A 144,179-nucleotide genomic window follows, 5' to 3' on the forward strand; every position below is an offset into this window, starting at 1 on the left:
TCGTCTTAAAAATTTTTGACTCTCAAATGTAAGCATGTTTTAGAAAATACATAATTATGTAGTATGTATGTGCAAAATAAAAATTCAAGGTTACATAAATTTACAACAAGCTGAAAGTTAGTGGATATGTTCAAAACATGATTGAAAATAACATACCAAAACTCCTCATCTTTCCGACATGTAGAATAAAAAAAATGGTCGGAACAAAAGTCAACCCTTTTCAAAGAAGAAAGAAGTAAGTAACAAATAATTATTTTAGACGAAAATTCAAGATCATAAAACTGTTTAAAAAAAAATTGTGGGAATAAATTTTTCTTAAGAGCCACCGTTTCGTACAATTGTTGCACTTAATTCTAGTAAAATGTGTTTAAGTTTCTTCGAAAAAATTTCCTTCATCAACAAAAAAACATTAAAAATCTTCAAATTTGTAAATATCGCAAAGAATTACAAAATTTAAATTTTTTAAAAATCAATTTTACTAACAGACTTTTAAAGATTTTTCAATTTCGAAGTTACTGATTTTCATTATGAATATTTATTTTAATTAATAACGCATACTAAGTACGCCAAAAAGAGCACTCAGCCATCAAAATAGGGAATAATTAAAAAAGATGAAGCGAAAGCACATGGAATAATGTGAAAGTAATGCATTTATTCACCCATTCATCCATTATTTCGCACATTTACTTTAACCTAAGCTTCCGCTTTAAAGCCGCTTTACCGTTGTAAGCACGCAATACTCTTTCGAATAGCTGCATGTATTTAAATTAATATATAAACATGACTATGTACTACATACACACATATATACGCACACATTTTTACGCACACACGCGACTTTGATGTCATTGAGTCCGAATAAAAGCCAAAGCACTGCAAGCTAAAAAGCTAAAAGCAGACAAAAGCGAATGGTAGGTTAAGAGCGCCAAAGGCTTAAGTTGAAACATTGAATTTCAAACAAAATTGATGAATCATCATAACGCATAGCATGGCATAGCCCACATTAAAGCACACATTCGCATATGTGTATATATGTATGTATGTATATGGTATATAGTAATATGTATCTGCATCAAATTCGGGCTGGCTGGCGAGCCTCTCCGACTGCAGCAGCGAAAAAGGATAGACAGGAATGATATAGTGTTGCGGTTACAGCCGCGGGCCAACATCCAGCAAAGCAGGCAGAACAACACCAACTACAATAAGCAAGCAATAAAAGGAAGTAAAAATGTGGCAGCAGAGCTTACATGTGTGCGTGTGTTTACGCCGCCAGCAGTACAAGTGGCGTAGAAACAAACACGCGCAGCCGAAAATATTACAACAAGAAAGCACATATAATTTCCGAAAATGAATCGAAGCCGTTAGCAGCCAACCACTAGTGGGCTGCAGTGCTACGCCGCGTGGCTTCGGACGTGGGGGGTGGGGCACACTATTGCACTTAAATCCATTTACTAGATTTGTCCTATTTGCTGTTGTTGTTGTTGTGGTCTGCTTAGTAAGGGTTTTGTGGCCAGAAATCAATGAGCCGCAGAGATGAGCTCAATTCTTGACACAGCACCGCACTCAATGACCCGCTGAATGGCTAGCACAATCCGTCAAAAAGTCAACGAACTCACTGCCAAATGGACCAAAGTGTCAAAGTGCGCTTAAAGCTGCGAAAAGTGTTACGAAATCTGTTTAAGATTGCTTTGGCATTGAAACCAATTTTGTTAATAAGATTTTTGAGGATTCATGAGCCTCAAGCCAACATTCCTCACTTTCCTCAAAGAGAGTTTGAAAATACTGCTGATTTCGCAGTCATTAACAAAATATAAATCTGGATCAGTTCCGGTTACGTGAAGAAGAAAGAAGGGAAAAGGGTATATGTAGAAATGATCAGCTTTAATTGGATTTGGAGGCTGATTTTGTCAAGCAACGAGACTAAAAAGAACTTGCAAAACGTTTTCCGTTGGTTGCGAACCATCGTCCGGTTACGTTTTCGGATTTAGTTATACATATAGTTGCTAATAGAAGAATCCGCCTCTGTATACATGCGAACTAGTCCCTCAGTTTTTGAGATATGGATCTGAAACTATCCGCCCATATAAATTGAATGAACGGAATGACATTTGAAGAGATATCTTCGCGAGATTTATCAGAAGTTTTTGCCTCAAGCAATGGGGCAATCTCCGAAGAAAGTGTTCAGATCGAGTAACTATAGCATTTAACAGCCGTAAAAACTCACAATTCTTTTAAAAGTCTTTTGGATTCTTATAAAATGTAACCTTAAGTTGAACTAGAAGTTGAACAAGAACTGAAGCCGCTCGACCTTCCCAAGCGACATCGCTTCGCTCTATGAGCTCTTAAAAGTTCCCAGAAAATCCGACGTTTTGGAGTCAAATTTTGGTCTGGGGTGAGGCTCATTTCTGGCTGAGCTGCAAATTCATCCAAAAAACAAAAATGGTTTGGTGTGATTTGTGGGCCGTTGGAATCATCGGCCCATATTTCTTAAAAAGTTATGCCAGTAAGAACGTAACCCTCAATGGCGACCGTTATTGCACCATGATAAATTAATAGAACACGTTGAGCAGATAATATCACGTTTTGGGCGGGCGATTGGGCACCAAAAGTGTGTGATATCACACCGTTAAACTTTTTTCTATGGAAATGTTAGGTCTAAAGTCTATTCGGACAATCCCGCATCGATCATCACACGAAATGCTCAAAGGAGCCATCGAAAATTGGACTCAACGGATGGACCATCTGAGACGTGGCCACGGACAACATTTGAAAGAGATGATCTTCAAAACATAAATGCCAAAGAATGTTCTTTCGAATGATAACAAACATTCCCCATTAAATTTTAAGTTTCTGTGTTTTTTCTTTAAAAAAAATAGGGAACCTTTCTTTTCATGACAATAACCCGTTTGTTTACATTTAGCCCAGTCCAGAACCATATTTTACATTTAGCCAAGTTAGCAATCTTTATTTACATTTGGGGTCACTAACCCGTTTGTTTACATTTTAAGGGGTCAATGAACTCTTTGTTAACATTATGATGACAATGACTTTGTTGTTTGCATTTTTCCGAGGTCAATAACTTGTTTTATGAGGCGAATAGTTCCTTTGTAAATTTTTTAGATCGGACATTAGAGCATCTTTTTTTGATACAAAATTACCGAGTGACAAGTCACTGTATAGAAAACTTATTTTATTTCACAAGATATCTTCACAATTTGGCGGGGACCAGGGCAACGCACCAGTCTTTGAACGAATCGTGCAGAATACTGTTGAATTATAATAATTATTTTTCTATTAGCTAGAGACGTCAAAATTTATGTTTGAGATGGTTTGAGAGGCCTTAATGAGAGCCTGCGTAAAAATTGGACGGTTACACACGAACTTGACCCTTCCTTACTTGTGGTTTTGTTTTATTTTAAACTAATTGTTCATGTGTATGTGCATGAATTACATTTTTTCAAGGATTTCCCACACAATATCACCATTTTTCTGATCCCCCGGATTCTATGCTTTGCGAATTCGTTTGTTCAAGCACGCATGAGCACACAAATTGTGGTGCCGGCCAATTGTTGTTGGTCAGTCGTCTAGAAGCCTACACACACAAACACGCACCCTTTCGCAATGCCACATTTTTCGGTGATTGTTGTTGTGAATTTTAATTGTCCATAAAAGTCGTTAACAGTTGCGTGAAATACTCGTGCTTTGGTGAGCGATTGCGAAATATCTCGCCACACTCGGCTGCCCCGCAGCAATGCACTCGATTGTGATGCTGTTGTGTACACCGCACACACTTTTGTTTCTGAATCCCGTTGTGGCTGAGTGTGGGGCTGTTTGAGCCGCTTTGTGGCAACAAAAAATGCAATTCCTCAAAACCAGGCGGAAATGCGAGAATTAGCAACGCTCACTCGGTCACTTGGAAAATATACAATTTTGAATGTATTTGTGTACAGGGTTTGTCCGGAAAGTAATAGGACTGATTTTCTTCCGCTGCGACTGTAATTCGGAGCGTGCGCGCACCGACTTGTTTCGGTAGAGGGCGTTTCTAGCTAACGAACGCGCGGCTGGTCAGTTGTCTCCGAGCACCTGGAGAGTCAAGACAAACACGTTTTCGTTTAATTGCCCAGATATTAAATTTAACAAAATTTGCACTTGAACATGCGCAAAGTGTGCGCGAATAAGGTCCCAAAATTGTTCACTGACAACTAGAAATTGCGGCGAGTGGAAGTGTACAAAGAAAATTTGAACATATGTGAAAGTGATCCCAATTTTTGTATAACGTAATCACAGGTGACGAATCATGGATCTTTGAGTATGGTCCCAAGACAAAAAGGCAATCTTCCGAGCTGAACACGCCGGCGTCTCTTCTCCAGTCAGCAAGAACCACGGCTCTCAAGGCTTTTCCGGAGGAGACCTTCCGTGACGCGGATGCAGAAGGAGTCTATTTTGAAAGTTTATAAAGAATTTTAACCATTGGTTCAATAAATTTATTTATATCGACTCAGTCCTATTACTTTCCGGACAAACGCTGTATAAGTGTGTGTGGGACCTTAGTGGTCTTCCGCCAATATACATGCCTCCTTCTGCGATTTATTTCGAGCTTTTACCCGACACCGCCACAAATAATTCTAAAATGTTTTGTGATTAGCGGGACAAATTGGCTGTTGTACTAAAAAAAAAGAGACCAGAATTCCAACAGGACAATGCGACACCTCATGCACGTTTAATAGCTCGCCAAAAGGTTTTACAGCTTTAATGGAAAATGTGCCACACTTGGCATCTTCGAACTATTACTTGTTCCGATCTTTGAAAAATTTTTTGGATGAGAGAACCTTCACTTGAAATCAGGACGTCAAAAACCTGGACCAGTTTCCTGCAGGTATCAAACATTTTATGAGCGTGGAATCGATCACGAAAGGATCTCACCTTGGTAGAACCTACCAAAAGTTTCGTCTAGATCCTGAATTATCCTAGAACAAAGTTTGCACTCATTTACATGGACACTATACTATACATCGCACGCCGAAATTTTCTTGAACACCTCTCGGCATAACGTAAATTCCGTTCTAATTGCTAATCACTGCGTCGACAGAACCGAGATTACCGTTAATTGGTCTAATTGAATTGTAAATGTTAACATTGCAGCAAAACACTTCGTCAGCCTCCGTCATCATTCGTGCGCCGTGCTGTTGTTTTCTTTATTTCCCTTTTCAACTTCTTTCCGCCATTTCAATGGCTTGTTTTTTTTCTTAATGTCTCGTTTTGTGCTATTTCCCTCATTTACCGCACTTAAGCCACTCCACCAACCGTGCCTCGTCCCTTTGTGCTAATCGGTCGGCCAGTTTTGGCTCGTAACAGCCGTACTGCCGCCCGTTGGCGGTGGAATGAGCTCTAAAACCCTCAAAAATGCCAATAAAACCGTCAATTAAGACGAAACCGAGCACTTCGTGTACTTAAGGGGGCCATTGTTCACACAATTTAACGGTCATTGGCTGGCGGTACTTAACCGTTGAACAGAAGCGTTTAAATGGATTAAATTTCCAACATAAACTTTTCACTTAAACAACTGGCCAGCAGCAGCGCGGCTACTCGTGCGACGACAGCGCCCCTTCCCTGCTCCTTGGCTCGCCGCCTGGGCAGGTGACTGCTTCTGTGTGCCAAAGTTTTAACATTCAACAAATTGTCTCCACTTCCGCTGGCAACGGACAAGGACACAAGGAATGCAAGTGTTTGGCCAACAACAACAAAAACACCAACAGCAACAAAAAGTATTAACAAAAACAACAACGAAAAGAGTTTTGCCAACAACAATAACAGTAACGCTGGCAATCAACTTGTTAATGCAATGAATGTGAAAAACACCAGCAGCAACAGCAACAGCAACAACAACTGTAACAAAGTCAATAAGGACAAGTGCGAGGACGTCGGCGACGAGTGCATAAATCAAAAATTCCTCCGCACATTCTTGTGCTCATAAACTGCGACTGAACTGCTGGCGCCGAGCAAGTGGGCATGTATTAGAGGCAGCACACACACACTTACGCCTTTTTCTAAGTATTTGGCAGTGTTCTCGTGTTGGTGTGACTGGACGTAGTCTAGCAGCCAGCAACTCCTGCGAACTTCAGGCAAATAAGTCAACTTCCATCCACACACACACATACACATGTTTATAGTGCATGTGTGGGTGTGTCTAGATGTGTGCGTCATGGAGAAAAATTTAACAAATTTGTTAGCTTGAAAAAAGCGTATAAACTACAAGAATGTCTAAGAATTGTTACATGACATAGTTTGCCGTTGTTGTTGTTGCCATTGTTGCTGCTGTTGTACGCAAGCATCCGGCGCACATCATGTTCCCAGTTACATATATTTATTTGCGGCTCCAGTAGATCGAAAGGCAAAAAACCTGTGTAAAATACGCTCGTTAAGTATTTAGACACAATACAAAACGTGTCCTGGCCTCTCATTTATTTTGTGGCACGACATGTGAGTGGCCGCACGAGCAGCAGCTTTCACTAAATTATGCACACGCACACACTGCTACAAACATACATATTTGCATAGAAGTTAACGAGAAGTTCCATACAAGTCATGTGACTTCCTGTTGGCGAGTGCAGCCTGAAGACTCGGCTTGAATCTCTTTAAGGTTGAACTCTTTTCATTTTGCCACAAAAGTGCAGTATAACTGTACTATGATGCATACACTTAAACTGCATTTATTAAGAAAACTGCTCTTTGTTTTGACTTCAGTTATCAGTGGAATTAAAAAAAAAAATCAATGAAAAGCTCGTAAGCTCGCTGATCTTACTCCATAAAAACCGCAACGCTTCCAGTTGAGTGACGAGTGTGGGAAGTTAAGCTTTTGCACCGCGTCTACTCCTTATTCGCCGCAAAGCGCTGCTAATTAACATGTTGAGCATCTACTTTCGCCCAATAACGGTAAGTGCTCTTTGTTTTGACTTCAGTTATCAGTGGAATTAAAAAAAATCAATGAAAAGCTCGTAAGCTCGCTGATCTTACTCCATAAAAACCGCAACGCTTCCAGTTGAGTGACGAGTGTGGGGAAGTTAAGCTTTTGCACCGCGTCCACGCCTTATTCGCCGCAAAGCGCTGCTAATTAACATGTTGAGCATCTACTTTCGCCCAATAACGGTAAGTGCCAGCAGTCTCCCCAAAAATCGCAAGCCGAGTAATTACAGCAACATTTAAATCAGTTCGGAGCAGCGCACTCGCGTCTAGGCCACGCTGAAGGGCCACTGGTGGGCGAAAAGAACTCATTAGAATGCTTAGTGGCCACTTGGCGGAGCGATGAAGGACGCGAGGAGTGACGGTGGCCAACTTTTATTTCACTTTATCAAGCTTTGAAGGATCTTCGAAGGATGTTGCGAAAACTCATTAAGACATTCTTTTAATGTTACTATTTGAATGGCGTCTAAGTCCGGCGCTTATTTTCTGGTATAAGTGGAGTATTAAAGAAGCTTCAATATAAAATATTTTTGTATTATGTTAAAGTGAAGCCAAATTATGGCATGTTATGGTAAGTTAAGTCAATGACATGAATGAGAGATAAACTTTAAAATTAAAGCTTTGGAATACAGCTGAGTAGGGTAAATACAAACCTCAATTTTTGAAAGTTGTCTTTGAGAAGCTTTATCAAAGTATCAATTAACTTCAAATCTAGGAATGCTTGAAACAATTGAAAGCTCCGAAAAAAAGCTTGTACAGGATTTGTCCGGAAAGTAATAGAACTGATTTTCTTCCACCGCGACTGTATTTCGGAGCGTGCGTGAACCGACTGGACTCGGTAGAGGGCGTTCCTAGCTAACTAACGAACGGCTGGTCAGTTGTCTCCGAGCTAGTCAGTTGGTTTGGGTGACACCAGACCTTTTTGGAGGGCCGGGAAGAGGTCGCTGATGAAGACCATGCTGGGAGACTTGCGACTTCGACAAACACCGACAATGTGAGTCGTGTGCGCAAAATTTTGAACTCAGACCATCGATTAAGTATTCGTTTAATTGCCCAGATGTTAAATTTATCAAAATCTGTGGTTCATGACATGCTGACGGAGCACTTGAACATGCTCAAGATCCGACAAGACATCGCAGGCTATTGGAAGTTGCACCACGAAAACGACCTGGCTCATACCGCCTTTCTTGTGAACAGCTATCTAACCAAACCGGCATTCCAACGCTTCCGCAGCCGCCCTACAGCCCAGATCTGGCCCTCCCGGACTTTTTTTGTTTCCTTCCCTGAAAAGGCCGATGAAAGGCAAGCACTTTGAGACAATAAAGAGGATCCAATCAACATGCACCTCGGCTCTCAAGGCTATTCCGGAGAATGCCTGATCCGAAGATTAGTGGATCTTATAAAACGCTCCGAAAATAGTACCATTGTGTATACAAAAAGGATAGTTAGGTAACCAGATGAGATTAAAGTACCTGGAAAGTAACTCATTTCATTATCTGGAAATTCGGACATATAAGTTCACAGATACATATATATATTATAGATGTATATGTATGTTTGTGTGACCGAAGGCAGATAATTTAACAATTGAAATAACTCCGCCCAAAATTCAAGAGTTACCATGTGTACATATATTTATTAACTATTGTATACGCTTGGTGCTTTTCGACCGGAAACGGAAGTGTGTTGCCTAAGTCAAAAGTAAAAGCATAATTCAGTCGTTCAACTAATATTTAGAATGTGTAGGTACAACAACAATAAACAATAGATAAAGGCATTGAAATGAATATTTGAATGTGACAAGTTTGTACATGTGTGTTCCCAAAACGCCGTTTAAAGAAGCTTAAACTCATTGCCAATTGTTTAATTCTTTGAAAGCCATGTGGTCCCTGTTCCTTGTGCTGTCTCTGGATGGAAATTATTTCCCACTCAATTACATCAATGCACTGAACAAGATAATGGAAAATACATGTACCTTTGTCCTACTGTGCCACGCCTTAAATATAAGGGTTTACACTTCAAAATGAATTAAATTCAAACAAGGAAAAATCAAAATCCTTAGCTAAATATACATACATATGTTGACAATTAATGACTTCATCCATCTTATGTTGAATATTCTATTTCAGTAACCTAGAGAGGCCTTAATTTTCTCGAGAGGTGAATTTAATGAATTTAATCGAATTAGAAAGACGAATTTCCTTTAATTAGCTATTAGACTTCCGTCTATGACACTTGGATTCCAGGATTTCAATAAATTTCAAAGATAAAAAAGATATCATCGAAGGAAAATTAGAAGACATTCAAAAAAATTTGTTTAAAGACAAAGAAAACTTCCTTTATTTGTCCAACTAAACTTGAAAGTTGAAGAGAGAAGCGAGACGCGTGATTACGAGGAGTTTGACAAGCTGACCGACAGAGATGATGCTCGAAAATTCTACGAAAAGATGCATCTACTAACAGAAGGTTTCAAGACCGGAGCATACTCTAGTAGAACACCCAGAAGTAATTTAGTGACGCCCACAATCTGCGCCAACTACCGTGGGATTAGCCTCCTCAACATCACATATAAAGTTTTATCGAGCATATTGTGTGAAAGATTAAAGCCCACCGTCAACAAACTGATTGGACTTTATAAGTGTGGCTGTAGGCCTGAAAAATCAACAACTGACCAGATATTCGGTCATCTGGAAAAGGAGTGAAAAGAGAATCGACACGCACCACCTCTTTGTCGATTTTAAAGCTGCCTTAGACAGCGCGAAAAGGAGCTAACACGGCTGTGTAAACTGCCGTTGAACAATACCAAAAGCTCCGCCAGGATCTGGAAAGACCTCTCCGAGACGTTCGATACCAAACGATGTTTTAGACAAGGCGTCTCCCTTACGACTTCAATCTACTCTTGAAGAAAATAATTAGAACTGCAGAACTTAATCGAGCAGATACAATCTTTTATAAGAGTGCACAGCTGCTGGCGTACGCTGATGATATTGATAGCATTAGCCTCAACAACCGCGCTGTTAGTTCTTTCGCCAAAATGGATAAGGAAGCGAAGCAAATGGGAGATGTGTAACAACTCTGGAAAGTTTTTGTGAATAAACCTATCAGCATTTCTAATCTTCTGATAATTAACTAAAATATAATATTGTCTTCAATGAAATCATTCGTTCATTTATTGTCGTTGCACTTGTTAGACTCTAAAGTAAATGATTGTCGTCATCTCAACCTCAAATATATGTATATATGTACAAATACATAGTTATATGCAAATACAATGCAAGTGCCGGCACATTAAAGCGACGACAAATTACATAGCAACAATGATGCAATTAAAATAGCATTTATTCGGGTAATCGCCCAAAAATATACCGAGGAATGTCGGAGCTTAAGTGCATTAAGCATTATCTTATCTTACATAGTATGTACATATGTATGTAAGTTTGCATGTATATCAAACGGCGCAAGTTTAAGATTAAATAAGATTAGATTGAAAATGAGGACGCGCTCGTCAGTCAGTTCATTCCCGGCTATACCCTTGTGACCAGGCAGGCAAATAATGTGCACTTGCTTACGTTCATATAGTCTGTTGAGCGGAGTTCGTAACGATCGTAACGTTGAAGGTTTCTCTCTACACAACGACTTTTAGCATAGACTTTCGCTTGGAAAACTTACTACGAAAATGGAGAGCATGGTGACTCCTGCACCAATACCCTCTGGCGTTTTCGAGCCTTCGGTATATCACTTGATGCTGCTTCCTCTTAGTAGTAGTTCCAGTGTGGAAACAACAGTTTACTGTTTTGGTAATGGTGTCCTTTGGCAGAAGAGCCAGTGGTATTTCATTGCTTAAGGTTTCTGATGTCGGTGGAAGCATTGTGTGTTTAACTGCTTGATAGATTACTATGTGTAGCGGTGTGAGATCCAGCATCGTTTCCCGTGCTGATGTCGGGCACGTACGATTGCGCAGATCCAAGCAAGTCGTTGCGGCTTCGCTAGTTGAGTACCCCCCAGTTGCAGAAGTGGTGGAAAGATACCATCGATCCCCGGGGACTTATATTTCTTAAATGAGGCCATTGCCCACCTAATCGGGTCCGAAGTAAACAGCTTTCTTGCAACACTCCAATCGGAGAGAGATGTCTTGTGTTCGACAACCGGTTCACACAGGTCTACCGGGTAGCACATGCAAATCTCTTTCTTCTGCACTGGTCATACATATATGTATGTCCCGTCACATCTTTTAATAGCTCATGCTGTGTCATATGGCAGAGCTCGGTAGCACCATAAATATTAAAGAATCAGGCAAGAAAATTCAGTGGTTCCGTACCGGCTATGATTTTCAAAAATTTTAATGTAGGAAATAATTGAAATTTTTTTTACGTTTGTAAAAGACCGATATGAAAATCTAGTGTTATACCGTTATCAAATTGAAACTGTCTGCACTCTTTACTCAACAGGGTGGTATTTCACTAGACTGCGTATGTTCCTCATTCAAAAACCGTTATACCATTTAGTTCAACTTAACATTTTCAACTTTATTTCTGAATGCGTGAAAATAACTGAGCTGGCGCATGCCGTTGGTGTACTATTATACTATAATTGTTGTTTTTATAATAATTTTCAGTTTTTGTTTGTTTGTGTGTTTATTTGCTTTACTTTTTACAACTTTAAATATTAGTGGTCATTGTGTTATTTTTTGTGAATTTTCGAATTTTTCTTCCTCATTTATTCCTTTACCAGCTCCCATCGTGGCCAGCCAGAGGCATTTCACTCCTGGCAAGATTAACAACTAAAGGCAAACTACAATAAAAATAAACACATGTCGGGCATTTGCAACTGCAAATGCGGTAAGTTAAGTTAATAATTAAAAGCATACAAATGCATAGATCAGTATTTTGCGCAGTTCGCAATAGCAGTATTATTTATTAAATGAACTTTTTTTGTTTTTGTATTTGTTAAGGAGTTTGGCAATCAAACAAATGCAAATCATTTGTACTAATTTTTGGTTTGACACTCGCAAACAACAAAAACGAATGTGTTTACACAACATGACAAAGTAGCAATAAAGCATAAGCTCGGTTTACTTTTCAAACATGTCTAATTACATACATAACTGCCGTCTGCTGCCGTTTAAGTAGTGAACTGGTTGCTGCCTTCTCGCCGCATCGTCCGTGGGCAACTCGTTAGAGCAGTCAGACCATGCAGATAATGACATACATATCTATGTATGTATAATTCTATATTTCATTTATTTATTCTTAACAATAAATTTGAATGGATTAAATTTAAATTTTGTTGTTAAAAGTAAAATTTCTTCAAACAATTAAAAGGCAAATTTCGGTTTTGTTGATAACAAATTGTTTAACTACAAAAAGGAGTTTGTAAATCAAATATAATTAACTGTAACAACAATGACGTGTATTGCTAAAATTGGACAGAGCATTAGCGTTGTTTGCGTCAATTCTCGTACCGCTGCTCTTCTTAAATTGTTAATTATTTTCCATATTTTGCTGTCGCTCTTTGTTGTTAAAAGTGAAATCTACTTTAAAGTGTTGTTGTAGAGTTGCACATTAGTGAATTTTTGACAAATAGAACGGCTATTTAAATTTAATAATCACTGATGCAATTTAAATGTCGTTCAAAGTTGACAAACATGCCACTAATATTTCACCGTTATCGAAATTCTTCTCTACGGAAGAAGTAAAACTACGAATTGTAAATGTAAGTGTTTTGAATAGTCATTGTTCTCGTAAATAAAAGTTGTAGTCTTTGATAAACGTATATTTGTTTTGATATTTTCTGCCAGCCCTTCTACTGTTGTTGTTGTGTTGTTTGATACTACTGTAATTGTTGCTATACTAAACTCGCCGTCTTTATCTCTGCAACTGTTGCTGCAGTTACAGACTCTGCTCCCTTTACACCTATTAACTGAGAAGCTAATTATCCAATTATCAATCCGCAACCGAGTCTAAACTGATTTTTGGTATGATTCAAGCGTCCGCTCAAAGCGAATGAAAACGGAAGCGGTTGTAACCGCTTCTCCAACACACCGCACACATTCCAGTTGGAATCGAAGGAACCTACGATTGCAAAACAAATTATAAATTATATAATTAAAAATGTATTGTGATTTGTACTAAATGCGTTTCTACCTCTGAAAACGAGATCAGCCTTCGGCAAATCAACCTGGTAGCCAATCGTTGCAACAGCCTCCTGCATTCTTAGACTAGTTTCTACTTCAACACCAATTTGCAGTTGTTCACTAGCCTTTTGATAATAGCAGATATGAATGCCACCAGGTCCCAAAGTTCCCGACCACACAGAATCGGCTTGTGTGTAACGACCAACTGCTGATACCACAGCTATTTGGCCGCCCGGTACATTAGGACCATATTGATAGGCAAGCTCTGCACCAAGGGCAATGTGATCAGTTACTGACTGTAAGTAGTGACCAACAAAGACGCCAGAATTATTAAAAATGTTTGGATTGCCAACGGTAAGGGAGGCTGTGTAGTCATCACCACGGTAATCAGTTGTTAACTGGGCAGCTGTGAGTTTAGAATCTTGAATCTGCGAAACAAAGTATCAAAATTAATAAATTGTATCAAAAAAAACAAAACTTTAACTGATTGCCAAGCAATTTATCAGAACCAAATCAGTATTCACTTACTTGCGAGGCGAATTTACAACGAATGCGCGGAGTGAATTGGTGTATAACGTTGGCGTTCAGATTTCCGGAAGGATCAATGTCACCCAGCAACACTGGAAAAGCTTCTGACGGCCCGAACTGTTTGGTACCTACATAAGTAGCACCAAAGCGATACCCACTTGGCTGTGTACTGCAGAGGTTTAAAGTGTGCGAAACTTGAAAATGATTACTTAAGCCTTTATTCAGCATAATTTTCGCACCTTCAAAGGTCATAGCTTGAATATCTACAAAGTAACAAAAGATAAACATATCATATCACAATTAATAAACTTGTAATTTTGTACATAAAAAGCAAATGAAGTGTGAGGGGTTTGTTTGATGTATGTAAAGCAGCGTGCAGCACTTGTGCGCTGTCATTTCCACCACCACAACGAATAACATGAAAACACCATTCTTTCACATGCGTTTGGGTTATGTCATCACTTGTAGTGGAACTAAACCGGTGACTTGAAAGAACACACACGCTCACCTTTACATTTCTTATGCAGTTCTTCAACAGTTCCAGGGTTCTCAAGCTTTTGTTCCTTTAAATCTCCTCCGTCGACGGCAGAAGGCGCCGCAGACGTCGCTGAAGTAGCGGAAGGGCTCTGCGATGGACTTGACAATTCTGGTAATCCCAATTTGGCAGCGTCCAGCGATGAGCTAGAGCTAGACGATGCGGCCAAAACATTCCCCATATTTATTTACACACTCAAGTTTCTCAATTTAAACACTTATTTCTGCAATTTATCACGCTTTTTATACAGGTCTTATTAAAATCTTTCCCGAATTTCGAAACAAAAAGTGGGAAAGTTCACAAATTTTCCGATGAAAAGAACGAAAAAGTGCACTGACGTTAGTTTTGACAGTTGGGTGAATTTCCACCACGTGTGTGTTGAGTTTGCAGAGATAACATTTTTCTATTTCTTATCTCCAGCTTTTAATCAGAAGAGTTACCTCAACAAAATTACTCAAATACAAAAAAAGCGTATATACCAGCGTCGTTGAATAGTGCTGTGTCAGACGACGTTCAGTTTAACAATATCTATAGAACTATTATATTTTATGGCTCATATTTTCGGAAAAATCATTTTGTTTAAGGAAACGAAGCGGGTATCTACACCAGAATATTTGGTGAAGAATTGGCAACCCTAAGTATTGTTATTTCTTTTATTTTGACATACGTCAACATTGTCTTTGATGTCGAGCTTATTTATTCGGTTTTATTGTTTTGTATCAACAGAGGCAAAAGAAAAGTTAAACAATTTTTTTCTAAAATTGATTCAAGCAGATATATAGATAGATATTGTTTTAAAATGCCAAGTATTCAAACAAGATTTATATAATTATGTAATCTGTAAGTGCCTCCAACCAAATGAAAAATTAAGAGCTTCAGTAAATATTCAATCGTTGGCAGCATCCTGTAAATTTATATAAAGGGACAATCACTTCCTAGCAAAGATTTTTTGGTTATCACTTTAACCTTGGCACGTAAAGGGGAATAGGTGGTTATGAATTTGCAGTCATTTTTTAGGGATTTTAATCCCAGGTAAGCAAATGTTTCGTGAAAAAACAATAATATACATGCCTGTTGAGGATTGTAATGAATATATTTGAGCTAATCCGCCTGGTGCAGAGCACCAAGTAATACCCAAAATTGTAACGATATCAATGATGATGAACTAAAACCAATGCGTTGTTTTGAAGGAAATTGCTTTGAGATATTTCTGAGATCATACACACTTCTGTATTTATAAATATAGATGGTATATCTTAAATCACTAATGTTGTGTTTGCTATTCTTTATTTTTTTTCCTTCAGCAAATTCGTAGTGCACTGCAGCTTGCTTGGTTTTATAATATTGTTTGCTCTCCGCTTAGATGGTGGTATTGGTAAGATTTTCATATTTCTTTCATTGAATTACACTGTTTTCAACAATTTCTCCTAGATTGGCCATATTGGGCCATTTTTATGCCATTATGGATATGGAAAGGAATCGCCATTTTGGGTGCCGCAGTCGGTGCTGTAGTTTGGTGCCGTTACCCACATTACCGGTAGTGCATTGCTTTTGGCTAAACAAATCAAATTTTAATATCACGTTCTCTTCTTTTATTGTAGACTTGAAGGTGATTCGTACACGCAATTCAAGGCAATGCTGATATCACTCTCTCTGCATCTTATTTTACTCATGTTCGAATTGCTCGCTTGCGACAAATTAAGTTCTGGCCGCCATCTCTGGGTGCTAGTTTTCATACCATTAATATTTGGTTCGGTGGCGAGTGTCGGGGCTTGTGTGTGGGCGGTTAAGCACGATCGTTCTTTTGAGCTGGAGCTATTTTTGGCGGTTAACGCATTGCAATTTGTGTCGTTGCCTCTTAAATTAGACCAATTCGTCAACTGGAATTGGGAAGTGGTATTTGTCCCAATGTGGATAGTTATTTGTTTGAGCTTAGTCAGTAAGTAAACCAAATTTAAATTTTGGTCCTAACTAAAAAATCTCTATAGGTGTTCTATATAATGTAATATTTTGCGGCATTATGATGCGTGCACCGGAAATATCTTTGCAGCAAAAGCGAGCAGCTTTAAATGCAGCTGTGGGAAATATTTGCACAGTACTTCCTTTGCTTTGTTTTCAGGTATGAATTATAACACATTTAACATATATGATAAATACCATAATATAATCATATTTTTAGGTTGTAATCTGTGATAAATTGGAAGGAGAACTAAAGTTTCCCTATATGATTGTTTTCAGTCCTTTAATGATTTCACTATCTGCATTAATTGGACTAAGTTTCAGTGCAAAAGGTGGAAACAAATGGTGGTTCGGAATACGTAAATCCTTCCACCAGTTTCTATTATCGGCCATGCCTTTCCTACAGGAATATGGTAATATATCTTATCACGTGGATCGGTCAGCAGCTGCGCAATCAGTTCCTTTGGATGCTTCTACTAGTAATGCACATACAGAAGACTTCGACAAGCACGATAAAAAGAGCAAAAAGGGCGCCAAAAATGATAACATGAAACCAGTGATGCCCATAATCAGTATTGACATGCCCGACTAAGATTTTTGCAATATTTTAAACTCATAAACAAATATGAGTTCAAATACTTTCATATAGCTTAAGATAACTGAAACTATTAGAATTTAGAATGTATACGTACAAGTGCACACAATGATATGGCGATTACATTTAATTTGAGCTTGTCGATTCAGTTGTTTAAGCGTTTTCGCTTCGAAAATTGCAAGCTAGTGAGTAGCTTAGAAGCACACATATGAATTCTGGATGTCCTGTTCATTAGGTAGAAGCAGGGCTAGAAAAACTCTGACCAAAATAATTAAAATTCTTCCGTATTTAAGAAATCCAAATAAACAATTTTTAATTTACTGTTTTAATTTAAAATTCGTAATATTTTGGTCACCTACTATTATTTTTATCTATCACTTTTAATAATAACTATAATTTCTAGGTTAGAAACAAAAGTAAATAAAAACTGTAAAGGCGAGAGTTTTTGACCCTTTTCAGCTAAATATTTATTACTGTTTGTTAGCAATAATATGTTTTATGTACAATTGCATTGTAAATAAACACATTAAATCACATAAAAGAGTATAATATGATTTCAGTGTTAAATAAGCATTTTTGGTTTAAATTTCTTAATAGATTAATTTAATTTGTATTTTGACATTTTCACAGTCTGCATATTGCAAAACGAAATAGCATCGTTAATATATTACGTACACAACAATAGACAATTAGTGAATGCCCTTAAATTGTCCAATAGCAGATATGTCAAATTAGTTATTAATTCACCACTTGGTTCTAGGAAAAGAATTGTAATAGAAGAAAATATGGGAAATCGATATGCAACACTGAGTTTTGAGGACATTGCATACAAAAAAGCCGAAAATATACATATTAATTTTTTCAGGCGTCTTTTCAGTGTAATAGGAAGAAAATTTTTATAAAAATACAATTTTCTACTTGTGTTGAGCAAGATTAAACGATAAATATACTTTCGTTTTATTGTATCTTAATTAGAGAAGATATTCAACAATATTTGCATGATTCTTTGTGCTACTACTTATAACCCAATATCTTGAGAATTTCAACTTTTCTTAATTTTGTTAACGAGTTTTGCTATAGTTTAAAACGCGTAAAAGTTTAAAACTAGTGAATTAGAAATTGTGTTATTTTGTGAAAACATGAATATAATTGCGGGAGAACCAGTACCGCCTGGTTTTGAGGATGAAATAAATCGCGACCCCCAAATCCAAAAGGCAATTGATCAATACAAAGGTAATGCTCTCGTTGGTCTTGAGTATACACTTGAATTGCACGAGGATGACCGTCGTGAACCTGGTTACTTTTGTGTGCTTTGTGATAAGCGTGGTGATCCACGCACCATAATGCAACATTGGACATCTTACAACCATCGCCTAAAGTATCTGGAAAAACATTTCCCAACGGCGGTACGTGAATTCAATCCTGTCAAATACAAACCGAATTCGCATCAGATCCTTTTAAGTGTTGTGCAAAAATTATCTAAAGCTGTAGAAGATCACCATGGCCGTTTGAAGTTAATGGTTGCCAATAGCGATGACTTTCGTCGTATGAAAGCCAAATTTGTTGGCGAAATTAATAATAAATTTCATTTTGACGAACGAAATGGTCCTAACTTTCTTGACATGATCGATCGGTCTCTTTGGGAACCCAATTCGAGCTCAACTACGAACAAGATGGACCAAACATTACAAATAACTATTAAAGCTCCGAAACGTATAAATGAAGATTTTCCAGTAAAATCAAATCGCGACGACTTGGACGAAATTTCAAGTGACTCCGATGGACCATCAAATTCGAAAAAATTAAAAAAACGGGAACAATCTCCTGCTTATCGAGTGTTGCCGCGCGTCCGACGCTCGCCGCCTTTTGAAGAAGAACGAAGCGAAGATCGTAAGGAAGCTGAAAAGAAGCTCCCAACACCAAAAGAACTATCGTTGCAGGCTTCGCATATTGCACAAGAAAAATATAAGTGGGAAAAATATAAGTGTATGCTTGAAATACAACTTAAACAAATGGAAAAAATTCAACAAGATTATGACAAGAACCCGGAAAAACATCCTTTATATCCTGATGAATGGAAGAAATTTTGGAACCGACGTTATAAGGAGTTACAGATGGAAAAGAAAACAGACCCGAATAAATACGATTACAAACCTGAGTGGATTGCTTTTTGGACTGAACGCATGAAGGATTTGTTCAACTCAGAAGTAGAAAAAAAGAAGAAAGAAATTAAAGTTAAACTTGGTCTGCCAGAGGATGCAGAGGAGATGGTCGACCAGCTGAAGGAAAAATACAAAGTACATATTGGTCGAAATGTTGTAGGTATAACATCTGGAGGTCATGTTTTAGGACCCAAGCTTTCTGATCGTGGCCTTGACATTGCCTCAAAACGTTCCAAAAATTCAGGCGATATTATTAATATAAGTGACGATGAGTCACCGGTTCGCGGTAGAAATCTTCGAACACGAACACATTCTCGATCGCATTCTCATTCGCGTCGTTCCCGATCCAAGTCGCCACGTATCTCACGTGGTCGTGATTATAAGCGGTCACGTGATCGTTCCTCATCATTATCAAAAAGTCCACTTTCGGATGAGTATAATGCATATCCTATGCATTCCCACCGTCATCGCCATCCAACACGAAATTTTCCACCATCCGTTGTTGAAAGTGAGTATTTCAGTTCATCATATCCACCACGCGGAAGATTTTCAGCTGTATCTTCAGCACATTTTGCTGGATCATCACATTATCGCGTTCTCGAACCTCACCAATATCCAAAATATGAACGTTCACCATCACCCAATTCTAAATCTGCAACGACCAGAGAAGAACCAGAGCCTGAAGACAGTGGACCACTCACGGTTGTCGCTGTACTGCGTTTGCTTACAGCACTTGAGGACCATCTGGGCAGTCTTGGGCCAAAAGTAGTTGATTTGTTGGGCAAGGCTTTGGCATTGGAGAAGGTGAAGGCAAATTCTGCAGACGATTTGTTGTTTAATGAGGACCACGTTGTATTTTTTGAAACTATCAAAGAAAAATTAAAAGGTATAATAATCGCGGACGTCCTAGACGATCAACAAAAAATCAGAGCTGTAAAAAAAGCTATACAAAATATTGCTACAGTAATTCATCAGGTTTCAACCAAAGGTAAGTATCAATCATTTTGAAACAGTAAGTACAAAACCTTTAGTATATAAGTATATGTACATATATATGTATATGTATATATAACGTTAAAATATAACATATTCTATATTGAATATAATTATAATTAATCCATTAAAATATAGTAAAGCAAATAAAATATATTAGGAAAGTGGCACACATGTGTGAACGTAGATATATAAGACATAATTGTATTTATATGAACTATGTTATATAATATAGATTTTCTTTATAAAGCTATTTGACGAAGAACTACGATGTGACACGTGAAAAAGTGTGAATTGAACTTTCCGAGTTTATATATCGTTGTGTTGTGATAAAATGTTTTTTTTTTTATTTTTAAGCTACAACATTTATACAATTTTAAATCGTTCTATCGTACCACCAATTCAAAATTTTTAGAGTGGTAAACCTCTATATAGAATATACGAATATACTTAAGTATACTCGTATATCTAAAGTCTATTTTTGCTAAAATGCAAGTGTTTTTTTTTAACTATTGAATCAGCTTAGTTTTGTACTCATACTTAAACGAAGTGAATTGTGAAATATTTCGACCGTCCCGTCGCTTGTCTAAGCATTTCAAGATTTGCGAGAGCGCTTTATTTACGTTTTTTTTTTTTCTTACTTAAAACCGATTCCTTTTTTTGCCAACTTCGTGCATTCGTACTAAAGTTTTAAGTGTAAGTGAAAATATTATAATGTGACGAAGAGAAGCCAAATATCCAACATCGGTATATGGGCCTATTGCAAAGAAAAACAAAAGAGTAAAAGCTAAAATATTTCATAATATAGTATGTCTTCCATTTTGGCATTCAAATATTAAATGATGTTTTTCTATTTTTAACACCCACTTAGGTAACTCATCAAATAATATTAACACTGAGGTTGCAAAAACTAACGATAACGGCGAATCAGCCATTAAAGACAAGAAATCAGACAGTTTTAGTATTAAAGATTTACCATTCGATCGCCAAGTTATTTCCACCAAATTGGCTGCCGCTTTAGTCTTTCAAGGACGCGAGGATGTATCCACCGATGATATGGATAAGTTGATTTACATATTCCTTTTATTCGTAAAATTATCGAAAGAAAAACGAGAATTGGATGGTAAAGCTTTACAACTTACAGCTTTGCTAGCTCAATTAGGTATATATGTACCATCGTCGTCATCTACCACCTCTGCTGCATTGGCTGCTTTCCCGACTATTGTTGAAGAGTTGATGGAAAATGAAATAGGTACTGGGAATGTTCGTGGCCACATCAATGAGAATGACGCTTCAAATGAGACAGCTGATAAAGATGCAAAGAATGATGGTGCTAACAACATGTTGGAATCATTAACGGACTCTGACCTACAAACACTATTGCAAAACTTTAAGCACTTGTCGAGTGAGGAGCAACATCATTTGATAGCACATCTGAAGAAATTGGAAACAGCTGACCCATTACGTGTTGAGAAACTTAGAAAATTTGTTAACCTGGCTGACCTAACTGAAGCTGCTTATTCATCACCCTCAGCTAGTACAAGTAAGTCCAATCCCCGAGAAAGATCGCGCACTCGTGATAGTCGTTTTGATGAGTCTCCAGTTACAAGTACTAGCAAAGGACGTGGTCGCATTTCCGATGATGACGATGATGATCGACGTCGTGGTGCTAGTGTTTCGAATCCAAATAGATTTAGTCTGGATGATGAAGACGAAGATGATGATTATAATGTAGATGATGTGTTTAAGGCGGCATTCCGAAAAGTAAGTGATAATTCACGTCAATCTAAAGGAGACTCTATGTTAAGCCTCGAGCCCAGCGCATCTCGTTCCCAAAAGAAGCCGGCTCCTGTACAAGCTCCAGCTCCTATTATTCCGGTATCGTCATCACCGAATGCATTGACTTTTAATCGTGCTGGTCTTAATATATCACTAAGCGATACACAAAATTTAATTGCCAATTTGATGGGCTCATTGCAACAGAGTAATTCAAATCAGAAAACTAATACTAAATCGACACACACAAATGATGGGAAAGGACAACAGATACCGACTAGGTCCAATGTACCAAATGTGCCCAAAGTTCCGAAAAATCAAACAATGCAACAACAGACACACCCATCAATACAGCCAACTACAATGCCCTACTATCAACAAGGTCAACCGTCACAGCCGCAAGCATATCCTGGCGGTAGTGGCTATCAACAGATGGGTGGAATGAATAATAATCAATCATATTATAACTCGATGGGCTACAATAACAACGGCGGGTCTGGTTACCCGGGCTATCAGCAATGGGGTATGGGAGATGGTCAGCAGTTCGGAATGCAAAATTTCATGGGGCAACCACCACAAGGATCCCAGCAAAATATGGGTTACAATAATATGTATGGTCAAGGTCCACATTAATTTTCACAAGCATTTAAATATCGCATAAGAATAAAAAAAATTTACGTCTCGTCTCTCTCGGTATGTATTTATGAGAATGTCGAAAGTTTTCCAAAATAAATGAACGATCTTTGTTATTTCAGGATAGCTAAAAAACTTGGAAAATGAAAACTTTATGTCCAATACTAATCGTAACATTTTGCAAATAAAACAATATTGTACACGTACGAGTTCTATCAAATGTATGTACCATCTCTACTTTATGTGCATTGCAATGTGAGTTTCCTATGAAGATAGGGATTATGTTTTCAAATACTTTTCATCTAACGTATTGGGATTTAATTAAATTATTAGATAAGAAAATCTTAATTGTAAATTTTGAACTTTTGATCAAAGGGGTTTATGCTCATGCTCGTAATATTTAATATTCGCGCTTTTATTTTTTTGATTTCGTAAAAATATGGGCCGCATTGCAGCCAAAATCTGGTTTATTTTATTCTTTAGGGAAAATTCAAATGTCTAAATATTATATGAGAAACTCTGCTTTTACATCTAATTGCTGGTAAATACAGCTTCGGGGTGAAATATACAATATTAATAAATGCAGACTTACTTTAATGTTAACAAATATGGAGACTCATGGTAAGTACAAAATAAGTTATAAAAATACAAACGAAGTTTAAATTGTGTCTTGGAAACACATAAGAACCGGAATAATTTTGAACATAATTGGAATCTGTAATTTTGAAGTCATCATTGCACTTCTTTTTAGCATATTGGGTATATAAATAATTAAACTTGCAAATCGATTTCAATATCGCCTAAAATTGTACGTGAAGTATCCTAATAAATCTTGTTTTTACTTATCGCTTTAAGCTTCTATTACAATTTTGAGTGTTTAGCCTGACATTACTTTAAGCATATATGTATGTATGTACATATTTGTTTTAAGTGTATGGATCACAATTATAATAAATACTGATATAAATTAGAATATTTATCATTTATACTTTTAATCAGAGATAAAGTGTTATACGAATATTGAAAATGCAATGCCGTAACAACAAAAGAACTACACAGAAACGTAAAATACCCCATGCACCTTCACCCACCGTTGAAGAAGAAGTTGAGAATGTGGAGTATTTGGATGAATGTGTCACAGACGAAATCGAAGAAGCTACTGGAAGTGCACATAACAGTCTCCCACAGGGACTCATTAAAAGGGAAACTGCGTTTGAGGATACATTTTATCCAAATGCTGTACACTGCCTTATAGCTCTTTACCGCGATAAATATGAAAGGAATATGAAAGATCCTAAAGAAATTCAGAGTATATACGAAAGCGTCTGGGAAGACATTTCTAAAGATATGCGTGAGAGCTATTTTGAGTTTGACTCTCAACAAGTGCGCCACAAGTTCACACAGCTTCGTCAACAATACTTTAATGTTTCATCCAAAAAAGAAGCAGAAGAATTTGTTTTCTTTCAACCACTACACGAAATTTATAATGATAAATTAATTACAATTATGGTAAATAATGAAAAGTTTTCTTCGCGTAAAAGTAATCACATACGGATATATCGAGATGATGTACTCTTCAACTCACGTATTGAAACTGAGACGCGTGCCACTGAAGAAAGGCCACAACAAACAGAAGAAATTCTAGTAAAAGGCCCGAACAGACGAGTAGATTGTGATGTCGATTCAGTAGATATAAAAGATAAGAATGGACAAAGCAAATTAAAAGAAAGTCCGGTCATAAATTTGGAATACTCAAAGAGAAAGATTCCTCATTCAGAATCGGACGAGATATCCAGCACAAAACGGAAAACAGACGATTTCAATGGTGAAAGGCTTAATATCACACTTGCAGATTACAACGAAGCTCAACAGCGAAGACATGAGGAAAAAATGACCTTGTTGAGGCAAACACTTTTATTACAAGAACGAGCTTTAGATGTACAAAATAAACTTTTGGAGGAAATTGTTAAGAGAGTCAAATGAACTCAAAGTATCCCACAACCACATTACGTAGAATTCTTTCAAATAAATAGATCTCATTAGTACATCGCTGTTTTAGTTTTTATTTCCCGTAAGGAAGCTGGGAAAAGTCAAAGTCTTGTTCTTTCAGTATTTTCCTTAATTCTCTTTGCAAAAGGTCATGTAAACATTCGCCGCTATGTTTGTAGATCCATCGACCCAACTGCCCTTCAGTTGATACGAAATCATAACGTTTGGGTCCACTTGTGGGAGAACTAAGCCAAATCTGTTTGTTAGGTGTCTGACGATTTATAACATAGGTGCCATACTCATTACCAAATTTAACAGTAAGTACGCCATCCTGTGAAATAGAAAAAAAAAATAAATATTTGATTTATATATGAAATTCTTCAATAATACTCCATAGGTAACGTCGCAGGTTGATAAATTTTGAGCATTCTCTGTAAGTTCTTCAAAGTAATCACATAGCGCGTCTAGAGTCTCGGAGCAAACTCGCTCATATGTGTTGTTATCCACCAAAGTTGCGTTTGTGTCATTCTTGCTTTCGGTTGTAGACGCAAATGATCTGTGTGTTGACAGTACTTGAGGAAATGAGGATGTTGAATTTATCGACCTATGGAAATGTGACAATTGTCTTCCGAAATTTAGTTTATATAAATTTCGTCCATGGTTTTGATTTATACAAATTCTTAACGCACGTAAAACCAATAAACTCGACATTCTCTACAATGATCAAATCAGCTGTTGAAGAATTTATAAACGTCAATTGAAATGAAATTTTATTTATTATTTTTACTGCTGGCAACGCTGGATTTTCGATAACTGACAGACCATTTTGTAGAATTTTGTGATTTTCTGTGGGCAATACTGACGCCAAAAAATTTTGTGAGATTAAAAAATAAAAACTTGTATACGCTAATATTTTTTAAGACGTAATGTCTTTACCAAGTAATTACAAACAAATTGCTGTTGGTGCGCCTACAGGACCGCCAACCCCAGCACCTAGTAGCGGCTCTGGAAGTAGTCGCTCGCGTTCTTCGGCTGCTGGTGGAGGTTCAGATCGAAATAAAGATACTACACCAATATTTACTCATAGCAACTATGGTAATCCGGCTTTTACCCCTCAAAAGGCAGGCAAATCTTCCAGTTCGAAAAATCAATCGGAGGCTCGTACGCCTAAACCACCAAAGCCTCCAGAGAAGCCTGTGCTGCCATATATGAGATACTCGAAACGTATTTGGGATAGTGTTAAGGCGCAATATCCAGACTTAAAATTATGGGAACTAGGAAAAAAGATTGGTGCAATGTGGAAACAACTAACTGAATCTGAAAAGCAAGAATTCATTGATGAGTATGAGGCTGATAAAGTTGAGTACGAAAAAGCATTGAAAACGTACCACAATTCACCGGCTTACCTTACATTTCTTGCTGCTAAGAGCAAAGTTAAAACAGATTCCGATGTACACGAGACACCATCTAGATCCAGCGGTAAAAGTCAACAAGAACGACGTATTGATATACAACCTGCAGAAGACGAAGACGATCAGGATGAGGGATATTCATTTAAACACGTAGCATATGCCCGCTATTTGCGCAACCATCGGCTTATCAATGAGATATTTTCAGACGCTGTAGTACCGGATGTACGTTCTGTAGTAACTACTCAACGTATGCAAGTATTGAAACGTCAAGTAAGTTCACTTACTATGCATCAAACGAAACTTGAAGCTGAGTTACAACAAATGGAAGAAAAATTTGAGGCCAAAAAACAACGTATGGTAGAATCCAGTGAGGCTTTCCAAGAAGAATTAAAGCGTCATTGCAAACCTGCAGTAGACGAGGATACATTCCAAAAAATGGTAGTAAAAATATATGACGAAATCAAGCGAGAACGACAGCGTGCAGATGAACATCCTTCTGGTGGTATTTCTGCTGCGGGTATACCGCAAGCGGTGGGTACTCCTAATGAAGATAAGATCGTTTCTCCAACTGTACAATCTGGCACTGGTGTTTTACCATCTTCAGGTAAGATTCAAGACGCATATTCAAACAAACTATTCAATTATTTATCCATGTTAAAATTGCTTATATATATATATATATGTTAAACTTTAGGAAAAAAAGATTCAGATATGGCCCTTCCAAGTACACAAACACTTCAAACTCCAAGAGATGGGAATGAGTGTAGCAGTAAAACAGAGCCAGAGCCGATGGACATCGAACCCAGCCCCAAACCATCAGCACCGCTGCCTCCCCGACCAGAGGTACAGAAATCTGTTGTTAAAATGGGTGGGGAGTTAATAAAGGAGGCAAATAACAAATCACCAACTTCGTCGAATATAAAACTTGGACAACCCAGTAAAGTACCAACACCTACACCCACTCCACCCCCACAAACTGGTCCAATAGAAGGCGCTGCTGCAAACCATGCTCTTTCATCTTCAACTGTATCAAATCCATCATCTCAAATAAGTGTACCTCCAACACAAACACCACCACCACAAGCTGTTAATCAACCAAATCAACAACCTCCCCAACCGCAATCTGCTCAGCAACCACCTCCAACCCAACCAGTTCCACCAACAATGCCAATGCACCCACATCATCCCCCTCCAACACATACACATTTACCCCCTCATTTACCTCCACATCAATCCATGTCAGCTATGCCCCCCCATAGTGGGTATGGCAGTTACGGTGCCCCAGCTGGTCCCACTCGGTCCCCATACTATCAACCACAGTATGGGGCACATCCTGCTCAGCCCTACGGACAATATGCTCCATATCCACACTACCAACAACCTTACGGTCCACCTCCAGGCTCACATTATATGAATGCACGTCCACCACCACAGCACAACGGTTCGCCTGTTCATTATCCTGAGCATGGTGGACCTGTTTCAGCACAACCACAACAACCCCACGATGTTTATGGTCAACAACCACCCCATAATCCAGTTTTACCACAACAGCAACCTGTAACTGGTACAGTCCCACCATTAGCTGTTGCAGGATCGGGTAACGCAAGTGCACCAACAACAGCTTCTGGCGTTGGTACTACGGCATCTGATGTTACCAAAACTGAGATTGAAAAGAAAGATACTGGCGCTGAGTAAATGAGGATAATCTTCACATGATTAATTTTATAAAATTTTCTCAAACCATTTGCCCATTTTATACTTATGCATAAATATTAGATGGTCTCTAAATGTCTAATCTATAGAGCAATAAAGCTGCTGAAGGTAATTATAATATTTGTTAATCGTTACTTGGGGAAGATTGTTTGATGGTGGGCCCTTTGGATGGGAAATATTTAATATTGCAAAAAGATGATCATATCGCAGTGGTTATAAAACAAATCCGAATAATCATATTAATTATGGTAAAGCATGAAGTCTGGCAAGGCTGGATTTCGCCGGCCCTTTTGTTTTAAGTTTCTATCAACGTCATTTTGCTTTTTGCCAAAAGTGCGAGCGCAACACGAGCGACATACCTTTATTCATTCTTCCTATTTTTGTTGAATTTTCATTTCGAAAGTTTTATAATTTCATTAATATTCGCAATTATTAAAAACATTTTAGAATTAAATAATAAAGTGATGCAAATATTAACTTCTACCAATAGATAAAAAGTGAAAAAATTGCAAAGACAAAACTCAAAAAAGTGAAAAGTAACCGCCTTTGCCGATTCCACGCCATTCGTTCGTTATTGCAAACGAACGACTCGTCATTTGTGGCTTTTTGCGTTTTTATTCTGTTTACGGCTTATTCGCCGCTCGTCCATTTACGCATTGTCAAAGACTATCGGAATTTTTTTATTTGTCGGCTTGTTTCTGAACAAATTGCTTTATTATCAACGGGGTTTTCTGCAGGATTAATTAATCAGGTAAGTAACACATGCTTCTTAGTGGTAAATACTCATGGACTTGTAACAAGACAATGAAAGTATTGAGATGCTAAATTGCCGGCATGTTGAATTGTCATTGTGTTCTTGAAACTGCATTTTCTTTTGTAAGTGCGTCCAAATGAGTCATTGGGTTGGACGCGGAAAGCAAAAAGGCAAAGTGTACGAATTTCTATTTCAACAAAGCGAGATTTATTTGAAATGAAAAGAAACAATAATGTATTACAAATGAGCGGATCTGCGTGTTCTTACAATTAATAAACAACGAGAAAGCCGAATCATACAAACTGGAAAACATCAGAATAATTATTTAAGTATTTCGTGTAATTTTATGATCTGAATCCCGCGGATCCAAGTGGGTTCAGTAACCTAACCTCACTTAGTACTTATTTCATCGTTTATCTAGTCTTCGGTATAGGTATATTATTTCTATTCATAATACGTTAATAGTTTATTATGTGCTTAATATGTGTCAAGCGTTTGTTTGTATTCAAAGATCTTTGTTTTTCCCGCTCCAATCTCCATTGATGTTCTTGTCCATTTTTTATCCTGACTTCATTTTGTGGTGATATACATCTGTCTTAAAGTTTTAAGTTTCTGTCGATCATAAAGAAGAAATTAAACTATATAATTTTTTTCTGGTCTAGTATTGTAAGGCACTTTTGTTTAAAATATGTTACAAATTCATTTAATTAGATCGGTGTAAGTTTTGGACGATATTAATATTATTTTATGAGGTGACTTTAATTTCTTAGCAATTATGAATATACATATGTACATATTTAGCATCCAAATCTGACTACTGACAGATAAGTATCGTTGCATTCATCTGATAAATACATATGCCAAACAAAAAAGTTGTTTTTAGGTCTTTTTCCATACATTCGTAGGCATTGGCGTTAAATTTGTGGAAAAAAAAAAACAATTTTCAAACGAAACAGTGGAATGCTAAAATAAACACAAAGCAAAAGATTATTCATTCACTTCAAATATTTAACAAACTTATGTACATACATACTTATATGTATATAAATAATTGTGGATGCTGCCCCTACTTTGCTTTGACCACCTGTAGAACCGAGATGTTTCGTTGGTTGCAGTTGGCATACATTTTAGTTTGATAAATTGCTGTTCATTGTTATTTTATATTTTCATCTCTTTCGCATTATTATTAAAACCTCAATGTAACAAAACGTTTTTTTCTATTTATTTACGTTGCGGAGTAGAGCCCATAAAGTTCGAGTTACTTTGTTTGCAGTGAGATAAAATCTGTTGAGATGAGACCTACTAAACCTCAGTTATGCATTTATAAATTGTCTCCACTGCTTCCAATGGGAATGGGGCCGAGGGAAGAGCAATAAAACTACTACTTAGAATTCTTTTAATTTTATTTGGTTATTTTAAACATTTGATTTTTGCATGTGGAGTAGTATGTTTTTGCTGTTCCTATTTATTTTTAACAGATTTTTAGCCGGCTTTGGTTTCTGTAGTGCGCTTCACTTTCTCGCATCAAAATATATTAAAACCAGTTTTGCACGATCTTTGTCTGGTTGTTGCGTGTATTTTAGGTTCTGAAGCTGTCAAGTACATGTATGCATGTACATATGTATATGTATACAAAAAAGTAGGAATGTATATGCTTTCGAGCTTTTTGGGTGTCTCCACACACGATACATAGTATGTATCTATTTACAAATGGGCGATATTTGGAACCTATATTCCTGTGAGTGTGAATGCAGGTAAAAAACTAAATTTACAAACATAATCCAACCTAACTTCTCAGAATTTTTTTCAAATCTTTTGAACTTATGACATCATGGTACGCACATAAGTATGTATGTAGTGCATGTACATATGTACATACATATATTATTATTTTGCAATTATTGACGGCATCTTCGAAAACATGTTGGTATAGCCATGTATCTATGTACACAAATATATAAACGGTATATGTATATTAAATTGAAGTTCATTATGAATCGGTGACATACTCAAGCCCACCTGTCGAACTTCAGTTTTTTTTTTTTATAAATATACAATACAATAGAACTACTCTTTGTTCTCGTGAATATACAATTTACATGTACATTCGCTTGCTGTTGATCGCTGGAGGCGATTAGAGAAGAGAAACTTTTGATATTAGAAATAAAATTACATTAGTCAATAATGGTTTTGTGGCATGCAGGTTTACATAAGATGCTGATTGTAATACGATATATGATATATATACTCTCTAAACGGTTAATGCTTTAATGTACATACATATGTATATATTTACGGCACTATCGGAGAATTGTCTGAAAAATACTTTGAAAAAATTAGATTATGCACTCATTTGAAATTATTTCTGCATTTAAGCAAAAAGAGAGGAATTTAAAGAGTTGTCTGAGGTATGTAAGTAGATATGATGAAAATGGATTTAAACTGTGTTTATAATTCATTGGTATTCGTTTGATACATTTACAAACACCGACAAGATCACCTGAGAACGCGTATTCTGTTATTCTCAACTACTTTTGTAACATCACCTTCTCCACGACTACTGAAACTTTCCACTACAGTCACACACATTTACAGATGGGCGCGTATAAGTGCCAATATCTACATACCTGTATATCTGTAGACAAATATGAAGCTTGCTTTTCGTTGCCTTAGCATGTCGGTTAAGGACAGATGAACGAACCAACGTACAAAACAAAAACCACACAAACACACACTGCAAAGAAAAGCTACCGCATAGCATACCTATAGTCAGAATACGAGCTCATTTAATAGCTTGAAGCTCGGTTGGGGCTGGGTCGTTATTGTTCACACATGCACAGACACATACACTTGCGCGTATTAGTATGCTCACAAGTGTATGTAGTTTGCGCGAGATTTTAAGCTCTGAGGATGACTTAAAAGCGGTTGGAGCGCGCTAAAACCTCATATGTTGTTGAAGAAGTGAATAACACCGCATCCACTGTAGATAGCTCATTGTGTGCTCAATTCACTGAGTTGCCAACAGCTCCTCGCTCGTTGTGGTTCAAATTGTCATGGCTATCTGTTTTTGTAAGCGAATGTGTACATGAGAGTATTGTAGCTTTGGCGTTCTACATACTGCTCTCTTTGACGCACTCGCTTGTTTCCATTATTTTTCCAAATCGTCATCATTTTGCATTTGACTTTCGTTTCGAGCAGTTTGTTGTGCATCGAGTTTGTGTTCACGTTCACGTTTTTCCGTTCGCCGCCGTTTTCCACACAAGTGCAATTATATCTTTCATTGCATTTGCGTGCTTGTGTGCGTATATTATTGTTGTGTGAGTGCTCCAAGTTTTATTTAACTCTTGACAATTGTTGAAATATTATTGCCGTGGTCAAAGTTATTCGCATGGAATGTGGTGGTAGTGGCTTCCTTCCTCCCCATGCGCCTATTATTTTGCAAGTGGCAATAATTTGAATATTTTTTGTGTCGTTAATTTGAATTTTTTTTAGTATTTCGCTTTGTGCAGTTCATTCTTCGAAAGTTGTAGTGGCGCGTCGTTGCAATCACTTGTTGAGAAAGTGAAAGATAAAAAAAGAGCAGAAGCCAGCCACTAAGGCCGGCGCGGTTGGCTGGTAGTTGCGGAAAAATATTTTGTGATTTCGAGTACCGGGCATTGACAGCCGTTGGTGAGGCAGTGCGGCATTGACTTTTGGGGCTAGTCTGTGTACTGATAGTGCATATTTGGATTGTCTTCGGCCCAGGAAGAGTGCCTTTTTAAGTCATGCTGTTGCTACCGTGTTTATTTATTTTATAGCATATGCAAATGTTTGTTATTCCTTATTTTTTTTTAATTCTTTGCGGTTTTTTAACAATCGTGTTGTTTCTCAATCACATATTGTCAGCAATTGTTTCTTTCGACCACTTTTAATCGTGAAACCACTAGTCAAGCTTATTGCTAACCGGAACCCGCTACATTGTTTCAAGTGACTAAATTACAGTCAAAATGTGCTAATTAATCACTAATATAAACGCTCATGGACTTCAAAATAACAATTTATAAAATAAACAAAATCGCATTTACATTTCGGGACGTTGTAATATTTATTGGTTAAAAAGTTTATTTGTATATACTTGGTGTCAGGAGAACTGATTTTTTTTCAATAAAGCAAGGAAAAAATCAAGTGTGCCATAGTTTACTATAAGCCAATTGAAAATCAAAAGTATAATCATATATTTTTAGTTTGCAGCTATCGAAATATGTTTGCCACTCTAAGTGCAACATATCCTTGATTAAAAATTGTGACAAACACCATTGTAAGCATCTGTGATATTAAAGAAAAAAAAAATAACAGCCTCACATCAAAATTATACCAGCTACCGCTTTAACTTGTAAGTATTACTTCCATACATTTACGATCTATAGATTTCACAAGATGTTGTTGTTGTTGTTAACGGTTAGCTAATCCCCGTTAGGATGGTAAGGGTTGTTTGTGTTGTCGTCGAGGTCATCTAACGGTAGGCCCAAGAAACGTGCTGTTTCGACGGGGTCGGACCAAAGGGAGGAAGGTGTTAGATGGGTAGGGTTTGTTGGGCATGCAAAGTGGTGGCCAGTGTCATGCGCATTTCACAAGATCCTCATACGTTGTTGTTGCCCAATCTATTTGTTAAAGATGTCCTTTGGGGTTAAGTCGTTACAACCTTTCTAGCAAATTATAACCATGTTTAATCGTTAGCCTGCGCAGGATGCTCAGGAGCATTTCTCCACCTGCGAATGAACTGTCATTGTCTTTGCCTACTGAAGTCTCATAAAATACTTATAAACGAAACTGTCGGATTTTTTTCGCCCGAACACAAAAAAATACGTCCAAGCTGAAAATTCAAATGCTAATCTTAATTCAATATATTTTTTCATTATTATTATATTGTTATTTCATCCATAGATTTCTCAATTTGGCTACAGAGTGATTTCTCGTCACACCCCTTTCACGCCCGGAACAGCTAGAGCGACATCTGCCAAATTGTAAAATATACACGTTCTTAAGGAGAGAGTTATGTAGTTGTGCAGCTACCTCAATAACTGTGTCCTTAAGAACGTGAATATTTTAATATTTGACAGATGTAGCTTGCAGTCTGTCGCGCTCTAGGTGTTCAGCACATCAATTTTATTTTTTTCGAGGCAAGATTTTTTTTATAATTCGTTTCTTAAAATAATTAAATAAAAGCTGTCACTTGTTTATATACACCTGTCGGACAAATTTTGTTTCCGTTTTTTAAACAATACACTGCTAGCACTTCATTAATATAAAATAAGAAAAGAAGGCAAAAGCAAATGTCTGCAACTTAGAATTATTGGCACAAAATTAGCTCAATCCAATTTAAGCCAAATTCTATATACATATGTGTACTTATAGTATGCATAAAGGACAGGGATGTGTATTTTCGTATTTTCCAAAATTCAGAACAAGTGCATATTGAGCAACAACACGTACTTTTGTACTTGTAAGTATGTATACAAGTATTTAAGCGATGTTGTCAAGGTTCACCGGGTTTTATGCGCTGCGTCGTGCTAAATATCTTATCTGCGTTTTGGTATTTATTGTGCTTATGAGGTAGACAATGAAGGGGGTGGGACTGCCAGTTGTAGCTGCTTTAGCGATGTCGCCAATTTCGAAAAATAGATCTTGGCGCATTGTTAGCTTTAATAATTCCTTCAGTGACTTTTGAACGGTGGCTTATTACTTATGTACATATAGAGTTTGTTTTATTTCGAATTTTGTTAAAACCTGTTCAGTAGATTTTCTCCATAGAGCTCCTTACTTCCGAACTAGTGCTCCATTGTAACAATTCGTAAATGTTTGGTGTGTGATATTGTGGCCACTTTGTGTTAACGTGTTTTATTACAACCTCACGTCATGTTTTTTTGTTTCTCTTGTGTCGCCAGTTTCTTATTCATCGTGGTGTTTGCCTGGTCGGGGCCCATCAACACACTTGAAGTTTTGTAGATAATTAAAAAGAATTTGAATTTATTTTCCTGAAAGTACGCTGATTACGACACACCGGTGTGTAACTTCGCTTTATGATATGATAATGGCTGTGTTATGTTTGATTGGACGCACAAACATTTAACGATGAAGTCACGTAATTGCTTTTCAGTTTAATTGAAAATTTACATGTTTTGGAAAACGACCTTGGTGGACAAGTCGGCATTTTTAGTATGAATATAAGTAGTCATTTATTCAATTTATTATAGTTACACAAACGATATTTATTATATTATTTAATAAAATTCGGAAAAAAGTTTATAATTTAATTATTTTGGAAGAGCGTACTGCGTTTCAAAAACATTTTTTTCTTAAATATATTTTTCTTATTTTTTAGTTTTTAATTTAATATGTATTACTCAAAAAAATGGCTAATGTTTTGTCACCATTTGAATTTGTCAGAAGGAAACCAGTTGGGAACTAGTAATTGTGACATTAGTTCGGCCTTACGAATATACATATGTACATATAAACATATGTAGCATTTGTGTGCATTGAATTTTTGAATGCGTTTGCCTTCCTCTCCACGGCGTCGTCTTATATTTCTAGCTTCGGAATCGACTACAGCCTCACTTTTGTGAATGTGTTGGGCGTGCACCCACCGCAAGCGCGCGGACAGTGCCATTGATACGCTCGCATATCGTGTATCTGCGGCAGTGGCAGCGCCGCTATTTCCTGCTATCTTAAATTCATTGTTATCGTCGCAAAGGCTTTGCCTTTTTGCTTTTGCTGCATTATAACTGCCTTTATTTATAACGTCAACTGTGCTACCATTAACACAACAGCTACCACCACCACCAACACGAACACCGCAGCAAAAGTAATACACTGATATGCTTACCGACCGACGCGTACATACATACATACATATTAACCAAACAAGCAGACCTGGAATCGGCATAAGCGAGTCGTCTCGGAATTTATGAAAAAAAATTACTATTCAGTCAGCGGAAAACTTGCTTACGTGTATGATAGACGCTTGCTCGATCGCTTAAGTCGCTCAATCGCTCGGTGTTTGTTCGAAGCAGTTACTTTTTCGGTATCGCGGTGCTGGTGAATTTCTAATATTTTCTCAGCTTAGAACTTCTACTGCCAACTGTAAACACTCGGAACGAAGAAGGGACCCTCTTGTGGTTGGTAGATTTATAGAGAAAACATGTGAAGTATATTCAAAGTTAGCAAAATGCAGTTTTTATGATCGAAGTACATTATTGAGATATCGTCGCCGGAAGCGCATATAGCAAAAGCGTAAAATATATTAGATTCATAGAATTTGATATAGCATTATCGAAAAAAATCAGTTGAAATTAAATTATTTCCTTCATTACGTAATTACAACGTTATACAAAAACGAAGTGTTCGCTTTGAGCGCCACAGTATTCCACAATGGGTCAGTCATACATTTGCGCTTGGCATTGACCGTGTAACACTTACTGAGATGAGGAACATAAATATTTGTATATTTGCAAATTGTAACTTTTGGATGTAGGCTCATGAGCTGCTTTGGCTTTTCAATGCTAAACAAATATGTTTACTTTATTACACATACACACAGCGGTTTTTAAAAACTATTTTTGCTTTAATGGCATCATATCCAGAAAGTCTGGAACATCAAGAAATACCACATTGGCGAGCAACAACGTCAAATTTAACTTTAAAGCTTCGAAAATAAAAAAAAAAATTAAAAAAAAAAACTTTACTGTAAAGTTTAACTTTTGAATATGTGAAATTTCGCTACAACGGTCGCTAATAAGGTTCCTCGCCGTGTGCAAGTGCTCACAAACATGCGCATGTGCAAGTCCGGGTCGGTGTGCCAAGAACTATGCGCTTCAGAGGATGGAACAACCAACAAGCACCTTCATAAAATCTATCGCTTTTCGCTGTGCTTCTCTTGACGCTGGTTGACGGCGTATTCTAATTCACTTTGAGCATAAGTTGGCAGTATCTCTATAATATTTAGCCGTCTAATTCTTTGTTTGACGTTTTTCTAACGTCTGCATGCAGGCATTCATATATGCATACTATATGTATGTAATCTGACAAATAATAGCACCACAAGTTTTAGACGGTCTTCAGACAGCTGCATCACGTACTTGACGTGAGTAGCTTTCATGTCAAAACGCAAACTTTGTTTCGGAAGTCAAGTATGCACCCAGCCAGAATTATGGAAAATATTAACGATTATTGATAATCATTAAAAGGTTTGTTTCTTTATCATCCGGTAACAATAATGCATTTGAAAACAAAAATATGGCAAAAGCCAGTCTGTAGCAAAAGAACTTGCAAGTATCATCTTCGGTTGACAACTGGTTTTTGCTAGCCGTTCAATCCACCTTTCACTTGAACGTATGCTGGCCATTTATGACCTACTAATTTTGGAATACACGTTTTACTGCGTTTTCTTCTACTAACATACATGCATAAATAGCATTCTTACAATAACGCATGTGCATCCATATCGTGTGTCTATGTGATATTCTTGTTGAGATTGCAATTTTTATCCTGATTCTACATCGCCATGGTTATGGCCATGTAATTTAGGAAATGGCATTGATTTTGCTCTTGGCAATAAATATGGCACACAGAGCACCAAATGTTTATTTTTGGTTTCATATGCATCAGCGTTAGCCGAGTATATAGGCGCTGCGATGAGCGAGAGTCCACACAATTCTCGATGGGTTTGTGAAAATGAAATGCAATTGGCAAAGTGCTGAAATGCGCGATCGCGGCAAGCTTTTCATGCTCGAAAGTGGGTCTGTGAATCGTTGAACTTTGACACAAATAACATTATGGTTTTCTCAAAACTTGCATGGTAATAAATACATGTATGTTCGGTGAGACGTATTGTTCATATGATGTTCTTTTGATTATTATATGTATGTACATATATCTAATTGTGTTTTGTGTGTTCTAATTATGCTGACAGTGACATTTGCGCTACGAGTTTCTTTATTTTTACTATAATGTTATTTTTAGAGCGTTTAGTTAACCTTTGCCACGTGATCTCAGACGTGCTGACTCTCAAGAGTGTCTCTTGCCCTCATAATATTAAAGTATGTATGTCCGGAAAGCATACATATCGGTTCTTCCATATAACTTTGACCAGCCGTTTTCCTTTTCCTGTTGTTCAACTTCCACGAAGTAGCCGTTTTCGGCTTAAAATGAGCTTGTAGAGCCAAAAAAAAAGCATGATTTCAGGCGCGAAAGTCATAAATTTAAACGACTTATGTACATTGGTAGGTACATACCTGTATGTATGTATGTAGGAACATTTTTTATTGTAATTATTTTGAAAACCACAGCAACGCTTTTGTTGGTTTCAAGCACTTAATCTAAAGTTTTTGCTAAAAAATTAGCTAACTTAATTACTTTCCATTCATTGGAACCTATTTTTAGTAAAAACGCACTAAATAACATTATATTTTTTACAACAGGCAACTATTTGTTGTTCTATTCCGAAAATATGGCGATCAACATGTTTTTACTGTTGTGCACTAATTACTTTTTTATAATTACTAAATTTCCTCAAAACATCTGCTGCGTTAATTAGTACAGCACATGAGTTTAGAGAAACAGGAGTTTAATTAGCAACAGCAGAGTGCAAAAAGTCGAGAGACATTATTATAATTGAAAATAAAAAAGCGTCTGCATTTGTTATTCAAAATATTAAAACTATTAAAACTCGTAAGCTTGCCGTAGTGTTGGAAAGCGGTAATATTTTGACTTTAAAATAATTAAGCGTTGCAATGAAAATGCTTCATCGACGATTTCCTCGCATAACGATAATGGCAGCAATGATAATAATCGTGTTTTGGATTATTAAAAAAGTATGCCGCATTTTAATTGAAAAGCCGCTGCTTTGCGCTACGCTACGCGCTGAAATAGCCGCAATTGTTCGAAAACCAGCTTTGTCAATGAAGCTTGTGCGAGCAATTCAACTGTCATAAGCTTGAGTGTATCTGTGTATATAAGTATATGTATAGGAACTCTGACATTTTATTAAACACACTTTGCCGATCGTTAGACGTTTCGTATTCACTTTTTGAAATAATTAAATGGTATATGTATGCCACCAACAGCAGCAGCATCACCTTGCTTGAATACGACATGGCATTTCTAATTGCTATTGTCAAGTTGATTTGATGCCTCGATCGGTTGTGTTCGCACAACAGACGCACTCACACATTCGTACACATACAGAATTTACATAAAATGATAAAAAAACAACAACATAGAATATGAATTTATTCATTTATAGTACGTATATGTTTGCACACACTCTGCGTCACTTGAATAGCACAACCGAGCCATTTTTAGTTTTCAGTTTTAAAATCTTATCGTATGCGTTATCTTATAAATGACTTGTAGTCGCGTGTTTTTTCGAAACGCAATACTGAAAGTAAAACTTGAAAGCCTCAATAGTTTTGAATATAAACCAACTAAATAATATAAAAGATCTACCACTATTGAAAAAAATACCTTGAAAATATCGACATCCTTAAAAATTGTTCGTTCTTAAATTTTAGTAAGTGTATCCGATTCGCAATAAGACGAAATAAAGTGTTCAAAATTTTATTGTAATGTACATTCCGAAGTTCTCTATTAAAATTCGAACTCAGGTGAGCCATAAGGAATGATCACATCACCGTTTATTCTGCATGCGACAATTCTTGCGTTTCTTTTATTCTCTCCGATGAACTTTTTGCCTGTGGTACACAAATTTGGAACGATTCTAGATCAAGCCCTTAAAAATATCCACTATTATATAATTAACAAAATAATATAATTAACGCAATCTTAAAAATTAATATAAGACATTTTAATGTTCTATTCAAGTGACGCGGAGTATTTCAGGTCATAAAAAGCAATAAACGTGTGTATACCTGTGCATGTACATAAGTATATATGTAAATACTTTGATGAGGCCAATTTTTTTAACACCGTCTAAAGTTCAAGGCATGAAATAAAGTGCGACTGTTGCACTTGTACAACATATACTATTGTGCTCTCATGGAGCAATTTGTGGAAGGTGGTTTATTGTGAAGCACCCAATTCCAACCCATTTTCGCCCAAAATGTATGTGTTTATTATATTATTTATAGAAATTGAGATTCGAACACTAATTCATTTCGCTTGAAGATATGACCCTTGAGTACGCGCAGAGCAAATAAATAAATATTTCAATTACTCTTTGTTCACATATTTTATCTACATTGTTGTATTATACATTGAATCGATAACGAATTGCATTTGTCGGCGAATCAAACTGTCGACACTAAACCTTGAGCAACAGAGCGCTGCTGTCACCTTCTAATAACGTCAAAGTCGCCAGCTCAGCTTTTGGTGTTTAAACGAAATTCTTGCGGTTTTAGTCATCGCCACTTCAGGTTTTCATGTTTTGTAACCAAGTGCCAGAGCTATTTACACATAAAAGCAAGCGCTCCAAATGTGAAGTCATCGCTACTTTTTAATATAATGGCGACACGACGCAGCACAATTTCTGATTATTAAAAGGAATGTTAATATTTTTCGAATTCCTTCCAAATTTTCTACGAAATTATGTCATAGCATGAAGTTGATAACGCCAAACGACTGCAGCAATCAGCTGAAATTTATCCCCCCGTCTTTGCTGAGAAGTTTGCACATCATTTTGTACGTATGTACGTATGTGCATGTGTGTGTGGGATATGTGCATAAGTGTTTGTTGACTGTTGACTTATACCCACTTCTCTTCACCGCTGTACCTTCGAAGCCTACTCGTGTTAACAAAAACTTGTTACGTGCAAAATCATTGATTCGCGGTATCACATGCTTTTGTCACTGTTGTTGCTTCTGTCTCGGCTTGCTGCCGCTAATGAAATGAGCGAACAGGCGGCCAGGCGGAGAGATATGCCGTTTATTGTATAATTTGCGAATAGTTTTGCCATTATTCAGGTCGCTAAAAAAACAAACAAAATTTTAATTATTTGAGAAAGCCTAAAAAAATATTGTTTTGAAGATATAACGCACTTTATGAATGAAATTAATAAATTCCAGATATCTTTATGACGTCATTCAGGTACATTATCGCATATTTCACAGAAAAAAATAGACTACAATTACAATTGTTAAAGTTTTTTAAATTAATTTTTGCCCAAACGTTTATATCATTGAATGCTTACACACACATACATATGCAAATATACTAATGTTTGCTTAAAAACAATATTTTTCATATCCGATTGAATATTATCGACGCTGTTAATTTGTCGTAATTTCTTTTGGTTCATTTTCATCCCAATATTTTGTCACGAAGTCGAATTTTGTGATTTGCAATTATAGCCAACACGCGATATTATAACGAATTTGGCAGCTTAACACACAGTTCATTAACTTTGCAATCGCCTTATAGGAAATTTTGATTGGACTAATACTCAAACATGGGTGTGTGTGACTCACCTATTAATGTACGTACATATGTACATTCCTAATACGCGTCTTCGCGACAATGTTTTAGTTTAAATTAACATCCAAGACCTCCCTAATATTTTTATTTATACTCGTAACTCTTCATGCGTGGCTTAAATGTTATCATAACCTAGAAAGTTTTTCTCAAAACCCAAAAAAAAAAAACAAAAAATCTCGAAAGATTGGTTTAAAAATTGTGGAACTCCGGGACCAAATGTTTGATCTTATGTGAAAACCATTTCAGTTTATGACGTTTTTTGACGTACTTATGTACATGTGTTGCGAACCAGTTTAGCCGATTTCAATTAGGTGAGCATGAAAATGACGATGACAACAAATGCTCACAAAAGAGACCAAAGAAGAAGTTGGAGTTTAACATGGTCATATGATTGAAATCAATCATTGCTTCTAACTGGAAATGTAAGTGTGTTCGCTCCGCACAAACAGGTTGTATTTCATTTATCGATGAGTTGCTTTCAGAAATTTTCATATGTATAAATACACACATGTACATACGTATATGATAGATACAAGCGGTCATACATATAAATAAATGTTAGAATATTTTTTTTCAAATATTGTACAATATTTTTTTGATTTATTTGCCAGTTATGAACTTAGATGTTCATCTACCATTTTATGAACTCAGTTTTTGTAAATACGTAAACATGCAGTATTCGTTAGTAGTTCCTTAGAATTTTAACTACTAAATAACTGTTTATCTAACATTTTTAAATGGTTGACATTTGCGATATTGTCTATTTTCCTTCCCACTTTTACTTACTCCATATGTCTCGTAAAATGTGAACTAATGGTAGAAAACCAAAAAGTTTTAGTAGGGTATTTATTGAGTAGACGAAAAAGTCTTTTCGTATTTCTAATCAAACTTTAACTACAAAAATTTCAAAGTATAGCGAATTTTTTCATTATTTTCACTCATTTTTGAACAGCTGTAACTTTTTTTCCAACATTATATGGTATGACCTAATGCGATTGACAGCACTGGAGAAATACGACTGCAACGACGTCTATTGACAAAATACGAAAGGATTTTTTCGACTACCCTAACATTGGAAAAGGTAATTTAGGTTTAATTTAGGAAAATCCTCGACACAATTGAGCTTGATTATTTTAAGAATGTAATCTTCGATCAAATCGTTTTTTACATTCTCGAGAACGGCATCATTAATCATATCTTTCAAATTCTAAAAGTAATGTTACGGTAGATCTTGTTTTTGACTTAGCTTCCTTTCCAGTTTACATGAGTGTATTCCAAACCACAATTACAATATTATCAGGCTTTTCCGCTTATTAAAAAAACTTCAAATTGTTACATAACCACATTTAATTTGGTGATGGATTGCGTCAAGGATAAGTATAAGATCACAAACCGAGGTGTTCCATGCTAAAAAATACCGCTGTTTATTGACATTATTATAAGGTTTTTAGACCTTACCGCAAAATGAGAGCGCACATATAAATAAATATGTCTGTAACACAGTCCAATGTCAGTCATTCATGCGGAAAGACATGAAAAAGCAATTGTTTTTGCCTGCCAATTTTTTCTGCTGACATTTTGCTAAATTATGTGGTACATACTCGCATGTTCAGGTATGTATCTGTGTTCAGTTTTATGCAAACAAGTTGTTTTCTCTTGCGCTTTAAAATCCAAACACATTTTTTGTTTGTATGCTTTTTATTTACCGCTGATATTCATTTGTTTGTTTTTTAGCAATTTAATTTTTACCTCATTTGCCCACGTACTGAATACGGCAACGCCGTAATTGCTGTTGATTTCAAGCGATTTATATAGTGATTTCATAATTTCAATATTTGTTTTAATACATACATACATACATTATATACATGATATATGTATGTATGCTCATATGTATATAATGGCACAATTTGGGACTCTAAAGTTACTAAATCACTGATTTTTGGAAAAAATTTTGAGAAACTCCAAAACATCACCTACTGATTCCTGACTAGAACGCCTACCATTGACCATGATTTTTCAACAGATTATTGATATTATAAAAGGTTGGTCTAGTTCATCCACATTCCTAAATTTATTAAAAGAGTTCATTTCGTATAACTGTGTAAAAATACTGTTAACCCAGCATAGATCATTCAACTTATTTCAATGTCTAAATTTCTCCTTCGCTACCTCTTTTGGTTCTGATATTCGCTTTGGGCCGCCGATAGGCTTGGCTGGTTTTCACTTTTATTTTCATTTTAAACAATAAATTTCTTTTGTATTTTCCCCCCGTAAATGAATTGCGTGCAGCCCACTAGTAACGCTAGAATTACAATCAAATATACATATGTATCTGCCACATTCACTTTTTACCAGGCCGTTGCCAACATTTTGTTATGCTCAAGAGAACGCATGCATATCTGTCCGCCCGTCCGTCTGTGCGTGGTCATGATTTTATCAGCAGCTACAATATCGCTTTATTGGCACGATTGAAGTAGTCTCGTTTGTCGCGGGTGTCCGTGAATGATCCTGGGGGTGAGGGAGTGACGTGTTGGTGGTGGTTGTTGCAGCTGCAGAACCCGCGGGGGCGGTTGTCGCACTGGGGTGTTGGTTGGCGACGCCACTGTTGTGAGTTGCGGGGGCAGACTCCTGCAGCATGGGGCAACGTAGGTGACACTCCACTCACGTGTGGTGCGCAGGCCGGAACACGTCGGGAAGTGGCACCAGCCAGTGCAGGAATTGCACTTAACTGATGCGACGTTCCGACGTATGACGGTCTGACACACGGAACAGACTGTGCGAGGAACCAAGAGTTGCTGATTGGTTCTCGCACGAGGATTGGAGCGGGATGAAGGTTGGGGGGGGGACAAGTCAGAGTGGGAGCTGTGTTGCCTGTTTGAGCTCCTGACCGTAGAGGTCCTTTGTTGGCCACTCTGATTGAGTGCCGGCGCGGCGCGCGAACTATGTGCAGGTTGCACAGCCGTAGAGGCTTGTATCGCAGTATTGCGCAGACAACACGGGGCCACGTAACGCGTGGTCCACTCCCTGTGAGTCTTAAGGCCTGAGCAGGTCTTAAGATGGCTCCATCCATTGCATGTATTGCACCTGACCGAGGTGGAGTTTGGATGGAGCCTTTTAGCGCAGACGCAGCAGAAAAATTCCTCCGGGCCCGGGTTGGACTCAATGCCAGCACGAGTCAGGAGGATACGGAGCAACCCTGCTGCAAGGCGTTGATCTAAGGACGACAAACACAGATTAATACTCACCGATCCAAACGGGGTTAGATCGCCGGGGCACGATCGTCAGTGACGCTGGCACGCACAAAAGTGTGCGTAAAACGACAGATAGAAATTAATATTTTCCAAAGTAGAAGAGTGCGATAGCGAATTAATGAACGCTGATGAGGCGCTTTACTTTGTTGAGACAATTCAGAAAATTGCCTTTTGACGATATCACAATTGTTTATCTTAGCATTGAGTAATTATAAATGTATGCATGTATGTAGTGAGTGTGTGTCTTGTTTTGACGCACTTTTCTTCTTTGCTTTCTGTGGCTATTTACTTTTATGGTTGACTTTTGTTTCTTCAACGCGCGTCTCATTTCTCTTGCGTCGACTCTAAGGTAGTGGCTTTTCATATCTCTTCGTTTGATTTCGTCCACACTTATTCGTCGTCTCCACCCAAATTTGTTTTTTACTACCTTGAAAATTATGCAATGATTTCGCACCGTAAGTGTGCCGAAAGGTGAATCACGCGAGTCTCATCGCTTTTGAGAACGAGGATATTTTTAAACAATAACTTCGTGTGTTTTTCTTTTACTTATTTTAAGGTATAAATAAATGTATTCATTCAATTAACCTTTCTTACTTGCGCTTTCCGAAAAACTCGCTTTGTGTCTGTCCCGCCAATTGTCACTCGGCGGCGCACCCATTTCATGTCGGTTTAAATTAGGTGAATGCTCCTCAAATTGACAGCAAAAAGAATTCAATGTCAACGCTTTTCCTTCGCACCCAGTCTCCCCAATTTAATTCAATTCGAGGCAACAGGTGTATCGCCACGCCTGCTTTTTCAGATATTGCATATGTATAGGTATGTATGTATGTCTGTCAGCCTTTTGAATAGAAAATTTAGCTATTGCTCAGAGTAGCAAACGTTTTTATATGTAAATAAATAATATTCAATTGTTTTAACAAATCCATTAAAGTTTATCGCACGCATGAAACGCGTTTGCTATTTACGTATAGGCCAATTTATTTGTATATTTATTTAGGTTGACAAAGACTAATTTTTAACTATTCTTGTCATAGATTAGATATCGTTATCACTTCCCTAAATTTTCTATCTTTTCGCATTTTTTAAATGTTATTATTATATTTTTTGAGACCAGGTTGGTTCACCTATTCACCTAAATATAGGTGATCCATCTCCTGAGTGACATATTCGATAAGTACTTCACAGAGTTAGCTCTGCAACGCCCATCAGGGACTAACATGAACTTTTCATAACTTCGCCTTCACATTTCATATAGAGACAGTATAAAAAAGATGTTTCAACATAAAGTTATCAAAAACTGGGAACATTTAAAAAAATTAGGGATGCATATTCCACGGCGAAACTTTTAAACCTTTTTTCTTAGCAATGGCTAGTGGTTATCAAAATAATATATTTTTAACGTCTTTCCTATACTGATTTTTTGTTGTGTTCGTCTACATATCAGCACAATTTTGCATAAGCTTTTATGATAAGATTATTATTGTATTTTTAGTTGAGTTGATAGAATTGCCATACAAATACATGATAAACAGAAATGTTTTCTACAAATACCGTCGCCCATTATGATATATATATTTTTTTTGGTATTAGAACTGTTCTTAGTGTAAAATCATAGGATTACAGGTAGTTGTTTGGCAATTGATTTGATCATTAGTAAACGGTATTTAGAGTAAATTATGCCAAAGTGTTTTGAAATGGTGATATATTGGTTCGCGTTAAGCACTGGAGATTTAATGGTCTAGATTCACTTTGTTTTTTATCAGCAATGACAATGTGGAAACCTGTTGCTCTTGTTATTGTGAGTTCAATTGATAAAATTTCCTAATTGGCTGTTATGATCATTGCGTAACACATTTACTTTTCGAACTTTGAATATACTTCGAAGAAACGACCAAAATACGGAAAATCACCGAATGTAAAACCTAGGAAAAATCTTCCATCGTTCATAGGACATTTAATGTCCATTTCGAAATTTGTGAGATATACCATAATCGCAACAATTACCAAAAATTAAACTTACGCGCTAATTTAATTCAGGTCTTTATCTCGATTTCTTATCTGGAATTGTTTGCTTCATAATGATCGTATGTGTTTAGAAATTAACTGTCCATTGGCAACTGGCGAAACGATAATGTTTTCTTGTGTATTTACTTATGTACATATATATATGTATATACGATGTTCTTAACTTTCGTAATATACGATTTATTATCCAGCATATTTAGTAATGAAATGATATGTAGCAAACGTTTTAAAAGGGTCGTCATAAGCTTTTTGTTGCTTTGTTAATCTTTGATCAATGTTATTTTTTATCAAAAAATATTGTTATTGTTTAATTTAATAATAATAATCTGCCTTCGGACATTATTTTCAAAGCAACCGCATTTTCTGTTCCAATACACTTTTACTCGACTTAATGTCATCCTACGATGACAGTTATAGCTAGCGATAGCTTTCTTAATCTGCTTTGGCATTAAATTTGGTTTCTATTTATTGCAAGAAATTTGGAAGTCTTAAAAATATTGAAAATTTATTTATTTGTTCTACACATACAAGCAATTTATTGGAAAACAACAAAGTCCTTTCTCATTGTGTTCACTTCTCGTAGTCATACACGAAAATCTCTACTGTCGATAGCAATTACTTTATTTTACCAGTTTATCACGTTCTAAGCCCGATTTGTTAAAACAATTAGTGGGATAATGTCAAAAACATGTCGAATCGGAGAAGTGTGAAAAACGTTGATGTTTACAGTAGACAGTAGAGAATTAAGTCACGGCTTGTGCACACATTGCCCATCGGCTACTGGCAGTATTTTTATGGAATTTATCTATAACACGACGGCAATCGACCATACTCACAGACGTCTATTGGAAATTTTATGTTTGATAAAAGCCATACTATATAGATGTATGTGGGCTGGTATATTATTAGTGACCTCGCTTTGGCGTCCCATCAACCGTTTTATGGTTGCCAATTATTCAAAATTACTACCTAATTAGTTGTGCTTAAGATTTTTGATAACTATTCCCTTCTCACTATTTGTTCGTTCCAATTGAACAACTGCTTTTCAACACTTTCCTTGCCGTTGTAATTAGCCAATATTGAAAAACAATTTGTATACCTCTTAAGAATGTTCAAAGTTTTACATGCAATTAATTTTTTCTTTGGTCTGAATTTTTTTTGTGAAATGTTGTTATAAAAACAAACCGTTACTCGTTATAGTTGCAAACAATTATTTCTATTCTGTTTTGTGATTGTCTGCTGTTGTTATTTTTACTTCGCTGCCGAAATTAGTAGCCACATTATTCAAAAAAAAAAAACGGTGAAGCAAATGAGTGCCACAATTCACTGATGACCGTGGCGGCATTCATTCATACTTTTTTTAAATAGTTCGAGCAAGTATCCGAAACACCAACTCACACAGCTCTCGCAGTTCCAACGCCTCTCTGACGCTCTAATGATACATTTGGCTTCTCGTGACATTCAAATCCATCCATTGAGCGCATTGTTCGTTACAATTTCAATTTTTTTCATTTTTAAATCGTCCGTCCCAACCATTATATCTTACTTAATTTTTTATGGAGCAATATTTTTCCAATTTTTCGCTATGTTAATTGGGAGGGTTCGCTCGGCAACATAGATCTGCTGTGTACTTGCGTGTTCTGTGTGTGTGTTTGTTTGAAGGAAATGGGGATCATGCTGTCTGCACTACCATCGTGCTGAGCAACGTATTAGGCAATAATAATTAATATTATGCTTGACTCATTTGCTTTCTATTTCTACTTTTGTATTTTTTATCCAACAGCTTGACTGTTTTCCTTTGTCTGCTTGAATTATTATTTAATCTTGAATAGTTGCTTTTAATGACTTGTTTTCCTTTCACTTTCATAGAACTCTTCTCCGTTTTCGGTGTGAATGACCTTTGATTATAAAAAGAATATTTGCAACTTTCTCAGTGATGAATGAGTCCAATTTCAAATATTAAGACTAATACAAATAACGGAACTATTTTAAATAATTAATTTGTAGGGCGATCGCCTAGTGAACTTACATACATACAGTGTGCGACAAAACTAAAGCACGGAATCAACCTCCTCGGTATTTAAATTAATAAAATCATAAAGTATGTAATAAATGGTTTTATTTTAATTTTTATAACTAGTTCATTCATTCTTCTTTTTGAATTAGTAAAAATTAAACAAATTAACTTATTAAAAAAATATATAAAATTCCATATATGAAAAACTCTAAAAATCTGGTGCGACAAAACTAAAGCACGAAAGAGTTTTATGATTGAAAAATTTATATCTTTCAATATTTGGTTGCGTATTCCTTATTTTTCAACACAGGTGCACATCGGCAAGGCATGGACTCAATTAATTTATTTGATGTGTCGCAGGAAGTGCTTTTCCATGCTACCTTTACTTGTATGTATAAAACGGCCTTATTTTTACAATTCTCACGTCTGATTTTTCGATCTACAATTTCCCATTAGTTCTCTATGGGATTGAGATCTGGTGATTGTGTGAGTCGCTTCAAAACCTCAATCCTGTTATCAATAAACCACTGTTTTACACAAATAGCAGTGCGTTTCTGGTCGTTGCCATGTTGATAACTCCATTTTAAAGGCATTTCTTTTGCAGCATGCGGCAATATAATATTCCAAAAAATATTTTTATGCTTAAATTTGTCCATTGTACTGTTTATATGATGAATTGGCCCTATTCTATTCTCTGGAAAACAACCCCACACTAGTACATTGTCTCCACCATGTTTCACTGCGCTTGTTTCATAACGCTCATTTAGGCGTTGTCCCTTCGGTCTGCCTACCAGCTTCAGCCCATCTCAATCTTTGATATTAAACTTCAGTTCGGCAGAAAAAAGTACAGTTTACCATTTGGTAATCGTTCAATTTATGTGCATCCTCACAAATTCCAATCGCGCCAGTCTGTTCTTCAAATAAATAATACGCCTTTTTTGCAGTAACTTGCTACAGGTAGCATGAAAACCACCCATGGACAGCTCGACGTTGTATGGATCTCTGTAATATATTTAACCGTAATTGTCTTACAATAGATATTGCCGATATAAAAGGGTAATTTTTTATTGCCCGAAGGACTCCCTTATTCTCTCGTTCGGTTGCTTTCCGTGGCCGTCTACCTCTACGCGCTGTAACCAAAGAGCTTTATTAATGAAATCGGCTAAATGTTCGGGAAAGAATAGAATGATTTATTCCAAACTTTTTTGCGATAGTCATAACCGATTCTCTTTTCTTAAAATCCTTAACAAATTTTTTTCTAAAATGAACAGAATACTTATTTCGAGCCATTGATATATTTTTCACTTCAATGTACAACCAATCGTATTGAATAACGAACTGAAACTGAATATGCACTAATATTTTTGTATTTAGCTAATAACTACACATATTCAACATTTTTTGATCATTAAAAACCGTTAAACAAACAATTAATGTGCAATTAATATGAATTATTGGCTATGTGCTTTTGTTTTGTCGCACCAGATTTTTGAAGTTCTTCAGATATTTAATTTTATATAATATTTCAATAAGTTAATTTGTTTAATTTTTATTAATTTTAAAAGAAGAATACATGAATTAATAAAGCAAATCAATAACACATCTTGTAATGGCTACTTTATGATTTTATTCAGTTAAATACCGACAAGGTAGATTCCGTGCTTTAGTTTTGTCGCACACTGTATATACTATTTACCAGTAGAACACTATTTTTGGTAGATTAATTATTAGAAACACTCAAGTGAAATGCAACGAATTTGTGATTGTCGATGTTTCATTATTTGCGTTTATTTTCCAGCTTTCTCGCAAATTCAAATTTAACGCCCAACTTTTATTGAAAACAATCGTTGTGTGTGTGTATGTTCTCCCACAGACACATGCCAACATTTGAGCGTGAATATTCCGCGGTTCATTTTGCTTTTTGCTTTCATTTTCAATTTCTTCTTTTATTTCCGCAGTCGTCGCTCCAAGCGATCGTTTTATCGCTAGCTGGTTAACATTTTTGATGATTTTTATCACTCTCTTGGCGCTCGGTAGTTATGATGTCATCGCGCGGTCAGCATTGAAAATATATGATTTTTTGTATGATTATGCACTTAACACAATCAATTCAGTTAGTTGAATGGTTTTTTGTGTTTCTGTAAAGTGTACTTTTCGTGTTTATTCCACATTCACACTTTAAATTTTGAGGTATTCACTTGGACTCGCCTTTGCTCGTTTCGATGTTTTGGTTTATTTGCACTTGCGTCGTGGCGACAGTGAACCGCACATAACTAGACGAGGGGACAGGACTGCTTCACCTCGCCGCAGTTTTTCACCATATTTTGACATTTATCGTTATTACAGTGTCCAGTCATAATGAGATCATCAGAATAGCGATTAGTTTCGGTAACGAAGTTTTCGCATTTAGCAAATAGGTTTTCATTCAATTTAATAAAGTTCTTATTGCTTTTATTATATATGAAAGTTGAGGCAGAGCTCTCTCGTAGCTTTTTGAACTTGACACACATACGTGCGGTAGATTTTTTTTGTTTAATTGTTTTCGTTTTTAACTCTTCCATCCACTAGCTAACATCTTCCCCAAGCTTCTTAACATTCATTGTGCTTCGCAGACGGATTGTTATGTAAAACTTAATTTTATCGCGCAATTGATTGCCTTGAAAGCGAGTTTTATGCTGTCTGTTTTAAGTGCACACAAATACATATATTGTCCGTATGTCCATAGTTAAGTTGGTATGTATATTTGTACATTAAAACTTTTTAAACAATGCATTATGCAATGACATTTGAAGTATTCCGTTTACTTTAAGTACCTTTATGAGTAATCTTAAAGACAGCTTCTACGCCAATCGACAGGGTAGCTTTTACTTTTTGTTTGTCTGAAACTGCCGTCATCTCCAAAGTATGTAAATATGTATGTAGCGCAATATCTTATGCTCATTTAATTATTCGGTGTTTATTTTACGAAATTTTTTTCACTTTGGCACTTTATTAGCGATGGAGGCGAATGCGTCATATCCGTTTCTATTTCAGATAAGTCAAAGCGCATATTCAGATATGTATGTATGTATATTTACATTATACTAGGCAGCACATTAATACGCTTTTTATAATTTTCGACTTTATTTCTTATTTGCTCCCACAAGTTCAACGAAAATATTTGTGTCAATGTGTTTTTACTTCATTTGTTTCTTTTCTATAATCAAAACGGAAGCGCGTCTTTTGATATTTCGGATAAATTTGTTGTTGGAGTTCCGCACCACATATTTTGCGCAAGCAAACAAGCATTTTTTAAAGTGTAGTATATTACTCATGCCATTTTTCATTAAAGAAAATAGCTTCCTTTTCTATAAAGCAAGCAATTCGAACTTTGTTGCGTTAAACTGTCTTCATACCCATTTTCTCGCCAAATACGCCACGGGCGGTACTTTTTTATTTGTATACAAATGCATTGAATTATACCGTCATTTAACATCCTACCAATAATTAATTTTCTACGACAAGCTTTAATTATGCCTTACAAAAATATATAATAGGCAATAATGTCAAAATCGCGCACAACAAACCGTCTTATTATAAGGCTCATTATTGTCGCAGCTCGAAAATAAAACTTGCGAAAACGTGCAATAATGGCAAGTTTATCTGAAATGCCCTCAAAAAATGTGTACAAATGAAATCAAGTTCAAGGTGAAATTTGTTGCTTTGAAAATGTCTGTTTCGACTCGTGCGAAGCGCTTAATGCAAATTATGAACGCTTGCAAGTGTGTGAGTGCGGCGTCGGTGCAAAGTTGTATATGCAAAGGCAAAACAGATGCACCATGATGCAAAGCGGCAAAAAGTTTTGGGCTAAAATTGAAAGAGCCAAAACGTTTCGCCATATTTTTCAAGCACATACATACATACATGTGAGCACAAATACGAGTATGTATTAAAAATCGCTTGTTGCTACCTACATACTGTTCATGTACATACATATGTATGTGTGTATATGCATGTGTTTATTTAAATTTGAACGGCATGTGGGAGTTATTTACCTTCGAGCACTGCATCCATTTACCTGTTGGCCAAGCTTAAAACTGTATGCATTATACAATATAACACACACTCACATGCATACATGTATGTATATGTACATAAGTATACACATATTTTTAATGAGATGTCTACTTTTTAATGGTTTGTTTGAAAGCTTTGCACCTTTTGCATATAATTTTCATGAAATTATTGCATTTTACAAGCAATTCACACCTATACTTACCACATACATACATACATAAATACGTACATACATACGTAACGTAAGTTTGTACGCCGTCATGGTGATTCGTCTTTGTGGAAAAACGCTTATAATAAAACAACTTAAACTTTTCTGTAGCTACGTTGGCAATTGCAATGATGCTATTTACCGATTTCACTGACGCAAATGTGCAAGAGTAAATAATAGACAAACGACCAATAACAACAATAATGCTGAAATGGTCAACAACCATGTGGAGGGAAATTCGGTTTTACAACTTTGTGGTTTGACGATTATGTCAATGCAACGTCACCGCCGTACATGTACTTCCGACAACGCACATAATCGGTGTTTATTTATGCCATCATCATCATTCAAGCATGTAAAAGTGGCCAAGTAATAGCCAAATATATAAACTGGCTCGTACCCATTCAAGCGAGTTTAAATATTCAAACGGCAAACACGTGCATTTCCATTTCCTCGACGTTGGTTACGTTAGCCCCTGCCCATATGATTATGAATAGTGACTCCAACATAATTGCCATTATCGTCATTATTACATTGCGGTCAACATCTTTAATTGCCAGCAATTTCTTAATAATACATAGTTGCGTATAAATGCACTGTCCGTCCTGCTTACTTGGTTTAGGTGAAATCCACCAAACCAAACTGGCAAGGCTGGTCCAGCAGCTGTAATGGCCGCGCTGCAGCACTGTAAATAGCGCTAAACATAAATAAAAGCGAAACTTGTTTTGTTTATTACTTTTTGAGATTTCACTTGTCGCAGCCACGTTCGTTTACCTTACCCAGATGCTGCGATTTTCCACACTCGAGTTGTGTAGTAGAGGTCAAATAGATATTTACGATTTTTGAGGAGCTTTCGAAAAATCAAAATTCTGAAAAGGTTGGAATTGCTAATTTTAGTCAAAGCAAACATTTTGTATTGGCTTACGAGGGGTTCTTCATAAACCGGTTGATTTTCAAATTTCTCTAACTACTTCCAAATAAGCTAAAGTTATTTTATTGTATTCGCCCCAGTCATGTTTCACAGCATCAATTGTGAAAGGTAAAAGTGCATAATTGACAGGGATTGTTTTTGTTGAAAAATAATAATAATAAGGGAAGAGTTTTCAAATTTAGTGCTTTGTACCAAAACATCCCAAAAGTTCGAGAATGGGCCACTAAAACATATTGAAACATCAAACCTGTAAAAATTATTATAAACATAAAATTTAAGTGCAGAAAAACTATAAATCACCCAATCAAAGTACTTATCTAAAGTTTTATGTGATTTCAAAGATTTAAAAAATTTAAAAATTTTATCATTAAATATCAAATTGTATCGGCATACTTTGCCAATATTTTATTTATTTAAGCTCCACATTTAAATAACTATAAAAAGACGAGCTTTAAACAAGTCCCAAATTGTTCAATGATGTTTATTCTATTACACATTTGACGTTGTGAGCTTTTTATCTTTATTAAACAAATATTTATCAATGAATCACGCTTCCAGATGAAATCACATTTTATTTGTATTTCATTTAGATACATATATATATTCATTGGAAAAAGTCGTTTGAATAAAGTAAATAATAAGTAAGCGTTTCATTGCCACAACGAGTCAAACGCGGCGGGATCTGATGAACTCAGTGACTCATTGGAGAAAATGTGGAGAGAAATAACTGCATACAAATACGAGTGTGTCAAAATTAATTACATTTCAATTCTAATTTTTATAAGATATATTATATATAGAAGAATTCTCCTCATAACGTTTACTCGAAAGACAGGTTTCTCGTTACAATACCAGTTATTACAATACCAATTTATTTGCTATTATTAAATAAATGTATGTATGTATGTGTGTTTATTTAATTCCCTATTTCTTTTATTTAATTGCAGATTATTTCCGCACTGACTGTTGCCGCCTATACAAAGCTGAATTGATTTGTGCTGACCAGAGCGGAGGAGCCACATACCAAAATGTCGCGCAAATCGGTATGTATAAAATATAGTTGCTTGAGTAAAAAGCAATTAGGACAAATAATATACCGACTAATTAAACGAAGAAATCACTCAGTTTTCTTTGGGCTCAGGGCTAGTGTCGAGTCATTGTGGTACGATATTGTTTTGCGGGGGCTTATTATTATCAATTTGACATTTTTTCATGCGCAAATTTAGGGCCAAGGTAAAATTTATTGTACAAAAACTATGGCGTAACTAACATTCGAGAATCGTCAGCAAATAGTACATACATCTAAACTGCACTATCATATGCATACAAATATAGGTATATTTGTGCTTTTGTAGTCCTAATAAATTACGTTTTCAAGTGCCCGCAGTGATTACAGAAGTCAGATATTTTTAAACCCAATGTCGAACACAATTTTCGGTGTTATAAATAAAGGCGCTAAGAAGTATGAAGAAAAAACACTTCATATCAATAGCTAGTGAGGCAAATAAGTTGAAATAGAAAATAACGCAATACAACATTCTTGAAACTAAATTATATTTAATCAATATGAATCAATCAAATGGTAAACTTAGAAATTTTAAAGCGACGCTTGTTTTAAATTTATTTCACCACAATGGTGGTTTACTCATGTATATTTTTAAACAACACGAAAAAATAATCTATTTTGTCCATTTGCGTAACTAATTTAAAAACCACAACAAAACAAAAAATTAAAAATAATATTTCTGATTTAACTTTCTCACACGAATTACAAATGCACAGTACAATGAGCGATTTATGCGGTACGACTGACAGTCGCTTACCAAATTATTAAGTGTGACGTGCAGCCCCGCTCTGTGCACCTCAGCGCCAGTTATACAACACCGGCATCACTCATGCGGTGGGTGGACGTGGGTGATTTGACGTGAGACATGAGTGTGCGGCTTAAATTATAAATAAGTCGGCTTTTAATGACACATTGCTTCTGTTGGGGAATTTTCGGTTTAAACAAAGCTTTTATGTAGCGTATCAAACTGGGTTTGAAAATGTGGTGACTATGTTATTGAATATAAATAATGCAAAAGAGGATCGATGTTGACCATTGCCATAATATTAATATAAATCCCCGAAGTTGTCAATTATCGAAGAAATTATAAGCTCTATTTCTTGCTTGCCTTTTATTCCTTTTCAGGCAAGGAGACAAAAAAAGGTCGGGCCACGTCTGGGGTATAGGACGGCTGCGGAAGAGTTGGGATGCCGGCCTTGATTAGGTAGCTGTTGACAAGAAACATTGGCGGTTTAAAGATGCCTGTGATGCCAAAAAAAAAGACAACCCTCCAAAAAATCCACCGAAACACACCACTTCTTGCTAAACCAATATAAGCCTCCTTGTTCATATCAAACGTCTCTGTCGCAGATTTACCGAGTTTCGCACAGAATTTAATCGCGTACCTCCGCTCTAACGAACGCTGCATTTTCGGCTTGTTATCAGTCCCATTACTTTTCGAACAAAACCTATAGCTTACATTTCATAATTATATTCATATTTCATAAGTGCAAAGTAAATAAAGTAAATTATCAATTCGAGATGTATCATTTGTTGCATGTCTCAATGTTCGAAGTTTTATATATTTGTATTGCCCAAAAATAGCATTTAAGCGGACGGACAGCTGGAACAAACTTCAAGTTTCCCATTTCACATAAAGTGTTAATTAGTGGACGAGTTATTAGAGAGAAAAAGCAGAGCAACAGTAGGGCGACCAATGTTTCTTTACTTCACAAAGTCAACTAATTGATCAAATGCCTTTTTCTACATTTGCAAATACTATCTGAAAAGTAACAGCATATTTCCAGTAATGCCGCTATTACAAACTGCCATTTCATAGGCCTACTTAGCGAACGTATTTTTTTATTGTAACGAAGAATGAACAAAATGTAATGAATTTGGATTTGTATGTGATCAAATAGTTGACTGGAGCGGACGGAAAGCTGCAGCAGCAAACTTCAGCTTTTCCCCATTTCGCATAAAATGGCATTCAGTGGGTGGGACATTAGAGAGATATAACAGTTTATTGTCGTTTCCGTTTTCTGTTTGTTTTGATTCTCGGCATGAGTCAGCCTCAGTGGCCTACATATTATTCAGCGTTTATAGCGTTTTGCTTTTTTTTATTTTTTCCGTAAATTGTTTTTAACAAGAATGAATGGGCTTGGTCTCCCGCCAACAAGCGTTACTCGGGGTGTACCTCATTGATCGACATCGACGGCATCGATACAGGTGTATGAGCAGCAATTTATGTGCATAACCAACAACACAAGACATTTTCTGATGCGCAAAATCACTCGATAAAATAAATAAATAGCCACTGACTTAGCAAATGTTGCGTAGATTACTTCGCGATGTGGACTCCGAATGACCTAGTGAGCTAAAAAGATAGTACGAGTAAACATTGTATCTACCTGTCTGTGTGCTCGTACATCATTTTGCTCTACGGTAACACGTTGTTTATTTGCTTAACGGCACTTTGCCATCAATAAGTGGCTACCGAGTCTCGTTGCTCCATTTGCGTATTTCTGCGTTACTTAATTCCTTCAGGCATTCACATACAACAACAAAACAAACGATTGCATTTCATTTCCATTGAAATAGGTAAATTTGATGTTCCATGCACCCAGGAGGGTTGGAATTTATAAGGTTGCTCGCCATTACTACCGTTAGGATCCCAGCTTTGTGCCGACCTTATTTACTTAACTCCCATTTTACGCGGATGTGTACTAGAAGCGTTGTAGCGGGCGTTCTCTTTGTTTCTAGCAAGTGCTAGATATGTTAGCTTCTTCAGTTACACGCAAGCTGGCGGACTCTTGTGCTGACGCGCAGGGCGTAGCACTGCTTTCACGCTTAAAATGTATTTCCGTTTCGGCGCTAGGCTTGCGTGCCGCTACTTACCCTCCAGATTGTTGCTGTTGTTGTCAATTGTGGAGGCAAGAAGGTGTGGTGTGTTCAACGTGCCAATATGCCATTCGGCTCAAACATCGACATGCGAGGGACAGATACTAGTGTCTAGTGATGGCCCAAATGTCCCACCCTCCAAGAGTCGTTGGCTTAGAGGCCAACTAGAAGCTACTGAGGGTTGTTGGCATTCTGAATTGATTTATAATGATGGAATTTGTTGGAAAGCATTTCAGTCTTGACAGAACCGCCTAAAAGAACGGTTTCTTCGCGGTCGGCAAAAAATAAAATAATAAAGTCTTCTAAATCTAGTGTTTAGAACAACGTTCTAGGGAGTGCAATCAATAAAATTAAAAAAAAAAGTGTGAAACGCAATAGCAATTTATAAATTAAACAAATTAAAGCTTGGCCCAATGGTCGTGTCCGATAGCCGTGTTCGGCTGCCGCGCTACGTTGGCAGCTGGAAACAAAAAACGGTTTGTGGGAGTTATACACACTTTTAATATAAATTATTTATATCAAAATTAGCGGAACAATAATCATCCGAAATACATACCTACAAATACTGGAGTTGATATGATTTTGTGTGAGATAACTGTGAAACTTCAATAATTCTATTAATGTAGTGATAAAATACTACTGGCATTTAATTCAACAGATTTCTTGGAAGAACTCTAGCCCATTATGAGATTATTACTTATTATTCTGAAAAAGTAAATAAAATGAAGTGATAGTACCAAGCAGTGGTTCAAAATTTCTGCAGTCCATTGTTACGTTTATGAGAGCCGTTGAAGGCGGAATTTGCTTGAAAGTAGATAATGCAAATAATAATTTATAAATTCACAGAATCAGGCAGGAGCCTTCCTCTTTTAATGCCACTTAAAATGGCGCTGCTTTTGATACTTTGTATTACAATTGATTTGTGTTGCTGTTATGTACAGTTCAGCCAATAATAATAATAATGTGTCGTTTACACAAAAAGCTTCTGTTGCCTCCAAACTGCTGATGCGTAGAGGTGGCCGATCAGCTTTCTTTCTTTTCTTACAAACTCTAAGGTTAAATTAAAGCAGAGAAGAAGAGATTAAATTTTTGAAAATATTTTCCTTTAACTTTTTTTTGTGTTTTTTGGAGATTTCCGCTTTTATATTTTTTTTTCGAAATTATAAAAGCTTTTTCTAAAAAAGTAGAAATATAGCTTCTATATAAATTTTTCTTCTTATCAATCACCATAGTTAAGTTTATGCACATTATTTCCTATTGGGTGGGTATTCTGAATTATTATATATTGCCTATTTATATATTTTCAATGTGCATATGGTATACTTATGTGTGTATATGCTTGACTTTGCGCCGCACACGTTTTCTGTGCGTTTGGACTATGAATGCATTAACCCAGAAACGTTAATTGGATTGAACATTCGCACGTTTGTTGCACGTCTAGCTGAAAAAGAGACGTGCGGAGACGTAAAAACAATGCTGAAATGTTTGCGCTGATATTTCTATCTATATCTTTGACTAAACTGTGAACACTTGTTGTTACAGAAGAGGGGGGGATGTGGTAATCTAAAACAACCGTTTTCATTTGGTCAAGGAATGCGACCCCTGCCGAGATTGAACATGCTTATGAACATCCAAAAAAATTTGTGTCAATATAGGGGGGAAATTAAAAAAAAAAATGGATTTGAGTAACTTCTGTAAAAATGAAAGATTTTTGCAGTATTGCTTTGCTGCAAGTTCTTCTATGCGTCATTGTCTTAGAACGCCAACGTCCGTCCACTTTGCCGCGCCGTGTCGGATATGAATTAATTTAGACGCACTCGTGCGTTTTCTCCAACGCTATTGGAACCTGTTTGCCGTTTGGTTATGCAAGCTTTTTGCTATGCCCAACAAAGCTCCGCAAAGCAGTCATATAAGCGCCGTAAAACCCCAACGAACTCGTCACATGCTACTAAGCCGGCCGTCGTTGCGCTGTCGTTGCGGTAGCAGTGCGTGCATTCGATTTGCTATTTGAACTATCTATACTATATACCAGTAAATATGTACACATGTATGTATGTGTATATGCATGCTTATACCACATAAACTTAAGTGCATGCAAAATAAGCAAATCCAAGCCGTGAGCAAGCGGACACTACTGCTGACCGTTGTCCAATTACTAATGAGCGCTAAGCAGCACTGCCTCGTCCGTCCCCCTCATCCACACTACCTGGCAGTTGTTCGCGTGCGCTTTTCACTTAATTTTGTGTGCGTGTGGATGTGTTCGCATGCGCTCCATTGGATCTGTCTGCTCGATTTGTTTTTTTTTTTCTATTTTTTGGGTACGAATGTACAAATGCGTGCGGGTGTAGACAACAGCTGTTGTTTGAATGTGACATCACGTGCATGTAAGCGTGAAACTCACCCGTCGCCCGCGACTTTCCGTTACTTACAGGTAGTAGTAATATGTCCGAATGGCGCCCGTTTCACGCTCACCCAACTCTCAAATGCAAAGTTTAAATGTTTTCATATTTATCGTTATCGCTACTGTCGAATTGCTTGTCGCTCCTCATTGACTTCGACTTGACGAGCTCTTCGCAAGTGTCACATAAATGCACGAAGCAAATACATTTTTCAGCAACGAAAATCAATAGTCGGCGACAAACGAAGAAAAATGCAACAAATAAATTCAAAAGTAACCGTAATCGATCGACTGTCGAGTACTACATACAAATTAACTATATTGTTGCATAATCGCAGTAACAATAGCAATTTGTCGCCAACCAACCGCCCTACACGCCCACCCCTGTGACATGCTATTTAAGCGTTTTAGAGTGTTTGCGAATTCCTTTCCACCTAACTGCCAGTGATTGCCGGACATTTTTGTTGATTTTCTATTTTTTTACAGTACTTCCTTATGTAATTAAAGTGATTTACATTAAATATGTTAATTTGAGCTTTATGTTTTTAATATTTTCTAACGAATTTCTCGTGTTTTGATTTTGCAGCTAAATGTACGCGTCACCACCATGGACGCCGAGCTGGAGTTTGCCATACAACACACGACCACCGGCAAGCAGCTCTTCGATCAGGTCGTCAAAACGATCGGCCTGCGCGAGGTCTGGTTCTTCGGCCTGCAGTACACCGATTCAAAGGGTGATTCCACATGGATCAAACTTTACAAAAAGGTAAGGTAATGGAAGAAAATGACTGCGGACAATTCATCTTCTTTTAAGCTTCAGTTTATTTTATTTCCTTTTTTTTAATGCTGAACTACTTGACGTCGTTCATAGAATTTAATGTTGCATTTCCTATCAGTGTGTAAAATAATAGAGAAAATAGGGAATGTGATGACGATGAACTCACTCTTCAGGAAGTTTTCTAATGAATATTACCTGTTTTCTCGAGTATAAAGTTTTCCAAAAGAATAAAAATTCGGAAATTGTGCAACGATAGAAAAATAAAATACAAGCTCTCATATTTTTGACGACTTGTAGTAGTAGTAGTAGAGTATAAAAAAGCAATTACAAAAAATATCAATAATATAATCACACAAAATTTCCAGATGTCTAGCTTTTAGATTTTTTCTAATCAACAATTCGCCTTAGCTTTTATTACATAGCTCTTGAGAGGCCACAAATTATGTTTCAGCAAGGTTTTTCACAAAACCCCACAATAATGCATCTTAAGATAAATAAATCATAGTAAAGTTAAAAAATAAAATTGTTTTTTGGGGTTAGGGATCACAATACAGATATTTTTAAGAGTACTTTTGAGGTTAATAATTCTTGTCTGGATCTAAATCAGATTCAGATCCATCTACATAGATGAAAAAGGTCCGTTGAGGTTGTAAACTATCGGCCTTGAAAGCTTTAAGGGTTCTTCAATAATCAACCAAAATATTAGTTCCATTCGAACTCGTAGAACACTAATTACGAAATTGCAAATCGGCTAATCGGATGAATAAAATTCTTTGATATACTCCACCGTGCTATCGAAGAAAACGAACTTGTCACAAATTCGGAATTGATTGGCTATTAATTTGGATTTGGAGAATACATATCTGTCTTTTACAAAATTACTATTATAAAAATAACGAAAATTCGCGGTGATTACTTCGCTTGACTGAATCCAATCGTCCCCGAACACAACATGCGTACATTCGTGACCGTGAATCGGCTCTGTAAATACATACATGCATAAAGTTGGCTAAATACTCGAGGACACGAGCTAGAGTTATTAAACACATTTGTCGTTTTATCATTTCTTACTAAATGTCTATATGAAAATTGCCAAATTTCTCAGAATAATTAACATTTCTATATGCACACAAATGGCTGCCACACAGCCAGAGTCGCCAGCCATAAAAACCATAAAGTACTTGAAACGCGTCAAGAAATATGTGGATAAGAAAACAGCCGATGGCCATCAGAACAGCAACGATGTTAGCGATGAAGACGACGATGCCGATGATATGGTGAGCCTGTCGTATTGAACCACCGCGTCACTTCAACTTTAGAGCAAGCCTATACCAATACAAATGTCTAGCTTTTGAAACCCGCTATAGCATTGAGTTGGGATGTAGAGATCGAGCTAAATGAAAGTAATTTAATATGTGACCCTCAACGTGTTGTTTCCTTTGTAAATCTTGTGAAATGAGTTGTATTATTTTTAAAATCTTATCATAGTCTCCAGTATAGCGTAGTGCCTTAGTTTCGATGTATCCAATTTTTATTGTTTTTGTTTTGTGGTTCCTTTCACGCTCTATTTTATCAAATCGGAGGTGTACATTTATAATATGAAACATTTATTGATTTGCCACCTTTTTCTCATTCTTACTAATGCACCCATAAATCGCATCGTTGGTCAATAGACTGGATCAATGCCATTCTCCACTTGGGTAAATGTTTTACGAATTTGTTTAACTCTACTCATTTCGTTTTGCTCTGTCCATTGAATGTGCTCTAACTGATATTTGCATTGTTACCTTCTCTGTACAGGTTTTGAACCAAGACGTGAAGAAGGAGAATCCTCTGCAGTTCAGATTCCGCGCCAAATTCTACCCGGAAGACGTCGCCGAGGAGCTCATTCAGGACATTACGCTGCGCTTGTTCTATTTACAAGTGAAGAATGCCATACTATCCGACGAAATCTACTGTCCCCCAGAAACGTCCGTGTTGCTTGCTTCGTATGCCGTTCAAGCGCGCCACGGCGACTACAACAAGAGCATGCACACAGCCGGCTTTTTGGCTAACGATCGCCTGTTGCCGCAACGTGTCATCGACCAACACAAAATGTCCAAGGACGAATGGGAGCAGTCGATTATGAATTGGTGGAAGGAGCATCGCGGCATGTTGCGTGAGGATGCCATGATGGAGTACTTGAAGATCGCACAGGATCTTGAGATGTATGGCGTGAACTACTTCGAAATCCGCAATAAAAAGGGCACCGACCTGTGGTTGGGCGTGGACGCGCTCGGTCTAAACATCTATGAGCAGGACGACAAGCTGACGCCGAAAATCGGTTTTCCTTGGTCGGAAATCCGTAACATTTCATTTTCGGATAAGAAGTTTATCATCAAGCCAATCGATAAGAAAGCGCCCGATTTTGTCTTCTTTGCGCCGCGTGTACGCATCAACAAACGAATCCTGGCCTTGTGCATGGGCAACCATGAACTGTACATGAGACGTCGCAAGCCCGACACAATTGATGTGCAGCAGATGAAGGCGCAAGCACGCGAGGAGAAGAATGCCAAGCAGCAAGAACGGTAAGTTTGTATAGAGTCTTGAGAATGATTTTTGTTCAGTTACTGATTGGGTGCTATATGATTTCAGTGAGAAACTGCAGTTGGCACTAGCGGCACGCGAACGTGCTGAGAAGAAGCAGCAAGAGTATGAGGATCGCTTGAAGCAGATGCAAGAAGAAATGGAGCGCTCCCAAAAGGACCTGCTGGAAGCGCAGGAGATGATTCGCCGTCTCGAGGAGCAATTGCGTCAACTACAGGCAGCCAAGGACGAGCTGGAGCTGCGCCAGAAAGAGCTGCAAGCTATGTTGCAACGTCTTGAGGAGGCAAAGAATATGGAGGCAGCTGAGAAAGCCAAGCTAGAGGAGGAGATCATGACCAAACAAATGGAAGTACAACGCATTCAGGACGAGGTGAACGCCAAGGACGAAGAGACTAAACGTCTGCAAGACGAAGTGGAGGAAGCTAGACGCAAGCAGGTAAGCAGACTCGGAACAAATTTACCTATTGCATTCGTACACAAAACTAACTAATATTTTACGTTCACAGGCGGAAGCTGCTGCAGCGCTTTTGGCCGCGTCAACCACACCTCAACATCATCATGTAGCCGAAGATGAAAACGAGAATGAGGAGGAGCTGACGAATGGTGACGGTGGCGGTGATGTTTCACGCGATCTGGATACAGATGAACATATCAAGGATCCCATCGAGGACAGACGCACACTGGCCGAGCGCAATGAGCGCCTACATGATCAGTTGAAGGTGAGTTTACGGCTTAAATGTAACTGCGAAATGTTAGAATGTTATCACTAATAAATTTTAATCGAACATTTTAAGGCTCTTAAACAAGACTTGGCACAATCACGCGACGAAACGAAAGAAACGCAAAACGATAAGATCCATCGGGAGAACGTGCGTCAAGGTCGCGACAAGTACAAGACATTGCGCGAAATCCGTAAGGGCAACACAAAGCGTCGTGTGGATCAATTTGAAAATATGTAAATTGGAGAATGGCAGCTTGGTGCGCACTGGCCGAGGATGACTGGTATCACTATGACGCCAGTCCTTTGTATAGAACAGCAAGATCAACAGAAGCGGCTATTTCAACAATAAAACAACAACAATTACCAGCAAGCAATCAACCAACTAACAAAAAACACACCTCCGCTCGATCGGCGACCTTCAAGTCGATCGTTATTTAAATGCAAGAATTACTATTTACGAATTAAGAATTGAAATTTGATACACTTTTGATAAGATAAAGTCTTCGATGTCGCAAAGTAGATAAAACCCTAAAGAAAAACAAAAGAAAAAATCATAAACGCTTACAAATCAAATTCGTAGAAACAATCAAATGCATTTTCTTTTCTTTTTGAATATAAAGTAAATCTAATGACAAATGACAAACTTAAGAAAGAGAAAGATTGCTGTTCCTCCTAAAAGTTAACGATTTCGTTGTAAAATCGTTTACATCTTTGTTTTTGCCTTTTATTCATTTTTTTTAATCTAATTTGCGAAATATTCCTGTGCTTTTGGCATTTATTCAAAATCTTTTAAGTATTTAAACTAAAACTGAAAGTTTGCGAGTAATTTTGAAATCATACTGAAAATATTTTTCCCGAGCGATACTAAAATGTCAATTGTTTTTTCTCACTTTTAGTCACTTACAATCGCCAAACTGAAAAACCTAAATCCAGGCATTTCTTGAATCGTTCCGTCTTAATTATTTTATTATTGAGTACCAACTTTATATATACACATCGATATATATATAAATTGTATTTTTTTTGTTTTTTTGAGAAAAACTTTTAAATGATATAATAAAAGATAATTTAAGGCATAGTTGTTCTATATATATAATTATTACACATTATTATTAAATAACAGTACTATTAATTTGAAAGGATAAATATAAATGGAAGTCTAATCATTCAAGCAAGAGAAAAGAGCAACGCAACGGGAATCCATTTACATAAAAAATTGTTATTATTACTTGGCAAAATAATTATATTATACATAATATAATAAAATAAAAATAAACCATTGTATTATTAGAAGAAGATGGAAGAAACGTAAAGACGAAATAACTTAAAGTTTTGAGTAAAGGGACATGGGCGTCTGCTGCAGTTAGCAACATTACTTTTGCATTTTTTTAAGAGAAATAAGTACCACCACCAATCGAATCAATTCTTAGAATACATTAAAAATGTTGTTGGTGCAGTTGAAAACCGGGACAACATTTATTATTTCTGGAAATATCAAGCATTATGCTAAGGATTTTCGCTACTGGAGTTGGCTTGACGGGCAATGACATAGCACAGACCGACTCATAATGCGACTTGTTAAAACAGTCCTATCGTTACCACTTGCTCCTACCCGACTATATGTTCTCGTGTTTTTTAATTAAAAGCATGTTTAATTCCACTAGGTTATAGCTAAGATTTTTTGAAGTTAAAGTATTACAAGAATGGAGAAGACGAGAAGAATATACTGCATTCTCAACCACTTGGTAGGCCAATAAATAAAAAAAATAAAAGTAATGAAAACATTGCTGAAATACTAAAAAATATTGATTGATTTAACAGATCAGCAAAATGAAATTTTGAATCTTATAAACAAGTCATGTGGTCCTTCGCGGAGAGTGAAATTGATGTTTTGTATACATATAAATATGAAAATGCGATAAAATTAATATTCTTAAATGTAAATTAAAAAATAAACTGGTTTTAATGGAACAATAAAAAATCAAAAGGATGATTTATAAATAAAACAATAATGATTTTGATATGGAAATCCTATACTCTGTTGTTTAACTTTCTAGCGATTTATTCAATTGAAAACACTCAATATTTTTGTTATTTTAATTTTTGGTAGCAACTGTCACTAGTAAAAATGGAAGAAAACCAAAACAAGCTATAAATCCTTTTATATGGAAGTTGAAGCTCGTAATTTTAAATAATTCATTATGGTAATATTCGCTTCCGATCCTGAAGCATTAATAATATACAGGTGCAACTTCAGCAGTTCTTCAGTACACAGCCCCATACCCTTAACCTATGTGAATAATGTCTTGCACCGCCAAATTGTTTAATCTATCGTGGCATCTACCTTATTTTCTTATGTGTATCTTAAATATTCTCTATTTGAAAAAATGTAAATCTTTTAATTTTCAGCTGCGATATACCCGACATTTACTAATTCACTAGGTTTTGAAGCCTTAATGTATGTATATTACCTAGTTTATTTTTTTTCAGATTTTAAAATTCTGAATTTGTTTACGAAAATGCACCGCCTACGTGCTCCGTTACTTTCACACAAACGTTAAATCTAATTAAATTAGTTTAATTATCAGTGACACGTTTGAACAATAATTTATAAGAGACAACTGTTTGGATACGCTAAAAATAATCATCTATTTCGGATTACATGTGCATGTTTGCACATATGTATGTAAGTACATGTAATGGCGGTCTAATGATTTTTATTTTTCATGGAATATTTATATAGTATTAGGCTAAAAGAAATAAAAACACAAAAATTGAATATAGCAAATAAAAAATGTATACTTTTATTGAATCACTTCTCTCTAAAATAAGTGCCGACGATGTGCATGCATATGCAAGTATATATGTACGTCCGTATGTATGTACAAAGTATATTGTCGAAAGTGCAAGTTTATTTAAGAACACGTTGCACGCACCCACACTTACAAATATACAGAAGCTTATTTACATCGCAAAAGGTGATTTACATGCGCTTAGTAATAGAAGGAAAATGAAAAATATGCCGATCAATTTGAATGATTTCCTGAAAATTCGCATACATACATACATATGTATGTACATATGCAGGCACAGTATCTACAATTATATTGAACGCATTTTACCCAGTAACACTCCTTTGTTTCCATTTGAATTAAACGAATGAATATGCATACATACGTATGTATGTAAATATATATACCAGATCACAAACATTATAATTATTCGATAAGGCCACCCTTTGTACGTCGTTAAACAGGTAATAGATAAATGAAAAAACTTCAAACTAACAGCTGACAATCAGTCTCGCCACTGAAGAATCCTCGATTAGTCTTCCACTTTTATCTCACCAGTCGGCTTGGGTCGTCCTACGCTGGGATTCAATAAAACCTTAATGAGGTATTCCACCGAAGGTCGCTCGGCTGTTTGAAACACATGCAGGCCACGCTCCTCCATAGCCAAGCGTGTGCTCGGCCCTATCGCCACCAACTTCCATTTGTCCATATCCACATTGTGTGCCTTACAGTATTCATGCACGCAGTTAACGCCCGAAGGCGAAAAGAAGGCAAAGTATTCGATGTTGTCGGCCTTTAACGCTCGTTCCATATTCTCGGCCAGCGCCGGATGACAAACAGTTTCGTACACTTCACAAGCGTCCACCTGAAAACCGTTTTCCACTAATTTCGAAAGCAGCAAGTCAGTGCGTAGGTTGCCACAAGGTAGCAGGAGTGGCAAATTGCGCGAACCGTCGAACGTATCCACTATGAAATCCCCCAAATTGCGTGCATTGCCTGTTTGCTTGCCATGTGTGAATAGTTGTTGCAGTGACGACAGTGCCAAGTTGTGTGTGACCTCGCCAACTGCATAATTATGCAACAGTTTCCAACCGCCATGCAGCTCGGAAGACTGCAATGCCTCACAAACGGCTTCGACGCAGCGTGGACTAGTGAAAATGATGCCAGCGAAATTATCTGGCGCTTGCAATTTGCCTCGCAACTGTTCCAAATTCTTGAAACCGAAACTTAGTGTTGGCACAAATATAGGATTGAACCCATTGGCATGCAATTCCTCCGCGTACCGGTCACTGCTCTCCGATTCGGATTTGAAGATAATCACTGTGCGCCTTCCACTCATTTCTTTAATTCAATGTCAACGAAACTTGACTGACTGACTATCAAATGGTTATTGCGGTAGAGAGTGGCAATGTTTTGAAACTTTTGATATCAGCAGGTGGCTGGGAGCGTTTGCCGCGTTCTCTCTGCATGCGCTTGTGAGCAGTGGGTGGGTGGTGGGCGAATTACGAATGCGGTGATAATAATATTTTAACCCAAACAACAACAGGGTTGCATCGATCCGTACACAAACGATTTTGTGCCAAAAGAAAGTTGAATCTAAATTCATTTATTATTGTAGTTTGTTTGTAATGTACGGGTTGTTGAATGAGAAAAATCGTTTATTTTATGTAATTCTGTTTGATAAAATTTTAAGAAATGCAAAATAGCATCAGTAATATGACCTTGACGAGTTCTTAGCACTAATTTATATGTACATACATACATATGTATCTATGCATATTCTCAATCACCCAACACAACACAAAATTGCTTGTTCCGCATTTTCAAATTAAAACCGCATTTATATGAAAACTTGAAAGTAGCCTTTATTCCTTAAGACATTCTTTGAACATGTCAACTTGTAGAAACAATATACAATGTGTTTACATGGCAGTGCTTAGTTTACGATTATAACTAGAACTTCAAAAATAAAATTACAATCCAAAACCACTAATGTAACCATTAATGTAGTCAGTATTATGTTAGCAATTCAACGTTTTTGAACACAACTTTGTTTTCAATCTGCTGGCTTTTAACGTTTTTGTATAAATAATAAAAAAATATATGTACAAGCTATGAAAGAATTGTGCTATATGCTATAGTAAAAGTTACAATTATCTTGTTAACTAAACAATAAATTATACTCCTCTCCTGAGTCCGCGTTAACTTATTATAAATATAAATTTAACTAAACTAAAAATTTCTTAGTTAATATAATTTAAATGAATATTGTTTAATGTGAGGTGATAAAAACAATTATGTGTATGAATCATGGCAGAACTTGAAATTAAGAAATTAATTGGCTTTCCTTCCATTTTTTGAGCAGATCACCGCGTTTATATTTATGAGTGGGCAGTGGCAGTTCATCATTAATTTTACGTAAGTTAAATATGTCGAGTCCTCCGAGACCTTTTCTTTGAGCGGGTGCAGCCCAAAGGTCGCCCATAGATGGCGCTTGACTGGCGGCAGGTGAGGTCAAACCACAATTTACTGTTAATGGAGTCACCAACTGCGGGTTAGTCAACAGCGAGGGGCGTGGGGAGAAAGCCGAACGACTGCCAGCGTCAATTGGCTGAAAGCTCCGTGTGGCTTCTGAGGCTGTAGGATGCGTCGCATTATCGTTACTTTCGTTGCTGAATGAGTTCTCACGTGACATATTTAATCGGTCGTTTTGAGACTCGAACCCCGATGATTGCGATGAAGCGCGCGATAAATTTTCTCCAATTGTGGTCATTGTTTGCCGTGGTTCTGGAAAGTTTTTGTTAAGTTGGTTCAAACTTCCGGTTGATAACCATGACGTGGCAGGCGTTTGTGCAATACAAGTGGTGCTGAACCGAGATGGCGTGATTAAATTTGTCGAGGCAGGGCGCTGATACACCGTATTACTGGACAATGAAAATGGCGAGTGTAATCCACCAGAATTTCCAGAGAAGTTGCGTTGACTTATTGGTCCCCCGATGCGCTGCTGACCGTAGAAACCGTTTTTTTGCATTGTTAAATGCGCATTCGATTCTCCACTGAATGATGCATTTAATACTGAAGCGTTTAAGCCATTTCTTAAGTTATTACCACTCTGACCAAACATCGGTGACCGCGCACGTTCCACGTTATTTATGTCCAGATTTGAACCAAAAAATGGAGCGCGTGCGGTCAATGTGGCAGATGAGAGCGCCGAGTGGAAATCTCCAATGGTCGACGCTGCATAATGAGACCGAACTGAGTGTGCACTGGGTTGCAAATCGAAGTACGAAGATCTGTTGGTAGAGTTGGGAGAAACTTTTGTATTTGTTGCGTTGTGTAAAGAAAGAGTTGATGAAGTAACCGGCGTTTTATATAGCTGAGCTTTCTGCTGCGGCGATGGTCGTCCTCGTATTGAAGGTGAACGAACGGTACTTGCGCTGCTGCAATTGAACTGTTGGCTTAACATGCTAATTGTGTCGTCATCACTTAAGTAGTCCTCGGAATAGATCTTATGAAAGCTGGTGGTACTATTATCATGAAGTTTCGGAGAGACTTCAACTTCATTTGTCAATGAGAGGACAAGGGTTAGCGTTGACGCAATGAGCTAAAAGGAAGGAATAGTAAATTTTTTAACAAAAAAATAGTATACATAAATAGTATATATAAATACCATTAGAATATTTGGCGAAAAGTATAATTGCTCATCTATTAATCCGCCTGCAAATGCGCTCCATAAGGTCAACAAAAATGTGAAACGTGTCAGTTTAAAACCATCAATCATTTTATAGCCGAAAGATATTCCTAGCAGCACAAACGGATATGCAAGCACGTAAAGCGAAGAAAAACTAATGCGCGTGATTTGCGGCATCTTTAACCCAAGCGAATACATAAGCATCATGAAAATTGTGCGCGAAAATAGTTTACATTTCTCCAACAATGGATGCGCGCCAATTTGAGTCAGGTATGCGATTAACACCCGACATAGTGCCAACACATGTGAAATAGCCAAAAACAGCTGCTCTCCGACTCGTTCTCCTAAAACTGACGTGAGATGCTCGCGCGTTAATGTCGGCAACATGCAGAATAAACAAAACAAATTTATTATTGTCAATAGAGTTATATGAAGCGCAAGACGGCGTTTCCAGTGTTGACACTGCACATGGCGGACTTGGCTGAAATGTGGTTGTTTCAGTGTTTCAGCACCTTTTATAATGAAATCCAGAAATTTGGATCCCAGAACCATTTTTTTCTTTTCATGAAGTACTTTTCCTAAATGACGTTCACATGTGCCACACAAGCGATATTGCTGCTCCAATTTTACTCTATAAGAAATAATGGAATTAAAGCAATTATGTGTATCTGTATTCTTAAATATAGTAGAATTGCCTCACTTGAAAGCTTTGAGTTCTTCATCGAAACGTGATTCCCTCTTGGGCTCAAATTGTGCCAACTTCTCCACTTTTAAACGTTGCGCTTCATTGCACTCATTACAAAATCCATTTTTGGGAGCGCACAGCGCTGAGTTTGAAGAGTCATGTTCAGATGATTGATTAAGTCTCGCTATACCTGAAGAGGAATTACTGCAATCCATTTGTGAAAATATGTCACGGTTGTAGTCCCCATCTTTGGTGAATCCATTATATTGTTCACAGTGAGGACACGTCCAGCTGTTCGATTCTAAATAGGGTACGCGGGTATATTGATTGCAAAACCAGCAATTTACGCTCACATCGAAATTGGAGCTATAAATAATTTTTAATAATTACATTTAATATGCGAAAACTTTTTACAATGCTATAGAATTAATTAACAAATGCTGGCAAAGACAAAATACATTTTGACTATAGCAAAATTAAACCGGTTAAAGGAGGTTAGAAATTTGGTGTGCTCCAATTGAAAGCGATATTACCGAATTTTCACGTATAACTTGTGCAGCAATAAAAGTCCCACAAATGCAAACGCCAGTATTGGAACCGTGCTCACCGCCAGCGACAGCAGCAGTTGATTGTACATTTTGTCAATTAATAAACTTTTTACTTGTTTGCAAATATTTACATTAAACTTTTAACAAAATGCGCGCTGTGATTCGCGGCGCGTTCCACAATGTTTGTCACCTTTATTTTTACATTTGCCATAATAAATTCCCTCATACATGTGGTGAATATTGGGAAAGACCGCCAAAACACATTGATCCAGAAGAGATTTGGCAGCACTGACGAATATCGAACCAGAGACAGAGAACGTATATCAATTTATGTTCTCTGTCGAATCTAAGATTTAAAGCTCTGGCGAATTATGCTATGGATATCTCAAAACTAACAACCATAAATCCGAGAATAATCTTGTTCGAATCTTTATTCTAAGTAGCTGAATCTGCATTTGAATGTTAATAAAAATTAAGACCAAATTTAATTAATGAGGGGTGGCATCATTTTAATTAACCAAAACAGCTGTCAAGGAGTTGACAATTCGCATGTTTTGAATGGTTTGTTGAATTTGTTTCACACGTGTTTTTACGTTGGTGCATTGCTATTTAAATTAATTTATTTCAATATTTTGTATTAAAAACTAAAACACAATGCAGCACGACGATGTAAGATATACTATTGTAATTAAATAGTTGACATTAAGTAACATTATTTCTCCCTATTTACAGGTGGTGTGGAGCATTATAAACAAATCATTTTGTTCACATAAAGTCAAGTGAGTTCTATATAAGTAAAATTACGAAGAGTTCTTAATGTCTCATATTTTTATAATAGAACCGATACGCGCACCTTCTGCCGACATGAATACAATTTAACCGGTCTGTGTACTCGCCGAACATGCCCTCTGGCCAACTCGCAGTATGCCACAGTTCGCGAAGAAAAAGGTATAATTTATTTATACATAAAGACTGCGGAAAGAGCGCATATGCCAAACAAATTATGGGAGCGAGTTAAACTATCACGCAACTTCGAAAAGGCACTGGAACAGATCAATGAAAATCTTGTGTTTTGGCCAAAATATATGATTGCGAAAAACAAACAACGGTTTTTGAAAATTACACAGTATCTCATACGTATGCGTAAACTTAAGCTACGAAGACAGAAACTGATAGTGCCACTATCGCGTAAAATCGAGAGAAGGGAGGCCCGCCGAGAGAAAAAGGCTTTGATAGCTGCGAAGATTGATAACCATATTGAAAAAGAGTTGTTGGAACGTTTGAAAAGCGGTACCTACCAGGATATATACAATTTCCCGCAAACTGCATTCAATAAAGCGTTGGAAGCGGAAGAAGTGGAAGATGAAGAGGCGAGCGACGAAGAAGAGCAAGAAATCGAAAAGGAAATGGAAGTTGACGAGGATGTACGCCGTGAGTTATTGGATGAAGAATTCGTGGAAGCTGATTCCGATGAGGAAGACGATGATGATGAGGATGCGGATAGTGATTCGGGAGAACGAGAAGAAATTGAAGTGGATAGCGATTTTACGGATTCAGATAGTGATGGAGATGCTGACGATATTGAGGTTAGTGATATACCTACATATGTTCTAATTCATGCCGCAACGCTGATAATATAGCGTCTATGCACAATTAGATTGTTTTATTGACACTTTAAATATGTAATCGACTCATTTTTGCGGTTGCCATGCGCATCAGCATTTCAGTTTATAAGCTCTTTAAAAATTAAATAAAATTAATTTTTTATTTGACTTTGTAATTATATCTTAACACAAACCACTTTCTCTACCCTCCTCATCACCAATATTGCTAGCGTTAATCTGAAGTGGTCGCTTAGATCGTATTGCATTTTGATATATGATAAAACATTTCGTACCTTATTTCCGCGCATCGTGCTGTTGTCATTACATTTATAAACATTCAGAAAAAATAAACGCTTTAGTATGCCAAGCGCTTTCATTCTGATTAGTTCGTTGCGCAGTAATAATAAGTGTTGTTGGAAAACCGCAACAGTTATTGCGTGAGTGGCTGAATAAAAACAGTTGGATTTTCAAAAAATTTCTAACACCATAATTATAATGCCAAGCATAATATTTGTGATCTTAGTTTATGTCGCGCATGTGCAACTCAGACACTCAGATATCAATAAATAGTTAGAAACGGTTGAAACTTAGTTATAGCGTGATCATTTATAAGTTTAAAATAAACGCTTTGTGTAATAATTAAGTAGTAGTGTGTACTTAATGTGCGCCGACAGTAGTAAATAGTATAGTAGTGTAAAAAGCAATAAAATGTTGAGCGTACGACCTTGTCGCCGATCAAAGTTGAAAGTTCTAGCTTAATTAAAAATAATTATTAAAATATTCACGAATCATACGATTATGTATATAATAAAAATGTTGAACCACGACAAAAATAATTAGTTTAGTGCTTGTGTTGATCATAACATTATAATTAATTTTGAATTACCGTTTAAATACAAAACTAATTCACTTTTTTGCATGCAATACAGGATACACCAGCGCCCGGTGCCTTTGTACGTGCTCCAGCGAAAACAACTAAAAAAGCGCCCTCTGACACGGCGACCAGCAGTAAAGCAGCGACACGACGAAGCAAGAAACCCAAAGTGGAAATCGAATATGAAATGGAGAGTGAAACTGCTGCAGAGAGGCAAAGGCTACATAACTAAGGTATATGTACGACGCTACGTCAACCTCCGAATCCCTTTGTTGGTTGCTCCGGTAAATTTTCGCTGTGCACGGGAAGTGGTTGCATTAACTGTAGTAATGCATTTTTTAATTCAATTTAGTGGTGTAGTTATGTATGAAATAAAAATATGGCAATTAAGTGCAAAATTGAATTTTCATATGTATTGGTCTCGTATTAACAATCTGTGTTAGTGCATTGTACCGGTCAAAAACCAGTTCTTATTTGAACTGCCTTAATTGTGAATACGTATTTGTTAATTATTCAGAACGATATTCATTCTTAATCACAAAACAGTGTAAGTCATGAGAAAAAAGCAAAACCAAACAAAACACCGATTGATGCTGACCTCAACATTGTGATCGTCTCATTACATACATATGTACACATTTGCAGTTTACTTTTTTATCGGGAGGATAGCTATAGATATTGTGTGTTAATACGTGTTCAAAGTGGTGTCTCCAAAAAAAAAAGGATTAAACGCGGCCGATATACTTTATATTGAAAGTGAAATAATATTCAAATTATAATGCTTTTTATCACGAATTTTGTTTCAATGTCAAACCAAAAAACTTTTTGGCGGGCAGTTAAATTATAAACATTTAAAACGGCTAACAATGCTACCGAAAAAAATTATACTAGTTTTTGAATAGTTTTCAAATTTTTACAACTAATTTCAGAAACAATATTCTTTGATCCAAAAGTCCATAGGTATCGCTCACATTGTAAAAGCTGCAGAGGGAAAAGCTCTCAAGATTTGTCAACAAAAAACTTAAGAAAGCACTTAATTATGAGAATTTCTTTTAAATATCTCTTTATACAAACGTGACACATTGCAACCGAGTTTATTTTTCAATTAAAAAATCTTGTTGCCGCTAATTACTCAAAGCCAAGCTTTACGCTAGCATTTCCCAAACAATACACGTAAATACGTTGAATGTGCACGTCCTCCATAAATACTTACAGTTAGACTATATAACCGATCAGCGCCTTATGAAATAAATAATAGTCTTTTGATTTTCTAACATTTATTGTTTAAAGTGTACACGTCCATTCGCTTCCATTTACAAAAGTAACTGCATTTGCATTGGCAGTTTATTATCTATGCGGAACTTGCATCCACTTCCAACACAAACTTCAAGAAATTCTTATTACTACCTTCTTATCACTAAGTTTAATTAAAGTGTTAGTGGCCAAAATTAGAGTTTCAAATACTTCAAAGTTCAGTACGATCAGTTTCTGAAACAGCTAATCCGTTGTTGCAGTAAGCTGCAGGATATTGAGAAAAGTAAAAATTATTTCTTTATAAATGATTACATAAATATTTAATTCAATGTTGTAGCAAAAATACAAAAAGTGTTCTTGTCAATTGTTTTTACTGTAAGTTTTGAAGATGAAATTAAATGACTGGTTTTTTTCTACAGTGCTTTTCGAGTAGCGTTATCTGTTGCAATGACTTTAAAGCCTCGATTGATTGGAGAAGCTTTGGACAAACGTATTTTACGAGTTTACAATAGTTCAAATAAAAATTAATTACAAAACGTATTAATTTACGCGTAATTGCAATAGGTTTTATTATAAAAACTATTACTTTCCATTCGTATTGCAATTATATGTTGCTAACAGCTCTCACGCATTCCGTTTACCACATCAATTCGAATTGCCTGCCGCTTGCCGCAGCAGCACGTATATCTTTTCCTTTATCCACTCCTTATTGTAGGGTGCATAAGTATTTGTCGACTTTTGATAGACGAGGCAACTGATATCCGCCAACTGATCAACAAAGTCAAATAATTGACTGATATCGTATGTAATTGTAGGTGTGTTGGGATTGCGCCTTTTCAGGTGTTCTTCGTAGATTTTGCATACACCCTCCATACACTCATTTACACTCTCGTAGTCGCTGTAGGTGCGTGTTTCAGGGCGAGAAGCTGGCTGCACCAGAAGAATTGTATGAGACATCTTGGTTCTGCGGCAGTGTTATGTCAGTTTAGCAGGAAGAAGGCTCTAGAAGCGATATGCTTTTATCCAAATGTCCGCAAGAAGGCAATACTCAACCGGCGCTGTGACCCAGGCACGATATTTTTTTGCTCAAAAATTTCTGGTTGCTGCACGTTTTTTCACTAGAATTTCAAACGTTGTGAGTTATATGCACAATAATAAAAAACAGTAAAGGGTTTTACTCACGTTGTATTCTTATTTAGGATGCAAATTCTGTTTTTTTAATATTTATTTCACTGCTATATGATATTCGCGAGCAAGAATTATTTTTCTGATGCTGTCAAACTTAGACGGCTTCCATAGAAATACAGCTGTCCTTTTCTCACATTCGAATGCCGTGACGAAATGCCAACCAACATACCAGCGAACTCTTTCTAGCTTACTACGTAGAAGGGAATCCACATGGAAATAACGAGTAGCGAGTGAATGTATAGTGTTGTACAAAAATATACCGATTACAACAAAAGTACGCGGTTACTCAATGTGGTTTTGGTTACAAAGATTGTCGGGTCTAAATAACTGGAACGGAGACAGATTTTTATCTGGTCAAGGTAGGAAAGCTCGGTACTATTCCTTGAAATTCCCTCAGGCATGTTTTAAAAATGTTTATAACAATGAACAATTTTACAATTAAAATCTACACATCAAAATCTTAAGTGTTTGGGAATATATAAAATTGTAAAGAATAAGAGTAAAATTCATTATAGTCCGAAAAAATTATGCACTTTAAATTTTTTAATTATTGAACTAGTTTATATATTAAAAGCTATAGGTTTTCGCGGTTATACATACAAATATTTGCAGAACCTCCTCCATCCGTCAGTACCCATTTTTACCTCGAATTTGTCGGACGATATTCTAAATCCCAGCCATATTTGTATCTACGCGTACCTTTTTCATAAATATATGTATGTATATATATCAATTTCGTGTTGTTTAAATCTTATTATAGGTCAATAAACTATCAAATAATTTTCTTTGATATTGTTTACGGAAGAAATTGTGGTAAGGTCAGCACAAATGGAGTATCTATTGAAATTTAGAGCAAATTTTCTCACCACTGCTTACGAAATGATCCATCTCGCTCACTCACTAATATCTAACAGTAGAAGATCTAGCGATAATGAAACACAAGATAAGCTAACGAATGATCATTTGTTGTGCTCGGTTTATTGAGGTGAATTACGTTCAGGCAATAGTCAATATACCATCAGCTGACTTTTGTTTGACTAACTTGTCATCGCTATGTTATTCTTCGTGTATAAACATATATCTCGCTTGAATTAACCCAATACGAGGCAAAACGTAAAGGTATCGGAAAACATATGAGAAACGCCATAGTCATGATTATTGTGCGCTGATTGCGAGAAAAACATAACGAAATAATAGATCGCGAAATGTCGGTTTGTTCACTTTAAATAGCAAAAATTTACATCAAAGTTTCAACAATAGCACATTTTACAATAGTGTAATAAAGTAGTAATCGCGATTAAGTGTAATATTAATCTGTGAAAAGTGTATTGCGAAACGCGCTGAAAGCCATCATTTGATGATTGGTTGCTCTGTGATAATGTAGCTGAAAATCTAATAAGAAGTGAAGGAAGCGTTGTGATACACGTGAAAATATTATCAATTGGTTTTTGAGCGTGCGTCTGCTCCCTGACCAACAAAGTGTTCGGGTTATGAAATACGCGTGTGCGAATGCTATTTTTGCGCTCGGTGCCTTCTGGAGTTGCCTTAGTAGCTTTTATTTATAGTTGTCTCAAGTGATCACATATCGATAACGAGCTAAACTATTTGTTTACATGCCTCCTTCCAGTTGGAAAAAAGTGACTCTTTTTGTTAATTGCGAGAACGAGCGAGGCGATCGCTTCATTTAGCACTTGCGCATGTCCACATACATACATGCATATATTTCAGTGATTTTTGTTTATATTTTGATGACGTTGCGCTTGCGGTAGCGCTGGCGTCGTCCACACCGTTCTGATCGGACTGCAATAATCAATGCACTGCTGCTCTTGGTTTTGTTTACCCATGCACATGTGTTTTGTTTTTTTTTGTTATATTGGTGATTGTTTGAGATCAGATTCATGCTATGAAAATTCAAGATTCAATGTTTTCAACGTCTAATACGAAAATAAAGGTAAAAATGTCTATGACATTACTTAAGAATATCACAACATACCGAGCGAATTGATTTATATATAGCATTTTTGAAGTTGTTAGTTGTGGGTTTTGGCTAATTTTTGTATTCTTGTAGCTGCCCAGTGACTCCACTGCACCCACTTTGCGTTGCCTGCTAAATGGTCCACTGAATTTTACCAACGCTGAACATCGCATAACTCCGGTGCACGATGTTGTTTTCCTCGATGAGGTAGACCCGGATATAACCCCCCTCAATTATCGTCCAATACCAACATCTCCAGAGGCAACATCACCTGCAACGGAGAATGGATTTAATGGCACTAATGGATTGGACATCACCGGCAACGGGTAAGTCCCACATTATATATTCATAAGTTCATACACAGATATGTAAGTGCATATGTATGTATATATTTTTCTAATATAGTTTTATGCAGCGATCAGTAAAAAGCGGGTGGCACATTAAAATTTCTTTGGTTTGCGGCCAGAGAAGTCAATATTTTTGAACATTATTAAAGCATATTTTTCATGCAAATTTTAATTGAGATTTAGAGTAATATTTCAATTCATGAGTAGTGAACTCGCGTGAAATAAAGTACGAGTTAAATGTCAGCTGACAAACAAATTTAATTCACATGTTCATTTGTATTATATTTTTGATATACATGTATGTATGTACATACATACATACATCTGCTTTGTAGTAGTACATATTTGACGTCAGAGATGTCAACCACACGTGCTGCTCACCGTTCCGACCGGCATAGCAATGCATTTTGCGTCGGTGATTTACCTCCCATGTAGCCAGTCAGCAAAGTGCTGTAACCCAAAGCAATGTGCGTTGTGCGCTCAAAGGCTTACGAAAATCATAAACGCAACAACCAAATTCACACATACGAGTACATGCAAACATACACACACATGTACATACATATGTATATATTCACATGACACTGGCTTATGTACATACATAGTAAATTCGAGCTCGAGTTCGTGATTTGTTTATCAAAATTGCGACCGCTTACCACATTCCCACCGAATGATTCCGCCGCATTCCGTCGATATTGAAGCGAGAGCGCTGAGCGGTGGGCTAATGCCGGAGCCGGTGTTTGCATTAAAAATTGCTACTTGCTTTCAAGGTCAATCGCTGGTGGCTGGTTGCTTGCTCGATCAATAGCGCAAAAGTGGGTGTGAATCAGCTAAACCACTTGCCACCGCACGAAAATCAACTCTGCGATTTTGCAGAATTTTTTTACCTTAAAACGCTCGCTTGTATGATTTCGTTTAATAAGCTGATATAAAGAGCCGCTGAACGCGTGTTTTGCTTTTTCGCCAATTCGTTTAGCAGCTGCTGGCCTTGTCGTACTGTTTGCTACCTTCTTTTGTCAGTGACTGCGGAAGCTTATTTCCATATGATTTATGAACTAAGTCATGCTTAAGCAATTTGTTTTGTTTACATTTCATACGCAAAGGCTTGAAAAGTAAAAACACGAGAGTAATTAAATAGGGATACATCTGTAGAAATATGTTCTTTGTGAAGCTTAAATCGACTTAAACAAAAGTGTATATTTTACTAAAAATGCCAATCTGACATATCTTTATGCCAACTTGAGTGTATTTTGATGCCTCCGATGCTAGGTATGCACTTATTTACAGTAGATCGAGTCTCGAAAAAATAATGTAAAATATCAACATTAACTTAAGTCGACTTGGGCTATTTTACGTGTTGCCACCAACCTATACTTTGACATTTCAATTAACACAGAAACTATCAACCGCAAGGTTGCCATTTGAGGTTTACGCGAACAATTAACGCCACTTAAAGTTTAATAAAATTATGGTATATGTACATATATGTATATACATATATAGTATAGTCCCTCTCTAATTAAGTCGAAACAAATAAAGCAGCAATTTGATAAAAAAAAGGTTTTACATTGCATATGTCAGAGGCTTCTGCTAATAAATTGTCTACTTAAGCACCTTGTTGGGGTAAATTTGAACGCTGACACTAAAGTTTTTATATATTCAAGCCTAAAAGCTCTTGCTCAAAAATAACAGGGTAGGTTAGTAGCATTTTATCCAAGAATGATGTCATAATGGCCAGTAGATCAGTACCACTTGCCGTGCAGAATTCTGTTCCCACGATAGTCGGGTCTATTTAACCGGAACGGACCCGGATTTTTATGCGGCCAAGGACTGTCAACTCGGCAGAATGGTAACGCTACAACAACAACCTCCTACCCTCTCATATACATTGACTCATTTTGTCAATAAAACAGTTACAAAAAGTCTGAACGTAAATCCTACCAATATTTTCGACTTCCTATTCGTCCTTCTTTTCTTTTTAAAGAGATGAACCCAGATGAGATTGGGACAAATAGTAAGAATGCTCTCCAGAAAGCCTCCATGAAAAGCTGACTGTATAGATGTGCAAGGTTTAATTCAAATTGTGGTCTTAAAGACGTTCGCATCTAACTAGTAACTAATAAAAACCAAAAAAAAAAAAAAAATCTGAATTCTGTATTTGGATACTTCTATTTATTTTGCTTCCTCTCCAACACATCTGTGTTTGCCTTTGTCGCCTGGTAAAGAATATTTGTCTTCGAGCTTTGTATGAGCATCTTTTTATCCCCTTCGAAGTGGTCAGCATCAATGAAAATATTGACGGCAATTTGTCCTTGACATTGACACTCAATCGACATTACACAAACAATTACAGGCACTTAGTGCCAACGAGTGAAGTGGCAACAACGCCATTCCACTCGAAGCTATCAAGTGATCTCGCGCCAGCTGCGACAAGAACAATAACTGCGGAAAGGCACCAACAGGCCATGTGTTTAACTAAGCCGTTCATTGACGAGTCTGGCATCGGCACCGACCGCTGTCCACATAAAGGCTGCGGCCGCTGGCGCATGGATGCAGATAGCGGCGGGAAAAGCAAATAATTGACATTAATTTGATTCTCATAAATGGCAGTGAGGAAATCTTTCTACGTTTGTATGTGTGTGTTTGCATTCGCTTACTTTTGTTGGTGTCTTAATTGTAGCTCCGTGTTATCGTTTATTCGCGTTCGCATCTCCAACGCAGGGCCACAAACCACCAGCAGGGGGGCTGCATCAATTAAGTATCTCAACTCGGCACCTCATTGTCCGCGGGCTTAATCGAAACACATTAACGGGTTAAAATGTCAATGTCGTCAGGCCAACAGCGCTGCTAAGTAACGATGACTGCGGTGACGACAAAAACAGTTGCTTATAAAACTTAGTCGGCGCAACACAACAGCACAAACACACACACTCGTGCTCATGTATCGCCCGATGAAGTCTCGTGGCCGCGTGCAAGCGAACTTAAAACGTCGTTTATTGCTTTGCTTTGTTCGTTTGTCTTTTGCCCGCCAAATAGTATTTAAATGACTTGTGCGCTTACTCACAGCAAAAACGACAACAACAATCATCAACAATCTGGAATCACACAGTCGCGTGCATTTGCTCACATTTCCGAATTTATGAATGAATGCCACATTCGCGCGCTTATTGACACAGACGCTTCGTGTTATCAGTCGACCGCGCTGTGCTCATACACACACACACACACTTTCCGTTGGTCACACGCTGGTATAGCTAATTGTACGCTGCCGCTGGGGCTTATTGGAGCTCTGCTTTGAATGCCAATTCGATTTACCGTTATCTTTTCCCACAAATCCATTAATATTCATGGCACTGATTCATTTGCTGCTTCTTGTTTATTTGTGTTTTTCCCTTTAGTTTTGGTTTTTTGATGTTTCCCCATTATATTCGTCGCCTGAGGTTTGTGTTGGAAGTGTAGATTACTCGATTTTTATTGATCTATAACTGTATTCTTCCGTTTTTTTTCAAAATTTGAATGTTTAAGAGTGTGTGACGGCTTCTTTTTAGGATTTTTTTCTACGACCATCAAATAGATAGAGCTTTCAGTTTGTTATCATTTATTAACATATATTTCGACAGTGCAAATATAAATCGCTCATTTGCTGAAAGACCGCCATAATTCAAAAAACGTGATATTGGAGTTAATGCTGCAGAATTGTTCGTTATATCATACTTCATGTTGAGTGAAAAATTCATATGAATACCTCTTATATGCTCCGCTTGAGAAGAGGTGTAAGGTTGGAGTCACCGTGTAAGGTTGTAGTAAGTTGAAAACTTTAAACGCGTTTTCTGGCGAATCGATTTTTTTGACTTATGCCGGTCTTGCAGCAAATGAGCGAAATGTTAAGCAAATAAGTTCTATGTAGAATATGAACCGCGTTCCGAACATCTCCGCTTCGAAAAAATGGGCTCGCACTTCCTCTGCGATTTCGGCTGATTGGCTTACCCGCTTTAATCTGTAAGCCAAAATTTACGGAATGGACTATTATCAAATGAATATACCTAAAATTAGACTTTTGGTGGATATTTGAAAAAAAGGTGCGTAGTTTGATGTAAGAAAAACGAAATTTGGAGAATTTTTGAGTGATAATGGTCATACCAGTCATTCGGTTAAGCAGTCTGTGAGATACGTTGGAGGAAAGTTTGAAAAATACAGTTTGGAGAAAAACGCGGTTAAAGGTTTAAGTTCTTAAATAACAGTCGAACAACCTCTTCTTCTAACTGCTGTATCTGTGTTTTGACTTCAAGTTTTTAAAAATTACAAATATTCGATTTTTTGAGCCCATTACATGGGAAGATGCTCTCAAGAGAGAAAAGCTTGGTGGCCAAGAATGAATTAAGTCGATTATGGATATTGTGTTCTGTATTCCATTTGGGATGTTCTGCATCGATCGGAACATATGGTTGTCAGATGGGGGAAGGTCTGCGTGTTGTCCATAGTATCCCCTATTAATGGTTTCAATTCGCTTTAGAGGCTTATATTTCAGCACGCCCTTCTAATCTCCCCAAATACAGATCATTACCATGTGGTCTTCGATATCTAGCCTTGCCGTTGATTTGGCTGCGCGGTCAGATTTTGCATATGATTTTAAGCGTTTAAGGTTGCAGTAACGGATCCATTGTTTCTCACCAGTCACATCCGTTGCAAAAACGACTTCTTTGTGGCATTCAATCATCTTTTTTTCATCCATCAACGTATCTTGGCTCCAATTCATTGGTATCCAACTTCCTGGAATTTCAATGTCCAGAGACACTGGGCTTAAAAAGGCTGTTTGAGTAACTCCCAAGTTACTAGCGAGTATCAAGGCTTTATTTTATCCCTTGTGCCTCTAAAACTGAGAGACAATTTAGTGTTACATCAACAGCTCATGAAAGGTATGCAAATAGGCGCTAGAGCTGGATAATAAATAATTATTCAATAATACAACTATATGTAAAAAAAATATTGAAAAAAAGCATTATATCACTTCTTAGTCCTTCACTTAAAGATAGCATTACCAATCAGTCGTTGGTCTCGAAGAGGCATTTATATTTTTACATTTACATCGCAATTTATTTACGCTGCACATTTTTGGCTTCCAGCGCATTGACATTCAATGATTCTTAGACTTTTTCTAAATTTACAAATATTTTTGCTGCTTTGCGCGTAATGTTCATATTACGACTACATTTGCTAGTATGACAGAACTTGCCTCTTAGATTTCTCGGGTATTCTTATAACTGTTATGTGCAAATCCGCTCAGTCACGTCAAAAAGTGGCCGCATTTGTGTACACATTCGCTCACGTGATTATTTACGTCGCATTAAGCTAACTACTTAATAATTGGGTCTTTGAGAATATAACTAACTTCATATACTCTTATGCCCAAATGCTCACTGTAGAATATTTGTGTAACAAGATGTGTATGGCTGTACAAATTGAATTCGTAAATGCGATTAACGGTCAAAGAGCCATCACTTGCATTTTTCATAATATAATTATTTCTTTATTAGATATACAAACTATTGTCTAACGATCTGCACTAAAAAAGAACAGACAAAAGAACATGAAAATCATGAATTAATTCTTTTATATTAATATTTATAAATTCTTCTGAAAAATTTACTCTTTTCATATTATTTGTCGAAGAAATTGTTTTTCTTTGCTCCTCCTTTGTGTAATTGTTCTATTTTTTCCCTTGCATAAATTGTTTTGCCTTTCTTATCTTCGACAGACATATATTTTTTCACCTATCCAACAGGTTGGATCCCTGACCTAGCCACACTTTTCAAGTATTCTTACACTTTTATCATTAGCAGCACATAATTTCTTTTGCGATATACGAAAATGGGCGAAGGTGGATTAGAAGGTGCCAACACATCGTCTGACATATTTCGCTTTTCGTGACATTCTCTTTCCATTCCGCTGTTCGTTGTAAAGCTGAAAATCTGAATATTCGCGCTAATTGAATTAGGACCCAGCTCCAACCTTTGTGAGAAGCCCCACAAGAATGGTTGGCGACTCTGCTACGAGGTGAAGACGTGGCTTGTGACCACGCGTGAAAACAGTTGGCGTTCTTACGTGCGTTTGATTGGTTTGCGTGGCTCCAAAATAGCGTTTGGCAGGATTTTCGTGTGTTCTTATTCGAAATAAAAAAAAAAACATTATAATTCAAAGGATAAATGATAATTTGGGATAAAAAGGAATTTTGATGAAATTCAATTGTCGCTCGCCAATTCTTTAGAAGTCGGTTGAATTTGAGAGATATTACGGTTTTGTGCTGAAAAAATATCTGAAGAATTTCGTTAATTTGAAAGTGTTTTTCAATAATTTAATAGTGCTTTTGTGGAAGAAATCAGCGAAGTACCCGAAAGAATCTTAAAATACGAAATAATCAAAAAATATTTCAATTGCTTGGAAATCGACGCAATTTTTGTGACTTTAAACAATTTTACACGCAAACTGGACTTTTATTGAATTAACTGTGTTACAAAAACAAAACAATCGAAAATGCCTGAACACTACGGCAATCGACGCGACGTAGAAGAATACGAAATCGAAAGCGATGAGGAGGAGGACGAGATGCAAGGCGTCGGCAGGCGGGTGCAACCCAGCACCAGCCGTCGGCCGAGTATCAACGACTTCGAGGACATGGTGGACGATCCGAATTTGGAGGACGACGACGATGAGCTCGAAGTGGAGGAGTTGTAAGTGGTCAAATGCATACATATATTTGCATGTAGCTTTGTATGTGTTGGTGCGTTTTCCACTACAATGCAAATGAAATGATGGAAATGAACGTGCAATTATAGGCTTTGAGCTAATTGAATTAAAATACCATCGCATCGAAAAAATGTCGAAAGCCAGCCAGTGTCGAAATACCCACACAAATATCGCATATCAGCACACACACATACATATAATCACATAATACATGTTTCATACATTCGTTTTGTAATTTTGAATACGCTTCAGTGATGCGGCCTTTTCTCACGGCTGCAACTTAAAGCAATAGAAACCAAAAATATTGGGTAATCGAAAAAGTATTTTCGTGTTTCTAATCAAACTTCAACTTAATTCTTTAGTCGACCACTTTTTGCCGCTAGAGATATTATTTTATCAGTGCAAAATTCCTCTGGTTTCTCGGCCAAAAACTGCGACAAGTAATTTTCACAGGCTTCTATTGAAGCCAACTTTCCACCATTAAGGGAGTTCTGCATTGACCGAAACAAATAGTAGTTCATTGGAGCAAGGTCAGGGCTATATGGGGGATCCATCAAAACTTCCCAGCCAAGCTCTCCCAGTTTTTGCCGAGTCATCAAAGATGGTCGTGGTCTTGCGTTGTCCTGATGGAAGACGAAACCCTTTCTGTTGTTTAATTCTGGCCGCTTTTTCGATTATTTGTTTCAATCTCATCAGTTGTTGATAATAAAATGTAGAATCAATCGTTCGACCAGGCTGGGGCAGCTCGTAGTGGATTCCCTTCCGATTCCTCCAAAGACTCAACATAACCTTTCGAGTCGTTAATCCTGGTTTTGCGATCATTTGTTGAGCTCACCGCTAGGACCATGCTCTTTTTCGCACAATATTGTCGTATTTAATCTATTTTTCGTCTCCTGTTACCATTCGCTTCAGAAATGGTTTTATATATTGATATGAGAAGCCGAAAATGACTACGTCTCTTTCCTTACATATTCAGTTCTACGTAACCAAAAACCCGATCTGATTTTTATCTTCTACGAAAATCTCAAAGAACATCGAACGCTTGAATACTTCCAAAACTCCATTCTTTTAGTGGATTCTTTCAAAATGACAATTAGTTTTGTTTTTAAAAGGTCTAAGGAATGGGATTTCTACCCATCCTGGAGTTAAAGACCATTTTCTCAACTTCTTGTTTTACCTATCTTAATATACCTATGTATATTATATGTCTACGGTGGCCTTCTTAGTTTCATTGATAGAAGATTATACCTATTCAAATTACTTGTGGCTGTTTATTTCTTTCTAATGTAAATAGTGATTATTTAGGTTTCTTTCAAGGTTTTTACACTAATGTCTTCCTGTTTGTGTTTTAATGAGTGAGCGGTCTTAACCTTCACAGTTATATTTCCGGCGGAGAAAGAAAGCAATACTTTTGTAATTACAGTCTGTCAAGTAAGAGCGTGGTCGGGATAATTTATAAAAAAAAAAATTATGAAACTTTAATATTTATGTAAACATTGAACACATTACAAACAATGATGCAATTTGGTCAATAATATGTCCAGTCACCACCTGCGTCGCGTCTGCCTGGCATCTCCGAGGCATGCTTTCTACTAATTTGACGGCGTATTCTAGTGGCAAGGATCTCCAGATCCGACGAATTTTGTAAGAAAACTGCTTCAAAGTGTATGTGCGTCTTCCATGAAGCTTCTGTTTAATATATGCCCACACATTTTCAATAGGGTTTGCATCGGGCGACTGCGACGGCCAATCCAATGTAACGATGCCAGATTGAGTTTTCCACTGAGTACAGAGCTTGCTGCGGTGTTTAGGATCGTTGTCCTCCTGCAGAATCATTTTTTCTGATGAACCATCGGTAGATAGCAGTAAAGCCTTTTTGTAGATTTTTATCATTTTCTCGGCATTTAGGTTGTCAGTAAAGAGGCTTGTGCCGAATCCCTGATTTGAGAAGCAGCCCCAAAGATGCACCTTAATTCCATGTTTTACGGTCCGCTGAACAATATGGGCTCACGAGCCCATATAGAACATTCATCAGTAAAAATGACATTTCCAAAATCTCTATTAATATTCTCTTGCGCCCAAGCGAGTGGCTTTGTCAAAAGTTTTTCAGTCAGCAGAGGCTTCTTCATTGTGTTGCGCCATATCAGATCATAAGTATGAAGAAGGGTTCGGATAGTTTCGTAGGATATATCTAAGCCTTTTGCCATTAATTTTGCTTGTCCTTGCCGCAGTGTTAAAGTAGGATTCCGCGAAAACAGAGTCACTATCCTTTTTTCATCTTTTTTGTTCACTTTTCCTATCGAACCACGTTCTGGTAAATCATCGAAATTTTTAGCCACTTTATATCGCCTTATCCACTTCTGTACAAATGCCTTCGATTTTCTCATATATGTATTTAGCTGCCGCTGATTGCGACATTTTCGGACCTTTCGGGTGGATGCAAAGGAACACAGCCTCGTAGCCCGACGCGTAATTGGCTTAACGCGATTCTCTTTCAAAAGATCAACGAAAACTGAACCTTTGCTGACAATGCATCAAGAACAAAGCTTCCCTCTATCGGCTCGCGAAGGAATTAAAGCGAAATCTTTCATTAATTGTCAGTAAAGTCGACCACGCTCTTACTTGACAGACTGTATTTGACTGAAAATTCACTGAAGATCTACAAAGTTGTGTCTCTTTATGGGTGGACTAAATTTTATTAGGTGTACAGAGTTATATAGAAAATATTGCAAAAATTTTTGAGTTAACAACAATGCGATATTCGCCGTGGCCAACGCGCAAAGGACCATAAATCTTTCGCAGAAAAACGCGAACGTTGACTCATTAGATGTTGTTATCGTCCATGCCTCTGCACCATTTAAGCGGACGGGAATAATGAGTGACCTGTAGAGTTTAGTTTTTGTTCTTGTAGTTCCTCATTAAATTGTACACACGCAATCCAGATTAATATTTCCAAACAGCGAAGTGAAACTATCACCAAAGCATAATCGTGCTTTAAAATGCTTCATGTACAGCTGTACACAGAAAGAGAATGTGAAAACGAGCAAAGCACCACACAATTGGAAAATTCACCAAAATGACTCCGCACCTAAAGTGATCTCACTTCCAAGTGCGGGTATTTCTATAAGGCGCCAGCTTTTTCCCCCCACGAGATTATTTAATTAATATTAACGAACTCGAGTGCGATTGTTTACTTGTTTCGCCCTCTGTTGACGGTGTTGTGGCACCAAACCCCGCCAGTCGGTTGACTTGCGAGTGACAGGCGACAAGCTGCTCACTCCGCTACCTTTGCTGATGGGCGGACATTACGGTAAACAGGCAACTGGGGGCTATTTACATTGCACCGGCTCATGGCAGGTGAGCAGGTGAGCGTCAGCGCTGGAATTTTTTGTCCGTGACAGTAAGTCGACTTATGGCAAGGTCGTTCGTTAAGTCTGCAGAAATTCATTTCGTTTGCGCATTTATCCCTCTTCCAGCTCTTCCGCTAACTTTCTTTGGCTGTCCAATTGTGCGGCGAGTGTGTGAAATTATTTATGCATCATATGCACTTCGTCCGAGGGAACAAGTTTCATTAGTTACTTAATTTTCTCGTGCTTCTTCTTATTTTCACTTAGCCGCATTTGCTTCGCTTGCATTTTCTTCTAATGAAAATTTACATTCTTACTATGGAGTCCGGACCTTAACCATCAACGACTTAGTTGAGTTCGCTGGCAGCAATATTTGTTTCAATTTTGTTGTTGCAGCTGTTGTGGCATTTAATTTCGTTGTTGCGAATTGCAAGTGGCACACACAGACGCCAAGTTGCTACACACAATACTCATTTGTTTACACAAAATTTACATGAAGCATTTTGTAGTTGCTGTTGCAGCATTCAGCATTAATTTCTCTCATTTCTTCGCAGCTTCCCTTCGGTGTATTGTTGTTGTGGAAATTCCCTCGGCTTGTAATTAGTGTTATTTATTTGTGTTAGTATTTCGCTTCGCTTGTTTTTCCATTTGCCGTTGTTTGGTTTTGATCTTGACCTTTCGTTAAGGTACTTAATTATGACTTATTATTACTTAAGTTGTTTTTGTTTTCTTTTACATATACATACATATTTTTTTGGCTGCGCATAAATTTGGCCCCCGCTGTGCCTGTTATTTGTGGTGTTGTTGGTTGTTTTCTGTTGTCGGCCTGTTGTCCTTGCACTCTTCGAGTAGTTCGAGTGTCATAGTTGGCAACGCTTACCTTTTTACTTACGGCTGACTGCTTCGCCGCCATGTCTGACACTTCTGGCGCGCGTAATTAATCATAATAATTTCGCAGTTTTGCATTGCTTTCGCAATACTTTTTGCGCGCTTTTCTGCTCTCTGATTATTTATAGCGCAGCTGTTGCCCAAAAATGTTGGCAGGACGAAGACATGCTTTTCCATATATTGGACTCATATTTTTTAGTACTTTTAGTTAACTTGAACTGCGAGTTACAACAAAAACTATAAACAGGCTTGGAATATAGGTTAGTTTAGGTTAAATGTATGGTAATTAAATGCTACTTTTTCCCAGACTAGTTTATGGTTTGAAAACGTATACATATATGTACTTACTCAAAGAAAGTTCTAAGACAAGTTTTGAACAAACTGCATTCGTTCTAGTTCGAGCACCACTAGTCGAGGAAAGTATCAACTCATAATAATTTTTAATTCATCAATGCTCTGACTTGAAACAGGAACCCTAAGGAAAAGTGGTCAGGAGTGATCAGTCTTAAACAAAGGCAATGATTTCAGCAGATATTATACCCACCTGTAGTAATTTCCTTTAGAATGTGGGTTTAAACATAGAAAGCTCCTTAAGGGGTTACAGGGGTTTCCTCGGATAAAAACAGAAAAATGAAATATATTATTAGAACTTTTTATTGTTGCAAATATACACTAATAATAAAGAGATTCTGAAATTTTTACAAACAAATATTTTAAGGTCGGGCATTTTGACACCATATCTGGTAACCCTCGGAAAAAAATTCGGCTGCGTTGGCAGGATAATTCCTTACAAGATCATCTAAAGTGAAAAAATACGCGTTTTAGTTAAAACCTTGACTTAGAACTTGGATGAAGAAAAAATTACTAAAAACTGGATTTTTGGAAAATTTCGCGACATTTTTTTTTTAATAATTGTAATCGAATCGATCGTCCAAGTCTTTAAGAATTCTGTATCAAAGAACTGTGTAAAATTTCATAAAGATCGGTTGAGTAGTTCTTGAGAAATCTTGCCAACCGACTTCCAAAACACAGTTTCGAGGAAAACGCGTTTAACCACCACCGGTACCATACACTTAGCCTAGCTAGCCTCGAGGGCACATTTTCTCAAGGCTCTATCTCCGAAAATTTTACTCGGATCAACTTGAAAATTTAGGACAGTATTCTTGAGATGTTGTTGAATTTAATAAGACAATAAAAAAATTCGATTTTTTGAAACCCGTAAATCCATGTAACCCAATAAAAAAACATTTAAATGCTGTAAATTATGGTTTGCATCAAGATAATCCTGTCGAACCAAAGTAAAAAATTATTTCGCCGGAGACTTATTCAATATTAATGTACAATATCTTTATTTATATCTTTAGATAAATATAGTTTCCAAAGAAATCGAGACCTCGACAAGTACTGCACTCTCACCTGCAAAATGGCTGAATTTTGAACAACAGAATTTGTAAACAAACTACATACTTATGTGTAAGAGATTTGTGTTGGCAGTTTGTGACTGAACACCCTTAGGGGCTCTCCTACCGACCTTACAGTAGGTTTCGGGGACCGACATGGAACTCGGTTTTTATGAATCTCTGAGGCAGTTGCGTTAAAACATAATATTTATGTAGTCTTGTGCACACGTAACCTCGAATTTTGAATTTCTAAAATATGCGTATAACATTCAAGCATAAATATAACAATTTCGCTTCTAAATTTTTTTTTGGTTTTCTGCAAATTGTCAATTCTGTACTTTATTTCGCTGTCTTTGATTGCTATTTGCTTTTGAGAAAGTTATAGAACTTTCCATTATTTTTGAAAGTATTTCTTTCTTAACTTATTGCCTCACCTTACTTACTGCTTCTCTTGATCGCCCTACAACTAATTGCATGCGAAATAAATGCTTTCCTCCAGTGCTAAATTTGTCCCTTGCCCTCCGTAATGCAGACCCACTCCATTTGCATGTCTAAGTTGTTCGCCAATTTAGCTTCTATTTGCCTTACAATTTATTATGTCACCAAACGGGGTCGCTCGGGTCGCTGTAGACGACATTGTAGCTCATCGCCTTGCTTCGTGCTACATGTTGCATTCTAGCGTGGGAGTGTGGCTGCCATTTGTTGCACAGTTGGTGGCCAAAAGCCAATATGTCATGCAGCCACACAGCATAACGAACCGAGTAACCACACCAAAGGCGACACTCGCCGTGGTTCAGACATATTTCACTTGCAAATTGTTTTTGTTAATTTTTTTCCGACAGCTCTTTAAACTTGTTCGGAACATTGTAAATGCTGCTGCAACTTCTTTTCCGCTTTTTACGCTTTCTGAATAGTTTCTTGCACTTACACCGATCATGTATTTATTATTGTTGCTAGTGTTGCTGTGTGGAGGGAATTGTAAGTGGCATTAGCAGAAATTTATGGATTCCAATCGCAGAAAAGTGCGGATTTGGTCTCTGTTTTGCGCGCTTATTTTATAGCCACATTGAGTAGGAAGTATAAATTACAACTGCAAAAACAGAGGCGCGCAACCATACCAGATATCCAGATGGGGGCATTCTGGCATTATGACTTCAAGAGCTCTGCGCTCCTACGATGTGCTCATAAAACCATCAACCATATATGCGAACAAACACATCTGCACATCGTCATCATCAGCACTTCGCACTCGTATCTCTCAATTTTTTTGTTTTGTTATCCTCATGCTCGCGCTAATTTCGTAGCTGTTTTCCTTCGAGAATCCATTAAGTTTTTATTACTGCAAAGTTTTTAACTACCGCACGATAACTAATAACCCATTTTTTCTCTTCTTTTTCTTTGCAGCGAAGCGTAAGTGAAAATACTCGTTTTTACCTTCATTACTCGTATCAATAATACCCCAAATAATAAAATCGGTCGTAAATACAGTGAAGCAAAACCGAGTTTATACGTGCGTTCGTAAACATGACAGTCGGACGTTAAGTACTCTAAGCAAGCGATGTGAGCTAATATCGAGTTTAAAGAAAAAAGGCCGCTCAAATGCATTCGTGTTGTAGTGAAGTGTATTGTACTGGGTGAGCCAAATCATCCTCATCCAAGTTGAGGACGTCATATGTAACAAATGTATATACTTATAAATATTATCATTTATTTAAATATTGATATTCAAAGCTAAGTAAAAAAAAATTGACATTTCCGTCAAAACTTTGTCTTTGGCTTTGAGTATTTGTTTTCAATATTTTGAGATGAATGGTGAGATCACTTTTAATTAAAGATGGATGGGAGAATGCGCAGGTGGACCTCGAGAGCCTCTAAAGTTCCTCTTGATATTCATCTCTCGTCAATCTGGTTTCTCCGTGTTGCTAAATTTCTACTTCCAATTGAGAAATATGTCTTCTCATGCTATATACTGACTGGTGTGCTCAGTGATGTTGAAGTGAAAGCTCTGCTACCGTGTGTTTATAATTGTTTTCGATTTGTTTTGCCTTACATTAATATTCTTTACTTGAATATGATATTACTTAATGAGCCGCTGTCTCTTAATTCGTTGAACTATGTCAATGTCGTTGTATAATTCCCACAGCTCATCGTTCCATCGACTGTGGTATTCACCGTGGCCAACGCGCAAGGGACCGTAAATCTTCCACATAACCTTTCTGTCGGAAATTCGTAAGGCCGACTCAGCAGCTCTTCATCGTCCATTCCTTTGCACCATACATATAGCAGGATGGGTGTGTTGAGTGACTTGCCGAGTTTGGCCTTTGTTCGTCGAGAGAGAACTTTACTTTTCAATTGCCTACTCAATACGAAGTACCACCTGTTGGTAAGAGTTATTCTGCGTTGGATTTCGAGTTTGACATTGTTGTTGGTGTTAATACTGGTTCCAAGATAGACGAAATTATCTACGACTTCGAAGTTATGACTGTCAACAGTGACGTGGGAGCCAAGTCGCGAGTGCGAGGACTGTTTGTTTGATGACAGGAGATATTTCGTCCTGCTCTCGCTTACTATCAGACCTCTTTGCTCGCTTCCTTATCCAGGTCTGGATATCTCCAGGAGTAGATTGAAGAAGTCCCACGATAAGGAGTCGTCTTGTCTGAAACCTCGCTTGGTATCGAACGCCTCGAAGAGGGACATAGCGCCATAAAGGCAGCTCCTTTTAATGCTTTGCTTTGTAGCTTTAAAACCGACAAAGAGGTGTGTGTTTCGATCATCTTTTTCTTTTTATCATTGGGGGTGGTTTTCATGTGGCAGGTCTTAAACTCAACACACAACACTCGGGAGAGATGTTTCGCCGTCTCACTTCAGCTCGCCTTCAAATGGATGGTTTTGTCTACCCAGAGGATACCTGGTCTAAGGCCGGACGTCGTGAGCGGCTTGAGTCATCACGTTCCTCACTTGCGTGAACTTCTACACATGGCTCCATCCTCCTTATGCATTGACTGAAATATATTATGGACCATAATGAATGGTTCAGTCAGCAATTTAACCATACAATTAAAATGTATACCGAATTCTCAGTATTAGAAAATTATTTATATGACTTGTGTGTACATCCTTACACACATGGCACAATCAGATCTATTCTCACTCTATTATCCTGAATGTTCGACATGATTTTGTGGTAAAAAACAAAATTCAAGAACCGTATGTGCTCATGGCTTACTAACAATCATCGCTTGTTCGCAGCTGCATTCGACCGCCAAGGTCGCAGTGCTTGTGTGTGTTTCTTGCAGCTCGTATTAAAGCGCTTGTATCTTGCAGGTGAGAACATGGACGTTGGAATGAGCGTATTTTTTATATTTTTTATTGTTTATCTATGTGCAAGGCAACGCAACATACACACATAAAAGAGTTTATTTGGACGCGCATAGTTTATTAGAAAAGCGCATGCGAGTGGTCATCAGCAGGTTAGAGGAATGCAAACAAACAAACCGCAAAGGAAAATAATGAAATAAAGAGAATAAAAATTGCTGGCACGTAACTTGGAAGTGAAAATAAAAGGCGTGATAAATGCGTTGCTTTAACGGATACGAGAACGAAATCCGCAAAGTTTCACATTGCCAAAACAGTCAGCAACATGTCCGCTATAAAATGAGCGCGTGCACGCGTGTTTTCACAAGTTTTTGCTGCTCTTTTTCATATGGAGTGTGCAATTCGGCCTTCATTGCGTGGCTGATACAACACACATGCATATATTATGGTTTTACGGCTGCTCTACGGATGTGATTGTGGATTGCACTGGTGTGCGTGAGAATTGCGAGTATTTTTTCATATACTTTATTGCTTTAGATAATCATATTTCTATTGCTTTGTAGAGATCCTTATACAGATTGATTTCTTTAGTAAATATTTGCTTTAGTATTTGGGCAAATAAGAATCTCATCCGAAATGAAAGTTAGAAATGTCTAACTATAAAATGAAATACGGAAAAACATTAGAAAATCGCGCTTAGAAATTATTATCATTGTATTATGTGCCTCAGAAAAAAATGTGTTTTAAGAAGATATTAGAGATAATATAATGAAGCATATATTTTTGTTAATTATTCGATTTCTCCTCCTTACTGTACTTTTTTCTCCATCTCTCGAAACCCCCTAAAAGCTTAGAGAAAGGGAGGTTTAAGGGAAGATTTTCTCAGAAACCACAAGCATACATTATTCCCAAAGTACTTATTTTCCACCTAATCCATTATTTAAGACTTTGTTACGAAAAACAAGCAGTAAAATTCCACTTACAGTTGACATTCATTAAATATTTTATTTATTTAGCGGAAGCACACAGATCTTCTGCTTGTTTTGTGTACTCGCTGGCAATTGCTCTTAAATGTGCCGCATTTCGAAATCACTCGCTGCTCCCGGTTTTCGTGTACGAACACAAATGTCAATTGGCAATGATGTTGCTCATACGCCCCGACGCCTACAGCCAAACTGTTAAAGTGCTTATCTGTGTTTACGTATAAGTGCATAAACATAACATTGTCTTAACCGTTTCCGCCGCATGTCACCATCTCTGCACAAAGCGCAACTGTGTCGGCTCAAATGTATGCCTCGTGTGTGTGTGTGTGTTCGTCCCCGCTCGGCCATTATTTGCGCAACAACACACACATGATATCGCCGCTTGCTCTTTAACCGATATTAGTGCGGGTGGCAGTCATTACTTCGACATCGTCGCACACCCTTGCCGCCGAGCAGAGGCAGGAAACGTCAACACATTGACAATTCAGCATCATTCATTGGCGATAGCACCCGTGTCAGCGGCAGCTTCAATTGCCATTGATTTGGCAATGAAATGATGTTTGATGAACTCACTGTCATTCTGCGAGTATTTACAAGCTAATGGCAGTACATACTATATATACATAATTGAGTGCTGTGGCCGGTAGCAAAAACGACATAACTCGATTTGCACAAATTTTGATGAGCTGCTGATGTGGGGCTAATCGCGTTGCCTAAGGTCATTTGCAATGATAGTTTATATAATTTCATTTTTGGTAATATTATATATTGGCGCCACGGAAACTGTTTGCTTGTTTAAAAAATTGCCATTGTGACAATACTTCTGCTGGCTACAATTAACTCGACTTTAGCGTTTATGCAATGTGGTCACAGCAGTTCACTTATATATTTAGAAGTACATACATGCGCACACATATACAATACTTGGCTGTGATGACAATTTCACTGCGGGAGAATCGGCTTGTAAAATGCCTGCAGGTGTCACTAGTGTCATCAAAAGTCAATTTCATTCTTATCATTTATTGTCACTTTTATTACATATAACACTCGTTCCCGCTCTAAATTGCGCAATTGATTTTTTCATTTAAGTCATTTCGGCTTTTCACATTTTTGTTGTTGTTTTATTCAATAAATTCATCGCAAAATGCACTATAATTATATTTTCTATATTTTTTTTAAATCGTTATTATTTAAGGTGTCGTGTTGGCAGCGGATATAAAATAGTCATTGTCCTGCACAACCGAGCTGTCAAAATTCACGAAAATATCCGAAATTAACAAATTTTTAACAGTGTTATATATTTAATGTACTTCATCATGGAAATATAGTAAAGAACGAAAGCACCAATTCGGTATTCACTATAATACCGTAGTTAAAATTATATCTTACAAGTTAAAAATTCTATCTTTCAAACTTTCATAATAGCTCGCTCATTAACATTATGGTATCCGTGATATTTACTGCCCTCTTTATAGTTTTAAGAAAAGTGGCAACGCTCCTCATCCTGTTTGAGTGTTTTAAAACAACAAAACAACAATCATACATATATATACTATTAGTAACTCTAGTGGTTTCTCTTTTTATACTTCGAATATATACCAAAATCGGTTGCATTAAGTTTGCCATGAAGTTTCTAACACGCAGAAGTAACCGTCAGATACAGATATCAGCGTCATGAACTGAGTCCATTTAGTGATGTCCGTCTTTCGATTTGAAATTTTGAACACGTTCTTTTCTCCTCAAGAAGTTGCTCATTTCACGTAATCGTCTATATCGGACCAATATATAATATCAAATACATATATACGCCATACAAACTTCTTCTTTACTGGCGTAGACACCGCTTACGCGATTATAGCCGTGCTAACTAGCATCGCGCTAGTCGTTTCTTCTTTCGCAACGTGGCGCCTTCTCCACCTGGTCTTTCCAACGGAGCTAGAGTATTTTCATCCATATGTACGACATGACCTAGCCAACTCAGCCGCTGTCTCTTGATTCGCGGAATTATGTCAATGCCGTCGTATATCTCATACAGCTCATCGTACCATCGAATGCGATATTTGCCGTGGCCAACCCGTCATAAATCTTTCACAGAAACTTTCTCTCGAAAACTCGCAACGTCGACTCATCAGATGTAGTCATCGTCCAAGCCTATGCACCATAGAGTACGACGAGAATAATGAGTGACTTATAGAGTTTGGTTTTTGTTAGTCGAGAGAAGACTTTACTTCTCAATTGCCTACTCAGTTCGAAGTAGCACCTTTTGGCAAAAGACATTCTGCGTTGGATTTTGAGGGTGGCGTTGTTGTTGGTGTTAATGCTGGTTCCAAGATAGACGAAATTATCTACAGTTATCAGTTTTCACAGTCGTATTAGTTTTGCGGTCGAAAGCAGCTTTGAAATCGACGAAAAGGTGGTGTGTTTGGCGCATGGTGAATATCTGGTCGGTTGTTTATTTTCCAGAGGTCTAAAGCCACACTGAAAAGGTCCAATCAGTTTGTTGACGGTGGGCTTTATTCTTTCACACAATACGCTCGATACAACCTCATACGCGATGTTGAGGAAGCTTATCCCACGGTAGTAGGCACAGACGGGTAATTGCTGTTCGAACCCCTTCATGTTCGGGCAATGGAACGTCTGCTCCATCGGCATCGATTGAGGAATCGGGTTCGCCTTCTGCTGGCTTTGTACTTTCACTGGCATTCAGCAGGGTGGAGAAGTGTTCCCTCTATAATTTTTGTATGCTCTGGGCATCGGTCACTAGATCACCTCTGGGGGTTCTACAAGAGTAGAAGGGAGTAGAAGTTCACGCAAGTGAGGAAAGCCCTCTGATCGCCATTCACTTGGGAGTGGTCAGAAACGATTCTTTTAAATATGGCTCAAGCAGCTAACGACTTCCGGTCTTTGACCAAGAATCCTCTGGGTAGCCTAAGGACATCATAATTCAAATTCAGTTGTGGTAAATTGATCTTCATTGCATGCATGACGTTCTTGCAACTGCAAATAACATTTTGACCAAATTTGATTGTGATAAGTAAAATATAAATAAACAAAATTAGTTGCATCTTCGGTCTTAGTACGTTATGTAGATTTCTATGCAATGAATTATGTCACACAATTTTCTAAAGCTTCATTATTTACACCCACCGGCGTATGAGTTGATATTGACACTTGCTATCATATCTTCATTCATTTCATTGCTTAGCCGCAATCCATGAAGTTATCAAACGAAATGGAAAATAATCTGCCGGCGATAGGCATTTAGAGATTCATTTGCTTGGCAGTGGTCCAAGGCATTCGAGTCTTTTGTATTCATAATTGCGCCCGGATTAATAAAGTAACTTAGTACTCGCACATCAGAGACGCAAATTTGAGTCTTAAGGATTTTCAATTTCTGACTGTTGCAAAATTGAAATGTAGCTGGCGGCTCTCCACTTCAGAGCGCAAAACTAATTTCAATTTGCTGCTCAGCTTGTATATTGAAGTGTGCGTGTGTGTGCCAGTGTATTTGTGGCACAAACACCGAACACATCATCAGGCCGCAAATGCGTTTGCTTAACAAGCGAAGCACACCGAGGTACCGAGGCTTTGCACTCAAATTGCATGCATCAACACACACACATGTACATAAACATACATACAGAGGAATTCATATATTTGCAATATGCTGAGCAGCTGTGGGGGGTTAAGCGGCACGTGATTCTCTAATCCATCGGCATATTTCGCTGCAACCAGCTTATCAACTCACACGTGAATGTGTGTATGTGCAATCAATAGCATTGGTGTGTCTGTGCTCCACTGCTTCATGCCACCATAACAAGAGCAAATTGTTGTAACCATAGTTGAGGCTATAAACAGATCGTTGGCGGCGTCTATTGGACTCATTTGTGCAGACACCGAAAGCTACAACTGTGTGAACATACATATATTCACCCAAAACGTTTCCTCCGTTGACCAGACGCAGCTGGCGCATGTTTCCGATGCCGTTGCCGTGCTTGCGCTGCGTGATTTCCGTTGATGTCGGTGGCTTGTGGTTATGCTTTTCTATTATGCTCGTGTGTATAAGTGTTTGTGTGTGCACTGAGATTTGCGCCACTGGCATAGTAGCTAAGCTCGGCTACTGGCATGCTCCCACCACGAGGGCTGCGTGCCATTTACGCTTCTATTTTCAAACATTCGCCGCCTTATGGCCAAGTTCTAATAACAATAGATTACACTTTCCTTCTCTTCACCTTCTTCGCTACCCATTTAACATGCCTTATTTTGACTTTTTGTTGTTTTTGTCACTCAATTCTTCAATCCAGCTAAACAATGTTTGCACGCTGGCAGGTCGGTTTTTTCGCCACGTCCTTTTTGCTCTGTTTGATTTTGTGGGTTGTTTGTCTGAATTCCACTCCTTCTCACTCAATTTGACTTTGTTGGCCAATATGTATGGTTTGTGGCACAATTTCGTGACACTAAGTCTTTTGTAATATAGTTTGTGGAAATTTACCGTTATGCGCTAGTTTCTAATATCTAAAGCTTTCTCGAAGGTTATTTTGAGCAGAGTGAAGCATAATATGAAATATGATTAACTGGAGGTCGTAGCTGCCACTAATGTGAATCTTGCAGTCATAGGCGACGCAAATTTAAAAATCATAGATAATCTCTTCTTGCTTTTATTACATTACATTACTCTCTTCTCTCCAGTAAGTTGCCAAAATGTTGGCAGAAACTTTGGCCAAACTTCTGATCGAACTCAAAACCTTTTCCATCGATCAAAGAGAATGAAATCATGTAATAAAGTGTAAAGTTTGATTAAAATTAATGTTGTTATTGATTATTTATTCAACTATTTGCATTAAAGCGAAAATAAGTGGTGAAAAAACCCGACCGTAAAAATGTCTTCGATTTCGTCCGTGGTCGTCCATGACGTAGGCATTTACGCAACCCACTCGAAATTTCAATCAAGGCATCAAAGGTCGTAAAGTCACCAAGGCGAATTAAATGGGGAAAAACACGCACTTACACAAAAAAGCAACCCTGCAGTAAAATCTACAACTTTACAACGTCTATGAATTGCGACAAAACTAGTTAGCCGAACTGCTTTCCTACAAACGTTTGGTATTTTTACATTTTAGGTTATGCGAGATATCAATTGACAGTTTTCAATCAGAAATATACCAGCCTCTTACTAAGTTTAATGGTTCACTGCAGGGTTCCTGCTTTACCTTCGAAATCGTTAGGTACATACATGCAATTATACATCCAAACATACAATTGTACTTTCACCTGTCCTTTCTGTAATATTATCCTCTTTATTTCCACCTCCTATACAAAGCCTGCAGCTCAAAGGGTATGGCGTTCACCTTGTACCATCACACAGCAAAAGTACAGTATGCCACGTTTTATTACTATTAAATTTCTACGATATAAACCCGACTGTCCAAAAGTCGCTACAGCACGTTCCGCACTCCTGTTCCTCCCCCCTCTCTCTCTGCTTCTTTCTGGCTGCGTGCGCTTGCCCCCAAACAGCCTTCATGTGGCAATACTATTATATATTTCGATTGGATTGCGTACACCTTCACATCAACAACTCTCGTACACACATACCTATAAATGCGTGTACACAAAGCCTTTAGGGGTACTTCCGTTGATTCAACACAAACGAAACGAAACGAATTTTGCCATCCCAACCTATCTAGTTGCCCCTGCAGCAAGGCTGTAAGTGGCAGTGGCAATAGTCGCATTCCAACATACACAGCCACACGCACACAAATATCCCTTGACGGCTTCCGGTTCGCGCACCTTCAGCTTCACCTGACCGTTGCGTCCTGTCCCAGCCTGTCTGTCTGTCTAGCTGTTGTTACACTGTCTATGTTATTGTTTTCTGTGTCTGCCACACATAAAATATTGTGTTTTCATTGCCTTTCATTGCCTGCAACTCCGAACACTCACGCACGCACCCGAGCAATCAGCGGCGGCCATATTATTTTTTACCTGCTAGTATAACTGTCTGACTGCGGACCACTGCGGTTGTGTTTGTGTGTGCCTTTGGGTGCTCGGCTTTTGGATTTTGCGGTTGTCACCATAACGATCTGCATACTCGTAGATCCTCATTTAAAGCATTTTATTGCATTTGTCTTTTTTGCTTTCGTTTATTATTCCTTCCCGGTTGCTGCCTGTCTCACTGAAATCCAGTGAAAGGTATTTCCATTTCAATTTGATATTGATGAAGTTTTCGATAAATTTTCTATTGTTACGAATATTGAAAGCGATTAGAAAATAATAAATAGACACTTGTTGATAAAAGTTTGGATTGAATGTCTCAAAAGTGTTTTGGCTTCGAACGGTTAAATTTTTATACAGAACCAAATCCGACTGGATTCAGTAGAGGGCGCTCCTAACTAACGAACGAGCCGTTGGTCAGTTGTCTGCGAGCACCTGAAGAGTCGTAAGTTTTACGTGGAAGTCCTCAAGAGACTCCAACGAAAGGTTAAACGGGTCCGACAAGACATCGCAGTCGATTGGAAGTTGAGCCACGATAAGGGAGAATGCCTTCCGTGACGCCTTCAGTGCTTGCAAATCGTACTGGCAGCGCTGCATCGACGGAGCCTCGTTTAAATATTTAGTGTTAACAGGTGGTTTAAATTTCTTAACGAAGATGTTATCAGCTCCTTTTTATCGATTCTTATCTGTCGTAGGGGTGGATTCTTCGGCTGAGATCTAATAAAACCAACTACCAGGGTCTATAAAAATTCGGTCTTTCGGCATTTAAAATGATAACTTTGAAACAGACACAACGAAAAACATTCAGACACACCCATTGCATAAGACAGGTGAACCAAGTTCGATTTCCCATTATTTTGAAAATAAATGTGATATCGAATTTTTGTAACAAACTGAGATTTGCAAAAGTATTTTGACTGTTGTCATTGCGAAGCAAAATTTTTTAAATTTCTGTAGTCGCAATTTACAGATTTTTGAGATGAGATGTAAGGTGCAGAGCTTTTGGCGCGACGAACATTTTGAAATCTCGCTAAATAAAGGACTAGTTCGTATGATTTCTGTTGAATTATTGAATTCTTGATTTAGTTAATTTCCCTAATTGCAACTACTTACTTTGTCTCAAGCAAATTCCTCCATAGCGTGAAAGCACAACAACTGCAAACACATGTACGGAATTCAAAGGAAAGCCATTTGATGATTGCTCGAATAAATATATATTACAACTACAAATAAAATTAATCTAAAGTGGGTGAGACATTTATTGCTGAATCGTAAATTAACCACGAAATTGCTGCTCGCATGTCGTCAACAATTTTTTCGCAGGTGAGATCCAATCCAAGCTGACAGCTGTGATAAATTGCCGATTCTGCGCTGCAATGTACTCGAGTGCCGAGCGTTGACGCCATCAATGAAAGTGTAATATTTATAAATAAATTGGCTAGAACCGCGGAACCCGCAACAATTAAAATTGGATTAGTTCCTATATTTGTGCTTTGCAATTTCATATTCAAGCTTTTCAATGAAAGCTACTCAATAATGATGGGTTTTAATTGTCTCTAGTAAAATGATTTTGTTTTCAGTCACACTGAAACTCTTAAGCCAACCTAGTTATAGTTACTCACCTTCACTTATCGTTCCTGAGTGCACAAAAGCTGTCGGTTTTGTCAGCACTAGTCGCCTTTCACATTTGTTTACTTCTACGTCGTCTGAGTATTTTTATTTGCGGTCATTTTATTTTTAAATCTTAAACAATTTGCACTTTACAAGACGTGAGGTATGGGAGCGCGAATAATTTATTCTCTTTCAATAAATAAGTGGGGAATGTATAAAAAGAAAGAGAAATACATAGTTGAAGGCCTCCAACACTTAAATGTAGCAAACAAAAACATTTGTGCATATACTTACATATAATTTTTTAATTAACACTCTTTGACATAAAAGAATACAGAGCTTTTAAGACGCAATTCTAGAAATGATGAGGCAGATATAGAAAGCGAGTGAATGAGAGCAAGCCACTTTTTAATACTTGTTTTAAATAAGCAGCTTTTTATATAATTCCCAAGAAGTAAATTGCCTTTTTGATCACCTGTTGTGATCCTTACAATAATCTTCTCCTAACAATAGCAGACATATAGGGATTAGATCACACTAATCCTTTCTTAGCGAATATATGTTCTGTAGTATGGCTCTTTATTTATTTTATTTCCGAATTAGTGTAATTGGGTCTAATGGCGCTCGCCATAAAAAGGTTCGTGTGTTAGCGCTGTATGAGTATTTATTGTATAGGGTTGTCGATTACATTATTCCATCAGTGTAAAACTTTTCTGCTTTCTCAGCGAAAAACTGCGACAAATAATTTTCATAGGCTTCTCTTGAAATCACCTTTACTCCATTTAGGGAGTTATGCATTGACCGAAACAATTGGTAGTCCGATGGTGCAAAGTCAGGGCTCCCAGTTTTTGCCGAGGCATCAAAGATGTGTGTGGTCTAGCGTTGTCCTGATGGATGACAAAGCCCTATCTGTTGATCAGTTTGGCTGTTTTTTTCGATTGCTTGCTTCAATCTCATCAGTTGTTGACTGTAAAATGTAGAAACAATCGTTCGACTAGGGGAGCAGCTCATAGTGGATGATTCCTTTCCAATCCCACCAAACACTCAGCATAACCTTTCCAGGCGTCAATCCTGGCTTTGCGACCATTTGTTGAGCTTCATCGCGCTTGGACCATCATATTTTTACCAAATTATTGTCGTATTTAATCCGATTTTCGTCTCCTGTTATCAATCGCTTCAGAGATGGTTCGATTTCATTTCGTTTCAGCAAAGAATCGCAGATGTTAATTTGCTCCATAAGCTTTTTTTAAATGGTTCAAACCCGTTTGATGACGAATGTTAAGTTCCTTAGCGATTTCATGGCTGCTTATGTGTGTTTATGTGGTCCTAGTCAATCTTTTCTATAATTTCATCGACTTTTTCAACGACAGGTTGACCAGATCGAGGTAAATCTAACTTTTTTTTTCAACTTCCCCGAATTTAATTTTTTTTTTGGTTAAATGAAGTTTAAAATCTCAGCTTTCCAACACTATGTGGTATGGCACAATGTGATTGGTAGCACTGGAGAGTCGTATGTCAAGTATGCTTTCAAAGCAAGTTGTCCTGGTTAAGAGTTCTTAGAATGGGAAAATAGATTTCTAGCGAACTTTCGCTAAATCGAAACCATTTCGAATTCGAAGAATAATAGAATCAGTAATATCAAAAATAATAAAATGAAATCTTGATTCTATTTCCTGGTAATCATATTCGTTCCTTTAGGAAAAAAATAATTACTTCCAACCCAAGTTTTTTCAGAATTTTAGGATTTTTTTTGATTAATACTAATTCAAAAATTGGGTTGTTGTTTTTGCAATCTCGAATCTGCTACAATTTTGAAACATTTTATAATGATTACTAAATTGTTGAATCGTCGTTCCCAGCGTTTTTTGTGTTGTTGTTGTATTTTTGCAAACCACATTTTGCTGCAAAAAAAGAGTTTATTTATTTTTGTCTCAATTACGGCGCGCAATAATATGCGAAATTAATTGGCCGGTCGCACACACGAACGCTTCCACATTTGTGACGTTAAATGCGCGTAAAATAGGCGAAAATGAATGAAGTACCGCAAAAAAAGCAACAAAAAATAAATAAAAAAAAGAGCAAAATATTTCATGATTCAGCGACGTGGCATCGAAGTGTTGCGGCATTAATGCCGTTATGTTCTTTTTCGAAATTAATTTAAGTGGAATTTTTATCCAGGAAGTTGTGCGAAATCAAAATGAGGTAGAAATTGCCATTTCACTCTTTTTATTTGATTTTCACACAATTTATTTTATTAAGCAAATATCTGCTGGCGTTGGCTTGCCGTGATGGACTTGTTAAAACACGCGTTCGTGTCAAATTATTTTTCTCGTGTATAATTTATTTTACAAGCTCATCAGAGAGTTAATTATGCTGCGTTGTTTGTGTTTTTTTTGTTAAAAATTTAGCTGTTGGTAGCATCGCTATAAATATGGAAGTGACAAAAATCTTTGGTGGCTTTTGAGAAATAGATTTTTTTTTACCTAAGAAATATATTATTTTTAATTTCTGATTTGTATAACATGTGGATTTCGAAGATTACTCATAGAAGTAGCCTCTTCATTAGACAACTAAAATTAGGAACGCTAAAAGGAGTCCGCACTCATTGGTGGGGCGAATTAGTAATGCCTTCGATATAAAATATAATAATTTACCGAATAAAATTTCATTAAATATTTTGTATCTCAACATCAATCTTCAATTCCTGCTTCATATTTACTAAATCTTCTATCTGAACTTTTCCCAACTCTTCTTCAAACGGACTTTCTTTACAAGTTTCCAGAACATTTCCGTGACGGAGATTTTCTGAATACCATTTAAACTATAGAAATATCAAAAAAATGTCTTTGTTTGGAATAGAGTTCCTTATGTAACAGCAAAAGTCGTCTAGTCTACCAGAAATCCCTTGACCCGGTTAATTTTGATTCTAACCAAGTCGTTTAGTAGATAGTTGTCCAAGAAGGTAGAAACTCAAAATATTTAAACCCCAGACGAGAAGAAAGCAGTGCGATATTTTTACCTTTCCTGCCAAAAAACTTTTTCACCGCATTGAATGGTACAGTGTCCAGTTAAAAACCCCACAGCTGGTCTAAACTGAACAATGAGAAGAGTTAGTAGTGGAAAGAAATGTCTTCGTTCAACTCCTACCTGAAATGATTTCACAGTTTTCCAGTTTGTTCTTCTTGTTTGCGGTTTTGCTTTTGAGGCTAGACGTGTTCTGGTGTCTATTGTAAGTTTTTTATACGAAAATCTGACTTAAATCTCATTGCCAATATGATGGGCGTCCTCTTATCTACACTTTTTTCGTAGGCTTTACGATGAAAGAAAATCGGAAAACTATAAAATTTTAATATTGTTTTTGACTTATATTTATATGTCTGAATTAAAAAAGCATTGAATTTTCTCCCTTACACCCAGCCAAAGTTAGAGCCATGTGTGGATGTGCATTAGGCATATAACAAATTTTGACGAAAAATTTGGCATACCACCACGTGGTGGCAAATATTGTACAAGTAATGAATATCACTTTTTTAGGTGATTTCGGTTCAAAAACGTTCCGCGCAAAAATGGATTTCTAAAAAAAGTCAACAATTTTTTTTTGTGTTATTATTATATTGAATCAGAATTTTCTGAAGAAAAATTAATTTGGGGTGGGTGGGGCACTTCCCTTAGGTCCATTAAAAGGCGTTTGGAATAATAGGAAGATTATTAGTTAAATAAATATCTATTATTATGAAGAAAAACGTGTACAGTGTACAAAACTTTTTTTGTTTTTTTCAGCAGTTCTGATAAAAAAGTAATTTCGTTTTGCGCGGAAACTTTTTTGCAATTTCGCAAAAAAAAAAAATTAATGGGGTTCATACTTTTTTATTCTCTATTCGACTATGGTATGCCGTTTTTCGTATTTGCAAAAATTGTAAAAAGTTATATGCCTAATGTGCATACAGAAATGGGAGGCAAAGTTAATGTGCCAACTGTTGAGCTTCCGTTTTCTTAAATATTTTCAAACTGTCACATGCCACCCACAAATCCTTTGGCAACAACGCGCACTGTCGTACCAGCAATTACCACCACCCAGCAAGGCAGTGGTCTCATGGCATATGCTAGCTAAGAATGAGAACGGGGGAGAAAGCACAAATGCTTTCACGTTTCTTCTTTTTGCCGGCTAAGCCAACATTCCACGCTCATTCATACGGGCACATTGGATGGATGCGCCAACTATTAGCAAAACACACGGAATACATAGAGAAACAATAAAAGCAACAACAAATGAAAATCACCCAGAACAACGAAGCAACAACAATAAATCGACGACGCTTACAGGTGTTTTGAATGCTACAAGAATACCGCCGCGTTACAAAGTGGTGGCGAAAGCGCCGGTTCGAGAGTGTGAATGAGCGCGAGAGTGGAGATGAGCGGATGTGAGCACATTTTAAGGATTTTCGCCGCGTCGTTGTGAGCTTTTCTGCCACATCGCTTATGTGTTGTCCACCAGGCATGTGGCAAAAGCTCTATTGGCGCTGTGTGTTGCTGTTGTTGTAGCGGCGAAAGCATTGGCTCGACTTGGTAGTGGCTCTTGCTCGTCGCTCGGTGTTTTCCTGCCTTCGACGTGGAAACTGCTTCAGTTTTATTTGAACATTCGGTGCGCGCAGTGCGTTTTGTGGCAGTAAACGCGACGAATATTTTAAATTTGATTAATAGTTGAGATCTCCTCAAGTGTATACATACATATACATTGTAACAGACAACAACAACAACAACAAATGCAAAAATACAATAAATAGCCAACAAGCAGAAACATGTAAACTCACAGCCAGTGGGCAAATTCGGAAACTTTGTATCAAATCGAGTGCCGTCTCTGGTTCTTGCTGTTGTTGTTGTTTTCGAAAAATTTCAAGTGCTTTGAGCAAAAAATAAATTAAAGTGTTTTCAAAATGCTGCCCAAGCATTTGCAGCAAGTTTGTGAGCTAGACTCGAAAGATTGAAGTGGCAAAGCAAACAAGAAGTGAAATATTGAAAGTAAATAAATAATAAGTACACAAAGTGGGTTGTTTGTGCACGGAACTGTGCTTTGCTAGCGCCCAGCGTCGTTGTGCCAACATTAAAAGCGTTAAATGTGCGCATTTCAAGCAAATGCACAACAACAATTAGAAGCAAACAGTCCCCTACCTAAATGCCGTCCGTCCGCATGCCCGTTGATTTAACCATTTTTGGTGCTTGCCTTCATCCCCGCGCAGCACACTTTGTTTCGCGTCATTCCACAGAGCTTAACGGTTTAGGGGCACACTAAAGGCCCATTATCGCACACATACATACTCACATATCCATCACCCCTTCGCATTTGTCTGGCTTGGCTATGACTACCTGTTTCCCGACGAATATGTCAGTTGCTGTGCAGTCTACTTGCCACAAACAGCAACCATTAGCATACACACACACACACACATCATTGACATTTATGTGGCCACGTGTGCATAATGTTGTGCCTTAGTTGCTGTCAGTCGCGCGATTTCCTACTAACCTCCTTTAGTCCCTTCAGGCCTGGCCTATTTTCCGTTTATTTGTATGCCGCTATGCGCTCCTTGCAACACATTTTCCACTTCCCGTCAAAGCTAATCAACTGGCTGGCTTCACTTTATGTATTTCATTAGTTACCCATCTACTCGTCTACGTGTGTGTGTGCATGCGTGCGTGCAGGCTATTGTCTGTGTTGCCGGGGGCAAAAGGTACCGGCGGCGGCGGCGGTGCGCTCTTCCTCTGCAACATTCGGTGTCAGTTCATATTAACTTCACTTTTGTTACAATGCAAACGCCCCCCACTGCCGTGCCATTTCCGGTGCGTTTGTGTTGTTCGTTTTTGTTTTCGTTCCTAGCTCTTGGTGCGTCATGTCTGGTATCCTTCGACATTGTTGACATTTTTCCGTCCAGACACACACTTCATTATGCTTATGATTTATTTCCAGCATTATGTGAACTTGCCACTGAGTGCGGCGTGGTCAAAAGTCTTTTGTTATTATTGTTTGTTCCGTGCTTTGTTGTGTTTTTGTTAGCTTTGTTTACTTTTTTCGTTTTATCCATATTTTTTGTGCTCACTTTCATTTGTTAGTTTTTTGTCGTTTAAAAATTTATTTGTTTTGCGTTGGCTGAACGCGTGTTTTTCACGCTCTTCTCTCATTTACAATTTAATATCGTCTTTTTTATTTTTTCCTTTGCTTTTTGTTGTGCTGACATGTTTTGACTGAAACTGTCAGTAACAGTTAGTTTTGTTGTTTATCTTTTCAAAAAATGTTGCTGGTGGTGTAGGCAAATACTCGCGGTCTTAAATTGCTCATACGCAGTGGTTCCTGAAATGGTTGTGGATATAAAAGTTGCGTATACGCCGTGTTTTGCTTATCTCTAGTGAAAATTTGCAATTTGTATTGAAGATTTGTAATGAAGACTGGATCTACTCCTATGTGGAGAAAAATATGTAATTTAAAAAAACATTGGCAAATTTCTAAAAAAATAGTTAGAAAAATCCAAAAAACTTGACTAAGCGGAAATAATTGTGGAATTTCCTGGTAGCTTAATTCTTAGAGCCACAAAATTTATTGCGAATAAGTTTCTATTTATTATGAATCAACCTATACGATTGTCATTAAATAATTTTAAAATTTTCTGCAAAGCTATTGCCTCGGAATTATCACTATGGTGTTATGTTAAAAGCATCATCAATTTTGATCTAATTATTCGTTTTAAATTCTAATTCACTTTTAATCAATCAATAGAAATCTAGCAAAATATTTTCTCAACCCCATATTATATTTTTGTTCTCAAAATATTAAAAAAATAGTGTATATTGGTAGTCGAAAAAGTCTTTTCGTATTTTGTCAAGAGATGCCGTTGTAGTCATATATCTCCAGTGTTACCAAACACATTTTGTCATACCATATAGTGTTGGAAAGTTGAGATTTTAAATAATTTAACAAAAAAAAAACATCAATTCAGGGAAGTTGACAAAAAGTTACAGTTTTTCAAAAATGAGTGAAAATAATGAAGAAATTCACTTGTATATTTTGAAATTGTTGTATAAAAAAGGGAAGAATGCCACGCAAGCCACCAATGAAATTTGTGAAGTTTGCGGAGACGATGCTGTACTCGTATCAGTTCGTATAGCACAACAATGGTCCGCTCGTTTCCGTTCTGGAAATTTCGAAATTTCGATTTACACTGATGGAAAAAAAATGAGAAAAAGTGGTCGATCAAAATGGTACATGTTTAATGAATTATTGTATGAATTAGTATAAATATAAAATAAGCTGAAGTTTGATTAGAAATCCGAAAATATTTTTTCGACTATCCAATATTAAGAAAAAAATTATTTAAGCGTTAAGCGATTTCATGTGATTTCTGATAAGTACCACTCTTTATTATATCATTTGATTTTTTCATTTGAGAATTTAATTTTTTACGACCTATAGCAGCTCAATCAGTTTGTACGCTCAAAAGCTGACATTTATCGCTTTATTCCTTTCCCCACTCACACTGTTTATTTATATAACTTTTGTTGTATTTATGAGGCTATTAAATTCATTCGAGTTTTGCGCTTAATCCACCCGATAATCACTCGAAATTTGATGCCTTATGCAGAGCAACATCCAGTAAGAAGAGTCCATAAATTTAAAACCCGAAATTGTGGCACATTTTGGTGGCAGTCACGTCCGGCACGTCGCCATTTCGATGCGGTTTCAGATTTACCGTTCAATGTGCGTGGTATCCCAACGCGGTGCTGTAAATAGGATGCTTTCTTCTCCCTTTGAGTAAATAGACCATTGATATCGGCTGGCTGCCACATTGAAAGCTGTGAGAATGCCATCTCCGCTATTATCCAACACTTGGCAGCCGATTAGGGGAGCGTTATTGCTTTCAGGGTGCGTGGCAGGTGCGATTATTTACGCGCTCTTAACTGTTTTGGCACAAAGTGTTTTTCTATTCACTCCCATGCAGATCTGTACACATGCATGTGTATGTGTGAGTGTGTGTGTAAACGCCGGCGGGTGAAACGCATAATTTGGACGTAATGAACTTCACGTTCCTCCTTGGTTGGTTGGTTGGCATTCAGTGGCGCCATTAAATACTGTGAATACAAGTTCGCGCAAAGAGAGCTGTGTGCAACGGTGCAAGCGTCAGGCCAAACGGTATCAAATGTTTGTTCCGTTTGTTTTGGCTTTGTTTTCAAAATTTATCAGACCCATTCACTTTCCCTCACGCGCCGCTTTGGCAATTGTTTGCAAGCAGCCATGTATTTGGGTGAGTGTGTGTGTGTTTCGTTGGTTCAGCTGTTGAATAACATGTGGCGCCCTCAAATTTAATGCAATTTATATTCATTTATTCGACGCTTGCAACACATTTGGCAAATGAGCGAGATATTTGCGTTCACATGTATGCAAAGACATACACACATACACACATGTAAACTTTCACCACAGTTGCGTTAAGCGAGTTCATTACACGATTTGTACTCCTATGTGAGTGTGTGTGCACTCGCTTACTTATAAGTAGCTGTAATTATGCCGACCTGAAACATGCGCCAACGTGCCCCAAGCCAAATTCAACACAAATGAATGAAATTATTTAAAGAAATAATAAATTTGTAAGGAATGCTTGCTTTTTGTTTTTGCTTTGTATTTGCAAATGCAGAAAAATAAAAATTTAATTTCAATATTAACTTAGAGGTGGAGGGTGCTTCATGCAAATTGTAATCACTTAGGTGAGCCCTTGGGGACTTTTTGTATTTCTGTTCGGCAGAATTCCTGCTTCTCAAATTGTAAATTCAATAAATGGAAACTAATTTTAAATTCTTTTTTGATATTTACCCTTCAGTACGCCTTTAAACCATGACATATTGCTCTTCTGTGCTATATATAATTTTTTATATGTAAAAAATTATTGAAGTTAAGACGTTTTTTGTGCGAGGAAACCCATGTTAGCCCTTAAGCCCTTAATTTCATTAGTCGTCTTCAAAAAACACATTCGATTACGAGGCGTTTTCCAATCGTTCTCTCGCTATAATCATTATTTGGTATTTAAAGACTTTCTTCTAACACTTTAATAAAACTAATTTATTGTTGGCACAATGGTATCTCAACAAATATGACTTAAAAATTCCATTAAAATTTTTGCTAATCTTTAAAATTTTTAGTGTCTCAAAATGCGGTGTGAAACAAACATGTTAAAAACTTAAAACTAAAAGTGTGTAAACAATACAAGAAGAGAGTGTGTAAGATAACTAAAAAGCTCATAAAACAAAATTTCAAACGAAAGCTTGCAGTTTTCTGCTCAAAATAATACAACAAAAAAATAAGATTAATATATGTAAATAGGTAAGTACCGTTTAAAATATTTCTGCTTAAAATTTTAATTAACGTGCAAGTGAAACAATTAAAGGCGAAACAAAAAAGAACAATTATTTTCCATAAGTAAAATGGTTTGTAAAGTTATAAAGAATTTATGAAATTCCTGGGTTTGTCTAAAAGAATAAGCTGGTCAGCTACTTAAGCAATTTGGAATTTTAGAGAATTTTAAAAGATTATTCAACAACACCACATTTTAAATTCTAATATATAGGCTGTGCTTTAACAAAACATTTTAATCTCAATTAAATCCCGTTAATCATGTGTATACCCATTTGCTCGTTTTATTAAGAGAAAGTTGATTTAAGAACCTACCGAATGACTTCCTCAAGCCTTTTGTTGTCCAAGCAAATACCTATGATTTCTTTGTTATGAAAACATACCTTTTCGTTTGTGTGTTAGTGCTTACGTAAGTTTCGAATTCTGTGGCAATCCTTTTTACTTCAAGGATTTAACTCCGGTTACCAAACAAAACAGGAATTCTCATTAAAAAGTTTGCCCAGACAATACAAAAACTGATTTGAGTGCGTATGCTTTGTAATGCGGTATATACCACACACATATGCACACATGTAGCAGACTATCAAACTTTTTTAGTGTGTTGTGGTAGTTGGGGGAGTTTATTAAATTTTTCGGAAAAGCTCAAGGCATTAAAGTCATAATTTCATCAGTGCTAAAATACATTTCACATTTAATGAATTTATTTTTTAGGCACAATTTTATACACATTTGTATATCATACACATGAATACCATATATGCCCGTTCTCAATCATTTAAATCCTTAATTTGCAGCCACACACATACCCATAAGCAAATACACACAAAAACATCACTAAACTAGGAATAGATTTGTTTGCTGATTTTAATTAGAATTTGTTGTCGGTTTTTTCAATGCAGTCCCATTTATCACACACACCCACACAAACACATACACATAGACAAAAAGTGTGTTGATATCATTTTGCCTTCAAGCGGGAGCTGCACTTAATCTCTTTCACCTCACAAAGCCCACACGCTCCATCCTCCACGTCTCGAATAGCGCGCACGTGCCGCCATGAAACAGGCTTCTCTTCGCAGAATGCTCCCATGTAAACACTAACTCTCGTTTCAGAAGAGCGCTTTATCATTATTTTGACAACATTTACTATTATTTGTTTCACATGGGTGACTGGGAAGGCCAACATCCAAATTTTACATGGATCGTACGACCCGAGTATGAATTCATAAGAACAAAACAAGCATACGATTATCCGAAGGTCAAAACGTGTATGTACGTGTATGGCGCGCGTGTATTTGTATGAAATTTAATTCTGTTCTGTTGTTGTGTGAGAATTTCCAAGAACTGACTTATTTGATATTAGGCGCTTTTGTATTCCTAATTCAACTAAATGGCTTCCAGATTGACAGTTAAATTGAATGCGTATCTGTAGCCTGTAAGTTCAAATAATGGATCGGACGGGTAAGAGACTGTTTTATTGAATTTAATGCTCAAAACTGTGTTTCTGGTTTGAGAAACAATTCAAATTAATTGTAGTTATGTGCTATAATTTCTCATGAATATTGTTTGTATGAGAAGTTTAAATGGTTTCTGGAAGTATAAGCTTTAGATTTTTTAGCCACAAGGATTGTCTTTTACATGTTTTGAAAGTTTTACTTATTGCGCTATCATGGTGCTCTATCATGGTGTACAACCATCTGACAATCCTTGGTTTATACCCCCAGGACTTACCAGCACCCCGATTGCACACTATCAGTGCTTTCGTGGCATGTTCAGGTCAACATGCTTTTTCACCGCAAAGTGGAATCCAGCATGAGACCCAGGTATTTAACCATATTAGTCATCTCTACCGCTCTGCCTCCGAGTGTTAGATTCCTAAGGCCAGACAGAGACCTGCGCCTGGTATACGGGACGATGCTTGTCTTCAAGGGGTTGATGTTTAGTCCAACGCCAACCCTCGGCCAGTCCCCTTCGTACGATATCGCATAGAATATTCACAAATTTTCCTCTGGCCATAATAACAATGTCGTCCGCATATCCAGGCAGTGGAACCTGCTCTCTTTGTAGCAGAAGTGCTGGAAAGATGCCGTCCGCCCCGAGGACTTGAATTTAGAGGACTAGACTGTAGCCCACAATAAACAATTTCCTTGCGACTACCCAATCTAGGCGAGACGTCTTATGTTCGACGACAGGTAGATACTGGTCTTCCTTAATTGTTTCCGGGAAATGCGCCCGTAAGAGTGACTTAGCTCGCTCCTCCGTACTCGTTATATAAGTACTGCCACATTTTTTAATCGCTAGAGCTGTGTCCGTCTTCACCATAGCCAGAGCTTTGTGCAGTCTTGCTGCCTCTGGTATTGAAGAGACATTTTCACAGAAATTCCTAAAATTCTCCTGCTTTGCAGACCTAATCTCCTTGTTATAGGATGTGTTGAAAATATAAGTCAAATCAGTTCTTGTAGTCCTATACTAAATAAGAGGATAGAATGGATATCCTGCTCCCTACTAGCTCAGTACATCTTAACCCTTCATTGTCTGGAACCAAAAGTGGGTGAAATCGACTTTTGTCAATTCCCTTAAGGGGGTATTCTAGTCTAGAAATTTGAAAAAATGGAAAAATTTTTTCATATTTCAATAGTTTTGATATTCAAAAATATCTCCCTAATAGGATTTTTCAAAACTCAAATTATTTTCAAAGTTATAGCCATTTTAGTGAGCGAATATCATATAACGGTTGAGCGAATATCGTATAACACAAAATTTTAATCGCGTTTTTCTCGAAACTACTATTTTCAACACTTCTGACATGATTTTTCAAGTTCTAATGAACCGTTTAACTTGAAATAACTAATCTTACTTCTATCTAAAGGTCATAAACCGAAAATTTTATTGTTCATTTTTCAGAAGAATCGGAGGATGATTAGACGCTTAGCGTACGGTCACCTGGTACTTATGCTACTTTGCAATAATCCTATAGACTTTCTTCTTCTTACTTCATTTTGAACACAAATAAGAAAGATCATATTATCCTATATCAAACTCAGTTCTTCTTCTTGTTTACCAGACTTTAAAAAATGTCGTTAAATAGCATTTCTAGACTAGAATACCCCCTTAAATGAAGACTATTTTTTCCTATTCAATGCGAGCATGCGAATGCTGATATATCATGATTTATGACAAATACAAACTATCCTGATCCCTAAATCGACAATTACGAGTTACCGTTAGGTGATTTGGTGTAAATTGTTAAAAATAGAAAGCAAACTATTTGAAAAATTTATGACTAGAGCCATGTCAACATTGTGTACATATTAAATTTAGACTAGACTGTCGGACATCGGAAGCGCGCTCGGTGTTGGTTAGGTGGTGTCTAAGTAAATGCACGGTCGTGCTAAACGCACACTGGCAATCGGGGCGGATGATGGACAGCTCAAAGGGTGCATTTGGGCGGCTGAAATTAGACCAGCTGCCATAAATTCGACTGCCCATAACGTTCTAACACCGCACACATATGTTTCGTGGCAGTGAGCATGCATGGGCTTGGGTACTCAGTTATGCACCGTTATGTGCTGTGTGCGCCAGTTCATAAATTTGGCATATGCGAGTGTTTTACATTTATTTGAGTTGTTGTCTGCTCTGTTGCCTTGTGCCCCGCTGTCCGCTGTTCGCTGCGTGTTGACAATGTCCTTTCGTGCGCCATGATAGCTATGTGGAATTGCCTGATTATCATTGTTGTTGTTGCTGTTGTTGTTGGCAGCTGTTATTGCTTGTCGCAATGCCATTTGCGGTGACGCACGCGTATATGTATTGGTGTACTTGTGTCGTTACTGTTGCTTTGTTGTTTTTGCGTTTCGCACTCCTTCCTGTGTGGCGCATCCGCGCAAATTTACGACAACCCAGCGGCCCACAGGTGCCGCCAGGGCGTATAAGTGATTCACTTGAAATGATTGCGTGGTTGCCACACTGGTTGCTGACGTTTTCGTTGCGTTGCGGCTGTGTGCGTGTGTGTTTGTCTACGCAAGTGCGTTCCACTGTCAACCGCATACGCTGTCACTTAGGAGCGTGCAACCGCTGCCTGATGAAAAACGAGCAGATGCACCATATGCTCATGGATATGCATATGTGCGTTTGTGTGAGTTTAGAGTGTTTTGATATTAGCACAACACGCATTCGCTATGCACCTCACCCTCCTGCATATGGTGTAGCTACGCTCAGTTTCACTACCGCAGCAATAAGTGCTGTACATGTGTGGGATTTTTATTAATTTCTAAGAATCTGAAAATGTCAGACGCATCAGCAGTAGGACATAGTATGCATGCGTATTGCGCTTACTTTTCAAGTATGAGTGATATACTGGACCTTAGTACGACGAATATGGACATGGATACACTCATACATATAATGTATATATGTCTCTTACATATCAATAAATGTTCGACTGCCGAAAAATATTTGTCATGTGCTATTCAAGCGTCTTCATTGAACATCAATGATTCTCATCAATATCTCTGTACATATGTATGTATGCACGTATGTGTGTCCACCGACATGTTTATCGTTGCGTTCCTGTGGCTGCACATGTTCGTTTTGCCAGTTGCGCACGTCAGACGGGCTTAAGACATCAATTTATAAATATTGTCATGTTCGGTTGTCCGCCGGCTCGTCATGTCTTCTTGCGCCGCTGGCATGCTGCAAGTCATTGCTGCCTACTATTCACCCAGCGCTAATCATACTGATGACTCGTGTGCCACAAATGCTTTCTTTTGCCATATAATTGGATTACACTCTCACCAGTCTCGATTACCGGCAGATTAATCGTCCGTTAGTCCGTCCAACCAACATTTGTTGGTATTTCATCTAATAGGCATTCCGTTAATAATCATAAACGCTTGTGTGGCCATGAGCTCACAAATGGTATTCTTCAGCTGTTGCTGCTGCTCCAGCTACTCTGACACCCACTTGTTTGTTGTTTTTCTCTTTCATTGTTCGCTTGTTAAATTAAGCAAATCGCGGCATATAAAGCTATTCGGCCATAAAGCATAGCGACATTGATAATAAAAAGCGTCAAAGCCTCCGCATTTGTGCTCATGAAAAATTACACTTCCAAAACAACAACAACAACACCAAAGGGCATAAAAATGCAAAATTTCGCAATAAAACATGCCATTACTCACTCACACACACTTACACAGACATACGCACAAAATGTTGCGGCCAGCCTCTGCCTGCTTTAAGAGCATCGCGTCCTTCCTTTCGCCTTCGTTCAGCGCTTCTCTTCATTTTTTCCTAATTCTAGTCCCCTCATCTGTACACCACCACTTGCCATTTACCCACACACACACACAAATACAAATGTGCCGCTTTCGATGGCAAGAGGACGCAACACTTCAACTATTTATTTGTTTTATTTTATGGCGCTCGTAATGCGCGACCGCTTTCGTAGGTTGGCGTCAATACCGTTAAGGTCGCTTCATCGTCGCGCAGACTATTTGTCTGCAATCATGAAATTTTCAATTTATCAGCAAATATAAACATAAATGTACATTTTTCAAACGTTTTACAGCGCTTGGTTTTGCTTTTATTGTTGTATGTGTAGCGAATTATTGCCGTTGTTGTATGTTTTTGTGGATTCTGTGCATTTAAATATGCGTTAACAGATATTTTCAGAATTTAAGGTTTGTGTAGCGGAGACAACTCAATAAAATGTGCAAAATGTTGGCGCAACAACAATATGTTACAACAACTCAAACAACTAAAGCTACAAATTACATAGCAGTGGCGAATTATAACACTGCTATCCTTATCTTTATAGCTAGAACAGCTTGCCTGCTCTTAACTCGACGGTGTCAAAAGGGGAACTCGAAGATATATTCATTCTTCTTCTTTAGTTTGTAACGGTATAGTGTTTTTCTCTAACTGCGTGGGTGTATTTGCAAGGACCGCTCTCTTCGTTAGCTTGGCTACTCGAAAATACTTTCTTCTTCTTCTTCTTTACAGGCGTAGAAACCGCTTACGCGATTATAGCCGAGTTAACAACAGCACACCAGTCTTTTCTTCTTTTCGCAATGTGGCGCCAATTGGAGATTCCAAGCGAAGCCAGTTCCTTCTCTGCCTGGTCTTTCCAACGGAGTGGAGGTTTTCCTCTTCCTCTGCTTCCCCCGATGGATACTGCGTCGAATACTCTCAGAGCTGGAGTGTTTTCGTCCATTTGGACAACATGACCTAACCAGCGTAGCCGCTGTTTTTTCATTCGATAACTAGTTGTGTCAATGCCGTCGTATATCTCGTTCAGCTCATCGCTCCATCGAATGCGATATTCGTCGTGGCCAACTCACAAAGGATCATAAATCTTTTGCAAAACTTTTCTCTCAGAACTCGTAACTTCGCCTCATCAGATGTTGTCTCTACACCATATAGCAGGACGGGGATAGTGAGTGACTCATAGAGTTTGGGTTTTTGTGTCGAGAGAGAACTTTACTTCTCAATTGCCTGCTTAGTCTGAAGTAGCACCTGTTGGCAAGAAATATTCTGCGTTGGATTTCGAGGCTGACATTGTTGTTGGTGTTAATACTGGTTCCAAGATATACGAACTTACATACGACTTCGAAGTGACTTCGATGACTGTTTGTTTAATGACAGGAGATATTTCTTCTTTTCCTCGTTTACTGCCAGACCCATTTGCTTCGCTGCCTTATCCATTCTGGAGAAAGCAGAACTAACGACGCGGTTGTTGATATGGTATCAACGTCATCGGCATACGCCAGTAATTGTACACTCTTATAAAAGATGGTCCCTTGGGTAATTACTTATGCCAAACTCCGTGAAGATAATATCTCAAACAAGGTTTCCCATACAAGGGAAACATAGTAATATTGATTCGTCAGCTTGTAACTATATGTCCGGTTTCCGCAGTTCCGACAAATGGGCAGCTTCTTTGAAAGAAAAAGACGTGTGTAAAATTCAGATTCGCATCTCTAAAACTGAGGTGATATATAAAGACATACAGACGGCCATTGCTAAATCGACTCATCTCGTCACGCTTATGGAAATATTTTATAGGGCCTCCGTCGCTTTTTTCCAGGCGTTACAAAATTTAATGAAGAAATTATCTTCTTTGCATTCATTGTATCTTCTAAAAATAATTAAATTTTGAGTTTTGCCTTAAAATAGTTTTGGTATTCTTAAAAGTTACCAAAGCCAAGTAGATTTCTAGTACACTACCAATTATTCAAAACTAAATATTAAAGGAAATGTAAATTAAAGTCCACTTCACAGTGCTTGCAGGTATCAAGTATGAAATATGTACATATATACACACATAAGTAAAAACATATCAACAACTTGAAATGACTTTTGCAGAGCAGACACTCTTCGTATGCCGTGCAACTAGATAAATTCATCGATTTAAAAAATTGATGATGTTTTCCATCAGATAACTTCGCTTATAATACACTCCTCTGTCATTTTTCTTTTTTACTTAAAGTTGTGCCAGCTCCCTGGGACATGCGAATGTCCTTACAAACCTCCATAATCTTAACTGTTTAAGTGCACAGACAGAAGCAGCTTACGCACACACTTGCAAGCACATATACATATATAAGTAAATACATGCACACTTACATGCATTGGACCATTGAAACGGACAAGTTGCTGGCATTAGCCATTATCCTTGCCATCCTTCCCAGTCATCGCATCTCTTGCCGCATTTGTTTCTGCACTTTACTTGAGAAACTAAAGCGAAAAAATAGAACTGAACTATTTTATAATAATACTACTTTGTAACTTAGCAATTGCTGCTGTCTGCCACATGCGGAGTGTGTGCCACACGCATGCTCTGGCGCTGGCGCTGGCAAGCGTGTGCCGGTCGTAATCCACTGGCGGTTAATGCACAGGACATTGTCATTGAAAGTTTAAGCGGTCACTCACTTACCATTTTGCTGCGACTACTATGAGCTAAGGGGTTTTTACAGTTTGTGGCATGCTGCCGTTTTTGCTATTCTTGCTTTTGCTAACTAAGTGGTTAGTTGCAGTGCTGGCCGATTATGGAGTCATGTGGGATTTGTTAAAGTCAGTAAAGAACCCGTCACTGACCTAAGACAACGGCAAAGTTTCATTAGCAGTTAAAAAGAGATAACAAATTACCAACAACAATAACAATTTGTCTCTGTTTTTGTCCACTTTAAAGACAGATTAGTAACTTGGGGTTTTCCACCAAACATCAAAAATGTAAATCTATGTGAATATCAAAGTCAAAAACCTCCGAATATTCAGCACTGGGAGCTCTAAATGAACTAAGCGCAGTATTGTGAACTTTAAGATAACTATTATTTGAGTTGTCATCATTTTTAATCTACGAAAGTTTCCACATTGAAACATCGTAGATTTAACGCTTTTAAAGCTCTGAGAATATCAATATTGGATCTTATTTTTCATTTTGGCTGATCGTTTCAAATTGGCGCCACTTAAGTATTACCGCTAGCAAGTCGTGAGAGCCAAATCGGTTCAAAATTCTGATTTTTCATTGCTCACTCAGCGACATCTAGCGTTATGCAGCTTATGAGCTTCTATAAAGCTGAACAGAAAATGGTTATAAATTGAAGTCCAAAAGCGCTAAGCTTATAGTGTTGGTAAATTTGAATACCTAATCTAAGTGAGAGCGATTATTCCACATTAAATTGACCTAAAACTTAGCTTTGGGGATAGTTAGACTTAGTTTTGAACAAAATAATTGCTTACTGCTAGATCATTCCGCGGTTTAAAGTATTTACAGTAAAGATGGCAAATTTATCGATAAAAAATCAATAGATCTAGATAAAGTTCGTTAGACAAAGGTAATATTTTTACTTATCAAACATGATTTACTTTGAAAAGACGTAATGATCGTTCTTAAAAATATTCGAAACAAAACACCGTTTTCTTTAACCTCAAGTACTCAAATATTTGTATACAAATAACACTGTGCATATTAATTAAACACGATCTATTCGCCTAGCTGAGAAACAATGCGCACATGGCAAATAATAGCGAGAAGCCGGCACGCTCTCCAGTAACTAAAAATAGCGCGCTAAGTGAAATTGGATGCACAAACGTTTGGTTGTATGTGATCGGCAACAAGTGAAAGACGGGCCTCTGGTGATGATGCAAAAGAGAAGAAAGAGAAAGCGCAATCAGCTCGTAAATAGGGAGAATCTTGCAATATTCATGGAGAGCGGAACAAGTGAGTGCAAAAACAATAAACTTGGAGCACAATTAATTGAACGGTCATAAATTGGCAGATTGCTGCCGTTTACTGAGCGCATAACCAGTTGCTAGTGGCGAGCCCATAGTTGGAGAAAGTGTGTGTTGCAAAAAAGGTGATGAGAAGAGAATGTAGCAATAGTCATAGGAAGAGCAGTGAAAAGCAAGAGACATGCGATTTGGAGAAACAAATTATGCGAGCAGTTTGCTGTTTCTTTTCTCTAACGCGTCCACCAAGTAGGGCCACCGACATACGAACGCACCCATATTTGTATGTAGCCCCCAGAGAGGTGCCGATATATATATGAAAATTGATGTGAATGAAAAGCAAAACGACGGAATGGACGCGTACGTCCAACTGCCTTCGATAGCTCAGTTGGTAGAGCGGTGGACTGTAGTCAGAATTAGCTTGCATCAACATTAATAACGTTGGCGCGGCGATCACGCATACTGTCGGGTCGCTGCAGTGCAGACATCCATAGGTCGCTGGTTCAAATCCGGCTCGAAGGAGAACCCTTAGTTTTTTTACCGTTTGGAAATTTGTCATAGTTCGTTTGTCAAATTCTTTATGGTGGAACTCAGCGTATGGCTGGCTGCCGCATGAATATTTAAAATATTTAATTAATTTAAAGTAATGACGCATTTAACGCTTTCGAGCGAATTAAAAATTGATCGACCATTGCGAGCTTACCGCAGTTAATTCAGAGAAGTTAAGCTGACATTTTTAGGCACATGCATATGCATGTATGTAGGTATGTAGTAGTGACTATGTATGTGTGTTCGCGGTTTTTGCTCATAATCAGAACGCCTGCCAGAACTTTTGCATTGAAAAATGTATTTCTCGCGCTAAAAATTATAAATTAAATATGTAAGCAAGCATCTATGCTCAGTGCATTCAATTAATGAATATTTGTTGTTGCGGTTTTGCTGTCTAAATTAAAATTAATAAAATTAAATAGCATGTATTTTAGCATTTTATTAATTGACGCGGCAACTTTTTATCGAATTAACTTAGTGATTTTTCGGAAAAATTTTTCCGGTTTTCTATTCTAAAATAAATGTTTTGAAACATATAAAAATAAATAATTTCCTTCGAATGCATGAGTTGTTCAGATTAGCTTGAAAAACGGAATTTATCAATCCCTTATGTATAATTTTTCATAATAACTCTTCATTAGTTGCCTTAAAAGACAATAAATTTTTATTCTGGCCAAAAAGTGTCAGTACGGCAGCACTCTGAATATTATTTAGCGACAACCGTTTACGACTACAACAATAATAATAACTAATACTACCCGTATCACATCCTCGCCGTTAGTTCTGTTTTCTCCAGAATAGATAAAGAAGCAAGGCAAATGGGTCTGGTGGTGAACGAGAGCAAGGACGAAATATCTCCTGTCATCAAACAAATAGTCTTCGCATTTGCGACTAGGCTCCCATGCCACTGTTGGCAGTCATAACTTCGAAGTTGTAGATGATTTCATCTATCTCGGAACCAGTATTAACAGCTACAACAATGACAGCCTCGAAATCGAACACAGAATAACTCTTGCCAAGAGGTGCTACTTCGGACTGAGTAGGCAATTGAGAAGTAAAGTCCTCGCTCGTCGAACAAAAATCAAAATCTATAAGTCACTCATCACACTCATCTGATGAGTCGACGCTGCGAGTTTTCGAGTGAAAAGTTCCGTGAAATGAGAAGAAGATTCGTACTACCTTCAGGCTATTCAACAAGCCTGGTTTGCTTCACTCAATCGTTTTTAATCTGCCTCTTCATTAAGTCTTCTTTTGTCTTCTTTAAACTCCTTCTATTTAAATGGCAAATTTTGGAGACAAAGCACAACGAATACACTTTTTCAATAATATTGATTAATTGTGTATGTTTGTAGTAGCATCTATTTCACATCCTTTTGAACATTATGGCAGCCACATACAGCAAACCCAGCATTCAAATTGGAGCAACGCTAATCTATTCTCATATGCAAGCAGCTGATCAATCAAAACGGCAAATTCTAATAATATACAGGAGTCACTGACTCTACGAAGCAATGACCTCGGAACAAAACATGCTAACGGAAAATGGAAGAGAACCTTCAGCACAATAGATAAACTGCTATTTAAAACATTTGAATGGTAAAATCAATCAATATCAGTGCCACACACATACATACATAAGAGTATAAACACATAGGCGCACAACGAGTTCACTGCCACCCACACCGATTTTCGACTTTGCCAGTGTCGGAACTCGGCAAGCTTTGTGCTTTTGCTTGTATGTGTATGTATGTATGTATATGTTGAATACCGCTTGATGAACTTAAGCCGCGGTAATGTTTGTGATGATTACAATTATGTAAGCGAACAACGCTGAGGAGCCTTTGTTTCTTAAGCGTTTTTATTGCAGACAGCATTAGCTTGTAGGCAGCTGGTGTTGATGATGAGAGTATTGGCTTCAGCATTTCAAAATGTCAATGTACGCTTGTGTGTGTTTGCTGCTTCGTGGTTGTTCGCAGGAGAGAAAGGAACAACAGCACTGTTTCATTTCCAGAAATGCGTTTTATTGCCCTTTTGATGCGAATTTTAGTGTTCACTTGACTGTTGAGTTCACTGACCTCGCTGATAAGAGGCATCAAAGTACACTCGTATATTCACGCACATACATACACGCAAATCATCATCTTTGTGCCGTTTTCATTCCTTGTGGTTCGTCCTTTTTTCTTACGCTGTTTCCTAAGACTTATTTAATGCCTTTGTACCAAGCCATGTTAGTTTATAAGTTATTTGACCTCAACAGTATCGGATTGTGGATGTTGTGTTTTTATTTCCCTTTTCTTTGTTCTTTCTCTTGTTGTAGCAATGCTTCAATCGTCTTGACTTGTTATCGTTGTGATGCTGTTAACGAGATAGGCTTGTTCCTTTTGCACAACTGTGTTTGTGCGTCTGTCTGTGTGTGTTATTTTTCGCACTTAAAGCGTATTAGTTTCATTTTATTATCTCACTTTTGCTTCTTTCACTTCTGCAGCTGTTATTTTTTCCATATATGGTATAGTATATATTTAGTTTCTTTGTGTTGCCTTTGAGATGTTTGAAATTGTGTTTTATTTCCTCTTAGCGAAGTCTTCTTTTGTATTCGAGGTTTCCTACGAAGATAGAGTGTAGAACTTTTCTGTAGCTTCATGTATTTGTTTGTCATTACATCTCTAAAATTATACTATGGGACTGCTAAAGCTTATTATATTTATCATTGAATTTCTAGCTTAAGTATCCGTGGCAACGTTATACGATCTGGTTTGTAGTGAAAATCATTTCCCTGTTGTAGTTTCACATTCTAAGTTTTCCTTTGCAATAAAACATGTAAAGCGTCCCGAAACAGTTGACCATACGGACTCACATCATTCCCACGAAATTAACTTCACTATGACAGTTTTATGGATCATATTGGACCGGATATATAGGGTCATGCATGTATTATACTATTGGAGTTACATAACAGTTGGCGCTGGGATAGAAATATCATTACTCGAAATGCATTCTCTACCTGTAAAATATGATTTTTAGTTGTGTGTGTGTTTTGAAACTTTTGTTGCCACATTTTAACTTTTTCGGCTTAGTAGTAATAAATATTTTTATGTATTCTGACACCAGCGCCATCTAACGGGAGTGTAGATGTTTAGACTCAAGCATTAGGGGTTATTCTAAGCTAGAGGCATGAATTTCATGTAATTTTCGAAATGTCGTAAAATAGAACAATTAATGTTAATTAGTGTACGGCACTTATTGTTGTGTATAACAGGACCGTTACACTTCAGAGAATATAACTAGAATAATGATCGACGGCAATATCGTACAAGAAACAAAAAGGAAAACAAAACTCTCCTTGCCAATAGGCACTGCAATTTCAATGCTCGCAACTGTACATACAAGTATGTATATGCATATACTATATGTATACTCAACTATTTGTTGTGGGTGTTACTTCCCTAACACTAATGTAATGTGTAACTTTTTGTCCTAGCACAAAGCATAAATTTCTGAAAACAGCAAAAACATAAAAATACTCGAACACATACATACATGTGAATGTATATGTAAATGTAGATCAAATGTTGCTATTTAGCTTTGTTGTTATGCTTATTATATTTTGTATGTATTTTGTTACGCATTTTTTTGTAAAAGTCTGTATTTATTGATATACCGAGAGCAATTTTGTACATGATATAAATATGATATAAAATGTGTCATATAGTATATCCGTTGCTTTCATCCAATTTACATAGAAATACACGCTTACATACGGACAAACAAGCACTCAAACGTAGTCAAGGGATTTGTTTTTGTAACTATGACTCTCATATCCGACTTTCTACACACATATATACATATATTTGCATTTATTTCCACGCATACATACAAAAACGCGTGTGTTACTTGAATGTTGTTGCTCCTGTTTCACTCGCAGTTGTAAAGGATGTGCGCTACTGTTGACATTGTTCCTGCCATCTGGCTTCGGCACATCGCAAACGCTTATTATAATAAACAAATGAGTTAATATCTATGCGAAAATATGTTAAATAAAACTTGGGAGTGGCGGCTGTCAGGAACGAGAGTGGCACACTGACTGGTACTGCTGTTACTATTGATTCTAACGGTGCTATTTTTAGCTTATGAAGTTAGCAAAACATTACCGTATTTACAAGTGTTTAGCATTAGCTGTCTCTTCGCAATATATTATGCAAAGTGAAGGCAAGCAAAAACGAAAAAAAAATGTTAACTTCGGTCACACCGAAGTTGTAGAGCTCTTTATAGATACAAAAATTTCCTTACAAGGACTGATTCGATCTTAATAGATTTTCCGGAGATTGCACCGTTGATTTAGACAACAACCCAAGTCAAATTTCGTGAAGATATCCTGATACAGATTTCCATACAAGCACTTTTTTCTGATCGTTCAGTTTGTATTACAGCTATAAGCTATAGTTGTCCGATATCGGCTGTTCCGACAAATGAGCAGTTTTTAGGAGAAAAAAAGGACTGAGGGACTAGTTCGCGTATATACTGATAGACAGACAGACGGAGATGGGTAAATCGATTCAGCTCGTCATGTTGATTCTTTATATACAAGATGCGTTCCAAAGTAAAGAGGACTTTTTGAATATAGCGCCCCTGGTGGCGTCATCTATATGTCGGTGCGTTAGAATCTACTATCTTTTGCTCTGTCCCTGTTTACTTTGGAACGCTGAAAAAAACATAGCAGCCGTAGCTGAGAGTGTTCACGAAAATCGTGGAGAGTCCCTTCGGTGGCGTTCGTAGCAACTAGGACTGACGTATGGAATGACTTGTCGCATTTTATGTTGAGATCTTAAATTGAAAGCGTATAAAATAAAACTTGTATAAGAACTGAAGCCGCTCGACTTTCCCAAGCGGCGTCTTGAAAAGTTCCAAAAAGGTCCGACTTCTTCGTAGCAAACTTTTATCAGCCATAAGGCCCATTTTTGTCTCAATGGGTATGTAAACAAGCCAAAATTGCCACAATTAGGACGAAAAGCAACCCGAAGAAGTTCAACCAGAAAAAAACAATGTTTTGGTGTGATTTGTGGCCAGTAGAATTACATTTGTTCAAAAACGATGCCGATGAAAACGTAACCGTCAGTCACCACGTGTTCTCGGCGACATTTGGTGTGACAAGACAGCCCCACTTCCCACACATCACATCAATAAAAGAATTTACTGAGAGAACACTTCGGTAAAATGATAATTTCACGTTTTGGGCAGTTCGCTTGGCCACCAAGTTCGTGTGATATTTCACCATTAAACTTTTTCCTGTGGGGAATATAAAGTCTAAAGTCTATACGGACAGTCCTGCTTCGATTCAGGTCCTCAAGCAAAACACACAAAAATGTTCTTGTTTCCCATTAAGTTTGAAATTTTTGTGTTTTTTCTTTAAAAAAGTGGGGAATCTCGAAAAGGATCCCGCTTTACCAGATATATATGAATGTATGTATAATTACGTAATAACTTTCGTTATGAAGAATGTAAAAGCAAGTGGTTGGAGCTTTCATTAAAGCTTTTAGGTTATTAATGTTGGCAAAACTCCATTCAATTAAATCAATCTTAAATTTGGTTACTCCGATCGCTATGTTTGCTCTCTTGTAAAAGAGACGTGTAATCATCATTTTGTTGGTAAAATACAGTTACTTTTAAAAACCATTGAATATTTCAACGTTTTAGACTTTCTGGACTAGCATTTAGTAAACGCCGATACTACACTAATCATTTTATTGTTTTTTATTTGTAATATATAATTAAATTCACGAATTTTAAGTATGTGTTCAAACACAGTAAAATATTCTATATTTGTTGTATGAATTTAAAAAAATTTAAGATTCAACATTATTTCGACTTAAAAGCGCAATAAAATATGGACAACAACTGCCACCTCTCCGCTGTGCGTTGTGCTACTGGCACTGGCGACTGAAAGGTGTGCGCGCATTTGTTCGAGTGGCAATAAAATATTATATCAACAGTAGAAATCCCCATTTATGTGTGCGGAATGCCAAACGACAACAACAGAAACAAACAAAGATCAAAAGCAAGCACAAATAATAATAATAACACTCGGCAATCCTTCGGGCGACAGGTGTTCAACGGATGACGTCACCAACACTAGCACGCCATTCACCGTTCAACACCCGCCATACGCCATTCGCGATTCGCGACGACGCCAGACAAAGAGCGAAATTCAATTTGCAGTTTCACGTAAACAAAAGCCAATGGAAAGCCGAGAAGTGTAATCATTTTAAGCAGGATGAATGCGCGTCTATAAATACGACGGAAAGGGAATGGACAAAGAGAAATACGAAAGCGAAACTGCCATGGAAAGTTGGTGGAAGCGGAAATTAATATCTTGACGGCGTAGCGATGAGCACGCAGCCTTAGACAACAGGCATAGCTTTAGCTAAAAGCCAGAAGGAACAATGTAAAGGACGGCCATGGCCGCTTTAGTGGCGGCTGTGGCTGCTAATCGCCGCGTCATTAGTGACACATCGAGATTTCCATTCTGCTATCTGCCGCTTAATGCCGTCTTCATTGTTACAGATGTCTGCAATGTGCGTTACGCGTGATTGTTGTTGTTTCTCTATGCTATTGTTGTCTCGATTGTTGAGAAGCGCGTGAAAACACTTCTCCTGTTCATTAACGCGGTCTTCACCAGCTTTGACTTGTGCGTGAACTTTCCGTTTGTTTGTAAACAATTCAATGACTTTGCTGCTGTTTTTGTGGCCAAATGTCTGCTGGTGTTTTTGGAGAGTTTCAGTGCAATGCGCTTTTTTCGGGGAATTACTTTGCGGTTCGTGCCCTTGCTGCGAGTAATCTTGCTCTCGATTTAATTGTGTGGAAACAAAGACAACTTCTTGCACAGTACCTGATGAACCACCCTAATGCTGTTGAACTCGCAGCGTTTATTGCCAAGACACTTTGCGAAGAATTAGCTGCGGCTTAACTTCGGCAATTAAAAATGCATTATCAAATGGCGTGGCATTTGTTGGAGCGATTAACTTGTTGTAATTTTATTCAATTAAACGGAAAAGTTTACGAGCTCTGGAGCATTCAAGATTGCCATAGAACTGCGACTAGAAAAAGGACGAAGCGTATAGTTTAAAATTATGAAAGCTAAAGAAGAACCCTCTTTTTTAATTTTCAATTTTTTTTTAGAAAACTGTCATATTTTGTTCTGAATGAGAACATTGAGAGCTGTTTGTAACGGAAAGCCTATAATGCATTCCCTTGACAGTCGACACGAGAGATTTTTGCCTGATTAAGGACTCTCAACTCGGCAACATTCTTCCGAATTACTTAAGTTATGTTTACTGCTGCTATATTAACAACAAGAACAAAATCAAAATCTAAAGTTTTCACAAAAGTTATATCATAGTCTTGAAGAACCTTCTTTTCATAAAACATTATTCCTAAGTTTGGTATTATCTTCTCTAACACCCTCTATCCCTTTCTCTATCTCTATATAAACTTCTCTCCCTACATGCGTCTCTAGCTATAGTCCTTCTCCTAAGCTCATCTGTAAATCTATCTAGACTTTTCCTCTCTTAATTCACTTTTTATTGAAATGCATACACGCTTGTCTGACCAGTTAAATTGCGCCATCTCATATATTTCAACAATTTACGGTTATTGCACATACGGCCACATTGAAATGCTGCACGTGCCTTACGTGCAACAAACACTGAATTCCATGCCACTGCAACTTGTTGCGCTCATTTGCCATTTCGGCGTGAATAAGTGAGAAGCTTCGGTAAGATTGTCTCCCATATGTTGTTCACACTTTGAAAGCTGCAAAAACATGACTCATAAAGTTCGTCATATGTTCATATATTTATTGCAAGGACAAAGTGGCCGTTGGAACGCGCATATAAACTTTTCACGCTGTAAAAGTCACTGTCACAATTTTGTTGGCCAATAACGGCAATATACTCAATTAAATATTTTCACATCTTCAACGCGTTGCCAACGATTGCCACATATTTAATGATGGCGATGGTGTTGTCGTCTCTGGCAGCCCTGCCAATTATATAACGCTACATATTTCATAAATGCTGCATGCGCTCAATTAATTGTGCAACAATGTGTCCGCGCAGACGACATAAACTCGCAGCTTCCTCATGCCGTTGCCGCGCCCCTACCTCGCTGGCAGTGACAAGTCGTCAACGGGCTAAATGCCCTGCTGCAAGCACGATGTGTTTATATTTAGTAATGGTGGTGGTAAAGTGTCGCAATATTGCTAGTCATCACGGAAGCTCTGCTTGCACTGGGACTTTATTTGCTCCCAGCAACAACAACAGCGGCTTGCGCCTCATTTGACGAGCGAACGTGTGCAGATAAGCGACTGACAGTTGGAGCAATCATCGACGAGGCGGGCTGTGACACGAAGTGGCGCGTAAGCTGCACGTGGTGTCCGCCACTAAGCGGCGACGGCGGCGATTATGTAGCGACATTGTAGAAGATTGTAAGTGGCAAGATTCATGGAAACTTGAGAAAATGCAGGATTTATGACAATAGTCATGTTTAACAGGTTTATGTTGCAATAAAAGATTTATAAGTAAAACGCGCGGACACATTTAAATTAGAGCGCTTGTACTCGTAAAGTTGTTCGTTGTAAAATTAATGGCCGCGCTTAGTTCACTGTAGTTTTTAAGTCTCTTGTTTGAAGCTTTAATGAAATATGTGCTTGCATTAACCAGAAGGACAACGAATATAACTGTAGTTATAGTTTAAAACTCTGCTTTCCAAGGTGCCGCAATAAGTTGCGCTAATGGAAGATAGTATTTGAAAACTGATCATCTGCCTTCCCTTGCTTATTTGATGACGCACTAATTACTAAAATTAATAATTGTCGTTAAAGGTAGGCCTTTAATGGATTACTTCCTTATAACCTCCAAGGGCTCCTACTCCCTGCGATACCAGAATTAAGTCTGCGGTCAGATCTTGTACCCGAAACTACTATCAGTTGAGCTTCCAAACTGCTTTGGACTGATGGCCAGGAGTTGAACCCATACGCACATTACACGCACACACCGTTCACACAAGAACCTATCCCTAATACCCAGTGAAACACTTTCGCCGCCTAAACAATTCACTCGCAAACGATTCTAACTGTTCGGCATTCCGACTAGTGGAGATCATCTAAATGTTCATCAGTCCCAACCCCATACCACTCAGATTCGTAATGTCCGAGTACGTCGGGAATTCTGCAATAACATGCACCTAATCCTCGACCTGCGTCCCACACAAACATCCGAGCTATCAGAGAGATGCAGAAACCCCAGACTCAGACATGAAGTCTGGGTTACCCTCATCAAACCTAAAGATCCGGATGCACTCGTAAGTCACCAGACCCTTGGAGCTATTGCTTCAACCGTCTTGAGACCTACACCTGACCCTATCATCTCGAAGCTTTTTGCTCTCAAGACATTCCTCTCCACGTAGCCATCAGAAATCCAATCATTGCGCAGCAATGACAATGACACACTCAAGCCCCTTCTTAGACTGAATGCAACAGCACGCTGTATGACAATCAGGTCAAGAGGGGGTGGATCTAACAAAACCTGCATCACATCTGTCGAAACGGTGCGACATACATGCAAACATGCAAGCATCATAAAACGTTGCAACGAGAGGATATTTCGGCAAACCGAGACCGTCATCGCCGTTTCCCACGGCGTCCCAAGCCCCAATCACTTCGCAACATTCACCATACTTTCCCTGCAGACGCTCCTTCACATCCGTGACCAGAAGTAGAAGACCGTTCGCATACGCTCAACATTTATAGAGGGGCTCGTTCTATCCGCGCAGAGAGTTCATCATGAGATTCCGAATATATGGACCGCAGATGGATCCCTGCGGACAGCCATGAACCACTCCGATCTCGACAATCCAATTTATACCAACTGGAGAGGCTTTCCTGTCCGAAAGGTACATAGCTCTGCCAAAGTGTAGCTTCCAGATAGTTAAGCTCCTCTAGTCGTTGCACCACTCGATCCCAGGCACACAGAAAGCAATTGTGTCACACATAAGTAGCCAATTACCTAAATATACTTTCTTCGTCCATCGGTTGTTAACTCGTGGTCATCGAGAAATTAACCAGCTCAAAACGCTCACTTGTGTAAGGTTGTATCTTCTGCCTTTGTGCTGTCATATCTTCCTCTAGCGATTTCCGTATCATTAGCAATGAAGCATGACCGCAATATTTGTGTGTTTGTGTGCGACAGTTACTAATACTAACGCAGTAATCAGATTATAACTGAATTATTAAATGCGGTCTATTTGTTGTTGTTATTGGTTGCGGTCTACTTGTTGCAGGCTCGGTTACTCTGTCAGTCATAAAGCATACTCGTGACTTAACCACGTCCTGCCCACACACAAATAAACATCGTCACATATATACATACATATGTGTGCGTGTGTTAATTTATTGTGGCATTGCAAATCTCCGCAATGTTTGCTTTCAAATTGCAGCGCTGAGCGAACAAATGTTAATTTAGTGGCAAGCCTGTGGCGGTTATTCGTCCTTCTTGTTGCTGTTGTAGTTGTAAAGGGTGATTTTTTAAGAGCTTGATAACTTTTTTTTTAAAAAAAAACGCATAAAATTTGCAAAATCTCATCGGTTCTTTATTTGAAACGTTAGATTGGTTCATGACATTTACTTTTTGAAGATAATTTCATTTAAATGTTGACCGCGGCTGCGTCTTAGGTGGTCCATTCGGAAAGTCCAATTTTGGGCAACTTTTTCGAGCATTTCGGCCGGAATAGCCCGAATTTCTTCGGAAATGTTGTTTTCCAAAGCTGGAATAGTTGCTGGCTTATTTCTGTAGACTTTAGACTTGACGTAGCCCCACAAAAAATAGTCTAAAGGCGTTAAATCGCATGATCTTGGTGGCCAACTTACGGGTCCATTTCTTGAGATGAATTGTTGTCCGAAGTTTTCCCTCAAAATGGCCATAGAATCGCGAGCTGTGTGGCATGTAGCGCCATCTTGTTGAAACCACATGTCAACCAAGTTCAGTTCTTCCATTTTTGGCAACAAAAAGTTTGTTAGCATCGAACGATAGCGATCGCCATTCACCGTAACGTTGCGTCCAACAGCATCTTTGAAAAAATACGGTCCAATGATTCCACCAGCGTACAAACCACACCAAACAGTGCATTTTTCGGGATGCATGGGCAGTTCTTGAACGGCTTCTGGTTGCTCTTCACCCCAAATGCGGCAATTTTGCTTATTTACGTAGCCATTCAACCAGAAATGAGCCTCATCGCTGAACAAAATTTGTCGATAAAACACATTTCGAACCGAACACTGATTTTGGTAATAAAATTCAATGATTTGCAAGCGTTGCTCGTTAGTAAGTCTATTCATGATGAAATGTCAAAGCATACTGAGCATCTTTCTCTTTGACACCATGTCACGTGATCTGTCAAATACTAATGCATGAAAATCCTAACCTCAAAAAAATCACCCGTTATTAACTATATCGGTGCATTTGTGGCTGCTTTCACTGCATTCGTGTGACTTTGGAGTTCATTTGCCCATAAACATAATCGATGTAATCAGTACAAATGAGCGAATTGGTAATCAAAAATATTTCAATTACCGCGTGCGGATTTGTTGCTGTAAATTGCTATCAATTCAACGAAATGTGTAAAAGTTTGTAAATCGTAAAAATTAGTACAAAAGCTTCTGATTTGCATTTGATGTCACGTACCGAGACATATAAACAATTCATGAGTGTTATATGTATGTGTTAATTAATTGAATTCCGCGTGTTTGAAAAGTTGCAAACGCTTGCATAATTTATTGAAACATTTATTTATATACTTATGCGTACATGTACGAACATTAGGGTGTACCTTATTTGCCAAGTAGATTTTTCTGTTGCCAACGCCCCTGAAATTTCAGTTTTCACCATAAGAAATGTTGTAATAAACACTTTGTTTTCAACTTAACCTGTGCCTAAATTGTTTAACCATTGTAACGGTTACCATTTATAATTATCATGAGAGTTATCATCTTTTGCACGAAATTTTTTATCTTCACCGCAAATATACCTAAAACTTTGAAAATAAGATATTCGAACACAAAATTTGGCTTTTTACAAAAAAATCTTACTAAATTTTTTCATAAAACGTTTCTTTAAAAATTATACGCAGTTAAAGTTATGCTTCAAATGGATTGAGCTTTCATACAAGTGCCTTGCAAATTCTGTGTTGCTCATACGACACGGTGTACTGCATGATTACATGTCATGTTGAACTTTTCTATATGTAAGTATTAGAGTGTTTTTTTTATTGAAGTATTAATTTTCTTGGAAATACCCTAAAAAAAATTCCCTGAAAATTTTAGCCCTTAATATTAACATTAAGAACTAGACCAAGGCCTGTAAAAATTTTCCATAGAAAAAACACTACAATCGTGAGTTTTTATCTTTAAATTCTTAGAGATCAGAGGTATTTTATGGCATCGCTTTGACTTTAGACGCATATTTTTCAGAATTGTTCACTCTACAAAAGTGTCCAGTGCAACAAAGTCGTAACTCACACCGGCGAGGTAGTACGGGGCTCTAAACCCGATTTTTCCAAGAATTTCGCATTTTTTTGTATATATGTATCTCGTAAATGACAGGAGCTATAGAAAAAATGTACATGGCAAATTTGTAGGAAAGTTTATTTGCTATAAAAAAAGTTCGAGGTAAAGATCGCTTTCATTAATACTTCGCGAGATATTCGGCGAGAAGTATTAATGATAGTGATTTTCACCTGGGATCTTATGCTCGTAAGAGTGAAGCCTTTAAATATTCCACTGCTTATCTAATTTGGTCTTATATATTGCTACTCCTTTCATAAAAGTTAAATGCATTTTAGGATTCTTTTTAACTGTTACACATTTGCTCATGCATTCATCTTTAAGGTTTTGTTGGTATATACTTGTATATATATGATACATAACCAACATGAGAATTTGCTTGGTAACAGGGTCTCAATAATCCTTATCCTAGTGTTATCAAAGCTCTGTCGGTATGAAAATGTGTATGTACTCATGTGCATATTTGGAAATCGATAAAAGTGCTCATCCAGGATAAATGATTTTTGTAAGCAAATTACATATCTGCTTTTGATGGCCTATCAAACACAGCGCTGAATCGAAGCACAAACAGATACTTTTACCCAAACTATGCATTGTACATGTAAATTGGCATGTATTTGCGTTCTGTATGTGTGTGTGAGCTACATATGTTGTTATAGACTGATATCACATGATACACGTATTGCGTGCCTAAATGCCAGACCTTTGGTTTTCAAAACTTGCCGAATAAAAAAATGCTTGTTTTGCTAAGCGAAATATTTTCGTTTGTGTCGATGTGTGCATGTATTTGTTGGTATTGTGTTTTGCATCCCTGCACTGAACGCAAAGGTATGCAATGTTGCATCAACATTCGGTTGCAAGTTTACAGAAAAGTTCAATTTGTGGAAAACTTCGCTGTTTAAGTAGTATGCGTGCGTGTCTGTGTGTTGTTTGCTGGTATTGATTATTTTGTCTGAAATTATTCAATTTTGCAACGAATTGAACATCAGCTTCGGTTATTGCAAGTCGTCAACATGCGATGATTAATTTCCATAAAATGCACTACCTGAGGGCGGTAGGGGCGAAGAGTTTAACTGAGTGAATTTTGTATGAAATTTATATTTTTAGAGTGGAATCTATTAAATGTTAGAAACATATGTAAATAGTAGTTAAAAATGTGAAGTCAAGTTTCAAATTTCAATCAATTGAATAAAAATATATTTCAGTTCATTACTCGGCAGCTGAGTTCCTATTCAACAGAAAAACATGAAACCGCCCACCTTCTCGCCTAGACAAAAGGCAAAGCAAAAAAATCATCAAAAATTGTATTAAAGTCAATAAAATTGCTCTCTTCTCAGCGAGACACCGTAATAATCGATGCAAAAGTGCACAATATTTACAAGCATTTACTCGAAAGCCTTAAGCTTACATTTTTGGACACACCGTTCTTTATTTTAATTCATAATAAACTTTTGCAGCTCTCTAACTTAATAGTGCGTACTTTATTTTATGCTTATCGCCATATTAATAAGCTTCTTAATGCTTTTGAAACATTTGTAGTCTACTTTCTGGCGCATTGAGTGGATTTCACTATTCTTTGCCCGCAAACACAGCAGTACTCATACACCCATATACATAGGAGCTTAGCCACAACATTTAATTTCGACTTTTAAAAGTCGCCTTGCAGCATTCTCCGCACTTTCTGCTTGCGCCAGCTGCTTTCTGACTCATTTAAATTTGGTTTTGTTTTGTTTCTGTCTTGTCTACCTTATGCAGTTCGAAATTTCGCTGTAATTGAGCTGTAAATATTCCGTTATATCACTTGCTGCCTTGAGTATGTATTTTCTGCTCATTATCGGCAAGGACATTGCCTTGAAAAGTTTCTTCAAAATGTGTTTCGGTTGGCAGCAGCAGCCAACTGCATCTAAAATGCCTTAGCCAAGTTTTTAAGCGAAATTTTTTGCTTAGCCTCACTCTAACTTCCTTCTAATTTGCAATTAAGTGGTTAGTTTGCTGATTCTCATCAAGAAAATTGGAAACTACAACCCTTTCTTTCAGGTGAAGCTTTTGCTTGTCAGTCTATTTAGTCAGAACGATTTCACTAGTTCCGCCAACTAAGTTCAAGGAAAGAAATTTAGTACTAGCGAAGATCATCCTTTGAAGCATAAATAAAAATATTTTATGCTCTTAATAAATTTTCAGATATTATTGACGCTGTTCAGGGAGACAACAATAAAGATAGAAAAATCGAAAAAGCTCATCTATCTAAAAAACATTGGGTAGTCGAAAAAGTCTTTTCGTATTCCTAATCATACTTATTTCCTTGAGCTGTGCTATTGTGCACAAGCTTAATTTGCCTAGAAGACGACTGAGCCATATATATTTTTTATAGTACCTTAGAAGCTGAGAGTTTTGTATGGCTTGAAGTACTTGAAGCTCAGAAAAAGCTTATCCGATTGCTATTCGCTTTGTATATATATCAATATTAGCTAAAGAATTCGGCAAACATGCCTTGCAGCCATGAAGGTAGGCACAATAATGATACTAACTCCCGACTACCGCCCTTCTTTCAATCCGCGCATTGCTTCGTATTAAGCACTTGTCCTAAATTTCTGTATAATCACACACCGTTACACCCCTCAAATCAGCTAAATTAAAATAAATATATACGTATATACATCGTGTGCAATATTTCTTCAATTTTACGCTGTCTGCATTCACTTTTGCGCATTCTTTTTATTCACGTTTTGTTCACTTATGTATTGTACCTAAAAGTATGCTACAATTACTCAGACAAATGGCCAGTCGGGCTACATGTCAGCGCACACAAACACGCCCCTGGCCTGCATTGTCAGTCAGCCGGGCAGTCAGCTCAAATTACAATAATTTATTGTTGTACAGCACACAACAACAGCAACCAACGCCGTAAGTCTCAAGCCACCGACTTGCCATGCAGCCATGCAGTCATTCGGCCATTCATCCAGTCACTCAGCCCTTCAGTTGGCCAACAAATCGCTTACTAGCAAATAATCACTTTCGCGGAGCGCTGGAACGAACAGCGCAGCAAAACAAAGCACCAAAGCGAATGAATCAACAAAAAAGGGAGAAAAAAAAAGAAAGAAGAGAAAGAGAATTACAACAATCAACATTATTTTAATAACATACAATAACATCAGCAACATAATGGGTCCGCCCAAAATGGCTGTGTGTGGCAAAATGAAGCGTTGCAAATGCCACTCACTACCTGCCTGGCAGCCGCCCACCAGCCACCCCCGACACTTATCCTTCAGATTTGCTTGGCTATTGTTTTCGATTTATTTGTTGTTTGTAGTGTAGTGTAGTTGCTTGTAATGTTGGCTTGAGTGGCATGAGCATTTTGTCATTTGGTTTGCAAAAGGCTTAGGCGAACGCCATTGTAGCTGTTATTGTTGGCCACACACAGGTGGGCGTATAATGGCATTACGAATACCTGGAACCCTACACTTATTGCTTGTCATTCCATTTTATTTGTTTGCATTTCTATTTGGACTCTGCTTAGACCAAATCTTCCGCCTATTTTCTGTTCCGCCCATGCTTTTTGATGACTGGCACTTTGATTTGTGCCAATTAAAGGGCTTTTAATGCCGATTAATAACCACTTTCCTTCGGCAGCGCCTGAAAGCAGGCTACGCAGTTTGGATTTCAGCAGATAACGTTGCGCCAGCACTTCGGTTGCGCAGTAAATGTGCTTAAAGACAACACCAAGCTGAAATAGCAGTAAATACAACTACAGTTATGCCTGTAGTAGCAAAGTTGCGCCGCCGACCGCTCTTGGCCGCCACAAACTGTTTCAAACAGCGAAATGTAGTGAGAGAGAGGGAGTTGTGATGTCTTTACTTAAAATCTCAGCTCGCAATTTTGCTTTAAACTGTTTGCTTTCGCTTAAAACTAGCCTGGGAAGTGGCAGCTGCTGTTGCCACACTGCCTTTCCGCTGCACACTGTTCCATAGTATCGCCCGTGGCACAAACTTGCTTCGAAATTTAGCTTATTTTCAATATTGTTAGTTCTCTGTTGCCTCTGTTGTTGCTCTTGCTAGCGGCTGTTTTTCTTTTAACTGTTTTGCCGTCTTGTCATTAGGCTAATTAAAATCGCTGCTGCTGCTAATAATAATTTTAATGGATCAAATTTTCGTTTAGTTGTCGCAGGTAACCGTGGAAGGCCTTTAGCAGCCCGTGCGCGTGTGAGTGGTAGTTTTCAGCGTTTTATCTTCGCTTACTTAAGTGGAAAATTAGAAAATTGCTCACTCGTGCAAAAACGAAGAAACGCAAAAGTTTTGCGCGGCCTAAAAGTCGGCTTGCAATTATCAGTAATAAATTTAGATTTCAAAGCAGCTTTGAAACTTTGGTTGCATGGTGGTTTCGTATCCTTTTTTGTTGGAACTTTGTTGTAGAGGGTGGTTTGGTACTGAAGATGCGTTTTGTAGTTGCGTTAGTTTTCAACTTTTTCTCTCTAAAATGGTGAATATTCGAACTACAATTTTCAGGTACTCCCCTTAAGGCTTAGCATTTTATCAGTTTTGCAGCTTATATCTATTAATGGAATCAGGTAACCGATATTTAAGTAACCATACAACTGCTTCAGATCTTGACTTCCATATTCCAACTCAAGAGTTTGAAAGCATGGAAAACTGCGAAGACATTCGTCCTTTCACGCAGTTCTCCATCCATCAGAGACGGTATCACATAAGGAACAGTCATATCTTCACATTTGAAAGCGAGGAAAGATCTCAATTAAACTACCACTCAACAAACCTTCCTCCAGCACACTTTTATTTCATTTAAGTTACACCTCGCTCACTCTTAACAAAATTATTTTTTTACTTACTTAATTACTCTCCTTAGAACCCAACCTCTGTTCAGCTAAGTTGCAAACCGTTCGCAAAACCTTCGGACGCGTCATAAGCATTAATTAAGATATTCCCATGTGAAGTTCGAATGAGATCGAAAGCGTGGGAGTATAGCGCTTTAGGTGCCAACAAGGAATACGTTGCCTACGTGGCATGCCACTCGCATGCTATCCACTTGCAAGGGAAGAGCGAAAGTGTAATTAAAATTGTGCGGAACGCGGCGGGTGCCAGAGCCACAGAGGGCGACATCTAAGAATTACAAGAGCGCAAAGTGCAAGTGCAACATTATGCCAATCTAATGAGAAGTGAAAGAAATGTCTAGTCTCCAATTGCATGCCACGCACCCGCCGTGCATGCCAAACACGTGAGCACAGCACACACACACAAAACGGAAGTGCATAATAGCCGAGGCGACTACATGAGCCTTAGTGACGTCGAACGGTGGCCTACTGCCATGTTGCAGTTTGCAATGTGGCAAGCACCCCAGCAGGTGGGTATGTGAAGAAGTCGTCGTGCCAAGGCAAAGTGGCCGCGCAATTGCCCTCCTGCACCGGTTTAGGGTGCTCAAAGGCGAGCTCGCGCCCATGTTTGCTTGTGTGTTTGCAGGCGTCGCCGCACTAGGTCAAAAAGCGCATTCACCTGCAGGCTGTCGGCTGCCACTTTGTATGCCTGTATGCCATGAGTGCCGTGCGAGGCTTGTATGTCATATGGTTGCCACCATGAAGGCTTCCATTACGCCTACTGGCCTGCTGCGGCGCTTTCCCCGCATCGCCAGCTGGCGCGCAACACAACACTTGCAGCGCTCTATTTATGTACTAGGTAGGTGTGCAGGGTATAGGGTGTAGGGTGTGCGGTGTGTGCTTGCTGTTGGCATTATTTGCTTTGCCGCTATGCAAAGAATGCGGTAAGGAGGTGAAGGCGAAAGCATTGCATAATTTTAGGAAATTTGCCTTGTGCAGCAGTTTACTTTGTAGAGCGGCTTGAGAATTGACTTAAACTGCTGCCAACTGCCAACTCGAGTGCATTGTGCAACGTGCCACAACGTGCAGCTATGTTTCTGTGTTACACATGCGGTGCAGTGGGGACGTGCCTTGAGCATTTTTATGTTTGCTTGCCACATATGTAACGCTTAAATATAGGCGCAAGTGTACTTAATGTTGCGTCGCCGTGTGTGTGGGTGTGTGTGTGTGGGCGTGGGTGTATGTGCGTCTCATTGTTTGCCGACTTCTTATTGCCACTGCACTGCCAACTGAAGCATATGCCACGTTTTGTGGCACTTTTTTCTCTCCACGCTGACTACTAATTCTACTTCATTGCGCGCTTCGTGGCTGTGAGCAAATTTTTTATGTTTTTCAATGGAAATTTGCCGCCGTCTCGCATTCGCGTTTATTATTCATACGTTCATTCGAAGTTAAGTGCCCGCATACGTTTATATATGTACTTGCAACAGCCATACGCCTGGCGGCACCTTCCCGACGAGCCACCCTGGAGTTGTCTAAGTCGCAGTAGCAGCTCGCTTGTCACGCCCGGAAGTTTCAACATTAGCAAAACACCGTTAAACACTGCTTTGTGTGTATGTGTTACGTATATGTGGTTGCCGGCGTGTGTATGTGTGTGTGCGTGCGTTTTAATGCAGAGTTGCATTATTAATGTTTGTTTTAGTGACTTGTTTGCAAGAAATGAAATGCAAATTGAATAAGTTTTCCGCCTGAAAACTGTTATTTGCCGCCTCTTTGAGGATCTGTACGTGTGTGGTGTGGCAAACCGATTTCCTGCTGCGCGAGAATGAGATTTGTCGAATGCAACACTGCGCTGTTTATTACGAAAAGTTATGCATCTAAAGTTTGCCATCCATCTTTTGTGTTCAGCTTTCCACATTCGTTCGGACCATATCTCTGAAAGTTTTTTTATTTTTCTTATTAAAAAACTTTATTTATGTTTTTGGCGCCAGAATGACGTTTCTTTAATATTTGATCATAATAAACACTCTTTATTTGAAGAGCGATTCGCTTTGCTAATTTTGCTTAGTTTTAAAAAGAATGTGCTCAACTTATTCTTCTTTTCTTTACTTTCTACTTCTATTTGATGCTTAAATCTTTCGAAAGCTGCAGCAATTCTAAAACTTTACCGAATTTTTTAGGTGTTTTTTATGATTTTTAGTGCAAGCTTCTTAATCGTTTTACTTTCCCAGTATACTATCATGTTTTCGAAAAATAATATTCTCAACCAGACGTGGATCGTGAAATCCAATGTTGGCGTGATTCGTGCTGCGACAGGTTACAACGAATTACCAACACAAATGGTAGGAGTTTTTAGGGATTGAAGTTCTATTCTCGTGATTTGGAAGTATTAATTTTCTAAACTTGCTTTATATCCTTATTGACGGACAAGTAAAGAAAAACAGTTCTAACAATTGTCGGATTTACGTAATCGTACTGCTAGATTGCAGGCTGAGAGCTTATTTGTAAAATATGTTTGGACGAAAATAGGCTCAATGATTGAAATTTAAGTGTGCTCTGCCCATCCACAAAAAGGGAGACTCCACAATCTGCGTTAACTATCATGGGATAAGTCTCCTAAACATCGCGTATAGGGTTCTATCGAGTGTATTGTGTAAAGGATTAAAGCCCACCGTCAACAAATTGATTGATCTTATCTTCTTCTTCTTCTTTACTGGCGTAGACACCGCTTACGCGATTATAGCCGAGTCAACAACAGCGCGCCAGTCGTTTCTTCTCTTCGCTACGTGGCGCCAATTGGATATTCCAAGCGAGGCCAGGTCTTTCTCCACTTGGTCCTTCCAACGGAGTGGAGGTCTTCCTCTTCCTCTGCTTCCCGCGGCGGGTACTGCGTCGAATACTTTCAGAGCTGGAGTGTTTTCATCCATCCGGACAACATGACCTAGCCAGCGTAGCCGCTGTCTTTTAATTCGCTGAACTATGTCAATGTCGTCGTATATCTCGTACAGCTCATCGTTCCATCGAATGCGATATTCGCCGTGGCCAACGCGCAAAGGACCATAAATCTTTCGCAGAACTTTTCTCTCGAAAACTCGCAACGTCGACTCATCGGTTGTTGTCATCGTCCAAGCCTCTGCACCATATAGCAGGACGGGAATTATGAGCGACTTATAGAGTTTGGCTTTTGTTCGTCGAGAGAGGACTTTACTTTTCAATTGCCTACTCAGTCCGAAGTAGCACCTGTTGGCAAGAGTAATCCTGCGTTGGATTTCCAGGCTGACATTGTTGGTGGCATTTACGCTGGTTCCTAAATAGACGAAATTATCTACAACTTCAAAGTTATGACTGTCAACAGTGACGTGGGAGCCAAGTCGCGAGTGCGACGACTGTTTGTTTGATGACAGGAGATATTTCGTCTTGCCCTCGTTCACTGCCAGACCCATTTGCGTTGCTTCCTTGTTCAGTCTGGAGAAAGCAGAACTAACGGCGCGGGTGTTGAGACCGATGATATCAATATCATCGGCATACGCCAGCAGCTGTACACTCTTATAAAAGATTGTACCTGCTCGATTCAGTTCTGCAGCTCGAATAATTTTCTCCAGCAGCAGATTGAAAAAGTCGCACGATAGGGAGTCGCCTTGTCTGAAACCTCGTTTGGTATCGAACGGCTCGGAGAGGTCCTTCCCGATCCTGACGGAGCTTTTCGTGTTGGTCAACGTCAGTTTACACAGCCGTATTAGTTTTGCGGGGATACCAAATTCAGACATCGCGGCATAAAGGCAGCTCCACGCCGTTGGAAGGACCAGGTGGAGAAAGACCTGGCTTCCCTTAGAATCTCCAATTGGCATCGCAAAGCAAAAATAAGATACGACTGGTGCGCTGTTGTTAGAATGAAAGTTGAGGAATGCACTGCGACCTTCAACTTTCTGTTAGCGCACCAGTAATATCTTATTTTTGCGCTGTTGTTAACTTGGCTATAACCACGTAAGAAGTGTCTACGCCAGTAAAGAAGAAGAAGAACATATTGTTCGGATGGGAGCACCCTAGCATGTAGGTGACATACAAACTGAACAATGGCAATCAAGTTCTTCTACCGAATCCTTTCGGTGCAACCGAAGTTAACATTTTTCTGGTTAAAAAACTTACAACATTACAACAAAAGTAAAAGAAGCGGATCCACAAGCATAACAGTTAATTAAAATTCAGTGTGAAGTAAATCGGTAGTAAGTTTTAGATATTTTCTCTCGTTGTACTAATAATCTCTTCCCGTTTTTTCACTTTCGCATTGCAACAAATTATTCTGCCGCGCAACGTTGCATTGCGACGTGCTGCCTTGAAGCAACATTCGCTTAACCATGCTGTTAATTAACCGAAACATTGTGAGTGAGGCTGCCACGAACGTAGTTGCTCGATTTCATTTAATTTTCCACTCTTCACATTCAACGCACTGAGGCATGCCACACGCGCGCGCGCAACCTCAACACATGCTTCCTCCATTATCAAGCGGTTTCCACCAGTTCAGCGGGCAGTATTTAGTTGGCAGTTGTTGTTGGTTTTTGCTTTGTTACCCGTTGGCTTTTTATTTAAAAGTTTTAAATGCTGGCGAGCAACAGTTTTTTGGCGAAACCCCAGAAAGTTTTCCAATTATCACTTCCACGGCAAGTTGACGTGGGCGAAAATACTTGGCAAATCTTCTTGCCACAGCAGTCGCATAGCTTTCGCAGATATGTGTAGCTGCAAGTGTTTGGGGATTGCATTTCCATTTTCATTTAGTGCTTCAATGAGTTTAATATCTTAAAACCATGCGCTGTTGT

At 37.7% G+C, this 144,179-nt stretch overlaps 11 protein-coding genes and 1 non-coding gene across 24 annotated transcripts in view; 7 read left to right on the forward strand and 5 right to left on the reverse strand.

Moving 5' to 3' along the window:
• Nucleotides 1-11,838: 11,838 nt before the first annotated feature.
• LOC105225557 (mitochondrial import receptor subunit TOM40 homolog 1) lies at nucleotides 11,839-14,528 on the reverse strand. The gene is made up of 4 exons (XM_011204083.4): nucleotides 14,130-14,528; nucleotides 13,622-13,884; nucleotides 13,104-13,521; nucleotides 11,839-13,031 (listed from the first exon to the last, which is right to left on the reverse strand). The coding sequence occupies exons 1-4, from the start codon at nucleotides 14,335-14,337 to the stop codon at nucleotides 12,892-12,894; spliced, it is 1,029 nt and encodes a 342-aa protein (XP_011202385.1). The 5' UTR covers nucleotides 14,338-14,528; the 3' UTR covers nucleotides 11,839-12,891.
• A 300-nt stretch (nucleotides 14,529-14,828) lies between these two features.
• Nucleotides 14,829-17,280, forward strand: LOC105225556 (transmembrane protein 185B). Its single transcript, XM_011204082.4, has 7 exons — nucleotides 14,829-14,996; nucleotides 15,057-15,188; nucleotides 15,461-15,531; nucleotides 15,588-15,693; nucleotides 15,758-16,095; nucleotides 16,145-16,275; nucleotides 16,336-17,280. Exons 2-7 carry the CDS (start codon nucleotides 15,151-15,153, stop codon nucleotides 16,705-16,707), a joined length of 1,056 nt encoding a protein of 351 aa, XP_011202384.1. The 5' UTR covers nucleotides 14,829-14,996; nucleotides 15,057-15,150; the 3' UTR covers nucleotides 16,708-17,280.
• A 210-nt stretch (nucleotides 17,281-17,490) lies between these two features.
• LOC105225555 (uncharacterized protein CG7065) lies at nucleotides 17,491-22,498 on the forward strand. Its single transcript, XM_011204080.4, has 3 exons — nucleotides 17,491-19,860; nucleotides 20,737-22,334; nucleotides 22,397-22,498. The coding sequence occupies exons 1-2, from the start codon at nucleotides 17,850-17,852 to the stop codon at nucleotides 22,272-22,274; spliced, it is 3,549 nt and encodes a 1,182-aa protein (XP_011202382.1). The 5' UTR covers nucleotides 17,491-17,849; the 3' UTR covers nucleotides 22,275-22,334; nucleotides 22,397-22,498.
• A 1,672-nt stretch (nucleotides 22,499-24,170) lies between these two features.
• LOC105225554 (frataxin homolog, mitochondrial) lies at nucleotides 24,171-25,013 on the reverse strand. The gene is made up of 2 exons (XM_011204078.4): nucleotides 24,654-25,013; nucleotides 24,171-24,594 (listed from the first exon to the last, which is right to left on the reverse strand). Exons 1-2 carry the CDS (start codon nucleotides 24,972-24,974, stop codon nucleotides 24,337-24,339), a joined length of 579 nt encoding a protein of 192 aa, XP_011202380.2. The 5' UTR covers nucleotides 24,975-25,013; the 3' UTR covers nucleotides 24,171-24,336.
• Nucleotides 25,014-25,061: 48 nt separating this feature from the next.
• Nucleotides 25,062-27,506, forward strand: LOC105225553 (protein enabled homolog). The gene is made up of 2 exons (XM_011204077.4): nucleotides 25,062-26,279; nucleotides 26,370-27,506. The coding sequence occupies exons 1-2, from the start codon at nucleotides 25,190-25,192 to the stop codon at nucleotides 27,368-27,370; spliced, it is 2,091 nt and encodes a 696-aa protein (XP_011202379.2). The 5' UTR covers nucleotides 25,062-25,189; the 3' UTR covers nucleotides 27,371-27,506.
• A 173-nt stretch (nucleotides 27,507-27,679) lies between these two features.
• On the forward strand, nucleotides 27,680-65,565 carry LOC105225552 (moesin/ezrin/radixin homolog 1). Of its 12 annotated transcripts, XM_019990001.3 has the most exons (10): nucleotides 31,301-31,459; nucleotides 32,366-32,514; nucleotides 54,050-54,145; nucleotides 60,033-60,212; nucleotides 61,373-61,501; nucleotides 61,898-61,924; nucleotides 62,025-62,791; nucleotides 62,859-63,246; nucleotides 63,317-63,529; nucleotides 63,605-65,565. In XM_019990001.3, exons 3-10 carry the CDS (start codon nucleotides 54,131-54,133, stop codon nucleotides 63,767-63,769), a joined length of 1,884 nt encoding a protein of 627 aa, XP_019845560.1. In that variant the 5' UTR covers nucleotides 31,301-31,459; nucleotides 32,366-32,514; nucleotides 54,050-54,130; the 3' UTR covers nucleotides 63,770-65,565. The 12 variants fall into 12 exon arrangements, with proteins under 12 accessions (XP_011202376.1, XP_029405767.1, XP_019845560.1 ...); XM_029549907.2 differs by lacking the exons at nucleotides 31,301-31,459; nucleotides 32,366-32,514 and adding an exon at nucleotides 27,718-28,139; XM_049455422.1 differs by lacking the exon at nucleotides 61,373-61,501.
• A 740-nt stretch (nucleotides 65,566-66,305) lies between these two features.
• LOC105225551 (uroporphyrinogen-III synthase) lies at nucleotides 66,306-67,834 on the reverse strand. The gene has a single exon (XM_011204071.4). It carries the CDS (start codon nucleotides 67,660-67,662, stop codon nucleotides 66,856-66,858), a length of 807 nt encoding a protein of 268 aa, XP_011202373.2. The 5' UTR covers nucleotides 67,663-67,834; the 3' UTR covers nucleotides 66,306-66,855.
• Nucleotides 67,835-68,141: 307 nt separating this feature from the next.
• On the reverse strand, nucleotides 68,142-71,466 carry LOC105225550 (uncharacterized). Its single transcript, XM_011204069.4, has 4 exons — nucleotides 71,233-71,466; nucleotides 70,715-71,065; nucleotides 69,994-70,645; nucleotides 68,142-69,927 (listed from the first exon to the last, which is right to left on the reverse strand). Exons 1-4 carry the CDS (start codon nucleotides 71,334-71,336, stop codon nucleotides 68,650-68,652), a joined length of 2,385 nt encoding a protein of 794 aa, XP_011202371.2. The 5' UTR covers nucleotides 71,337-71,466; the 3' UTR covers nucleotides 68,142-68,649.
• Nucleotides 71,467-71,769: 303 nt separating this feature from the next.
• LOC105225544 (protein MAK16 homolog) lies at nucleotides 71,770-74,128 on the forward strand. Its single transcript, XM_011204062.4, has 4 exons — nucleotides 71,770-71,916; nucleotides 71,980-72,026; nucleotides 72,086-72,833; nucleotides 73,781-74,128. The coding sequence occupies exons 1-4, from the start codon at nucleotides 71,902-71,904 to the stop codon at nucleotides 73,955-73,957; spliced, it is 987 nt and encodes a 328-aa protein (XP_011202364.2). The 5' UTR covers nucleotides 71,770-71,901; the 3' UTR covers nucleotides 73,958-74,128.
• An 857-nt stretch (nucleotides 74,129-74,985) lies between these two features.
• Nucleotides 74,986-76,301, reverse strand: LOC105225545 (enhancer of rudimentary homolog). Its single transcript, XM_011204063.4, has 2 exons — nucleotides 76,162-76,301; nucleotides 74,986-76,097 (listed from the first exon to the last, which is right to left on the reverse strand). The coding sequence occupies exon 2, from the start codon at nucleotides 75,934-75,936 to the stop codon at nucleotides 75,625-75,627; it is 312 nt and encodes a 103-aa protein (XP_011202365.1). The 5' UTR covers nucleotides 75,937-76,097; nucleotides 76,162-76,301; the 3' UTR covers nucleotides 74,986-75,624.
• A 31,083-nt stretch (nucleotides 76,302-107,384) lies between these two features.
• The window catches only part of LOC105225548 (eye-specific diacylglycerol kinase), a 198,359-nt gene continuing 161,564 nt past the window's right edge, over nucleotides 107,385-144,179 (forward strand). For both annotated transcript variants that reach the window (XM_049455790.1, XM_049455791.1), the window contains exons 1-2: nucleotides 107,385-107,784; nucleotides 111,946-112,126. The gene's annotated coding sequence lies outside the window, so the exon portion shown is untranslated. The remainder of the gene's footprint in view (nucleotides 107,785-111,945; nucleotides 112,127-144,179) is intronic.
• Trnay-gua (transfer RNA tyrosine (anticodon GUA)) lies at nucleotides 121,755-121,903 on the forward strand. The gene is made up of 2 exons: nucleotides 121,755-121,791; nucleotides 121,868-121,903. It is a non-coding gene; the product is annotated as a tRNA-Tyr (tRNA).

The sequence above is a fragment of the Bactrocera dorsalis genome, chromosome 4, assembly GCF_023373825.1.
Source record: "Bactrocera dorsalis isolate Fly_Bdor chromosome 4, ASM2337382v1, whole genome shotgun sequence".
NCBI lineage: Eukaryota > Metazoa > Arthropoda > Insecta > Diptera > Tephritidae > Bactrocera > Bactrocera dorsalis.

Coding starts and splice junctions, on each gene's coding strand:
- LOC105225550 (XM_011204069.4), bottom strand. CDS start 71,336: ATGTACAATCAACTGCTGCTGTCGCTGGCGGTGAGCACGGTTCCAATA. Junction 71,066..71,232: donor AAGTTATACGTGAAAATTCG/GTAATATCGCTT, acceptor AATTATTTATAG/CTCCAATTTCGATGTGAGCG. Junction 70,646..70,714: donor GAAGAACTCAAAGCTTTCAA/GTGAGGCAATTC, acceptor TATTTCTTATAG/AGTAAAATTGGAGCAGCAAT.
- LOC105225556 (XM_011204082.4), top strand. CDS start 15,151: ATGAATTTGCAGTCATTTTTTAGGGATTTTAATCCCAG. Junction 15,532..15,587: donor CCGCTTAGATGGTGGTATTG/GTAAGATTTTCA, acceptor AATTTCTCCTAG/ATTGGCCATATTGGGCCATT. Junction 16,096..16,144: donor TATTTGTTTGAGCTTAGTCA/GTAAGTAAACCA, acceptor AAATCTCTATAG/GTGTTCTATATAATGTAATA.
- LOC105225555 (XM_011204080.4), top strand. CDS start 17,850: ATGAATATAATTGCGGGAGAACCAGTACCGCCTGGTTTTGAGGATGAA. Junction 19,861..20,736: donor TCATCAGGTTTCAACCAAAG/GTAAGTATCAAT, acceptor ACACCCACTTAG/GTAACTCATCAAATAATATT.
- LOC105225545 (XM_011204063.4), bottom strand. CDS start 75,936: ATGTCTCATACAATTCTTCTGGTGCAGCCAGCTTCTCGCCCTGAAACA.
- LOC105225551 (XM_011204071.4), bottom strand. CDS start 67,662: ATGAGTGGAAGGCGCACAGTGATTATCTTCAAATCCGAATCGGAGAGC.
- LOC105225544 (XM_011204062.4), top strand. Junction 72,027..72,085: donor TTTTGTTCACATAAAGTCAA/GTGAGTTCTATA, acceptor TTTTTATAATAG/AACCGATACGCGCACCTTCT. Junction 72,834..73,780: donor GAGATGCTGACGATATTGAG/GTTAGTGATATA, acceptor CATGCAATACAG/GATACACCAGCGCCCGGTGC.
- LOC105225553 (XM_011204077.4), top strand. CDS start 25,190: ATGTCTTTACCAAGTAATTACAAACAAATTGCTGTTGGTGCGCCTACA. Junction 26,280..26,369: donor TGGTGTTTTACCATCTTCAG/GTAAGATTCAAG, acceptor GTTAAACTTTAG/GAAAAAAAGATTCAGATATG.
- LOC105225554 (XM_011204078.4), bottom strand. CDS start 24,974: ATGTCGAGTTTATTGGTTTTACGTGCGTTAAGAATTTGTATAAATCAA. Junction 24,595..24,653: donor CCTGCGACGTTACCTATGGA/GTATTATTGAAG, acceptor TCTATTTCACAG/GATGGCGTACTTACTGTTAA.
- LOC105225552 (XM_029549906.2), top strand. CDS start 57,462: ATGGTCGTGTCCGATAGCCGTGTTCGGCTGCCGCGCTACGTTGGCAGC. Junction 61,502..61,897: donor ACGACGATGCCGATGATATG/GTGAGCCTGTCG, acceptor GTTGGTCAATAG/ACTGGATCAATGCCATTCTC. Junction 63,530..63,604: donor GCCTACATGATCAGTTGAAG/GTGAGTTTACGG, acceptor GAACATTTTAAG/GCTCTTAAACAAGACTTGGC.
- LOC105225557 (XM_011204083.4), bottom strand. CDS start 14,337: ATGGGGAATGTTTTGGCCGCATCGTCTAGCTCTAGCTCATCGCTGGAC. Junction 13,885..14,129: donor ACTGCATAAGAAATGTAAAG/GTGAGCGTGTGT, acceptor GTTACTTTGTAG/ATATTCAAGCTATGACCTTT. Junction 13,522..13,621: donor GTTGTAAATTCGCCTCGCAA/GTAAGTGAATAC, acceptor TTTGTTTCGCAG/ATTCAAGATTCTAAACTCAC.